At 40.5% G+C, this 144,179-nt stretch overlaps 1 protein-coding gene and 2 long non-coding RNA genes across 5 annotated transcripts; 1 reads left to right on the plus strand and 2 right to left on the minus strand.

Annotated features, from left to right (window-relative positions):
* Positions 1–10,285: 10,285 nt before the first annotated feature.
* On the minus strand, positions 10,286–15,638 carry LOC134417675 (uncharacterized). Its single transcript, XR_010027607.1, has 4 exons — positions 15,596–15,638; positions 15,290–15,414; positions 14,642–14,675; positions 10,286–11,313 (listed from the first exon to the last, which is right to left on the minus strand). It is a non-coding gene; the product is annotated as an uncharacterized LOC134417675 (long non-coding RNA).
* A 17,367-nt stretch (positions 15,639–33,005) lies between these two features.
* Positions 33,006–54,489, plus strand: SLC38A4 (solute carrier family 38 member 4). The gene is made up of 16 exons (XM_063155168.1): positions 33,006–33,142; positions 36,928–37,158; positions 37,931–38,021; positions 39,315–39,430; positions 42,348–42,421; positions 43,893–43,985; positions 44,443–44,524; positions 44,616–44,698; positions 44,808–44,866; positions 45,251–45,529; positions 45,646–45,725; positions 46,813–46,913; positions 47,860–47,984; positions 50,567–50,711; positions 51,686–51,783; positions 53,178–54,489. Exons 2-16 carry the CDS (start codon positions 37,040–37,042, stop codon positions 53,277–53,279), a joined length of 1,647 nt encoding a protein of 548 aa, XP_063011238.1. The 5' UTR covers positions 33,006–33,142; positions 36,928–37,039; the 3' UTR covers positions 53,280–54,489.
* On the minus strand, positions 42,603–107,868 carry LOC134417677 (uncharacterized). 3 transcript variants are annotated; one of them, XR_010027608.1, is made up of 3 exons: positions 107,760–107,868; positions 44,185–44,289; positions 42,603–43,306 (listed from the first exon to the last, which is right to left on the minus strand). It is a non-coding gene; the product is annotated as an uncharacterized LOC134417677 (long non-coding RNA). The 3 variants fall into 3 exon arrangements; XR_010027610.1 differs by lacking the exon at positions 107,760–107,868 and adding an exon at positions 95,101–95,315; XR_010027609.1 differs by lacking the exon at positions 107,760–107,868 and adding an exon at positions 60,384–60,534.
* Positions 107,869–144,179: the final 36,311 nt, after the last annotated feature.

Below are 144,179 nucleotides of genomic sequence, written 5' to 3' on the forward strand. Positions count from 1 at the left end.
CCCACTTCTGTATGCCAATATGCTTTTGCCAGGCACCAGCAGTTCCTCTACATGGCATGGGCAGAGCCTTTCCAACACAGCCATATATTAAAGCCTGTGGCAAAGAAATACCAAGATTGGTTTTGCCTTTAAAACAGACTACTTTGATATATGGAAACGTTTGTTAGAGTTGCACCAAATTCCAAAGATTTTCAAGATCTGCAGTTTGCATGACAAATATGTCCCAAAACCTTCTTTCAGCTGAGCAATGTAAAGATGCCTATTTCTGCATCAAACCTGCAGAGGGTGTTTTGGTCAGATGCAAAGCTGTCTTTGTGCTAGATGAACACTATTTCTTATGTGAAACTCCTGAATCCTCTTCCATTGTTTTACAACATCTCTGACTATCATCCTCCATCTTCATTTTGTTCACCAGCAGCATCTGCCCACTCTTTACTGAAGCTTTTCTTTCACTCAGGAGTTTCCACCTCTTACCCCACATTTGGGGCCATCCTAACACACATGAAATCTTTGTATTTTGTAAAATGTCATCCTTCTGTATCCTTCTGAAACCAAAAAGGGAGAAACTGAAACTTCACCCAGAAACTCAGTTTCTTAGCTTCTAAATTTACATTAGGGTCCAAGTTTCCTGCCATCTGCACTGCTGCCTGCATATGATATTTCCTTTACATAAAAAATAGCTTATTTTCTAATTTCTAAAAACAGCTTATTTTGGCCTTATCAAACCAGTGTTTTTAGTATTTTTAAAAAATGGTTTGTAAATGTGTCTAAAAGGAAAAGGGAATCTATTATCTCTGGTAATGTCACTGGTGTTACAGAAGCGTTTCAAAACACCTTGGTCTTTAAAAGATGCATCTTGCAGGAATTACAAGCAGGAGTAGGAGCAGCAATTGCAGTGATGGAAACCTACAGAGAGCCAAGAGAAATCCCCTGGCAGAGAGGAGAGCCCAGAGCTGTGCTGGGGAGCTGCCATCTGCAGCAAGGAGCTGCTCCCCACGGCGGTAGCTGCGCCTGAATATGAGCCTGTCCTCTCTCTGGCTGCCTTTGAGCTTTTTAAACTAACACCATTGGAGTAGTATAACAACATTTTGCAGGAAAAATACTGAGTGTTGATTATCTGATAGTTTAAACTAGTAGATGTTGGAATGGTTTTAGTATAAAAACATGATAGGAACGCTGGACATCCAGGCTGACTTACACTATTTACATCAAACTCCCTGCATTTTTAACATAGTTTACCTGGAAAGGCTTCCATTAAATAAACTGATTTCACTACATGTCTATTTTGAATTTCTGGAAGTGTAACTGTTCTTGTGTAAGCAAGCTGGATGAGACTGCATATGAGAAGGCACAGAAGTCCATGTTCAGTGTCTTCCTAGATCAAGGAAACAACCCTTTGTTGAACAAACCAGGCACATCTGAAATTAATTTTCTACCTGACCTCCCAAGATTAAAGAGCTTTCCTTGGTCTAGTGTTTGTTTGCAAAATTATGTTAAATTGTCCTCTTAAATGTGTGCATAAGATAGATGCATGTTTCAGTAACTGGGTGATACAGGACTGCTTGACGTAGGGGCAAGGTGATATTTAGCTAAGCATTAGAGACATGTGAGGAGCTGCTGCCTGTCTCTAAACCTGTGATTTACCATAGCAAACAAGGGACAAAAAGGACTCATGATTGTGTAGTTCAGCAGTTGATTGTAACAGGAGCAGACTTTGAATTTCTGTTCTAACTTCCAGCACCATTTCTGCATTCTGCATCATCTGTTGAAGTAAAAAACAATTGATGGGAAGGGAAGCTTGAGTCCAGGCAGGTTCTCTGCGCCCCACAGAAGCAAAGTTTTCCTGTGCTTTTGGGGAAGCCCATGGGTCTAAGCAGCAATATAGCTCTGCTCAAGAAGACAAAGGAGGGACCAGGAAAAAGCTCTAATGTCCAGCTCATGATGCCTAAAAGCCAAATATGATCACATAGAAATCCTCTACACTTCATTTCTTCTGCAAACTTATGGATAGCTGAATTTTTCCAAAAACAGGCATTAAGTTTAGACATTTCCAAGTAGACTACAAGGCAAAAGCAGATATCTTTCAGGGTAATCTAGGCCTAGCTCCTTCCCCCTCAACACCTATGTAAAGGGACTACAGTATATCAAAACTGTCTGTAAGTGGCAACACAATGCTGTACTATCTGTTCAATTAGTTACTCAGCACACAGGTAGACTCAAGATTATATGCTAGGTTGTATTTCCAAGGTCTTCTGGAGGCAGGCCTCAGCTTACTTTTCATATGTTTTGAACAAAATGAATGATGTGTGGGTGCAATTCATGATCAAGCCTGACAGTCTATTAGTTTGGGCCACACAGCTTCTGCTGGACTCACAGCATGAGCAGAGCAAGGGGACAACTGCCTGAAAAATACAGATATCCACTTATATATTTCTCTGACAGCAAAGAGTTATTGATTTCATAACATAGAAATTTGAAAAATGTGCCATTTAAATAGAGCAGGACCAAACATACTCACTGATATATTATCTTCTCCATTGCAAATTCTACAAGTATACGTTTGAGCCACCAAAGATCTAAGTAGGTAAAGATAGAGGCACAACTTCACCAAAAATTGTCATTCTGAGAAATATAAATAGAAAATTTGGAATAGCTGTTATAATTTAAAACCAGATGGAATCTGAGTCTTCAGAAACGTATTTTACACTTTCTACTTCATGACTCCAAGGTGCTGCCAAATTGCATGAGTAGATGGCAGTCAAAGTAATAATGGGCACTTTCACTTGCTCTCCCCTCTGATACACATATCACACATACTTACAGAGCAAGAGAGAGATGATTCATGGGAGTGGAATTTGAATGAAAGAATTTCTCAGCATTTGCTTTGCTATTTTATTCTCTAAGGTCTTCAATTCTTCTAAGAAACAAGTCAGCCCTGTTTTGTTCCTTGACACATCAAGGAACTTAGATTAACCTTGAATTCAATAGAAATTAAGGATGAATAATGACCTTTAAGAGATGACTAAAATAATATTTGTCTTTTAAACACTAACTGATGACAAAGCAGGATTGAGATGTTAAATGATTTTGAGTATGTAAATGCAAGAAAATGCATGACCCCTCAATATGTATCTCCATTTGCTAAACCTCCTTCTTCCCCTCCATGTGGTCATCCTGATACCTACATACCTTCCATCAAGGCAGAGAAGTCTAAGGGATGAAAGAAAAGAAAACTAATGCTACTCCACATATATGCTAATGAACATATGGGGAAATTTTAAAAGAACCACATACTTTCTCATTTTTCTCACATTTTCTCAGCAGAAAGGTTTCAAACCCTCAAGCCTGGCACTTTGAAACCTGCAAGCATTCATTAATTATTCAGGTACCAAAATATGTCAATTTCTCTTTTATATAATTTTGAAATAAATAGGTTTATAACATGCACTAAAAGTTTGCAGCAGTTAAGTTGCAGTTATTCATTCCCTGAGGAATGGAGTTACCAGCTCTCCATCTTGATTTTCATGAAGTCTTCATATTCAACGTATTTTTCTGGCACTTAAAAATATGCTGTCTGTGCTACCTTATTTACTGTGAAATTGATAGCTTGCATTTTCCCACCCAGTTTTTTCTCCTTCTGCAACAAGACCATGTGGCTAAAATTTAAGATCCTCTAAAGGTCCCTTACAACTCAAGCCACTTTCTGATTCCATGATTCTGCAATTCTATGATTAATTCAAAGCAACCACTATATGCATAAATTTTTGGACACCTTTTATGTTAAAGAATAAAAAAATTATTTTTAATTTTTAAAAAATTGTTTTATCTGAAAACACTTCATAAGTTTCAAATATTTAATCAGCATTAGAAATCTGCTTATACATAGTTGAAATCTCTTTGAAGTTATTTCAATTGATCTACTTTTCTGCAATTTTAAATGTCATCAAAATACAGTTTTTCAACAGATCACTGATAAAATCAGAAGTCAATGGTGACAAAAATCAATATACATTGGGTAAAATCATGCATTTGAAGACTCAAGTGTTAGATAATTTCCTTTTTTTTATGCAGCTTATAATGTAGTGCTTTGCCATACTGGAAATTGCAGCTTCCTTGAAATATCCTTAGTCCCTTTGATGTCAGCTTGTAATTTCCTTTACTTTTAGTGTAAATACTTAAGTGCTATTTTACTATATGTTCCAAGTTGATATTATTTGTACTCTCCCATGCCCATGATCCAAGAAAATGTAAACCATGTATATGTTGACATGCTCTCCCAGGTATTTTTGAACTCTAAACTAGAATCTGAACTCCACATATAAATTGAATGTTTAATTTTCCTTTTCAAACTCAGTGTCTGAATCATCTTCTTCAGCTTCAAAATCCAAAAGGTTTTATTTATTCAATAATTAGTAATAACTACAATTTAACTATGTTTTAGGTATTTTATTTACTTACTACTCAGGATATAAATATTTCCACAGTGACAAGTAAAATATGTCATCTCATATTTCACAATAAATAAAACCTGAATAAACATGGGCAAGGTAACAGTTGCTGACTAATTTAACAGATACGTCTCTGAATTTTAAATTTCACTATCAGTCATTAATTGCAACAAAAGTTTTATGATCCCCTTGGTAAACAGCTATGAGTTAATGACAGCCACAAGGTAGGGCAGGTATTCAAGTTCACGAGGTCATCTCCTTTTCCTCTGAATCTGGTTGCATTTTGTTCTCTAGCAAGCCAAGGCAGATTGATTGCAATGAAGTATTGTACTAGTCTCAACTCAGAGAAATCGTAACTAGGAACAGTTTTAACTTATCACTAGATAAATCCCTTTTTGCCCTACATTGCAGATGGAGACTCCAGCATTTCAATGCTTTCTGCACGATCACATGGTGCAGTCTGTGGCAATTTAGCCAGACAGGATGTTTGACTTGTGTTCTATCATTTCATTCTGAGTTTATTTAACCCTTCCTTGACATTGCTGTAACATTGTGGGCAATTTTGAAACCATGTAGTTGTTGAAAATAAAAAGTCGTATTATTTTTCCTTTGAATTTTTCTAAATAAAGATTGCAATTTTCAGGGTACTTCTAGGCTCACACTGGACCTCAACCCATGATTAGCTTCTGCCCATCTCATACAGCATATTCTAACCATGCTGGATTTAAATTGTTTTGTCTGTGGGCTCAGAAAGGGTTATACCCTCCTTAAGAGCAAAAGGCTACTTCAGAGAAGTGAAAATTAAAATGCCACTTAGGTTTCTACATCCAATCTTTTCTTCTCCAGTGCTTTATCCTTTGTCTCAGATTTCCAGAGCTATGACAGGAAAGAATATGGACCTCCAAGGTTATTGAAAATGGTGGTTAAAAAAAAAAAAAAAGCCTACCAAACCAATAATGAATTTATGCTCCTCATATTCTTACATTCATTATGGATTGCAGCTCAGGCAGAACTCATCTGTCCCAGCCCACACTAATATTAGACTGTCCAATACTCCCCATTACCAACCTTTGATTTAAGTCCCTTATAATGTTCTCCAGTTTTATTTGGGCTGGATTTTTTTCATGGCAGATAACAAGCTAAGATGAACATTTCATGTGCCTATATAAAACTTCCATGCTTCAACTGCTAACGAATGATCAATATTAAGAAAAAAATACAACCTGATAAATCTCGTCAAATTTTGTAATAAAATCTAGGCCTTTAGCAGTGGGCTTGTTGTCCTGGAGGATCTGCCTTCCATAGGCAGCCAAACAAAAACTTGTGGAAAAATTCTTAGTGGGAACAGCTGCAGAGAACAGAGGAACATAATTCAATATTATTCATATTTATAAAAGGCACATGACCTAAGAGTTCACTGGCATTCTTGATTCGTACCTTTCTAAATCCTTTGAGTGCTTGAAGTCACCACCTTTGAATTCTGTTAAGGGAAATTTTGTGTGTATGTTGATGTGTGTGATTCAGTTCTGAGTTATAAAATAATCTTTAAAGAGCAATCTGGAATATAGGGCTACATAAACTCAATAAATATCAGCCATAAATGGATCGTATAAAAGTTATATAAGTAAAACAATCGAGATTGTTCTGGTCATTTAAACACCTTAGTTTCAGAGAGGTATGTGAAATACATTGTGTAAAATTGTGAAACAGGTTGTGTAAAATAATATTCTCTCTTCATCTTGCAAATTTTTCCCCAGAATTTAGTATAAAACGTTTATCAGATAATATAGTTCATATTAAATGTAGTATACTGAGTCCTTTCCTAGGAAACACAACAATTATGCTGAGTCCAGCCACTAATTAGTCCAATCAAATGCAAAGCCAGACAAACAATTTCATTTCTAAACACAAAATTGTGAGTAGATTCCATTTTACTTTACAAATAAATTATTCCAACTTGAAACATTTAGAACTGCGCTATTCCTAGATATATCCAAATTCAAATCTAGTTCCTTACTGAGATTTTGCAATACTCTGTTTAAATTAGAGCTAAAAAATTAGCTTAATAAAAGCTAAAACATGAACTATGGTGACACTACTATTGACACTTGAATGTTTAAAATAACATTTGTGTGTATATAATTTTTTTTATATATATACCTATTAAAGCATTGTAGATGGCTAGATAAGTAGCAAAGGCAGATGAGAAAAGCAGACAGATCTTGTTCCTGTTTTGGGTACTAAACTCTTGCCAGAGCCTTTGTAGTTTACTTGTAAAGTCTGCATTGATTTTTGGATGTTGGGACATCTTGATAGCTGAGTTTGGGGTTCCAGACATTTTATTATATGAGCCATCAGAAATTATTTTAGATAACATTGCCTAATTTCCCTCTTATTTTCCATGCTCATACAGAAAGTGAGAACTTCTTCATTCTCTTCAGATTGGTACTTTTTGGAACGTCACAATAATTCTCTTCCCTTGACTTGGTAACACCAATAACCTTGTTATTTACTTTATGGTTTTCCATCTTATAAATCAGGCAAAGTTTCGTAATTATGGCAGGGGTTTTAACCTAGCTGCAGTAAACCTTGCTCCCCATACCTGGATCTGCCCAGCAGCCCCTTGCTCACTGGCTAGCACACCTCCCATGAGCGCACTGGTGCATTGCAAGCACCAAAAAATCTGCCTTTAATTGGTGAGAAAACACCTCAGGCTGCAGCCTAGACCACGTTGGGTGCTTGAGCCAGGCCTCTGATAGTGTGTGAAGGGGTTTGCTGGCCATGGACCTCTGGCCAGGGCTGCCCGAGACAATCAGGAGTCTGAGTGTTGACACAAGGATAAGGATTTTTTTTTTCTATCCCATTAGCATGTTTAGTAATATTTTATATTACTTCTCAAGGAATCTCAAGTTGAGGACAGGTCACATTTTATTTAATATGCACTGAAACTAGAATGAATTAACACAGATACTTCTTACTCTATTCTAGACTAATACTAAGATCTCCTGCTCTTAAAATACAGTCATCAGTCTTTTGATATGACACTGTTTAAGGATATTTAATATGTGTAGCTCCTTCAGAAAACAATATTTCTCCATGCTTAACAAAACATTCCTCGAACAAGAAGTCATTCTGCATTTCAGCCTTCCAGCCTCAGAAATCAACTGTGCTTGCTGCATGTGTGTTTTATTTTGTTTGGCTCCATTTTTCCCTTAGTTTGGAGATCAAAAAAGTGAAGCCATTCTGGGAAAATAAGGCCTGTGTGAGCTGAAAGGAAAAAAAGCGGGGAGAGAATGGGAAACGTTTCATTCCATATAAGTTGTACCTAACAGCTTTATTAACTGTGTGCTTCAGATGTTTTGCATTAAAACTTTATATAGAGAATGCTGAATGAGTGCCAAAATCAAGGGCATTGTTGGATAAATGCTATCACTGTGCCCAAGTTCTGATTTATCCCTACATAAAATTGCTTGCCTGCAATTAAAGGTTCATTATTCTACCCTGAGACATAAGTAAACACCCATAATAAGGATTTAAATTACCATAATGGCTTCTATGAATTCTATCAATTTTAGTTTTCTTATTTTTATGCTTTTAACAGCCATTACGTAGTGATATTAATATTGATAATTACTATGGGCATACATTAAATATTCTGTTTTAGTCTCATCCAGTATCTGCCTGTACTTACAAGAGCCTGACTGTCTTCCACAGTCAGCTCCACCATTTTCTTACTGTATTTTCTTTTGTTCTAGATATCCATCTCTCTTTTCCTGCCAAGTCATGCTATCCTCTCTCTTGTCCTGTGGCCAGCATATATTTTTACAGGGTAAAACACAAGAGGGAAGAAAGGAAGGAGTGAGGAAGGAAAGGAGGGAGCTAAAAGACTTCTGGAAATAAAAGCACACTGATTTGCCAAGTGGAGGGGTGATGATGCAGCTCCTGGAACACACTGGCTTAGAACACTGTGACAGTTTCTTATCTATTTTTTGTTGTATTACCACACATCAGTAGCCTTTTCTCTTTCAAAACATCTCCATTTTGTCTCTGAAGGTGAAATGCCCTGGAAGGCTTGAGCTAAAAACATTGAAGGTTTTTATGTAGACTCAGATTAATGAAGCCATGTTTTTCCAAAAATAAACTAATTTGAAAATGGCAAAAGGCTTAAGCTCTTGTTATTGACTGATTTTTCTCTGTTTTTTTTTTTTTTTTTATTTCAAAAGAGAGAAGTAACCACAAAATTAAAACTGCAAATACTATTTAATGAAATGGGCAAAGTGTAACAGATATTTATCAATTAAGAAATCCAGAGATAGAAACTATCAAAAGTTCCATAACCTTAATTCATTTTTCTAGGCATGGCTATGGGTGATTTGGTGAAAACAAATGATGCTGTCCCTACCCCATGTTTACTGAGCTGCCTGCATAGCTCAAGCAGAAGCCACAGGGAACAGCTCTTCCCCTCCCACTGCACTGCCTGCAGCAACAGCCCAGCTTTGTCCAGGTTAACTTTTTGTGTCCTCACATGCCAGTCTCCTACCGGGGCAATGTTGTGCAGGATTTTATGGATTTTAATATTTATAAATTTTAGAGCTGATGTATACTACAGGACTTTACCTGCTCATTGTTAACTATTAATCATCGCTGTGGGATTGTTTGTGGGGATTGTCAAAGATTCATGCTCACAGGTACAATCCTTGCTAAAATTGCTCTACAGTGTGTAGACATCAACATTTGCTTGATGCAGTTTTCTTTATGCAACATGTATTCCTAATGATTAAAACCATTTATCTCCACTCAATTTTTTGCCTATTAAATAAAGAGCAGTAATTGAGTGTATATTGCCTGTATTCCCAAAGTGCATTTCACCCATGTGATGGGCATAGTGTTTCAATGGCCAGTTCTAGAGCTAAGAAGACAAGAAGTGCCATGATCCAGGTGTCCTTGAATCCACTGTTCTGCATATTTTCTGGTATGTCATAGCATGCATGATTTAATTAAATGAGCAAACACATTTGTCCTCAGGAAAAGTGTACATTTGCAAGTAAAATGCAAAATATTTTTGATACAGAATCCAATTAATTTCTGAAGGCAATTTGTCTGCATATTTGGGTTTGGGTTTTTTTGAAAGTTGGCCTGGTTAATTATGGTAATCCAACAATATTACTCTGTCTTCACTCTCATATTAAAAACATACTTCTGCTTAAAGAAAGTTCCTTTTATTTTTCTCCTCAGGAATGTATGTGGTTTGTACTGGATCATAGCTGGATATTTGTGAGTTTTGGTTAATTTTTCTTGTCAGTAGCCTTGAGGGGCAAAAAGGGATTTAATCAAATGATTTAACATTATCTAGGCAAGAATTAAGTAGCCATGTTCATATTATTCTTATGAGAACTTCATTACCCCAGTGAGAATATTTATCTGAATGAAATGAACAAGATTAGGCTTTCTGATTGCTAACTAGTTTATGTGATGAAAAAATGGATGCCCATGTAGTTGGAATATTAAAAACTGAGCTAAGGACAGAATTTTGATTCAGAGGATCATTCTTCTAATTTAAGTGACTGATAACTCATAAAATGCAATGGTTGTTTCTTATAATGCAATCTAGCTGTTCATCTAATTCAAAAAGAAATTTGTCAGTTAATATGTAAATTTTAGCACTTTTTCCCAAGGAATGTCTTTTGATCTCCTTTGTACATACAGGGTTGCAAGCTCAAGGCATGCAGTGACAGGAGTTTCTCCATTAATCAGAGAGAGACACGACTAACAGTTGAACCATCTGGAGCAGTAAGACCTGGGACAGGGTTACAGAAGAATCCACTCAACCCTGAAAATTCAAAACTAAACTGAGACTTTGTCCTTTATTCATCAGATATCACAAGTTCTTGCAACAGGTCTTACATAAGGTTCAGCAGATGCTGTAATACATAAACAAATAGTATTGGGCTAAGAGAAAAAAAAGAGTCAATGTCTTGACTGTGAATGTCTTTGGTTTCATGAATTTGGGTTTATTCCTTAAAAAGAATTACCTTTTCAGTGGTGGCGGGTAGGAAACAGTTACAGAGGCTCACTGTTAAAAGACACATTTTCTGCCACATTTAGATTTTTACCCCTTAGGCAAAAAAAAAGTGAATGTTCAGATTACTGTGATTATTAAAATTAGAATGCAAATACATATTTGCAAAGTAGCCTTAAAAAGTCCATCAAAAATAAAACATAAATTTTATTAAGCCAAACCAAGCACAAAGCAATTTCTTCTGGAAGAAATTCTGTGTAAATCTCTGGTTTATGTGGAAGATATTTTAATTAGCTTTTGTAATTATCTTCCTTTTCTCTTAGTCTACATGTCAGTGTATATCCAGAGAGCCAAATTACATTTAAAATAAAAAATGAAGTCCCACTATCTCTTTCATCAAACTCAAGGAGGCAGCGACGAGACTCACATTTCATACAGGATGCATCTGCAGAAGGAACTATAAATGCCAATGCACATTCCCTATGGCTCAGTGCTTCTTCTCCTGTTAACTCTGTCCTGTTATGAAGTAGAAATAATGTTTCAGCTTTGCTTCTCAATGCTTGTCAGGCCCTCCAGAAGGGTTGTGGCAGCGCTGCATGATGAGCTCAGTGCTCTCAGCCAGCTGGTGGCATGGGGTGGCAGGGGACAGCCAGTGGAAAAGACAGACAGTGGTGGGCAGCTGACAATCCAGACATCAGCAGGTCATCATGAACTTCACTTGTCCCTAAGAACCAACAGAACTGTAGCTGATTATTTCTCAGAGCTGGAAACTGGGATTTTGTGGTCCACAGCCTGAAAGAGCTCCAGGGGCAGCGGTCTGTTATGCATCATTACCTCCTCTCTATTCTTCAATAAATGAGAAATAAAACACAGTGAATTATAGGATTGAGCAGCTGAACCTGAGTTCAGCCAACAGAGCTAAGACTCTCTGCAGACAGGGAAGGGGGCTTCATGTGTGCCTTTGGACACAATTCTGTCTTTGCCTGACCTCACCTGTTACCATTTTCCTGGGAGTGTTTCTCACCTATCATGTGCCTCAGTACTCCTGGTTGACAGCAGGAATAATTGCAGCTTCTGGAAAACCACTGGAGCAGTCCCTGTTGGCACCTTTTCTGACTGCTGTCAGGCCTTGAGCCCTCTCTGCTTTGCCCACATTTCTCTGCCCTGTGTAACTCCTGTCCTTGCAAGGAGTGAGCCCTTCTCCCATGACAGCAACAGAGGGCTAGATCCCTGTGTGTGAGTGAAGTGGGTTCCTGACCTCTGCAGACACTCACTTCCCAATGGAAGCTGAACATCTCAAAGTTTTGTGCTCTGCCCAAAGGAATTTTATATCCATCAGACTTCCTTCCACTGAGAACAAGTATTTGCCAACTATGTTACAGAAGATTGGCTTCAAAAGAATTTTGGAAGGTTTTATAACTAACTGCAAAAAACTGGTTGAGCATTCACCCTTGACCAGACTTCAAAAAATAATTAGGAAACTGACTTCCTAGATTTCATCTGATACCCCAAAAATACAGAAGCAGATGGGTGAGCATATATCCAAGACAGCCCAAATGTTTGCAGAGCTGTGTTGGGACCTGGCTTGACAAGCTTGGGACCTCCACAGGACACCCCTCCACCCAGTGCACACAACATTCTCAGCATCAGCGCAAGCATAAGGGCACAAACAGCTCAAAGAGGGCGAAAACACCTGAGTCCAGCAGTGCTGTGTGCAGCCACAGCCACAAACCCCTCAGCTGGACTGATCTGCAGGCTGAACTGGAAAGACCGAAGGGGAAAAGGTTGTGCAGAAGCAGCAAGCAATGAGAAGTCCCACCCCAACCCTCCTATGAGCATTTGTTTCAAAGAACAGCTGTTTTCTATAAAGCTGGCTTGAAAATTGGTATCTTCCTACTTCTGAGAGAATTCGTTCACTTTATCTTTTTACTGGCAAAACTACTGTTGTTTCTTTACATTCTTGCCAGCCCTGCAGAGCCACCTCAGCACTGAGGAGGTGAACCAGAGTCTATTTTGGCATAAAGCAGAAAGGACACAGCTTGATCTCAGATCCCAGGGTGGATTTTCAGTGCTGGCAGTCAAGAAAGTCAAGGTTTTATTTATAAATTAAAAGAGGGGTCAACAGGAAAGTCACTGGAGAAAAAAAAATAGAAAACCAATATGAAACCCTACCATGCCATTTATAGTTTCTTTATAGATGAGAGCATAGTTTGTGGAATGTAATTTGAGTTATAAATAATATTTTTGTTTGTTTCAGCCAAAAAGCTGTAGCTCATTCAATTAAGAGAATGGATGTGTTTATGTGGTGTTACTCATTTCTTCATTGTAAAATATATCTATGGAAATTTTCTTGCAGTGGCAAGTAAATGGATAATAAAAGGACTTTCATAGACTTCTTCCAGTAAGAAAAATACAGAAAAATACCTGAGGGTCGTTTGATCACTTTGTTCCCTTAAATCAAATATCTGCAAACAAACAAACAAACAAATCCGATGCCAAAAAAAAAACAAAAAAAACCTCAAACCTGAAAAAAAAAAAAAAAACACAAAAAAGCCAAACAAATTTTAATGAAAAATAAGTAAGGGAAGAAATCTGCATTGGCAGATTTGGTTATGGAGTTCCATGTTAAAAAGGGACTATTTGTACAAATCTGGAAGAGAGGCTTAGTCATTTTTAGTCATTTTCTAAATCAGTTCAGCTCTCAGGGTGTCCCATTCCCTTGGGCGGTGTGAGGAGCAGCAGTGAGCAACATAATATTATCTCAATCCTTAATGCTCGCGTATTTCAAGCACCAATGATGAGGAATTACATGTCAAACAGAAATGTTCACTACAAAAGAGAATGAAACATTCTTTTTGAAATATTTCAATTGAAAACACTATGCAAAAACACAGATACAGCAAGTAATAAGTCCAAAAATCCTAGATGGCAATAGCAAAAGATTCATGTTACTTCTCTGAGCTATATAATGCTGAAATTTCCTTTCTACAAAGCTGATGATTTTTCTTTCTCTTAAAAAAGTTAAGAAATTCAGTTTTAAGAAAAATAAAATGTTAAGTACTATAAAACAATAATTCTAACACCATGTTGCAATATGCCGAGTAGATTGCTTCCATCAGGAGTAAGGCAGGTGGGGAAAAGTCAAGATGGAATACATTCTTGTGAGGAAAGGATAATGAGGGATGGGGATGTGATTTTTTTTTTAAATGGATTGAGTTCACCCAACATCTACAACATGTAAAGCAGAAAGTCATGAGCTATTTCCACAGCTCTGTACATGGCTGTTGTTTTGAACAGGGAAAAGGCAGGGTGTGGGAGACAGAGTGCTCTCCCTAATGCATCCAGAGACCAAAGAGCAAGCTCTGGCCTGTCCTGGTGCCAACAGCCATTTTCAATAAATATAAATAGTTACAAATAGAAACTCTGTTGGATGCAGGGCCTCAAAGGCAGCTGAACATGATGCTGGCCACATCACACCTATGACTGTCACTAGTTTCAGAAAATGGTACCCATTGATTGTGGTTATTTGGAGAGCCATGTAGGCAGACATTTGACCCATTTTGCTACAGTTTGTGAAGGGTTTCGTGATCTGGAGTTCCAATAGCAAGTGCAAGTGTGGTTATACCCCTGTGATAGTTAATCACAAAGGTCTCAATCTAATATAAGAAACTCAATGCCATGGTGACTAGGCTATATCCATGAGTTAAACTGAAGTGTGTAAACCTGGATCATGAGAAGTCATCTAGAATTTTATTGTTTTTTAAGGAACATATTTTGGCCAGATTATTTTTACCATTTCAGTCATCTGAGGACCATAGCCAGCAACTCCTTGTTTAAGGAGCTCGTAAACTTGGAGTAGGTGTATTCTTTAACCAATCAGCCAGACAAAAAACCAAACAAAAATACAACTACAAACAAGCCAAAGAAAACCTAGGAGGACTACAGATATAAAGAAGCCAAGGAAGAGCTCAAATATGCTGTGACAACCTCTGCCAGCACAGAGTTACAATTAACATTATCCCTTAGCTGAGCAAAGGGACAGTCAAAACTGAGCACAATGAGCTGCTTAAAGGAAGTTTTGAATGATAGCTAAGGTGGAAATTGTCACACAGCTTCTCAGGCAGGCATTTTGTGGCTGGGTTTCACCCATGCTGACTGAACCACCCCTTCTTACCTGAGCAGCTGCATGTTTTGCACCAATAGATAGCCTGGACAAGGGAATAAAAACCAGAGATGAAATATAGCTCCTTGAACACCTCTCTCAGGCCCTGGGACAGTTGGCCTCAGCTCCCACCAGGATCAAGGCCCCATCCCAGGGAACACAGAGCCAGGGCAGGAGCTCCACCAAGGAGCATTTGGACCCCAACTCATGGGTAAGGTGAGCCCTTGACCCCCATCATAATCAGGGTTAGCTGGGACCACGTCACGTCCCCATAGCACAGGAACACCAGGGACCAACAATTCAGTCACTGTTCATCATCCCTTACCCCAAGTATAAACAACCCTCTGGGAAAAAATATGGTAAATCAATGGGGAAATGGTGTTGAAATAAACTTTGGTGTTGAAATAAGTTGGAAATGGGGGGATGCATTTTATCAGTGGATTTTTAAACAGATTTTTTAACATCCTCAATGAACAAACTTGTTAGTTTGTAAGAATAAAAAAACATTTCCTTCTGATAAAATGTGGGTATGCAGATTGACAATGAGGTTTTCGGGCTAAATAAAGTGCTTTGAGGTTTTAATTAAACCTCTGTTTCTGCTACCAAAAATATTCATAATTTATTTAGGATTCCTGCATTTCTGTACCACAGAGACAAAACCTTGAACAGTGATGGAAGAATGTATGGAGACAACTTCATGTGGCAGTCCAGAATACTTGTTGTCTTCTTTATCAGTCATCTCAGGCAACGTGAGAAAATTGGTGCTCCCCCTCTACAACTGAAATCTGGGGAGAGACAACAGGGTTGATTAATATCAAGAAAAAACCCAAAGCAATATGATCACTTAGTTCTCCTTGCAGGAGTCAATTCTGTCATGAATTATTGGGTAAAGTATAAGAAAGATACAGCAGCAAAAGTTTAATTCCCAGAGGTATAGCAACCCACTGGATATCATCAGGATCTCACCTTAGGTACTGCCAAAGTGGTTTGAAGGTAAAAGTGAAAACATTTAAGGGAAAAAAAAATCCAAGAAGTAAGTTTTTAAATACAATGGCAGTTTTTTTTATGCAAAACAAGAAAACCAACCTGCATAAAGATAAATTGAAGGGACATACACAGCTGATAAAATTCAAGGTGCAGAGGGATACTGAAGAGGAGAGAGTGAAGTGTTTAAAAGTGGGGAAAAAAGACTGCTTAGGAGAAAACTTACTTTCAACTTTAACTGTTTTTTCAAAATTCTGCTGAATATCTTATGGTGAACATTAGTATTATTGCAAGATCTCAGAACATCAGCAGGAGGTGGTTCACAACAGACAGGTGAGTTCCCTGGATTCCTACTGAGTGTAAGGATTCACAGCAGTCTTTGTGAGGACCTCAATATTGTGTTTGTCACTATTTTGGCTACAGTGAATTGGGGAATTATCTAAACTTATACTTTGAGCCAAAAGTCATAACACAATGAAAATACCTTCCAGTATTTTATAATAAATAAATAATAATAATAATTCATATATTATAATAATATAATCTCCAGTAATACATTAATTTACAAAGCATCAATTGATGCTGCATTTTTGTTATGCTGTATTGCGAAGTGGTTTTGAAACACAATTTGAATTGATAGATGTTTACCTCATATTCGTGTGTATTTCTTCAGAAACATTTGCCGTATCTTAGAAGCAGCATATCTGCAATGTGATGCAGGGGTTGCTATGGTGAGTTCACATCTCTTATTTAATCCTGTACCTGAGTAAATACACATTGTAACAACCTCTGCTAAAGGTGCTATTAGTAAAGTTATGTCAGCATTTCTATGAAAAATACTTGTTTTCCTGTTATGACTTGGCCAAAAAACAAAGAAACATATTCCTAAACCAAATCCCCAGAAGTCCTTTGTACTCTTCCAGTATATTTTTAGCACAGCATCAATAACTTTCTGACGTCTTCAGTCATAAAAATCAAATTAAAAAATCAATGCATTTATTTCTACTCTTTAGTAGTTAATAATTTTGATTACAGTTATGGTATTTCTCATTTAGAAAAATGCTTAGGAAAATTTGGGGGTTAGTTTTCATTTCACTGTTCCAGTTGGTACCAGTGGTCATTCAGTCAGGCATTAATTACTGCACTTGTTTTACAGCCCATCTGTACTGCCAGAGTCACATAAAGACACTTCTGTATAGGGGAAAACCAGGTCTTAGTTCTTGTATTTAATTATTCAATTCAACTAAATGGTATCAGAAGTATAACATATAGACTCCAGTACACTCTTTTTGAGCAATTATTTGAGTGACTTTCCAGCCTAATGCTTGTGAAATGAGTGCTTAGTTGGAAGTAATTGAATACTTTTATCATTTTGGCACCTATTTACTGTCCTAATCATTTGTTTTGAAAAAGAGTGAGTAAGTTTCTGAGAATATTTTTCTCCATGAGCTAGCCTGTGTACGTCAGGACAAAAATTCTTGTATGCATTTTTAGGTTTACCTGATTGAATGTTTTCCTTTCATTGGCATTTTTAACAAACTTTTGTGGGAAATGTCTATATTTGACAAAATCTCTTAAAACAGATAATAATATTTTTGAAGCAAAACTGCTACAAAAATGTTTCTAAATACATATTTCACTACATTACAGGGTTCACTCAAACTGTAGGTTTTAATGACCAGGGTGAAAAAGTCAAAATTTACCATAAGAAACAAGTTTATCCAACTTGTCCATAAGGTCTGATTATTTTCCTGGGACTTGCATGTATGCTTTCATGTTGACCTTGTAAAAACTGTACTTTTAAGTGAAACACTTTCTTCTGTGCTTCATGTCAGCCAGTAAGAGTGGATGGTCATTTATGAGTGGATAAACAGCGTGGCTGAACAAACACATCTTCCTCAAAAGTCAGGAAAAACATGGTTGGGTGGAGCAACTCAGATCATGAATGTACATCATTAGCTGGTAACGAGGAGGGAAGGTTATTTTTAGAGAATTTACTCTAGTATTCTGAAAGGGAGAGTTGTGACAGGTTTTAGATGTTGCCCTGGCATAAACCATAGAAGCTTGGTCTTTCACACAACTTAAATTAGAGCCCTTCACATTAAACGGAGTCATAGATATCATTGAAATAATGCTGATGGTGTTTTGGGGAGTAACTCCAAGTTTTAAATGCTATGGTATTTGGATGTTACTGCACAACTTGTTGCTCAGTTCCTGCATAGGATAGATCTCAAGCTCTACAAAACCAAATACTACAGCACTAGAAGATGAGATGTCCTTTCAATCTTCTGCTGTAAGGCCTTCATTCCAAAGACAAGCCAATACCTGACATTGAAATATTAGAATCAAAAGCAGCAACACTAAAAATTTTAGAAAATACTGTTCAATAACATAAACAAAGGAATAGCAGAACAGAGTGAATTTTACTTTTCTTGTGATATGTGCCTATGAGTACAAGATGACTAAGGTACCAGCCTACCCACTTTTCAAAAGAATTATCACTCAGAAGACTAGTAATCTTTTTTTTCTTTTATTGGGATGCTGTATTCATATTTTCCATACCAATTATCTTCAGTTGTATTAATGTACTAAGAAATCCTTCTAAGACAATAAGCATGTTGTTCCTTTCTCTTTTTCTTTTACTTATGCATAAAAGAACTGGAGCAAAGCAGGATTGGAATGAATGAAATAAGTTCTACATTTAAGGATCTTTATTGGAAAATTTTCACACTCCAGAGGTAAATACTCATGTAGCATCAGCAGGGTAAAGCCTGGTAGCTCTGTCCATCTCTTGTATGATAAGACACAAATGAGTTTTCCAAATAAACAGATCCCAGAAAACAGCATCTGAACTCTCTGGAGAAAACCAAGGGAAAACAGCATGGTTCACCAGAGCAACGTGCTAAGAGCCACCTCCCACCATCCCTTAGGCAGTCAGGATGTACCTGTTGGAACAGCTCTGGCTTCCTTAGGGCCATTACCTTTAGAATACATTCAAAGTATAACCTTGAGATGATAAAAGTATAGAATAGAATACATGGAAGACATTCTAAAAAATCTTGGTTAAAAATTTGTACCAGCATGATAGCATTTGCTGTATGTATCACTTTTCTGAGTCACAATAAATTGTTTCAAGGTTATTGGTACATATTCATTGCTTTTCCTTAGTGGTAAGTCCAGAACTTCTTAGCGACAGTCATTGGTGGCTAAAATTATTTGATGTTACCTTCTTTATTCTTATGACAGAAAATTTCAGGTAAAATTAGAAATGCAGATTCCAGACCTTGGAAGCTGTGGAACAGACACCCATGGTGCATAATTTGACATTATTTTCATCTACTAATGTGAACTATTAGAACCAGAAAAAAAAAAAAAAACACAGTATGATGATTTTTATCATTATTCACATGTGTAAAACATAGAGAAGGGAAAAATTCATCATCTTGTCAATATTTTGAATTTCACTTTCCTATCATGGAAAACACAACCTTGTGTAAAATAACAGATGCTATATCATATCATGCTAAAGAGCTCAAAGTTTGAAGGAAGAAATAAAAAATATAAGAGCTATGTAATGAAGAAACTTCTAAAGAATGTTTAAGAATATTGCATTAAGTTCAGCCATCCAATTAAAAGATGAATGTTCATTAAGCATGTTATTCAGCCAAAATATTCTACAAACACTAACTGACTTTCATAAAATCATTGTGAAATGTACAGAAAATTATTGTCACACTTTCCTTCTCGTCCGAACTGAAAATAAGGTGTTAAAACATTTCTCACATCACTACCTCTGGTGGGTCTTGAAAATAGTAGTAATAATAGTCAAGATTACTATCTGGTCTTGATGATTCAGCTTGGATTTCATAGACACCATGGACACCAGTTTCTCTATTCACTATTAAACCATCATTTTGCTTCAAGGCAAAGTTTTCTTCAAAGTAAATAGAAAATTTCAAAACATTGCAACAAAAGCTATAACATCTTGTTTTCCTAGAAATCTAAAAACTTTTTTCATTTACAAAGTACCTGTGATTCCTAATACAGCTCATTTCATCTTTTTTTTTTTTCTTTAATTTATCCAGATATTTGATCTAAAATTCAGAAATAATTTTTCAGAAATTATTGTTAAAGTCATTGCAGGGGATGAGAAAAGATGGGGTTAGTTAGCCAGAACCAGAAAATTCCACTATGAAACCAGACCAATATCTAAAGAATAAACCTGTGTTCCTCAAGCTCACCACAAGTCTTGTTAGAAAGCATGGTTTTACCTTTCTTCTTCTAAAGCAGATTAGCGGGGAGTGTTCTGATTATTGAAACTGAGAGAAGCAAAATTGCTGGATGCTGCAGGAATTTGATTTTTTAGTGTATTTCCTTTTTACAGTAAAATATTTGGGGATGACAAGGCTACTCACACAGACCTTTGCCAGTCATAAGACTCTAATCTGAATAAATATCTCAGAATTCAGCCCATGTTTCTAGTTTCTGATTTATTGCCTACAAACTCCAAAGCAAGTGAAACACAGAGCAAATAGAAGTCTAAGTGGCTCATGGACATTTTAGTTTTGTTTGAAACAGGTGTCACAGGATTTCCCGCACCTTAAAAGCATGACTCATCTTGTACCTTTTTGTTTCTGTTTTACAATGGAAAATGTCATTCCTACTCTGAGAAAGTTTATTTTTGTGTCACTCAGTGTACCCTCAGATAAGATCTTTCTCCATGCCAGAGAGAAGTTTGTCACGTGCATAAATGCTGCCCACGGGAGTAGGAGGGACATTGGGCCAAGTCCTTTCTGGCAATTTACACCATTGGCCAGTGGTGGAGGAGATGACACCACCTCAGCTATGATCATTCCCAATTCCTTTGGTTTTGGAGATAGAATGGTTGCAGAAACAGTTCTAGAAGAGCAGGAGCACTTTAGAAATTTCTTCTGCCAATTAAAGGTGTTCACTGGGTGAACGGATTCGTATCCAGAAAATGGCAGAGGAAAGGCTAAAACAGAGTCCAAGAAGAAAGTGTGAAGCATCACTGGCTCAGGAAGCACAGATTTCCCCCCTCTAAGTGAAAGCATCAAACTCAGCACAGAACAGGGACATTTTAAAAAATCTCTATTACCACTGTTACTATTCAAGATGCTGCATGAAACTTGGTGGTAGCTAGTCCAGCTGCACACATCATAAAACCCATATTAAAAATCTCAGTTGTTTACAGCTTAACATAAATCAGAACCATATTGAAACACATTGTATAGCTTGGAGTTACAGTCTCAATACAAGAAATACTTGTTTCCTCTTGCCAAAGTGCTGAAGCTGAAGTAGCAGATCTTTAACATCAAGCCAAATATGGACAAGAAGGAGCTCTATACACAAACACTTCTAGAAATAGAAGTATATTAATTTTCAAATAGAAATATCACTGAGCAGTACACACAGACATTGCATCTGTACACCTTCATAATTTTCCCACCTTCATAATTACATAGGACTATAGAAAGGAAATTTCTTACTTACCACATAGCAGAAACTTACAATAACAAAACAAATTTTATCTTCTGAGTCCCCTTATTTTGCTGGAATGGAGGTGGGGGAAAATCCAGCTCAGTTCATCAGCATGTTTAAATAGTGTCTTTGAGAAAGGATTCAGAAGCAAATATGTACCCTTGCACTGGGCAGCTGCTCTTGTGGATTTCCAGTTAAACAAACATCTATTGCAAGGTATGTCTCGTAAAGGGGTTGTTTTCTCTAGGCTTTTTCTAGGGTCATGGTCATCACCTGGGAATTGTGGTTTTCAGATCTATGAAATTACTAGTGTATATTTGTGCACACTTGCAAAATAGTATAATGAACAATAGTGGTGCATGAATATGCAGCACATAGAAGCAGAACATCAATTTCCTGTGAGAATTGTTGTTTTCCAGGTTTTACTTCAAACTCTACTAAAGAGAGTCAAGCAGAGTAAGCAACTAAACTGGAGGAATGGAACCTCATTTAGAATTGATCTCTGTAATTTTTGCTGCTGGCTCTAAGGAGGTGCTGAGAGTCTGCATTTACCTCTGCCCTCTCCACCTCCCCTGCCTCAATTACAATTAACAGCCTGTTAAACAATTTTTAACATTTGAGGGGAAAAAAAAGAAATGGAAACCAATAGTGACAAAATCAATATATAATACAGCTTTGTTTTAGCAATAGCTGTATATTTAATTTCTGATTATTTTCAACATGCAAGAGCAGAGTAAAGAATGATGAGTCTTTGCAGGAATGGTGCCTGCTCATTGCAGTGGGCTCACAATCTTCCCTGTCATGTTCATTCAATCTGTTTAGCCAGAAAAAAGCTTTACTAATAGGTTTTGACTAAAAGAAATATTAACTGTGTACTGGAAGTCAGGAGCCACCTTTAGTACTTTGGGAGGTTAAAAAAAAAAAGCTAATATACTAACAGATTTTTCTCATTAAGTACCATTTTAACCAGCATGGTAAATACATTTGTTTTCAATGTCAGAAAGACAAAACTCCCCAATTTAGAGATTTTTTTTTCCTAGTGCTTCTACAACTGTACAGAATTACAAGGTCTCAGCTACTGCCAAGAGTACTCTGTACTCACTTGTGAGTTAGTGCTCAAAGTGTTTTTTAGCATTAACTTTTACTTGTTATTGAATAGCCAAAACTACTATATTTTTAATTAAACCTAAAATATTAGGTATCTGTGCTTTAGTGTCTGGTTACTTCTCGGATTTTCTCATTTTGATGAAGTTTTAGCACAGGTAAAATGCAAAATCAAATTTTCTCCAAGAGTTCTAGTGAGGAAGGATTCTGATAAACACTGTTAATTTAGGATTAAAGACAGAACTAAAAGCCCAAAGTAAAGGCCCTTTGATAGCAGTGGGGGATGAGTAATGGAAAATGTTCTTGCTGTGGACTAATCAGAGTGTAATTGCTAAAGGAACCAATCTTTCATTAATTGCAAAGGCAGTAAACTCAATCAGTCATAATGTCAAAATATTGCAGTTCAGTTGAAGAATTTTATTGAACTAATTGATTTAATTGTTTTAAGTAATGCCATTATAAGAGTCATTATTAAGAAACATTATTCTCAATATAATTTTATGAAACATAAAAACTTTTTATGAGGCAAATGGTTTTCATTTCAAAAAAAGGATGAGACAATGGTTTGGATTTAAAAGAGCATCTTGACTAGGCTATGTTTTGTAAGAAACCACCAGTACTTGATTTTGGATGTCATCATAGATAGTGTGAAGCACGTTATAAGTAAGGGGCTCTTTAGGTACATTTAGCCTAGTCTAAACAGGTCTGATGGCATTTTCTGAGTCAGAAAACTTGTTTAATCTAATCCAGAGAAAATGGACCAGGGATGTCTGCCTTGTGCTTTTGCACACCCTCCCTTCACTCCTGCTGAGCCATGAGTGTACTGCTGTACTGTACTTGTACTGCTTGTACAAGTGCTGTAATTTTCTTGCAAGTTCCAGAATTAGCAAATCCATTTAAACTGTAATAAGCAGTCCTGGCTTACCTTCCAGTACTCTGCCTGCTTATTGCCATTTGCATCTCTGCCTCCCATCTGTCAGATGTTCATGCAGCCACACAATGAGTGGGAACAGGACAACACTCTGGGTTAAAACTTACCTCTTTTTTTCCCCTCCCATACGTATATATGACTATTTACAGTCACTGAGAAAGCAAAGAGAGTGAAAACACTGATTGGGTCTGTGGGAAGTTGGCACTGCCTCTTTTAGCATCAGCATTTGCTTTTGTTGACTTAAGGGAGTTGTGGGACTACAGAATTAGCTTTACTCCTATGAGGCTCAAACCCAGCTGGGATCTGTGGAACAAGAAACAGGAACCCAGATACGTCAGTCACAGTTCCCTTCCTCTCCCAGCAGTGTTCAGGCTGAATGAAAAATTCATCTCATTGGCACCAGTTCTGATGCAATATCTCATAAATTCAAAGCCAGAGGGAGAGTGCTGCATGTAACCCTATACAAACTGCGAGTGCAGCATCCTGGCAGTATCTGTGTAATCTCTCTGTGTCTGGACAGTGACAATAAATATTGACATCATTGCAAAGCCAAGCAAAGTGTTTGGGAGGTTTCCATGCAGCCATGAACCCTTTGCATGTTTCTGGCAATATCCCTCTGGTTATTGAGTCACAGCATACCCAATGACGTAAGTTTTTGAGGGGGAGGTAATGTAACTTGTTAGAACCAATGGCAGAAAACAGGAGGAAACATCCAAACATTTCTAGATGTCCAAAGGTAGAGCTAGTTAGTCTTTCAGAAGTGGTACAAAATCAAGGAGGGAGCAGCAGTGACTGAGTTCTCATAAGATGACTTTCCTTGACTGTTATTTGTGTTCAGAATGTCCCTCGACAGACTTCCTGCCGTCAAGTTGTGGAGTCAGTGTAGCTCTGGGGTGCAAAAGCCTTTGGCCAAAATGCCTTAAAATCCTCTTGGTCAAAATTATACAGAAACTCACTGCAGCTGCAACATGAAAATAGGGCTGTCATTACTGTTGCTTTATCACTGTTATTTTTAGTATTACATATATGTCTCCTGTGGCTTTACCTCTCAGTCAAACACTATTATACCATAACAGCATACAGGCAAGCAGTACTTTTTCTAATTCACTTTTTTGAGGAATGAATAGAGCTTAAAACTTGGGAAATCTTAGGACTGGAAGTCATGAAGGCACGTCCCATGAAAGGCCTCTGAGGATTAGGTGTGGTGCTGAGAGGGAGAGGGCACTGCCGGGTCAGATACAGGCTGCCACCACACGGGGCTGCTAAACTCGGTGGATCAGTGGCTCCATCAGAGAGAGCAAAGCCTTGCAGAATTTTCACAATTTGGTCAGTGCAAAAGTATGTTTTGCACAAGGTAGCAGGAGGGATATAAAAACATGACAGCGTAATAAACATGTTTCAGCTAGTATAATAAACAGAATTTGGAGCCTTCAGAGCTGAGCCAGATTTCTCCTACAAAAGAGGAAAAGTGCATAGCCAGGCATTGTCTCATATGACAAATGATAATAATGAGCAATAACAATAACATGAATCACAGTTATAAGTCATCTGGTGATTTAATTTTTTTTTACAAACTATAAAGCATTATAGAAAGTCACTACCATGGGGTGTGGTATACTATCAAAAGAAATATGTGGAACTGATAGAGACAAAGTTTTTCTAGCTATGAAGTTTCAAAAGAAAAAAATTATACGAACAAGAATGTGTCACATAAAGTATGTTTTTAATCTTTTTTGCATTGTCTTTTGTTTCATGTGGCTTTTTTACATCACTAAATAGCTGATAAACTGCAGACAGTTTTCCTGAGGACTTTGCATGCTCCTTTGCTGCTCAGCCTTGAATGTACTTATCCCTATGATGTCCAAATGAAAGAGATGTACTACATTCCCAGTTTTGCAGTCTGAGGGCTGTGGAGCAGAGAGTGGATTAAATTCACCAAGGACATTGCAGCACCTGATCCTGAGCTGTTGTGAGTTTATGTGAACGGTATGTGTTGGAAGACATGCACCAGCACTGCCCATGCTCAAAGTGCAGCCCATGGAACCCTTAGTGCAAAAGAGCAGAACTGAAACTTTGTCAGGCTGTCACATCCCACACCAGTAGGTGTGTGCTTGGTGTCTTTTGAACAGATTGGGTAGATTGAACAGTGAAAAAGCTTTGACTTTACAGAGCCTGAGTTGCCCAGGTACTGAGCGGCTTAGCCCTGCCCAGGTAGTGGCCATGCCAGATGAGACTCTCCCTGGGGAAATGTCAGTGCCTAGCACACTGGAGTGTGAGCACTGGCTGCCACTCTGGTGCCTAAGCTCTCCATGAATGTTGCCTTAGAGGTGTGTTCAATAAGGAGGAAAAGTCTGCAGCAGAACCAAGAATTAAGTTTTTTCCTTGGAGGAACTGCAGGACCCCTGGGGAGTGCTCTGGGAGTGCAGCATATTGCTCTCACTGCCAGAAGAGTGTAATGGGCTCAGACTCTGCTGGGCCAGAAATGCATTGGCTTCATCTCTCTGTCATTGATTTTAATAAATGGGGAATTGTTGTAAGGTGACAACACCCATATGTCTCCAATGGCATGCTCTTACCCTTGTGTGAAGATAAACCTTTTTAAGAGTCATATCTCATTTTGACAGCTTCCAAGGAGCCTACTCTGTTTTCAGGGTCTGAGAAATGTTGTTAAGTGGTGCAAAGAATTATACATTGTTTAGACAGCACAAATAGCAATACTGGTCTCCCACAACGTCTACTAATGAAAGAGGAATCTGATGGTTTTCTCAGGCTGGTTTTAAATGCATCTAGTTTGCATTAACATCTTGTTACTTTTATAAATAGAACTCTAGTTCTACTGGTGAAACTTAGTTATCAGTAGCTTTCTTTATATGTTTTATAAAACTTGTACCTCTCTGCTTCCAAGAAGAACCTGTCTCTCTCTTCTCATATTCCCATTAGGTTGCTGTAGACAGCAGTAATATCCCTACTTATCCTTTTTTCTGCTGGCTAACTCCTTCAACCTTACCTTGTATGCCTTGCACTCCACCACCATCTTGTTGTACTCCTTCCTGGGGGAGCGAAACTCAAAATTGCCTGATGGAGGAGAATAATCTCTTCCACCCCTTTGACCTGCTGGCTGGGCTCCAGCTAATACAATCCAGATGGTTTCATGAGAAGTCTTCCAGTCCTTCCCTCTGTGACCGTGGGGTCAGGAGTCATGATGGCCAGGCCTTCCACCCCAGCACATCATTCTGGCACATACAGAGGCCTTTGAGAACTGTACACCACTAAGCAAATATAGGCTCCTCTGGCTCACTAAACAGGAACAAAAATGAATGTATATGTTCCATGTGTTCCCTGTTCAATAATGAACAGTGAGCTGTGGGCCAGGCAGTGTGCTTATCTCACAGTAGATAACTGCAGATAGAAGCTATAGTGGACACTTCTGGTCATGCAATGGGACAGGCGCTGAGCTCCAGTGAAGAAGGATCCATAAGCAGGCTAGCCTAGAATGTAATCCTGCTGGAAACCTTTCCTTACAGCTGAAGGGTCTCAATGAGAGATGGCAGCAGAGGTAGAAACCACCCAGATGAAATGTTCTGGCAGGTGGGATATGAGCTGGGCCACTTCTGAGGAATTGTTCAGGATTTAGCAAGTCATTGCAGCTGCTGCAAAAATTAGCCTCCTAAAATAAGGATGAAGATCAAAATATTAAGCCAAGTTTAACTCCTTTTCTTTCTGGCTCTTCACGTTCTCCAGATCTTAAATAAGCAGAGGTTCCAAAGCCAAGCCTAATATGATGTTCCTAGAGCTCCTGGGTCTCAGCAACTCTCACTGCCCAAATCATAGATGTCACATCAGTGGTACATTTGAGAGCCCAAACCACTTGCTCACATTTGGGCAGGACATGGCAGCAGCTGTGAGAAACCCCAGGCACTCTGTAACCTGCTGAAAATGCAGTTCTCTACCCTTAGCAAAAGGCAGAGTGAAAAGAGACTGGATAAATTGCAATAAGACTTCTCATCAGTACAGAAAGGGATATAATAGCTCAATATTACTCAGCTATTATATTTTTAAAACCATAGAATCATTGTTTTATACTCTCTAATAGGCAGCAGCACCAATTTACTACTTTATTGAATTCATCATTCTTTTGCCATGCAACTTTGTTTGCTCAGCTTCCTTCCATGTAGAGCATGGACAATATGCTTTTTCTAGCACACATGGACATTTTTGGAGCAAACTATAGAATAGACACAGGGTCGTGGTCAAAATATTCAGGTAGTCCCTGCCTTTGCTCGGGCAATGCTTGAAGCCAGGAATAATTGCCCTGACAGTGCAAGATATTCCCTGATGTATTCTGAAAGTAATGGAGGGGGTAAACCACTGAAGTAATTTTTTTAGGTGAAGATGTAGAACAACAGAAGGCATGGGGTAAAAATCTAGAGGATGTTTTTCCTCTGTTCCTGACATCATTAAAATAGAAAGCAGACTAAAAAATTGTGTGGCAAGGTCTTCTTTGAAATATTATGAGTAATACCTCATACCCTTCCCAAAGCCTAGACTCATACTGCAAGCCTTTAAGCAGCAATCTGAAGTGCATTAAAGAAGCTAGCTAGTGACCATAAGCCCCTTCTAGGAGGTTTGAATAATTTTCAGAGACATTCCTCTCTCCCTCTATTGAGATTATACAGACACTGAGGTAAATTGCTTCCATTCTTAGTCATTGCAGTGAATTGCCTTTTTTTAGGTGTTATGAACCTCCAGTTTTCCTTTTTACTTAAAAAATATTGGGCAGCAATAAATACACTCTGCAGTGGCAGGAATCATTTCAACAGGAAGAGGTAGTAATGTCACAAAGGGAAAATCCTGTGCTGTCTGTAGTCATACTTATTATAAGCACACTAAGTCAAAAAGTACAGTAGAAAAGCAGTTAATATATAGTAAATTATAGTCATGACTGAAATTTGTGTTTGTTGTTAGGAATCCTATTTCATAAAATTAATCACCTGAGTGTTATTTAATATTCTTCTTTAGCTCTTCCTCTTAGTTCACTGTAGCCAATTGCAAATGCAGCTTTTCATTCTTGCCCTGTCAAGATCATTATTGCCAGAGAGACTGAAATAACCTTGGGGATAAGAAGAAATTTTGTTTTTGGAAAGGGAATACAGGATGTTGCAATCTTTTTCAGAACATGCCAATTATTCTGCTACACAGAACTTAATACATTTACCAACTATCCTCAGTTTTGTTTTGCAAACTTCGTGAATATTAATATTTTTAAAGAGCACTTTGAGTTCTTTTGTGGGTAGTTATGTATTTACATAGGTATGTGTGAGGACAAAAAGACCCTTAAGCCAAAACCTGCCCACTTTCTTCAGCAAATCTCTTCAAGAACTCAGTGAACTATTGAATTCATCAGTAAGTCCTTTTTATAGCTTGTTTCTGGCACATGGAGTGTTGTTTGCCTAATGTCTGACCATGTCTCACCTGATTGTGTTCCTGCCATCAGTATTTTTGAGAGCATCTTTAATATCTTTGTGTCCATGTCTGTGGCACTAAGCAGTTTCCCAGACTCATCAAAACACTGATTTTAAGAGACTTGTGGAGAGCAGCTGCTCCAGCCTCCTCCACAAGGAGCAGCTGACACCAACACCAGGTGATCTCAGACACAACTTTGCCTTGTAAAGCCTCAAAACCTTCAAGGACAGTGGCTCTGCAGCCTCTGTTCCCTCACCAACCTGTCCCAAATGTGCACTACCATTCTCCTCATGGCCAATCTGAACCTCTCACACTCTGGTGGCTTCTGCCCCATCTCTGGACTTCCTGGCCCAACTGATTACTTCCTGCCTCTGTAATCTTTGTAAATACCCTTCAAGTAGCTGTAGCTTGCTTTTGTGCCTCCTATTATCTTACCCCAGCTTAAACAAACATCCCTTTCCCAAACTTTTCTATTTTGAAAAATTCAAATGTTTCTGTCCAGCTGAAATTACACAGCACCTTGAATTTGCAGGATCTGAGTGAGAATTCAGGTTGTTTGAGGTGCAGGAGATATCAAGGTCCCCCTTGGCCTTACACTTTAAAAAACTGAGAAGAAAACCGTAATCTTTAATGGCTACTTAAAAGGGTAAAACATAGCAAGAGGCAAATAGTTCTGAAAATATCCCTGCAAAAAGCTTCCTAACCATTTTAAGGTAGGGTTTGGACCTCTGTATACATGGGTATGTAGGGTCAGGTGCTTTGAATGCAGCAGGTTTTTCATCACCAGGATTACTTTTACTTGTAGTGTATTAGTGTAGATCACACAGCCACAACAAAATTGCAAAATAATCTTTGGTTTGCCCTCCACACTGTGTCAGTGCCAATAACAATGAACACAGAGTGAAAACTTTACACAGAACTACAAAAAAATCTCCTTCAACTTCAGAAGATAGTATTAGAGCAAGAAGCAAACACAGACAGATAAAGGCTCCTGTGTCAAGAGGAAAGTAGCATGAGTCAGAGAGCAATTACTACAAAACAGGAAAATGTTAATGAAACATTTAACACGACCTCATGCTCCATGAAAGCAAGGCCAAAATACAGGAAAAAAACTGTTTATTATTTTGGTAAAAAACATCTCCAGCATGTTTACTGAATCTCATGTCATGCTGTAAAGCCTTTTTGTCAATCTAGGCTCCAGACACAGCAACGTAAGCAGCCTCAAGGGCAGCACCACAGTCCTGACCTTTGTTGCCCAAGCTCAAATCCTGGAGGCTGACTACCAGCTGCATGGGGGGCAAAAGTTGGGGCAGAGGCAGGCAGCAGAACATGCTGGACTTCCCCAGCAGTGATCCCCATGTTTGGGGGATCCCAAGTGCCAAGCTCTGGGCTAGCACCTCCAATTCACACAACCAAGCCATCTCAAATTACCCTTTGGCTCAAACTAGGGCTCTAGGCAATGGGCTGAGAGGTTTTGTACCCTAAAGAGCATTATAGTCTTCAGAAAATAGAACCTGTTGTGGTAGGCTGTGCCTGGGGAGCAAAGGATCATTGAGCCTTTCTTAACGGCACTGCCACCACTGCCAGCTCTAGGCTCTGCCAAAAACCTCTGCTCTGGAAACACCCTTCAAACTCTAGAAGACTCTGGAAACACACACTTATAGCTACAGAAGATTGTTCCTGTTTCCTCTGTTCAGGGAATATGGCCTCAGTCCTTGGAAGTGCTGTGCCTGGACATTTCTCCTGTCAGCAATGGCAAGTATTACTGCAGAAATTTTCTCTATAAGACATAAGATAGCCAAAAGGCTAGAAAAGAAAAATATAACATCTACCAAATATCATAATTTTAACTGCAGTTAATCTGGCTTCTTCAGAGAGAGGGTAAACAGGGGGCTGGGCTGGGCAAACACTCCCTGGTGAGCTTCAGGGTGCTCCATAGGCCCTGAGGTGTCTAACAGGGCTTGCAGTATGATCCCACAAATTAACAAAGAAGAGCTTTATTTAGTAGCTTCTGATGGAAAAGTAACCAAGAGTACAATAGTCCCTTTTTTTGAATGTAAGTGGAGCTACTCCGACTGCATGACTCTGTGGCAGAGACGTGTCACACGTCAGTGAGAGACAAAGCTAGGTCCAGCTACCAGAGGCAAGGGTGGACATCACAATGTTATGCTTTCTTTTGTTCGCTGTTTCCAACATTCTAATCGAGAATTTAATTCTGTTCTTTGTCAGAAAACAAAAAGAAAATGTTTTGTTTTTTTTTCTTTGAACTCTTGCACGACCTCAAGCAATACTAGCAAATACAAAGTTTTCTTTACAAATAGTGAAACCAGCCAAGATGAAGACAAAACAGAAAGGGTCTTGAGTTAGCATGTGCCTCCCTTCCGTAGGAAGATTGGACACTGACATTTGTGCTCTGCTGAAAGAAGACTTTTCTGATGAAAATTAAGCAGTGCTTCTCTAGTTAGGGATAGGCAAAAAGAACTGGCAGAGTCAAAAAAACTTGTGTTAAGAAACAGTGTTAGCTGGCTCTTCTCTGCAGAAAAAAAAATTGCCTACAGGCATGTGAATGGTTTCTTCCAGCTCCAGCTGCCTGCACACCTTGCCTGGCATCTTTGAGGCATCAGGTTCTGGGACAGGGACCCTGCTGAGCACCATCAACCCTGATGACTCCATCCCCCCATGCACTGAGGAAAGATCCACCCAACTACCATGATGTGGCTGCAGAGAGAATTGTGCCACACTGCTTACACTCAGTGGGAATCAGAGATAGACATGAATATTTGTAGTATTTGAAAAGGAAATTACCTCTATTCTTGATTATTATTTATTTAATCAGGTTCAAAAAAATGCATCAGAAGTAATTTTCACAGCTGTTGCTGATTTGTTAGTACATCTATCCCTGAATCTCCCTGCTGTTTTCTTTATGGTTTGCAGTCTTATTTTCCTTTGTTTAAAGAAATGTTTTTCTCTCCCCTACTGTTACATGAAACAGCCACATGAGCAACAGAGCACCAAGGAGGCTGTCCATACCCACAGCCCTGTCAAGTGTGCAAAGCAAACAGGCTCAAGCAGAGCACAGCTTCCTGCCCCAGCTCCCCTGGCAGCTCTGCTCCCTTACCCTAGCAATGGCATAGGAAAACCTGGTGCTAAACTTCTGATGAGAACTGCCTTAATACATTCAGGACACCTATTCTTGGTCATATGCCTTAGAGGAAAAGTCTGTTTCCCTCATTACATCAACTGATGAAATGGAAAACACAGGGAGCTTTCATACTCAAAGTCCATTCAACCAACCTAGGCCCAAAAATTTGTTCACTTTTCCAGCTATGTTTAAATCAAGATAGGACCTCTGGCTCCAAACCTTGCGCCTCTTAATCTTTGGATTGCTCTACTTTTGGCATCGTGTGGCATGACTGGCCTTACAATCAGTTGTCTTTTCATGGGAATGCACAACTGAGGGAGACAGAGCTTATTTTTGTTAAACCATTTGTCTGAGTCTATATTGGAACTCAGATTTCTTTTTGGGGGGGAACTCTGAAACCAGCACAGCATGGCCAGTTCTGGCAGCAAACAAGCAGAGGGCCTGGTCACACTGAAGCAGGGTTGGGTTCCCACAGGTTGTCACCCAGCCTGAGCTAAAGCAGTCTGAGTGCTCCACAGGAAACTCTAAGAATTAAAAACTACATCCCCTCACTTGCCCTCCTGCCTTCACAGTCAGGCCAGTCTGAGAGCTTTAATCACAAAGCCTACATGGGTGGGAGGGCTGGGGCGTTAGATGTGGGGTTTAATTATGGTCATTATGTAATTGGATAAAATTCTACAGTAAATTCTGCAGTATTACAGGCAAATCAGAGATAATTAAATACTTCTCCACAGGCCTATATTGCCATCAAATGAATAACATTTGTCACTGGACATATATTTCCTCAGCTGACATGACACTAAATATTTCAACTGGGAAACCAAGGCACAGATCAAACAGCCCCTTTGAAAGCACACACTTCAGACCAGGTCCGGACAGGCAGTGCAAGATGTAGCTCTGTTGTCACAGAGATAAGAACAGTTTGGGAGCAAACAGGTATTTCTTCCAGAACTTATTTTCCAGGCTCTTTATTATTGTGCTACTGCAAGATTAATGCATGCACATTATTCAAAAATCCAGACTGTCAAATGAGAGTGTGATCAAGCTTGGGTGGTGTGTTCTGGGGAGAAGCATTTTGAAATAGGGCTCAGCTCAGAGAGCAAATAGCTCTGGTAACTGAGATGTTTGCCCTCAGTGTGCTCCAATAAACTGATTTACCTTTCTTCTTTTTTTCCCCTTTTTTTTTTTTTAAAGAGCTGACGCAAGTTTGTCAAAGGGAGTTGTTGGGTGTAGCAGCTGGTGATTGGTTCATCCCATACACTCCCATTTGTCTTTAAATCACTGTTCAACTGCTCTAGGTTGCATATGAGTAAACTTTTTCTTACAGGTGCAATTCCCAAAAGATATAACCTGTCTAGCAAGTGAGGAAAGGAACCCGCTTAACTCAGAGGTAAACTTTTTTTCTTTATAAAATTTTATCAATGTATTTTAGACACTGGCCATATCTTCAGAAATTGGGAATTATAAATTTAATTAATCTCTAAATATAAGCTCAATATGAAGGATAGACTCCTTAAGATTTACTGACATATTAATTTGTACTGGCAAATATCTTTGATATTTCTTCAGGAATTAAATTTAGACTTCTCTTTTGTACAGAAAATCAAAACCTAAGCAACCACAGAACAGCAAAAGTATTCAAAATTTCCCAGTCAATTAAGAAATGAATGATTGCTTGCCTTTGCAGCCCTTGGCTATCTTCTGAGAAATTTTATCCAGGCTCATGAGTTACTTGGCTAATATTTCTCTGAACAAATTAATTTGGGAAAGGGGGCTTTACATTTTAATTATTTATTTGACAGCTGCAACACTTATTTCATTTTGAAATAGCCACATAGACAATAACCTTATAAAGTCACTGTCATGAAGACGAAGAATCTGGCAAAATCCGCTACATTGGATACCATGGCAGAGATTACAAATATTGATATTGCAAAACCCATGAAAGTGTTAGTCATATCTGTGACCCAGCATTATTTGCCCAGTGGTTGTCCATTCGCCTAATGTTCTAACTGCAGACTGGACAGAAATCAATAACCTTGTGAAATCAGATGCCAAAAATTTCATAATTTTCCAAATCATTGCTGGAAACCATTACTTAATAAATGATGCACAGCAGTACCCTATACTTGAAGAGGAAAATTAGTTTTATAGAGATAAATAACTGTTCTCTAATAATAGGTAAATTTCTTCTGCAATGAGTATTTCCATTTTAATACCATACTTTAGGAAAAATCTTTTCTGTTCAGCCAAATGCTACAAGAGGCAGCAAAAACATCATTGTATTGAGGGCAAGTTTGAGGAACACTGGAAATCTAAGAGATTTCTCTTGTATGTTTAGGCACCAAAATCATAACTCTGAAGCAGAAAGCATTAAATCCCAGGGCAGCTAAAGCAGGAGAACTTTGGTGGTTTTCCTCCAATATTGCAGGCAAAGCTTCTGGCAGGGCCCAGGCCTGCCCAACCTTGATGGCTGTGCTTTCACACCATCCCTGCCCTGGTTCCTGGCTGTCCCCCCAGGAGCAGCAATCCACCAGCACAAACCCCTGAAGGAGTGCAACTGAGAGCCCAATGTCAGTGCATCCCCTTTATCCAAATATCTTGCAGGCTGAGTGACACCTCCAGAGGTACAGGGTCACCCCATGTCTCCCTCAGGTGAAGCAGTGACAGCTCTGGCGCTTCTCTGTTACTTGTGGGGAGAACATGCTACCAGTGCCTGCGCATCTCCCAAAGCCCTCACTATCTGCAGTGCTAGGAACTGAAGATATGGATTGCCACCAACTAAGGACCAGCCCGGCCAAGTTTTACTGAAGTTCAAAGGCACCATTGGTCATAATCACAGTAATTAGTGTTTGCAATATTCAGATCTAATAGCAGTCCTGTTTCATGGGTCTCATTCTCCCCATATTTATGCCAATGGTTTTCTGCTCGTGGTTCATAAACCTCTGGAGTTCTACCAACCTCTCCCTAAAAAATTACAACTGCAAGAAAGCAGGTTCTCAATAGATGTAATTTTGCCAACTGAATCTTTGTGCTTTCACCAGAAGACTTTTAGGAATTCAAAGATTAAAACAATAAAATAAAATAGAAAATCGTTGCTTTATGCAGTGATTACACAGCCTCTTGAGATGACGTCCATAAATCAGACAACTTGTGTAAATGTTTGACAGGGCAATGTCCAGATGATTCTTATGCTGTAACATGTATTTTCAGTCAATTTTTCCATATTGTTTGTTGTGCTGCACAGGCTTTCATCTTCAGCCTAATCTTTGTGCAGCTTAACTCCTGGCAACTTTTTTGCTTACTTTTCCTCCGTTTCCCATCTCTTTGAAGATCTGTATTTTTTGGACTGCCACTTCTGGAAAAGATATTTTTCCAACAAAAGTTAGGCAGTGCACACAGAGGAGGTTTTACCCTTTACCAGAACAGGGATGAACACAGATAGATTTGTTTGCCTGACTTCTACACCACAGATTAAAAATAAGCATCAAGAATTGGAAAAACTCTCTTTCTCAGACAGGGCAGTGTCTGTGTTTGAAGACAGTTCTGTGAATGAAACCACAGTTGTCAGGGCTCTGTTGGGGGTGGAGGGGTGAGGAGAGTGTTACTGGGTTTTATCTCATGGAGTTATTAATATCCTAAGCAAGCAGAGTCCCCCAGGCATTGAAATGTGAGTGCCAGCAGCTCTGCCCTGATGCCTGAGTCACTCATCCCCCCACACATACAAACACTCCGTGAGGCAGCAGAAAGAATTAGAGCCAGCCGCTCTCTCTGGTAGGAAATTTCCTAATGCACTGTGATATTGCTTCTCCTTTTCAGTTGTCTGGTCTGGGTGAATGCTTTTAGTAAGAAGCAAGGAATTTGACATTAATTTCTGGCCTGGAGTCAGCTTTAACCTCCAGGACTGGTATTTAAAGTTTATATGTGCATTTTAAATACATGCACTCCAACATCTTGCCACTACAGATATGCTTGTAGATGTTCCTAAGAACAGCATATGATCAGTATCAGAGGACAGCAAAGGTCTGGTCTTTGAGCTGGACCTATACACACATAAGTGCAAAGAGAGAGAGAGAGGCTATTAAATAATTGCAGATTTAATGTTGAAAAGAGCCAGACTTAGAAAATTATTTGTTGCAATATTTTCTGATATTATTATGAAATGCCGAGCTGCATTTGGCACGTCATATTTATGAAAATTGTCATCAATCTGGCCAGCGTGCCTGATTGCAAGGCAGCAGGTAAAGGCCCAGGGAACTGCAGCTGTGGCCCCAGGTGTGTGCTGTCTGATCTCTGCTCGCTGCCTTCACTGGTGTCCCCTCAGCTGTGGAATGGAAATACAGAATGCATCAAGGGAGAAGGATTGCAGAACTGCAGCATTTCTTGAACAGTGTTTTCCTCTTGAATCTGATAATCAACAAATGAATTCACAAGCGTATCTACAGATGAGTCTGTAGCACACAGCTGCTGAAATCCCAGAAGTGAAGTTCTCTTTGTAAATTTGGGTCATAAAATTTCATTTGGTCCATACAATAAATAAAGAGTTCATATGATTTCTAAAAGGCAAGAATTTTTCTCGTGGGGTAAAGATAATCAGTCTAATACCCATGTAATAATCCTGTGTGAGACAGAGCTTCCAGTGACGGGTTAAGTAAGAATTAAACACCAGTCCCCTTAGAAACTGGCCTATCAGAATTGCACCTCCTAATAACCAAAAAATGGTCATACAGAGATGCTCACCTCTGTCAGATCCCTGTGAAAGGGACAAATCTACGAAACATTTAAACCTGTGACAACATTAATCTTGCAACAAATGGGATAGCCTAAATACTGCTATACTCCTGTTTTTATCAGAAAACGTTTCTGCATCACCCTCCCCTAGAAAGTCCAAAGCAACAGTTCAGGAAATTTTTTTCTGCTGGCTTTGTATTTTTTCCAGATGCTGGATATCCACTGTGCATCTGTTGGCCTCTGCACCCTTTACCATTTGAAGGGAGACAGGAGAACCAAGTGCTGGCATACAAAGAGACTTTTATGCTTGCCCAGAATTTTCCCAGTCTGCAACAGTTTCCCCTCTTAATGCTACTACAAAGATCAAGCACAAACCAAACAATTCACACTGGTTTATCTAATTTGAAGAAAACTCTATTGAGTTCTGTTGTGTTTTGTTTGCAGAACAGAGTGTTCTGGCAGTCCCTGCATGACAGAGAGGGCCCACAAGCAGACGGCACAGTGCTGTTTACCCTGAAGAAGCGAGTGTGTGTGCTGGAAAGCGCTGACCGCTCTAATGGATCGCATGGAGCTGCAAAAAGTCAACATCGAACCTGACGATCAGAGCAACAGTGGGGAAAGCCTCGAAGACAACTACAGAGAGCCGGCTGATTCAGAAAAGGCTGCAATTAGCAGGTAGGCATTTCTCTGTTCTGTTAAGGCTAGAAAGCAGTAATCGATAAATAATCTTCACTAATGACATGTGAGAAGTTTCCCCACAGCACTGACCCTCCGTGCTCTGTGCTCTGGAGGACAGTGTGCCCAGAACAGCAAGGCAGCCCAGGTCCCCCCTTGCCTGCCTCCACCTGGACTGATATCATCAGGCTCCCAACACAGATTAACCCTTGGCAATTTCCAACTACTCCAGTCGGATGGTACATATGTAAATTAATACACTCTCAGAGAAGTTCAGCCTGAGCACATTGATGGGGGAGTGTTTCCCAGGGCAAGGAATGGAGGGCAACAGGGACAGCCCGCCCTCAGACATTCCAGCAGAACCCACCACAGCACTAGCACCTGTGTGGCTGGAAAAAGACATCTCAAAACCAGCCATCAGTCTGTTGCTCTCAGGTCACTGCTCCCTCCAGCACGTATCTCCAACAAGGGTCTTTGTTCCCCAGATGTGAAGCATGTGCTCAGCTTCAGCGTGTTACTGACAGTATGGATCTGCAATCAAGTGTAATTCAAAGATTACTGGGTCTAAAACTAAATTCCAAATCAAAGCAAAGATGAAAATATGCTATTGGATATGAGAACTTTACGGGAGAACAGACCTTTTTTTTGCTGGATTTTTAAATATTCAGAGCAATGTCAAAGGAAATTTTCCAGTGATGACAAAAAGCACCACTCAAATAAAATGTGTATCATAAGCTTTATCTAATATTTTCTTATTTTTCTTTATGTTCAGTCCCTTTGCTAGTGATGATGCAGAAAGTCAGAAGTTCCTTACAAATGGATATCTGGATAAAAAGAAATTGGAGGACTATGATGAAGAATATGTAAGTTTTATTCTTTTTAAATGAATGAACTAATGCTTACAAAGTAGATCTTATTGACCTGATTTTTTTCTTAAATTGTCAGTAAGCAAAATTACTCTGGAGCTGGCCAGCAAAATCTTGACTTTCAAAGAATAAACACATTTTCTAACAGTTAGTGCAGCAAACCCTTTCTGTTATCTTACAAGTAAAATTCAATCTTTCCTACACAAGTAATCAGAAAAATTCCTTAGATCACACTTGAGCTTCAGTAACATCTCCATGTAATCTCAGCTGAGATGTGCAGACAGTGGGGCATTGCACCCATTTTCCTGACAGGACATTGCACTCAGAAGGACTTTGCTGTTCCTATAGCCACATAGATCTGTGCCTTAGTGGATACATGCTTGTATTTCTAGTTTCCAGCATCTGTGTAAATGAATCTACATTCAGCTGCACTGCTTTAGAGAAAGAACCTTATTGTTTGGGCTTTATGATGCTGAGCTCTACATGGTCAGCACACGTCCAACTCCCTAGACAGCTCCACATGCAAGTGGAAGCACAGCACCAGCTCCTGGGGCGTGCATGTGGGTACCTCTCTGCTGGGATTTAATGTTACTCAATTGTTAGTGAATTTGATTAAATGAAAGGCATTATTTTATCAGTGGTGTTATAGATTTTATTAATGAATGATCACATAACATCAAAAATATTGTTTGTAATTGTAAACCAAAATTAAGAGCCATGTTCCCTTTTTCTTTTCCACTTGGTATCTGTTGTAACTCATTCACACACCATCCCCTCTCTCCTAGGTTTTGCCCTCTTCCATTCTTCTGCTTCCAGCCCTAAGCACACAGCACTCCTTTCTTTCTTCCCCCCAGACACCTTTTTAGTTCCCCCCCAAAAAAGTGCATTTTACTTGGACACAAATTCAATAATCTGTTGTACTAATTTTTTTAAAAATCTGAATACTTAAAAATTGGTTATTGGGAAACCTGTTTGATAAGAGCATGTGTTTCCATGGAGGCTGGCCAGCATAGCCAGTGTAACTGTGTCACCTAAATCACCCGTCAGGAATGCAAACCTCCTCCTGACTGAGACAATGAAAGAGTGGGAAGAGGCAAACACTACCAGCACAGCTGTCTTTGGGATAGACTCCTTTTGGTGGCAAGTGCCTCTGGGCCTGGGAACCTTGAAAAAGCTCCACCTCTAGGCATCAAGGGAGGAGCATAGGGAACACCAGCAATGAGGGTAATTAGCTAGTCATGCTCAGTAAAATGCAAATGAACTGCCATTTTCTGTTCTTGAACCCAACAGCACAGGGGTAGAACTTCCTTTGGAATGTCCTCGTTCAACCTCAGCAATGCCATTATGGGCAGTGGCATCTTAGGGCTCTCCTATGCCATGGCCAACACAGGAATTATCCTTTTCATGTAAGTACATAGAAAAATAAGCAAATAGAATATAAGCAGGGGGCTGGAGCTGAAGTTTTTATGATTACAGTGGTATGTTAAGCTTGGTTTGTTAGCTGAAGATTCTTGTAAGATCCTCTGTAATGAGAGCATTTCAGCTCCACCACAAGGAACCATCCACTGCTGAAAATTCACTGCCGAAATTTTAGACCTCCTTTGTATTAGAAACATGACTGTGAATTGATACTGCACAGTCAAAAAACAGAAGGAAAGAACAGCATGCTGGTCCTAAAATAACAAGATCGATCTTGCCAGTTTACTATGGGAATCTAACAAGGAAATTAAATCACCCACAAATATGTTTGCATCACCCCAATCATCTAATCACTATGTAGAAATGGAAGAAGAGCATTCGATATCATCTGAAATGTCAACATGCTTTGAGTGCAAAGGCATTCACAGATCTAATGTTGCTGCTCCAAGTCTGTCTGTACCCAATGTGCACAAAGGACAGCATTGATCTGTGCCTGACAAACAGTATCTACACAGAATGGGTTTTGATAGAGAGTAACATATAGCCACGGGAAGTTTTTTAATCCATGGCTAACATCTGGCTCCTTTTAATGAGATGAATTCTATCAAAAATATTTTTTTTAAAGTTATTGATTTTAATTTTAGCTTGAAGCCTTAATTTTAGCCTCTCATGAGACTGGAATAAACCATGATATTACTGTGTGACAATTAGCCATTTTTGACATTACTGAAATCTAGCATGTTTTTATAGAGCATCTTGCTTGTGGGGACTGTGTAACTATAACAGCAACAGCATTTAAAATTTTACATGTAGCTTACAGTTGCTAAGAAACATCTCCTGTTTTGCCAATATAATTTTTAACTGAAAATTAGCTGTAGATTCAAATGCTGTTCTGTATAAGCACTTCATAACACCTGCTCCCAACTGGTTTAGATATAGTATGTGCAGAGCAAAAATTGGAAGCCAGTTCTAAAACTGACATTTTGTCAGAGTCAGAAAAATGTAGGATGTTTTTCTCCTCCACTTTCTCTGAGCACTTGTACTAACTGGTATGCTCATAAATGATCACTGGAAAGAAAACTGTGATATGTTAAGCCTTGCTAACAGGGAAAAATATTATCTTCATAATATCTTTATTTGAAACTCTGATCATACTGATAGGTGGCGAAAAATTCTGATACAAGCCTAATGATATTAGCTCTGTTGTCAGTGCTAAAGTAGGGAGTAATGCTAAAGCAAAAACCTCCCCCCACAGCTCACTTTCTTTGCTAGGCTATTTCCATATTTTCTGAATGAGAACATTCTCCCTTTTGGTAAAGGAAGGATTTTTATTTAGAAATATGAACTTGTGTGGAGATACTGTTACCCCTACAGCAGTTATCCAATTGCTTGAAGTTCCTCTGTTTTCACATCCCGTGATGTTAGTGTTAGTGGGACAGAAAAATCCCATCTACTAAATGGAAACTGCTGGACATGAATTCTAATTGAGATGATGCTGGCAGCATTGTAATTTACTCTTCTCATGTTGCCCAAGTGCTTTCATGCTGGAAGGTGTTCTACAGGGTGAAGGAAAATAGAAGGCTCACAAAATTCCAAAAGCAACATTTCTGCTGCCCAGCATGATTTAGCAAGTGCAACCAGGAGGATTTTGGTTTACCCCATCTCATGTGTCAGGACACAGAGATCATGTCTCTGAACAGCAGCTGTATGGGTAGCTCTGATCAAGGAGGGTGCCACATCAGCAGGATGCACTATCACCTCAGACATGATCCCCCCCTTACCATATTGCATGAGCCCACAGCAGGAGACAGCCCTGCCCACACCAAAGTAGTAGCACTGTCTGTCTCTCCTGAAGAGGGAAATTTCAGAGGACATTGTGATGGTCTGGTGGTTCATCACTCAGCCCCAGGGCCTGAGTCTGCTCCTAGACTCATTTATGAACCTGGCTGTCAGTGTCTCCTATATCTGTACCAAACCTCATGTTCAGGGGTGTGGGAGATGTGGGCATAACCTCCTGTTCAGCCATGGGATAAAGTGCTTCCATATTTTCTATCTCTGTCATGTTATTCTCTTCCTCACCAGCACTTGGGCAGGCTGATGACAAGATGGTTAAGGTAATAAGATATGTTGTGCACAGTGCTGTGTCCCAAAAATCTCATACAAAGCTACATTTTTCACAAGCCGTTTACAAGAGGCAGATAGCTGAAATCACATAGGATTCACCTGTTGTGTGGCAGAAACATGGCAGTAATCAGAATTACTGAAGTCAGGTACCAGTATCTTCAGGCAGACTAAGTCTACAAGCTAAGCTACCAGTGCTCCAAGAGCAGGTTTTCCAGTGTTGTGCCATGCTTTAACATGATGCAAGATTTCTAATGTACTCACACAGCAGGCAACTAACCTCCACTACACAGTGATATGCCAGAAGTCAAAAGCAGTGACCAGTGACCAAGAGATAGCATTGAAGTTGTCCCAGTTACAATTTGCTTTTGGGTTTCATTTTTGTGGGGTTTTTTGACAGCTCTGATTAAGGAGAGATTTGAAAATGAGAGGTCAGTGGGCAGGTGAGAGTCCAAAGACCAGATTCTTGCATAGAAATCTGTTTACTTTAGTGGGATCTTGTTAAGATATAAGATTTTGTCCTTGTGGACTGGCACAGAACTAGCACTTACTGGACTTCAACAAGCCTTCAGGGGCACTTAGAGTGTATAAGGTACAACTGCACTCACAAGGAAGCTACAATTGACACTTAGCTCTGCATTTAGCCTGGGAGACCAAAGAACAAACTTGCTGAAAGCTATTTATGACATGTTGAACTTCATGAGAATGAGCAGGTGTATGTTCAAATCAACTGAGTGCCTCTGATATCCTGCTTAGGATTCTGATTTCTGCTTTGCCTTGCAGAGTTCTGCTGCTCAGCGTAGCAATATTGTCACTCTACTCAGTCCACCTTTTACTGAAGATATCAAAAGAAGGAGGTAGGAGGCTGTGATTCACAATCTGTATTGCATGCATGTATTTTACCTTGGAATGCAATTTATCAAGTATGTCCAATTGTCGTGGTTTGAGGCTGGTGCAATGCCAGTGCCCCCATGAAAATACACTCCCCCTGGTGTCTGCTGTGAGATGTGACCAGGAATAAGCAAAGCAGGCCCCCGCTTAGAAATAAAGAAAAGAAAACTTTATTAACTACACTACAACTATATGTAAAAAGGAGCACACAGGAAAAATGAAAACCTTCCAAAAATATTTCCTCCCCCCACCAAATTTCCAATACATTCATCCCTCAGACCACCAACTCTCAGTCCATCACCACCCTTTAGATAATCAATTCTCAGTTCATCAAGGGGAGAGGAGTCCTTCTTGTGCCATAGGCTTACCCAGGAAACACTGTTGAATCTTCATGTGTTTCCATGTCACTCGTGGCACCGCCCGGGGAACATTTGCCATCGTGACACCTTTCCTTCCATGCCCAGTGCTCTCACCACTGCACATGGACCAGAGCTGCTTCTAGGGTTGTCCTTTTAAGGATGCCTTGTCCCATTCCAAAAAGAGCACAGTCTCTCCCCTTTGGGATACCAGCCCCTCCCAAATTTCACCCCCTGGGGCCGAGGGGTACCAACACTGAACTCTCTTGGCTCTGAGCCATTGCCTCCCCCTGGATGCAGTCTCCGTATCACAGGAAACATGGTTCTGTCCATGGCTATAACAAGAAAAGTCCAGCTAAGGCAACTCCATCGACTCTTCCCACCTAAGATTCTTCTCTGCTCTTCCAACATCGTTCACTTGCTTGAACCTTCATCACATTTGCCCATTTTTTCTTCCATTTCATCTCTATCTCTCTTCTAGGAAAGGTTAATGTTCTGTGAAGTTTTCATTGTCCAAAAAAGGGTTAAAATCTCGGGCTCTGCCCGCCCGGATCTCCCACAGCGGCCGGAAACCTTCTTGCTGCAGCCCCCCCCCCACCCCTTCTCCTTCTCGGCTGTGCTGCCGGCATATGTTTATCAAGTTCCAAGGCAGCACAGTCACAGGCACAGGCTGTACCCTCTCTCTGTCATGGGAGGAGCTGCCTCATGCCTCCTGGTGCTTCTCCCACCCTTCCATCCGCGGGGCCTCTTCACCTCCCACCTCTGTCCAAGGCCTGGCCTACCTCACCCGGCTGCGTGGCATCCCCGTCCCCGCCTAGCCAGCAGCTGGGCCTGGGGAGGGATCCGAACTCTTTCCCCACTGGAAGCCAAGAGAAGGTTTCCTGGGAATGCTCTGCTTTTAACCCCTGTGTTCTCAGAGGCGTATCCACGTCCCCCAGTGTCCACACCAGGTGCCAATATTCAAATCTGAACACCCATTGATGTGACCACAGCATCCCAAAAAACTCACTTCCCCTCAAACCACAACACTAATGTAGTGGCCCATATTTTTGTTTTGATTTTGTTTGGTGTTTTTTTTCAGGATCATTAATATATGAAAAACTGGGAGCAAAGGCATTTGGCTGGCCTGGGAAGTGTGGTGTCTTCATTGCAGTCACAATGCAGAATATTGGAGGTAAGAGACAAAAGTTATCTAGCTTCCAATGCTCTTCCTACAAAACACAAGTGATTTCATTCTCTCCTCTGTCTGGCTAAACGGCATCAGAGATGAGCCAGATACAGCATACACTGTATTGTAAAAATGAAGGATATGAGGAATTCATCTCACTTTTTTCAGCTACCTGACACTTCAGTGTATGGTGAAAGACAATTACCTGGGATCTCTCCATGGCCAGTGAAGAAGCTTCAATGATGGCTAAAGTGGCCTGACTGACCATCCTCAAGGAACTAGCCATTCTCTTCATTGACTATGGCTCAGCCTGTCAAAATAAAGGATTTATTTATTTAGTCACACTGTTATTTAAACAGAACTAATTCCTCTACTTTAGCAAAAACTTTTCTCTTTTTTTGGAACGACAGTTTTGGAAACTCAGTTATCTAAAGGTTTTTGTTTTGTTTGGGTTTTTTTCCAGCAATGTCAAGCTACCTCTTTATTATTAAATATGAACTTCCTGAAGTCATCAGAGCATTTATGAAACTTGAGGAGAATTCTGGGTAGGTGTCTTTTCCCAGCCTGAACCTGAGACGAAAAATTTTCACTTTGATGTCAATGATGATTATTTTTACTTTTATTCTTCCTGTTTAGAGAATGGTACCTTAATGGGAACTACCTCGTCATACTTGTAACAGTTGTGATTATTCTTCCCCTCTCCCTTCTAAAAAGTTTAGGTAAGCTTAATGCCCTGCTTAAACTCATTTCTTAGTCCTTTAAGGATTGTGAATTTTTATGTAACTGAACTATTTTGTTCTGTTTTGTTTTGTTTTTCTTGCTGCACAGGTTATCTTGGTTATACGAGTGGGTTTTCACTGACCTGTATGGTTTTCTTTGTCAGTGTGGTAGGTGACTGTTTTGGTATTGTCTCCAGACAAATACACTGTATTTGTAAATACTCTGTAAACCTTAAATACTTTTATACTTTGTACTGTGGCAATTTTATGTTAGGATAGCCCCTGCAAGTTTATCAAATCAACAACCTATTCAGCAATAGGTGAAGTCAGAATAAAAAAAATCAGTTAAAAAAACACTTGAGAATAAAAAATAAAGCAGGAAAACAGCAGAGGCAGATTGACAACAAATATTTGTAGAAGAAGCAGAATTGGTAGCACTTTGTTTCTTGCTTCCTCTCCTTCTCAGTGTCTGCTTATACTTCTGTTGGAATACCACAGATGTGTAATCTCCTATAGAGGAACTTTTCTGATAACATTGTCTACTTTTTGTAGGTGATCTTCAAGAAATCCCAAATACCCTGTCCTCTTCCCATCATGGACCACGGGGTTGAAAACTGGACCGCCACCAATAGCACAGTGCCAATGCACCTGGTCATGTTATCAAATGAGTCACTCAGTTCTGGTGTGAATTTCATGATGGACAACACAGCTGGGCACTTCCCAAGCCTTGAGGAGCCAAAAGATATCTCCCCGAAAAGCGGTGTAGAATACGAAGCACACAGCGACAACAGTGACAAGTGCCAGCCAAAATATTTTGTGTTCAACTCACGGGTAAGGGAGATCCTGTAGAACTTGTCTTCCACCACTTGTACCACAGCTAAACTGCTGCCTGCCAAGTCAGAGGTGCAGCCGTGACCATTCTTACTAATGGGAACTTTATTTTACAGACTGCCTATGCAATACCCATCCTGGCATTTGCTTTCGTATGCCACCCTGAGGTGCTACCAATATACAGTGAACTCAAAGAGTAAGGTTCTTAAATTTTGTCCAATACTTCCAGTTAACCATAGATAGAGATAATCTTCTACCTGTTATCCATTGATTGCTGGTGTGTGAACACCCACATGATAGTGAATTATTGCTTTCCATTGTAAGCACATTTTGGCTTTGCTTTGGTCTTATAGTCAGATATTGGTGACAGAGAACCACTGCATTGATCAATATTACTTAGTAAAGGAGGAATATGGAAAGTCCTTCAAATGATCAGAAATAAACTGGCAAACTTGGTTGCACTGAGATAATTCTGGTTTCTAATAATACCTAAATGTGTTCTGTGTCTGCGTCAGTTGCACTTACTCTTAAAGTTTCTTGGGATGCCATTGGTTTGGGTGTCTTTGGTAGGCTCTTCACCCAGCCTGTTTTGCTTAACAAATATCAAAAATCCAATATAGTTGCTTAAAACAGCACAGAGCTAATAGCTGGGAAGGGCTAAAAAAAGGCATTTGCTGAACAGCAAAAATTGCATTACAGGGGGGTGTGTTGCAAAACTCAAGGAGGCTAAGAACCATTACCTCCTGTTTCAGTAGGTTTAACCTCAGAAGCCATAGAAATTCTAATATGACTTGGGAAAATGCTTGCAGGTCCTATAAGATGAAGATTTTCTTTAACCAAAGGATTTATGGAGGAAGGATGTGATCTGCAAGGGGTTCTTGAACCTGCAGAACAGCCCTATGTAGATATAAGGGTATGTTCACATAGAGTTGGCTGAAAACTCTTGTCTATTTTGTCAACAGACCTTTAATTCTCATCCCTCCATTTTTTTAACCTAAAGTATACCATTGGAGATTAACATTTAATAAATAGTGATATACAAAATAATGTGGCACATTTTTATGTTGCCACAGAAAAAGCAATAGAAATGCAGTTTCAACATATTTTCTAAATCTGCACTGCTCTGCACAGAGTTGTAAAGCATCAAGAGCTCTATGTAACCAATATATTTGCTATGAAATTTCTGTCTGGTGAGGGTGTGTCAGAGAGTTAAGATCCTTCAGAGCACTTCTTGTACAAATACAGGTTTATAGGACTGTTACTCTCTCTCTTTTGTTCTTCAGTCGCTCCCGAAAGCGGATGCAGAATGTCTCAAACATCTCCATCACTGGCATGCTTATCATGTATCTTCTGGCTGCCCTCTTTGGATATCTTACCTTCTATGGTAGGTCAAAACACTGTTCCCTGCAGAATTTTCCCTCACTTTTTCACGCAGGCAGGCTGGTTCTATCACAAAGAGTCAAGTATTAATGCATTTTCTGGGGGCCTGAATCCAAGTTTAAGCAATATTCAATTATAATACACAGTCTGTAACCTTCTGAGTGAACTGTGGGACTTATCCAACTGTCAGGCCTCACCTGTGAGAGACTCCAAGGCACCTGCTGGGGGGCCAGTCTTGTTTCCCTTGACTTTGTGAACTCAGACAAGAAGCTGCCGTAAACTTGACTCTTGGCAAAGGCCAAGAGTACTAAAAATACTCCAGCGCTCAACAGTTTTACATGACACTACTAAGTGCTATCCAATCTGTCTCTGACGCCACTAGTTCAGTTTCATCTATGCTGAAAAACAGGTGCAAATCATTCTAGTGTAAAAAAAATCTGGATGAGCTAAAGTAACCGATGGGCAAACAGAGTAGTCCCACTATTAGCACACCATTTTGTGCAAACGCCACCTCTTTTTACCTTGTTAGTCCCTCCATACAGCAGAGAAGTGAATGATACAGCACACTCTGCTCCCTATCACTGGGGCAAGAGGGCTCTGCTTGAGAGCTGAGACATCTGGGTGGAGGTCAAAAGGAGCAGTTCAGTAACAGTTCAGTGAGTTGTTTCATATGTACATCCACTTAATGATTTTCTCAAAGTCACGTTAAAGATGCTAGAGTACAAAGCATCACCTCAGAGCTGCATTACCCTCATCACCTCTGAATGATGGACTAGTATCAGTTCACAGTGGGAAAATTCCTTTTTCATGTATAGCCCATAACTTGTATCTAATGGCAGCAGTTGGACTAAAGTTAATCTTATCTCTTATCTGGCTGCAGTATAAAGATCCTTTTAAATGTGCAAGGTACTGCTTAAGTGATTTAACTCCTTTCTCTTTCCTTTTTGTAGGAGAAGTTGAAGATGAGCTTCTTCACACATACACTAAAGTGTACACATTTGACACTCTTTTGCTGTCAGTTCGCCTGGCAGTGCTGGTGGCTGTGACCCTGACCGTGCCCCTTGTCCTTTTCCCTGTAAGTAACAGAGCTGAAATCAGGGTATTCCATATTCACTGACTGAATGTGATCAGCACAGATTTTAACACTGAAGAAAAGTAAGCCTGAGCTTTTTATTTAGAGAGGTCTGTTTTCTCATTTGACCCAAGTATGGACCTTAGGCATTTAGGGTTGCAAAATTTGAAAGACTGAAATAAATTAGTCTTTATAAATATATCAGGAATTACTTGTCTGTCTCCCTGGGTCTTTCTGTACTTTATTTGTCAGAGCAGTCCCAAGTACCAAAGTCTTGGAGATATACTGAAACCACTTATGAGGTTTCCTAATACAGGCACAGGCACCTACTACAGCACCCAAACTTAGGACAGACACATGAAGCTCAGGTCACACATTGTGCAGGACTCCCACACTGGGCTGCTGAAATACAGGGACAGAGGGCCCTGTGCTCACTTTACAGGCTTGAGTTTGTGGACAGGTGAGGAAACTAAATGCCAGAAAAAAAAGAAGTGTAAAAGAGCTGCACAGTCAGTTGTCCGAGCAAAGTTTGGAACTTCTGTGTGCTCTTCACTGGGAAAAACACAATAACCACAGTTGCAGGGACAGAAAGACAAAAGTAAACAAATTGCTCTGCAGAGGGACTGACCCTCCTCAGGAATCAATCTCTCCCAGTGGGCAGAACTCCAGGCCCCTGAATGTAAAAAACTGAGTCTCATGTCTTTCCTGAGCTGCCAGGCAGCAGAGGAGAAAATAGCTGATCCTCATAATCTGGTGTTGGGAGGCTGGTGTCTCATGAGTACAGCACGTACAAGGCCAGCACCATGCTGCAGGAGGGCTCCCAGCAAGCTGCATCACAGCCCAGCGTTCCCATCTGAGTAACCAGGGGGTCCTGTTGCTCTCTTTTCCTGGGTGCAATACACACTCTGCATAGCTACTGTTTCCAGGCTTGCTGACAAATGCCTAAGAGCAGTGATCACTGCTCAATGTTGTCAACTAAATTTAAAAAAAAATTTTGAAAAAACAGGTATAAGGCACCCTGAGTGGTCAGTCCTCTAGTTTGGAGAGCTCCAGTGCTCTGCCTTAAAAATCATGTTCAAACCAGTGGATAAATGTTTAAATTAGTCTTAACAAATTGATCAGTCTTCATGGGAAAGCAAGATAAGGGCATTGAAGAAATCTGTCTGTCAGGTGCAGCATTTTGTATTTTTAGATTTCTGTATAATCATTTTAATATTTGAATAGTTAGCAGCTAGAAACCACAACATTGATTTTTCCATTAAAATTACTCCTGAGAAAATGTATTTTTCTTGTAAACCAGAATACCAAAGAGCTTTACACATTCTATCAGGACAGCCATCTCAGCAGATCTTACTCCTTCAAATAAGCAGTATAACTATATCAACTACTTTTTTAAATTAATCATCCCATTTATATTTTCTTAAAGTAGTCAGAGTCTTTTATTAAAAAAAAGTCATTGCATTTCCAGAAAAATAAATTAAATATAGATCTATATACCATTAGTCACTGTAAAACTTCAGTTTGATAACTTCTTTCTAAGGATTGTGTCACAAAAGGAATAATGCTCAATATGCTGACAGTAAGCTCACAGGAATGCAGGCAGAAGAGTTTTTTGTGTAATAAACCTATCTTACACCAACTCAAAAACTGGACAAAATATTTTAAATTTGCCTCCCTCTTCCTAGTATTGGTTTACATCAACCTGAAAAACATAAAATACAAAACTCATGGTGTGTTTTCTAGTGATGTACTACAGTGAGAGAGCCCTATATATTTATTTAATTGCCAAACTCACCTGAAAGAAATTATACGTTATTTTAAAACAACCAAACAGGAGTGCATTTGGAGTTTTTTGGAGTGTAAAAATATTTTTGTTCAAATTCTAAATACCAACTTTTAAGTTAATTTTGGTACTTGAGAATAACATCATCTCGAGCTACCAAATGGATTTGCTTTTGGCCTTTTTTTCTACTTACTATCTTTTATATTGTGAAAGCAAAAAAAATCCTTGATGTGTGAGAAAGTCAGTGAAGCAAAAAAGAATCCTCTGCAATTGGTTTTAGGGTTATAATTTCCAAGTGACATTGAAAAATATGCTTTACTTTTCAGATATGTATATGTATATATTTAATGATTAAGTACAACAGCTTCCTCTATCTCTCAGAAAAGTAAATGACAGAATTCTTGTGGGATTTTCATCAGGTTCAGGAGTACAGCAATTCATATTTCACGCATGCTCTTTTTTTTGCCTGCTGATTAGTACTTATAGTGGGGGGGCTCTTTGAGGATTTTTTGCTGATATTAGCATCTTTCAGTTGAACAGATTTCATGTCCCTGATTTTACACCCTATTTACTTGACTTTCTCCTACACTGCAAATATTTGAGTTTCTGCATTAAACTGTGAACCCAGTTCTCAAAAACCTACATCAGAGTGAGACTATATTATGGGAATCAAAGACTGAAAACATATTTTTCCAGTCAGAATTTCTCACAACAGATGTAACTAATATAGATTTTCTTTTTAACTGAAAGCAAAGATAAATTAACTGTTGTTTTACTTTCCCTGTTGTCTTTCATCTTGCAGATCCGTTCATCTATCAGTGCATTGCTGTTTCCCAAAAGGCCATTCAGCTGGATAAGACATTTCCTGATTGCAGCAGTAATTTTGGCTTTTAATGATCTGCTTGTAATTTTTGTCCCAACTATTAAAGACATTTTTGGATTTATCGGTAGGTTTCATAAATACTTTTTGTTGACTCTATTGTCCTTTCTACAACATATTTACATTCATGGACTGAAAGTCAATATCTGTTTGAGTCTTACAGCACAGTAAATATAAACACAAATTGAATTTAAAGGGAACGTAAGGATTCCCAAACAGCTGACAGACAAAGGTATAAGCTACCCAACCTTGTTGTTACTTTGCATGAGGCACAAGGAATCCAATAATCCCGATATAAAAACTGGTAAGAAATTCCCATTTTGACCAAAAGGGAATTTAATACATGTGGAGGAGGGGGAAATCAGCTTTGGTTTCAAGCAATTATAGCATGAAAAAATGTATTGACTTCCAAAGCATTGTGCTAGAAAAAGAAGAAAAGTGACGCATTTCATTTGGCATTAACAGTTCTCTCCCTACCACTTTCTTTTGGTCAGTTTTGGCCTCTGACCAAAGACGTCCATGAAGAGTCTCCTTGCTCTGAAGTGCTTGAGGATGCAGGGATGCAGATCCCTTGAGAAAGGTACCTCAATGGGATTTCTGCAGCTGGTTTGCTCCTCCCTGCCTTTTATTCCCAGGTCTTCATGCTGAACTCTGCTGAGCAGAGAGGAGTCAGCACTCCTTAGGCACAGATCATCCACTCTCTATTCAATAGCTGCTTTCCAGGGTCATCCTACTGGGAATGTCCATTTGTCCTTGCTTCACCTGACAGCAGACAGGCTTCAGCTGATGTGCAGACATCTCCACCACAGGCAGCCAGACCACTTTGAAAAAACCCTCCCAGTAACAAGTGTCTCTTCAGGCCCCAAGCACCCAAATGAGTGTTTGGACATCCACAGCTCTCCACAAATGTAGTCTACAGAGAGAGCCCTTTGTACAGCTGGGCTCAGAATGGCAGTTGCCTCTCCACAGGCTCTCTTTTGCAGGTGCACCACTCTGTTTTTCTGTCAATGATGCTGCACTCAGCTCTGCTCTCTCTTCCAGGGGCCTCTTCTGCTACGATGTTGATTTTCATCCTCCCTGGTGCCTTCTACCTGAGAATTGTTAAGAAGGAACCCCTGAGGTCTCCTCAGAAGATTGGGGTAAGAGAACTGGGGACAATTGCAAAAGAAAGGGTAGGAGGTTGTGAGATTTCCACTCTTCATTAGCACTCAGACCATTGACTTCCAACATCTGGCACTTGCTCCTAAATGGTAGTGTCTCACTCAAAATACAGGTTGGGCAGTGGGATTCATCTGGGATTCAAGACAAAGCCTTTAGAGGCCTACTGCTCCTGACTCTCACCTAAGTATTTAGGATAAAATGTGTCTTAAACCACTAGAAAAAAGAGACTTACTTAATCCGATCTAAAGTCCAGTTAACACCTGCATTTTCATAAATAGCAGCAAGACAGTCTATAAGAAGTTGATGGTTCAAGCTAGAAGACCAGCTGTGGATTAACAGGAAGATTTGAGGTCAAGGTTAAGAAGGAAATTGCACTGCAGAGATAAATAAGTAATAGTGAGCTCTCCTCTGTGACAGATCCATAGACCTTATATGAAGGTCTATCATTTATGCACAGCATGTGTCTATGTCGTGCTGGACTGCCACTGCAATGCCTTTCATCCTGAACATCAATAACTGTCTGCAGATTTAACTATCACTGAGGAAACGTTCTTTGAAAATGTAATTAGAAAAGTTATTGATGAAATATATATTTAGGCAAATAATGTAAACAGATGGGAATATATGCATATATATATACATATATGTTCACAAAAGTCATGTGGCTGATACATACTTCTAGTATAAAAGTAATTTATTATGATGAAATTATTTCTACAATGTTTTTTTCCAGCTGTTAGAGAGCTCTCTCTGTAGAGAGACTGTGAATATTTTTTCATGTGTCTTTGTTCACTCTTCATGTTGGTATGTGTTAGGCACATCTAGAATTTCACATCTTGCACTGAGATCACATACAATATTCATCTTTATTTTACAAAGACAGAGTATTATTAAGGGTGGACAGATTATGGTAAACTAGAGCTCCACTAAAGCAAAGGGTGACTACAAATATCTGAATCCCTTGAATATGTACAGAAACACTGTCAGATAAGAGATATGGGCTTACCTGTTTGTCTAATAAGGATTCAGCAGATTTATTCTGAAGTTGTTTTTAATTCCAAAGACTATAACCATTGACAGAAAAATTGTCATTTTTTAATAATAAAAAACAAAGATGTTTCTTTTATATATTTTTTTATTATTGTTCACAGTACCAAAGTGGCTTGTTTTCAGATCTCTCTTGGACTGATATTCTCACAGGACTAACTCTGATTCGTGTATCCCTGTACAATATTACTTGGGCTTTAGTCACATAGAATAAGCCAAACTTAGGCCATGGGTATTACATTAATGCAGATCCAGTGGGGCAATCTATAAGCTACCACCCCTAAGTCACTAGCTTTATTAATTACATTTCATTTCATAATTGCAGGCTCTAATTTTCCTCATAGTTGGCATAATCTTCATGCTTGTGAGTATGACTCTTATTGTAATGGACTGGATTTACAATCCCCCAAGTTCAAGACATCATTAACCTGTGAAGACAACCAAGTGCGTTTCATAACACAAATATTTGTATTGTGTGCTCTGAAGAACATCTGAATGGGATTGTTATTCCTAGCTAGTAACTGGAGTACTTTGAAGACAGTTTCTGGTAGGGTCATAAGAACCCAATGGAGTCTACATCATCCTTGTCAATAAGGATTGTTATTTATGCATTAGGAATCTGAGCTTAGCATTTCTGGCCAGGTGAAATGAAAAGTGTGGTGTGAATGCTTTCTGTTTTCAAAACCAAAATAACTCTGTATACAGTCCTCAAAAACAGCTTGGTGTCACCCCTTTCAAAATCTCCCATGATGATAGTAACCACAGCTCCTAGAGCCTTGGGAAGGTAATGGCCAGAAAACCAGCCAGTGCCTCATTTTCAATCAGAAGGTCATGGGAGTGGCTGCCCAGGTCCAAGAGAAAGGCTGTGGTTTCTGAGGGGATCTGGAAGGTGATTCCTCTGTACCTGATAGACTGACCTGCCTGTCAGAAAGACAGTGGACAAAGCTTTCCACTTGACTTTGACAAGCCAGTGGACAAAGCTGAGTGTTAGATTTGTTGCCCAGATTCATCACCCAGCTGTTGTACAGAATAAATATCTCTGGCACAGATTCTCTGTTGGGGCAAGTGCTTGAAGAACAGTAGAGTATTCTCACTTTGTTTTTAAAGATGCTTGTGCTGGAAATATCAGTCATTTCTGCAGTAAAGGTTTTTTTTGTTCTTTAATTTTTAATTATTGTGTGAGCTTACATCACTGAACAAGTTGTATCCTCCATAAAAACTTGTCTTCCACTCTCACAGGAATTTAAGGAGACCACAAGGTGTGACAAAGCACCCTATCCAGTATTGTTCAGTACTTGTGTATTTGATAAATGTTCAGTGCAGGAAACTGTAATTTGCTATATATAAAAATATATGTATTTATGTACATAATTTTTTGTTTTCTTCTAGTCATAAAAATGTTATCCTGTGGTATATGATTTTTGATTTTTTTATGTGTCACTCTGTTTTCATAGCCACACACTTAATATTATTTTGAAGGAAACATATTGAATTGGTGGGTTTGTAAAAGGTCTGTTTTTATTCACCAGTGGTTTAACTATACCTGTAGCAAGACCTAACTGCTACCTGTGTAAAAACACATTCATATGTTTACTACTTACATTATAATAAATTTCAAGATGTTTTCCTCTTGAGAATTCTTGATACATGTCTTGAAATTTTGTGTTGCCACTGTACACCACAAATTTGAATTACTTGTTCAATTGCTGTACCTCATCTTGTCTATGCATACATCAGCATTTAACAACATCCTGTATGGTTAAGTCATGCAAGGGTAACAGCATTATTGACAATCTCAAGTGTATTGAGCTATACAGCTGTGCAAGACAAGGAAAAAAGCATTGCATTCCATGCTATGTTCATGTTTAATTAACAGTCAAATCATGAATTGGGCTGTGTCGTGGAGTACTCACTACATATGCTCTCTGCACACATCAAGGAAAATCAGCCAGAGGGGTCTTGCTGACTCTTTAGCAGAGAGGAGTGGGAAGGTGCCACTGTTGGGTTTATCACACTTACACAAATCCAAGCTTATGTTAAAGGAGTTTTCATTTTCTGACTCGGAAATCTGTTGAGTAAACACATTTTACTCAAAAACCTGCAGATTCAGAAGGCTGTGAAGTACTCAAAAATTGTCTGTGCTCCCACCTTGCCTTCACATAAAATTCTATTTGTTTGTGTGTCTGTGTGTGCATAAATTGTGCATACTTACAGAATAAATGGAAAGGAATATATATATTTCATGTTAAATGCTTCCTTTCTGAGCAGTATTATAAGCTCACTTGAGTACTGTATCCTTAATATACTGGGAAACACTCCCTTATGAATGCTAAGTCTGCCTCTGCATTTTTTAAAGAAAATAGTGCCAATAATATTTTTAGTTTAAGCCAATAAATATGAATAATGTTGCTTTTTTATTGAAGAGAACTTTAACATGGACCAGAATTAGTAGGAAAACACCACCATACCTCTCTTCCTGTTACTATTACTGAGAGTTGTATGCATGAATTTGTAACTGCATCTTTACTTCAGAGTTAAAACATGTATTGTGACTACAGCTGAGTGTAGAGACTTAGGAATTCATGTAGTCCACCCAAAATATACAGATGACCTCAAGAAAAGTAACAGAACTATGGCATAACTCACTTCCTTTTTATGGAAAAAAATACAGGGGTAGAGGGGTCATAAAATGTTGAGGTTTTGAGTTAAAATGCATTGGTCACAGTGATATGCTGCTGCTGCAAACTGTGAGAGTAAGGGCAATATTGCTCACTAACTATTAGCTCTGCTGTGAATGCTGGTTATTGGAGTTTCTTATTCATTTTGCAATGTTGACAGAAGGCTTGGGGAGGATTTTTGTTATTAGACCATCCATTAATGTATAATAAATTAATTTTTTGAAGACTGCAGATTATTCTTCATCTGCTTGAGTCCAGCAGAAGAAGAATTTTTGTTTGAAAACCAAGCAGAGTCAAGGTGGTAGCCTTAACACAGGTATTGCTAAAACTTCATTCCCTTTTAAGAGAGAAATTTGTGTATCCATGTATTTGCAGATGAGCAAGATGGCAGCCCCTTCATAGAATAACCCTTTGGCAATTCCCTGTTTTCTATCTATTCATAGAGCTGCATTGATGTCATTGGGTATGGTGAATGGCTGGGGTTAAAAGTGGGGTTATCTGTGAGATATTGAATGCCTCATTCTTTGGATTAGCTGGGATACATGGTATGGCAACTAAATATAGTATGGGACTAAATATAGTATATCACTAACTATAGTATAGGAGCCCACACCACATGGTGCCACTATGTATAAATACTTCCTGTCATTGCAGGTGCAGGTTTTCCCACTGTTACATACTTGTCTGATGCATTCTCACAGCCCAAAATATACTGGTCTACACACAGCTCCAGCATCAATGAGCTCATGTGAGAACCATGCCCATGGCCAGCCAGCATTTGCAGCCTGCCTGCTAATGAGGGAAGCACTGCAGCCCCAGACACATGCTCAACACCCATTCCACAAACATCCACCCTGACCTCTCCTTCCCCTCTGGTTAGGCAGCCTTCATTCCCTGCAGCATCAGCTCTGCTCTGTCTTGATGATGCTTGAGGTACAATTTCCTTGTGTCAGGAGGCCATTTTGATTAAATAGTTACAGATACAGTAAATTAATGAAGGGAGTTAAAGAAAAATAAAAGGTATATCTTCAAGGAGAAAAAAAATCAGTGAATTGTCATTAAATGCATGTTTCAAGAATGCCAGAAGTGATATAGAAAAAAAAAAAAAAAAAAAAAAAAAAAAAAAAAAAAACCCAAAAAAAACCAGAAGTAATGAATATTTCAGCTCTGGATGTAGTAAGGGGGGAAAAAATGGGGTGTTCTTTAGAAGGCAAAATCATCTCTAGTCCATAAATAATCAAAGCATCTATCTGAAAGAAGGGCAAGAAGGGCAGCAGGCCTAGAGCAGGCCTAGGTAAGTCAGAATAGCTAGATCCGGTGTTCATTTCATTAAACCCTCCTGGTTCTTAATGGCTGACACAATAGTGAATAAAGCTAGTCAGCAATTACTCACTAAGAGGTCTAGGTGGTGCTATAGATGGAATATTTCCATTCATTTGACTTTAAATTTCAGTGGAAATTTTACTGAAATTGTGTAATTGCAACAAAATTCTGGCAGAGCCCCATCTGTTTCTATTAACCTGCCTGCCAAAGTGCTGTGGGCTCCAGGGGGGTTTTATAGTTTTTGGCCTTTTCCTCTCCTGGCAATGGACAAGGGTCACTCACACCCAGCATGGACAATGCTTTGGCTGAGGGTCCAGGGTGAGCTCAGAGTCACAGAGTTTCCTTCTGTGGAGCTCAGCCTTGGTGCTGTAGTGGCAAGACTGTCAATACTTCCATGGCATATTGTGTTGTCTAGTACCATCTTGGGAAAAAAAAAACAAGCATGGCTTTATTTAATTAAATCATCACTTCCTGAAAACACTTAAAATCTTGTGCTGAATCTGGGTGATAAAAACTGTTCTCTTAAGAGTATGAGATATATGAAGATGAAAGGGATCTCAGGTAGCCTCCTATTCCACACCTGGGTCAGATGGTGTTAGGCTAGTTTGAAGCCAACGACATTGGCTCCAGCTATTCATTTCCAATTAAGCCAAAGAAAAAAATTGGGTGTGCCAACTGGCTCACAACCATTAGAGTCTGTAAGAGATGTTGTTTCCAGCTATGCAGGACACATGATGGATACTCCAGTACCCTCTGGACAAAGAGGTGGTGGGGGCATTCACAGTGCTGCAGAGCTGCTGCCTTCATTGGCACAGCATTAGCACAGACAAGAGTTATGTCCTGTACAGCCTCCCCACCAGGGCTCCCCTTGTCCACCAGGTGAACCAGCTTCTAAACCCAATGCATCCCATAATGATAACTTTGGAAATCAAGATGTCCTAATTTTGCTACATAAAATGGGCAGGCAACCATATGCTGTTACTAACAGCAAAACAGAAGGTGTTTATCTCCCAGCAGAAGCAAAACTAAACATAAAAGGACGCTTGCTTGGCTGCAGCTCTCCAGGACACTTTGAAGTGGATGTTTCAAAGCTCCACACACATGAATGGAAAGTGTCCACAGCATTCATTCAGCTCTACATGCAGCACACACCTCTTCTGGCTCATTTATTTTGAGGCTTGGGAAAGTTATCCTAGCCTCAGTACCAGATTGTCTACACATAATTTATTACCTGTTTATTCCCAAAAGAAGGGTCTGTACCTCCTCTCAGGGGAAGCTGGCAGACAGCCGGAAGCAATGACTGTGTACCATCAGCATCACCCTCCTTTTCACTCTCTGACCTAGGTGGAGCTTCTGTCCTTTCTACCACAGACTGTCCCAATCCTGCCACCCTTTCCTCCCAAGATGGCTGAGCTTAGGTTTTTCGCTAGCAGCTCAAGCAATAGAGCTAGTTTCCAGATTGCCACAGTCAGACTAACCCAATAAACTCCACATGCAGGAGTTAATACAAGTGCTCATAATAGGATTGACACTTCTCCTTCGAATCCCCACCTTTAACTGGGTCTATCCTAAGCAAAGTTGGAGGACTTGGCACAAAACATTCCTGAACTTCCCAGGAAGAAGCAGCTGCTGAGGCAGGCACCTTTCATATACCTCACTTTATTCACTGTTTCCTATGGGTCTCCCCTTGGCTTCTAAAACCTCCTCACCATACAGAGGCACTTTGGCCTGATATATCACTAGTGGGCAGAAATAGGTGCCCTACTTACATTCTCAAAGCCCTGTTTCAGGGGTTAGGAGCCACCTGTTTCCCTTCTTCAGTTACAGAGTTATATAACTTACATCTATCTAGAACTTGCAATGAACTGATATGAATCTTCTGGTGTTGCCTGAGATGTCTTAATTTACCCCTTTGCTCTTAATAATTATTTTGCCCTCTAAATTTCTTCTTATAAACCTTCTGCAAAATGACAAATAGCCCTTTTTACAATCCAGGCTCAAAGAAAACAAACATAATAATTGCCCCTGTTTTTATACCTGTGAGTAACTGGGCAGATACAAGCACAACAGAAAATTATTTCCCCATTATTTTCTCCAGGAAATCAGATGCCAAACCATAGGCTGTAGCAGGAAATGTGGTTGATCCTCGTATTGCTCATTAGGAGGTTACCAGACGCTGAATACTCCTTCTAACCTCACCTATATCAAGCTGGGCAAATGTACACACAATCTGTGGCTGAAACAGCTGGCAATTAAAGCAGCTGTGCTCCTAGAGGCTACTGAGAAATCAAAGAAAAGATTACTCGGATGACAAGTTTCCCTGAAATTGTCTCCAATGCCCAAGACCTCATAGTACAACTACATGAAATACATTGAAAAGCATTCAGACTAACAATGCCCAGTGGGATGACTCAGGCAACCCAGTCTGAGTTGACTCATTTTCCTACATAAAGTCATATATATGGCCAAATCCATGAACATGTATTTTGGTAAAATGGGAATATTCTACCTGGCTTCAGGTACAAAAGAAAGACAAGGACAAGTTCAGTATTTCAGTAAAAAAAAAAAAAAAATGTATCACAATTATCCTCTGGATGGGACTGAAATTGTTTCCCTCCCATAGACTCTGTGCCACCAGCAGCAAAGGGATCAACCCTTAACTTCAGAAATTGGGAGCATGCAGTTAACACCACCTCAGTCTGTACTCCAGCCACTCTGAGGTGAAACCACCACCAGGGATAGGTTATTTATGCAGCAGAGGGAAGTTTTGCTGAAATACTGGAGTCAACTAAGTCCCACAGTCCTCAGTCAACATCTTCCAGATTCAATGCCAGATCAGAGAAAGACACAGCTATGTGCACATGTGAAAAGTTTTATTGTAGTACTTAGTACAGCCTGATGGAATATTATGACTGGTTATCACTGCAAACACCACAAAGCAAATCACTAGAATGAAAATAAGAAAAGTCTCCTACAGTCAAACTAGACTACTTCCCTGACAAAGGGGATTTTTTTCAATTTCATATTTGGTTTTTCTATTAACCAGATGCCTCATCATCACTGAATAATATGTACTAAGCCAGTGTATGTGTACTAGCATTAATCTGTAAATCCCAGGAACAAAGGCTCTGAAAGATGTTCTGAGCATTCCCTTAATGGAACCATGAAGCCAGGCACAGCATTTTTTGTTCTTTAATCAGCAGTCAGTAATAAAGGCAATTCTTTTGCCCTGTTGGACTCAAAAAAGCCCCACTTCAGAACAGATACAAAACCGTTCTCCTTCACCTGGAGTGCAGAAGGCAAGGAAGTAGGGAAATATTAACTTTTCTACAACATCTGCTAAAGTATCCCCCATGTGTTTCACTTTTCTCATTCCTGAACAGAGAAATACTTTGTTCATGACAATTCTCCTGCAAGGAAATTACCTGAAAAGCACCGATGTGCAAATGCGTTCATCAGAATGATTGCTTCTGCTTTGAGGAGACTTGCAAGCTGTGACAGATAATACACATTGCTATAGCAACACTTACACAAATATATATTTGCAGAAAGGTCCAAACCCCGAGGGACTCATTCAAGTCTTCATGAAAAGTTTCAGCTTGCCAGTGAGAGAGCAAGCACAATCCCATGAGACGGAGGCAGCCAACGCACCATGTATTGTATGAATTACTGGTCACTTGGGGCTGAAACAAGTGATGGGAAATAGTTTGTGGGAAATCCAACATTCAACTGAAACCCTCCAGAACTGAGGAAAACAAAAGTATTCATAAAAATACATCATCTTCCTATGACAATGCACATCAGTTAGGAAATATGGGGTTAACTGTTTGCCCTGAATAGTTAGATAATCTCTGCTAAGGTATGCAGACTTGATGCAACATACATCTATCATTGGCTGGCATGAAGTTGCTCCATTAAAAGCAAGTAAAAAGATTCACATGCACCCAAAGAAAAGTGGCAACCTGAACAGCAAGGAACATATTCTACCTATTCCTGAAATAATTTCCTTTTTTCTGTTTTAAGGATTCCCGTGTATTAAATTATAATGGAAAACAATTATGCACCCACTAAGCATGTGGTTTATTCATAGAGTCTGTCACCTCTGTATAAAATATCAATTACAGCATAATCTGCTGAGATTTCTTCTGGGGTGTCACTGTTTTCTGATTTTCATTGAAACCATGAACACAAAATGTGATATGCCGAGCATGTGACGTACTGAACCAAATGTGCAATATTTCACATATGTGGATTAAAATCACCTTATATTTACATTTACTCTGCACACAGATACTTGAGTTGAGTTGAATGTGAAATTATACATTTGCGCTCAGTTTCCATTGATCTACTGATAATATTAACATGTCCTTTCAAAGAATTCTGCTTAATTATATCCAAAATTCTTATAGATTTTAAACTCAATGAAGTAGATCCCAGTCAGAAATTAAATGTGTAAAGTTGTAGTAGTAGTAAATGAAATTTTGTCCCATCTTTAAGAAAACGCTTAGCAGTTGCCCTCTGTCCACAGTTACAATCTTACATATAATAGGTAGAAAGAAGGAAGGCAGGGGTGAACCTCAACAGCAAAAAAAAAATCAAGAATCCAGTCCTGAGATTTATGCAATATAAGGAATTACATTTTGCCTTTTCTTTTACGGTGTCTGTCATCATACTGATGAGCCTCAGCCTAAAACAATGTAATTTTTAAGACCAGCTTATGTGGGGAGCTATTCTAGCTGCAAAGTTGTGTACTGGAGGACACACAATTGGAGGAAGCTGTAGCCATGTGCCCAGTGTATTGTTGACACAAGGCAAGATGTCTCTGTTTACTAGACACTGATTAGATCTTTTTTTGTGTTAAATGCCCTTTCCTAATTGGCAGTGCTCACTGGCATGCTTCCATGCTAGACCCAGCAACAGCCTTTAGTCAAAGGAATCAGAAACAGCCAGACACTTGCCCTGGCTGGTGCCTGTGGATAATTCTGCTGACACTTCTGCCTGGAGAAAGCATGCAGCCACATATCTCTGACAAGAGTTTTCTGCATTAGCAAAATCTTATATACTGCTAATAGTCAGACACTACATCTGTCCAGAAGAAGGAAGAAAAGTGGACCTAGTGACAGCAGACACAGCTGCTTGCTGGCCATCAGGATCACCTTCCCCAGCCCTGAACCCAGCAGTGCCCAGGCATCCTCTCCAGGGCTTGCCAGAGCAACTTGAGCCCAGCAGGCAGATCGTGCTCTGAAACCCTGGATGAGCACTCACACATCCCTTCCAGTGGCTCTGCCATGGGACAGCATCTCCAGCAAAGAGCAGTAATATGGCAGAAGACAAGTGTTATTTCAAAGTGCTGAAGTCCTTTCACCAGTGAACACTCATCTGTCATCATATGTAGGGTCACTGAAGGCAGCTGTCTGGTATCCTTTAACTTCCAGGTTATGAGTAAAATTGATGCTAAAACAAATCAACTGATACCTGTTCTCTGAGTTAATCTGTCTATGTTAACCAACAAAACTGCTTATGCTTGCATTTGATGTTCCGTATGAGGAAAGAAAATTACTCTGACATTTCTGGCAATGTTAAATAGCTCTACACTCAGTAACCCACAATGTGCACAAGAAAAAGGTGTATTTTAGAACAATATTTACATTGCTGTTTCCCTATTGCTCATGCTTGTGTAAAGAGCATAACAGGTTCTTGCTCCTGCAAAGCATGACATACTAATCCTCACAAATACCACTAACTAGGTGAGGAGGATTTTCTGCCATACCCACCCCTGTCTTTTAAAAAATCACTCTCAAATTGATTGAATAAGAGCTGAGTATGGAGACAGATCATATACAGTCACTATTTGCTCTATGCTACCATGCAGAGAGTAGTGGTGTGCTGTCTGCCCAACTCTTTGACTCATGTTTTGAGGAAGCCACCACAAGTTGTATCACGCAGAATAATTTCACATGATTCCTGAGGTATTAGGCAGTCAGCAGAAGTGGGGACGCAGCAATAAATCTGACTTTAAAATGACAAATTTCCCAGAATCAGATGGGGGAAAAAAGTGTTTTCCCCAGTTACAGCTGAGGAAATGCCAGGCAAGTTCTTGGGTTAATTTACTTTTGAACTGGGAGAGAGAGGGTGCATCTGTCTTGACTCTGTAGAGGGAAGACAGATTTTATCTCGTTGATTTCAAGAAAAAGGAAATAAGGAAGAACAACTTTAGATGGTATTTATAGGTAGGAAAAAAAACAAAATTGGCATGGTCCATAAGTACAAAGTTTCAGTCATTAAAGCTTTAATTACTGCTGCCATGAGCAGTAGGAAAGATAACAAAGGGTGAAGCAATCATATTCAAGTGCACAAAAATCCTGTCTTTGCCTTTACTAGGAAAATGGCAGCATTGTGTTGGCTGGAAAAAGAAATTTTGCAAATAGCATTGAACTGCTAAGGAACCAAGACTAGATTCATCACAGGACCTAAAATGCTGGGAGAAATTATTAACACTATAGCAGGATCATCTCATTTATTGCACAGGGAAGAGGATTCACTCAGTCACCTCTGAGACCTCCCATGAGGTGCATCAAGGGTAAGTTTGGAGGGGATTCTAAGAGGCATGCGGATGGGGCAGCAGGAGAAGGGAGCCCTGAACAGTTCAGCCCTTGATGATTACCCAGGGCACCAAGCCAGTGCTGCAGTTCATGGTGCTGGAACTCACACTGATACCAGCACCTGAAAAAGTAAAGCTGTGTAAGGTATGGTCAGGCTGAGGAGAAGAAAGGCTCTGCAACATGATCCGTTCCATCTGCTCTCCTCACCAGCCAGCAATTTAATCCCTCTGCAGATAACACCTCACAGGACAGAAAGAACAAAGCAGTCTCTACTCAGGCAGTGTGGCTCTATGCACACCACATAGATCATGTCCATATGGGCAAATTTACTTTTAACCCAGACTAGGATGACTATGTCCACTCTGCTTCCAGCCCATGCTCTCTGAATTGTCCCTGTCTATCTTGGTCTGCAGGAGAGTTAATTAGCACAGGGGAAAATCTGCTGAGGACTGTGTGAATAATTAAGGATGCCTGTCAGAGTTTATACTCTGGTTCTAATATTTTTAGTATTTTTAGTATGGTTGAGGCACCCAAATCAGTTTTATTTGGTTTGGGCACAGCTCTGTTCCCACTGAGCCAGATGGAAACATCACATCCACAGGTCCAGAGCACAGCACCAGGAGCTGGTACACTGAGCAGGCTCCATGCCTGACTCCCTCCTGCTTCCTGCTCGAGGAGCTCAGGAGCAATGACCCTGAGCCCACCTCAGCTAGCTTCCAGCACCCACGGGACAACACACTATCATTGGGAAGACCTCCCTGAATGATTTCACCGGGCAGCATCATGCTGAAATTCAAGCTGGCTGTTTGCAGAGCTGCCTTGGGAAGCCATGGTATCTGTATGACTCAGATATTTCATCCCCACTTTCCCCTGGATAATTAGAGCTGACAGACGTAACAGCAGTAAGGAAACATGCAAAAGCTTGGGCTACAGACTATAATCTAGGAAAGCACAGATAATAGCAGGGAAAAAATTAATTTGCACTTTTAGCTTCCATTGCAGGACTTTCTTTGGTACGGTTTCTGTGTATTTCACATGAATATTAAATGATGTAGAGCCTGATCCTGCAGCTTTTACGCATTCATTTATTTTGAGTTCCTGCTTATGCAAGGAGGCGTGCACCTACAAGACTAAGGTCTAAGTGATCATTTCCATCTCCTTCCTTGTATATTATTGATCTCTGTACTTTTGCCTTATTTCCCCTGGCAAAGCCTTTCAAAGTCAAAGGAAATGAAACAATACTTCCCTCTACTGGGAGGCCCCGGAATTCTGGAAATTAGTGTGAAGTGTTAAATTTTTCTGAGCTACATTTGCTAAGTTGAGGAACAGGCCACAGCAGCAGAGGACAAAGACAGAGAAGAGGTAGACTTTTTTTTGTTTTGTTCTTATCTCTGGATTAAAGGTTTGGGGAGTTCTTATATAACTCACTCTTTTTCCTGCAAGTTTTAGTCAATGTGCCAGGTTTATTTTAATCATCAATGCATCTCTGAAAATCCTTGTGCCACTCAGGCAATGTGCTAAGAGTTTTTAAGTCTTGCTGTGCAATTTTCTGGATCTGTTGCATAGTTGTTAGATTTTCTCAGGCTGCAATTGTGTGGCCTATTCTAGGACTCCAGTGTCAGTTTTGGAAAAAAAATCAATCACCATCAATGAACATCTTTGAAACTCCCTTTGGGGGTATGATTCAACGGCAAGCTGGGGGAAGTCTCCAGAGGACATGGAAAATTTCACTTGTGGCTTATAGATCTTCTGAGAAGGCTGTTCCACAGGGCTGGAAAGGGTGATTCCCACTGGAGTCATGGGAGTCCTGAGATTTCCAGCTTTTTTTATAAATCAGGATCAAGTAAAGAAAGGTCAAGCACCAGCTGTCTCATTCCTGATTTCCAGGCATCATCTACTGGCAGCTGTCCATAAGCTTTTCTATAGATAGATTTCTACTGGTTGTGGAGGCCACAGGGAAATTTGATAATAGGGGAGATTTATACCAAGTAATTCTCAGATACCTCTGTGGCTAGTTTTGTCTCTGCCAGGTTGCCTTCCAGCCTCTCTCAGGGTTCTGCACAATGCTTATGTTACCTTTCATACTTTCTGATTGTTCATAACTCTGTAATCAAATTAGGGCCACAAATGTAAATTTGTTCAACAGCCTTAACATCTACAAATATGTCCTCATATGAAATCTGAAGAGTCCTGGATTGCTCTTTAACTGACTAAGTATCATTATCTAACACCTCTTTAACCGATGAGGTAACAGATGAGGTATTTCAGCCCATTTCTGGGCTGAAACACAGAACTACACAACAGCAAAACTACGGGCAGGAAAACAGCCACAAAACAAAATTTTCAACTGAGAACAGGAAGAATTATAGGTAAGACCTGCATGGTCAGACTCTGAGACCATCTTTGGTTTGCATCCAGGTGTTATTGAAGCAAAGCTTTTACCAATTCAGTAGCAGTTGCTCAAGGATGGCAGCTCTAATCCGGAGTTTGCATTTTGCCAGTCCTCTGGAATAAACAAACACCTGATGCTTTGGAAAAATCACAGTGGCATCCCTCAAGGGCTACAAGAGGTCAGACTGCCCTTTGCTGCCTCCTAAGACCCACTTGAATCACAGGTTTAGCAAGCTGGCTAAAAAAAACCACCAAAAGATAATAATACAACTTGATTCATGGGCTTGACATGCTCAGCTGACGACTCTTGCCCCACTTTTTGCTCAGTTAGTCAGTTCCTATTCTTCACATGGAATCTTGGATACTGTGCTTCTTTCCTGTGTCCAGGAACATCCTTGCCCTAAATCTGAAAAGGAAGTAAAATGTACTGTTGCTAAAAATGACCATACGGTCATTGCAGGCAGGTCATGAGCTCTTTACGCCAGCAGCTAAGCAGTCATGCTCAGCTAGCTCCATTTGATGAAATCAGGTTGCATGTATGAGTAACTACTTATTCAGCCTCATATTGAATTCAAGATCTGGTAATTTTAAGTCAGAATCAGAAATCAGAGGACCATAACGGATCACAAGGCCTAAGTCACATTGTAGGAAAGGACTTTCTGTTCTTAATTATTCAGAGCAGTGGGACCTCAAGACTTGGCATCTCACATTGAGGGGAAAAAATGGTCTTTTTATTTGGTAGGAAAACAGCACAGCAACCTCCCAGAAACAACATAGCTGGAAAGAATAGAGCTGGGAGATTTCCTTTTAGGGCAAATCTCTCAACCATTCCCTGATTTATTATTAACATTTGTACTGCTGCTGTGCTAAAAGGTCCTGGCTGGCGTGGGCTTCTCTAGGCTAAGTACCATGCTGATGGTTTTATCTGCAACTTGAGGCTGCAGTTCAGCCTGTAGCCCAAAGACCAAGATCAATGATACTTCAAACAGCTGAAGGGTGACCTGCTTGTCCTTTAAGCCAGAGAAATGTGGCAGAGGAGATGTTCCCAGTGAGGGTTGTCATTGAAGGTAGAGTGGTCACTACTGTCTAAAATCTTTTCATTTTGAAATTGAGCAAAATAAATTAAAGTTCCAGCCTCTGCATACTTTCACATCCAATTTTTCAGACCTGTATGCCTTGCTAGTGGACACAGAGGTCCATCATTCCTCATTGCAAACAAGCATTTGCAGAATGGGGAGGAATTTCAACCAGGTTTATGAGATACACCTAAATGTGGCAGTAACTGCTTTTAAAAGGCCTGACAATAGTCCACTGCATTTGCAGCCCTGGTCTCACACTGGCTTTGCTCACTGTGGGAAACAAAGTTGTAAATTCAACCACTGCAACAGGTTTGACTCAATGATCTAAGAGATCTTTTCCAACCCTAATAATTTTGTGATGATGCTTTTGGGGTTTTTTGTGACTCTTGCTTCCTGCTCCTGCTCTGCATACGGCTGGCTGCTGTTTGGTTTACGCTCCATTATAGCCCCCATATTCCCATGGATTTGCTTTGTTGTGGCATAAATGCCTGCATCTTGTTTGTAATCCTACATCTGATTTCACTTCATTAGACGCAGAATTTCTTACCTGATGATCTTAGAGATCTTTTAAAACCTTAACAATTCTATGATTCTGTAAATCAGCTGAAGTTTAATACTGACATTTCCCCAATGGATTTTTCTTGGAATTCTCCTACTCTCCTCAGTAAACCCCATCCATCTTAGACTGATTAGGCCCTGCATTTCTCCACTAGTTCATGATAAAATTCATCAGTCCTTACTAAACCAACTAATTTATCAAAATGTTCACTGTTTTAGTGCATGTACAAAGCCCCTCATGGGTAAAATTATGTTGGAGCCAGAAATCTGGGAGTAAAGAACCTAATGTGGATTATTTCAGATCCATCTTATTCTTTGTAGACTGGTCAAAGGAAAGAAGACAGGTGTTGTTTTGACACATGGGACATATTTCTTTCTAGGACAACAGAAAATCTTCAGACATGGACAAAATATTTTATATCTGGTGATTTTAAACCTGGATAATCTGGCTACATAAATGTGGATGAACTAGGAACACAGCTTTTTTGCTGGGTCTGTTGCCGTTCACTAGTCTTCCTCAGTGAGAAATTAATGGGCATGCTTCTTCCTCTACTTCAAACATGTTTCTAGAATATTTATGTAATCGCTAAACTGTCACTCATTTTCTCCTTATGTTCTCCTTTCTCTCTTGTTTGATCCTGATTTTAAGGCTAAGGATTACTGTGTACCCTCTCCTCATGTCAACACAGATTAGAGGATCCCTGAATCCTTGTGGAGATAAAATATCAAGCCCTGGGGTAAAGATTTGTAGTGCTGGAGTCTCTACCATTGCCATAACCAAGCAATTCCAACTGCCTGCCTCATGGCAAGTAAGTAAACAGTGTTTAACAGTTGATTTAAGTGTCCCACAATCCAATGACAGTATGAGGAGGAGAGCCCAGACACCTTGTTGGCCCAGCACCCACCTCTCTCTTCAGCACCTCTGAGAATCTAGTTCTTTCCAATGTGCTTCTTTGGCTGTACTTCTACATTTGAAGCTGAACACAGCCTACCAAACACTATTGATTGAAACATTATGTTATCATATTACTTTCAATAGCACTCTACTCCAACCCAAAATAGCATTTGCTTTGATCCTCTGCACCAGATGTTTTCACTGAGCTATCCAAAATGACATCTGATTTTCTAAGTAACTAAAAATCCTTTCCAGCTCAAATTACTCTTTCCACATGCATATGCAGTATTTAATATGATGTTGTATCATTGTGTTGGGTAGCTGAGTTTGGTCCATCTGACTAGTGAGTCACACTATTTTTATTAAACTAGAGAAATCATTATGTGCAAGATTAATGTCTGATTTTCTTCACTCCGTCTTCCACCAGCTTATGAAGACAAATAGTTTTAAACCATCATTCAAGACAGATCTATGTGTTATCAAGTCAAATCCTTCTGTTTTTTTAATCAGTTACTTGATCAAACCTGACCTTTATGCCTTTGTTTACTGAATAGCTAATTGTGGGAATTTTTGTCAAATTCCTATTCAGAAGAAAGCATATGCACTATCACTATATCACCTTGTCTCTCCAAGAAGAAACATGGCACCACACTAGTAGAACAGCATGAAAACTTCCCTTTTCTTCTGAGGCATCAAATTCTGGTGCATCTCCAGGATACAGGGGAGGGGTGGGGGAGTGGGGGGAAAGAGGTGCTTGGAGAGATAAAGCCGTACAGGACTATTAATTTGTCTTACAAAATAACTCTTCAGAACATAAATGCAAAATTTTTAGGTAGTCTGAAGCAAAATGTCAAATTAAAACTGTGGTCCATCAGTAGTATTCATATGAGGGTGCCTCAATTCACTGAGAATCTCTCACAATGGATCCATTGGAAATCTCCTCTACAGCTTTTGAACTCTGGTCCAACAACAAAAGAATTTGGGCACATAAAAGTAGGATCTAGACTCTCCAGTCATAAAACACATTTCCTCTCATCTCTGTTGAGCTTCCACATACCCTGCCATGCACAAAGTGAGTGGGAGTGAGAGCTGGCCAGAGAACTGCTACTCTGCTGTTCCCTGCAGGATCACGGGACAGCATTGCTGACATTCATAGCCAGCATTGCTGGTTGGGTGGTAACAAGGAATAGATGGTGGAGATGCATGAGGGCATGCAGACACACTGAAAGTCACAGCCTGCAGTTTCACAAATCACATTATCTGTTATATATTTTCACTACTCAGATTGGACTGATAGAATAAACATCTTCCTGTTAGCCTGGGTTCCCATGGAAATGAAGAATTTGTAATTTCTCTTTCTCTCTCCATCAGCTCTTCCTGCAGTTTTCTGGACCAATTTTGGCTTGTTTTAATGCAATCTGACATGACCTCACAGTCCTCAAAAAGTTAACATTTTTAAGAGTTGCATGAAAATCAGCATCTAGAGGGAGAAGAGATTCAAATCTTCACCAGAGGAAAATCACTAAATCAAGTATTCTTCCTCTGGCCCATTTGGCTGTCTCCAGCTAGACAGAAAATGTCTTGCCTCTTCCCAGCCAGCAGTTAGGTGAAAGAGCAGGAAGATATAGAGAGGTTTAAAGAACATGCTGGAAAAGACAAAGTTGGATAAGAGTTACAAGGAACATTATTTCTGCAGACAGAGGAGCAGCTCAGTTCAGTTAGGACAGAGGCAGATGCTCCCAGCTCCCTTGGGCTTCCATGTACAGCAGCAACTAGGAGCATGTGAGTCAAAATACCTCCAGTGGAGCCCTAAAGCAGCCTCACTGCCTTCTCCTAGTGTGAGCCCTGCCTTTTCCATCCATTCCTGGGGCATAGATAATGCAATGAGCACCATCTGAACCAGCACCAAGCTTTCAGTGACATGGGAAAAGTTGGGGTTTGCCGTGCTCAGTTTGAGGGATTGGAAGTGGATATTCCTTGCAAGGGAGAAACACGGAGGGATGACGTGGTGCAGAAGGGCCAGACTGTTCACTTCTGCAGCCCACTGAGACAGGGAGTGATGGAGTGATTGCTGCCACTGGCAATGGCCAGACATGAACTCAGCATCTGTCCCAGTGGCAGAAGGCAGCAAACCTGTATTTACACAGCTGTGGCCTCGTCCAACCAGTTGATAAGACCAGAGGTGTTTTACCATCCTCTCATCTGCCATCCTCAGCACATCCTCTGCCTGCCTCACTAGGGTAAAGAGTCAGGTTCTGGGTTTCTCCTAGTGGATAGCTGCTGCTGATTCCCTTCTAGATGGATCCCAAGAGCAGCCTTTAATTTTGAAGTCCTTAAGCCTGCTTTCCAAAGTGGTTCTGCCTTGCAAGGGAATTTCACTGAGACCAGAGAGTGAGGATGTCTCGGGTGGCTTAGGAGGGTCTCAACACTTGGTAAGGCTGGGACAAGTTCTGGGTTCCTGTACAACCTACAAGAACTGTCTCTGCATTTTATCCAAACAATGCAGATTATTAAAGAAAAAAGTATGTTGGACATGTTCAGACAAGTTTTTCTGATGCAAAAACTTGTGCAAACAAAAGTAGAAATAAGGTCATTTTGCAGTCTTGATTTGTCCCAATACAGTGAATAAAACCAGCCAACCAGTGCCATCTGAAAAGCCTCAGACATTTTATAGAGTCTTCTTTGCCCTTCAGTGACAGAAAAAAAGAAAGGAGGGGGAAAGGAAGAGGGAGGAGAGGGGAAGAAAACGTCTTTTCTGCATCTGTTTGAGGAAAATACTAGACAGTGCTCAATTTCACATTTGTGGAAGGATGATTATGGCTAAAGTTTTGATATGTGGTTTTACAGCACAGAAAGATATTCTGGGGCATTTTACAGCCGCTAAAAATGTTGTGTTCTGGTGTGGATAAACACTCCATTATCTGAGAAGCTGATTCATTATTCCTTAGTGGTAATGTCATGACATATTTTTAATTGTGAGCTTGTGGTGATAACAACTAAAAGTGCATCATCTTTTCCAGGAAGCTCGTCTAATGCAGAGATCCATTTGATCTGATTTCTCTATCGACTTGTGCTGCATGCCAAAATAACAAGTCATGCCTTCATGTCACCACTAGAAATGAGCTTAGCCAGAGTCCATCTCCAGACAGAAAACATACCCAGAGTCTGAAAGCATTTGAAATCACTAAATCACAGATCGGGAAATAGCTTCCAACAACAGAGATCAGAAGAATTTGGTAGGATGGGAATAGAGGTTGGGGAAAAACAAAGAGCTAGAAATTGCAATAAAATTTTAGGGATCAATTTAAATGCAATTTTGTTATGATATTTTAAGTAATTAAAGGTTCATGAAGAATTTATGCCAACAAACATGAAGAATGAGTGTGCTATTCCCAGAGACACAGACGAGAGATTTTGGGGCCAATCTGATAGCCCCCTGAGCACTGCTGCTGCCGCTGCTGCACCACAAAACTGGCTTCCAGCCAGTGGCAGGGAAGCTGGGGGATCCCTCTCACTATTACAGCTTAGCCACTGTATCTTTCACCTAAGTGAAGCTGTAAACTCTACCTTCAGAAAGTATCTCAATCATTCATAGTGAAGAACCCTGAAAATTTTAAGACCGTTTGTTCACGTAGAACAATATCTTGAAATATTTTACTGCCAGCACTCTCCAGAAGCCTTTTTTGGCATGTCTAACTCCAAGGACAGGAGCAGATGGCAGTAACACTGTGACTTACTTGGCTAACACGTTGCCACACATTCTATCCGTGGCTTGGATGACGTGTGCAGTAGACCTCTTTTCCCCAAGATATTTGCTTCCAGGCCACATCCTTCTGATTCCCCTGAAGCCAGGCAGAGGGTCCCCACGTTCTCTCATGTGTGTGTGTGTGTCGCAGGTTTGCCACTAGAGGACACTGAATCAACATGAGACCTTGCTGAGGGCTGAAGTGGGGGGTGCTGCTAGGAATGGGGTGGGGGAGGCTCTGTGGGCACACACCACTGCCTTCTCCCACTTACAAAAACTCTGGGAAAGCTGGAAACTGGATGGGAGTGGGTCCCAGCTACACCAGTGGTGGTTTGCCACTTGAGGGTATGACTTTCTTGGATGATTTCCATCCCTTTGGGATCCTTTCATTTTATATTTGGGGTGCATTTTTTATACCGCTGGGGAGGAAAACTGGGAAATCAATGTTATTTTGCATTGTGCAAAGCTCTGTGTGTTTGTTTATGATGGGCTCTTTACTAGGGAACCCATTCAAAAGGAATTGTGAAAGAAACCAAACAGGAAAGGGTGGAACAATAATCTCGATAAGAAGCATCACAGGCAATGCTCAAACACAATAGTCAGATTTACAGCCTGGAAGATGTGAGGGCTCTGCCCCAACTCAATGAAACTGTTGTTTTTCCAGGGCTGTAGATCCGGAGATCAAAGGGTAAAGATCAAGCCTGCAGAAGATGCAGGATAGAGGGGGATGAAAAAGCTCTTTCAGCCTCCTGAGGCTGACAGATGTTCTGACTTGGCCTCCATGGGAACAAAGTTTCATCCACTTATAGAAGTAATTCTTCACTATGAAGAAACTCTTTGGTAGGAAAAGAACCATAACTGTCCATGCCTTCTCCCAGGAGGGACTTTCTACCTCACCACAGCTGTTGGTCTGTCATGGATATCACTCTTCATGAATGAGGATCCAGGGAAGTTGTAAGGGGGGCCTGCACCAAATGCCAGCACGCTAATAGTGTATCCAACACAGGGCTGATATAGACAGAGCAGGCAACAGATCTCTTGAGGAGATCAGAATGGATCAGAGCCCCTTTGTCCTTGGCCTCCCTTAGGATAGCCAGTGTAGTTGCTGACACCAAGGGAAGGTTAAGCCAGGCAGGTGAGTTAACAGTTCTCTCAAGGAGCCAGGATTCTGTCACAAAAGACACTCTTGCTTCCCCCACAGCACTTCTCACAGAAGCCCATGCAAGGAGGATCTGTCCCTTTCCAAAATCCCCCTCATGACATCACCAGCCTGCTATACCTTTCCCAGTAGCTCTTCCTTCCCAATGCAGGCATCTTAATTCAACAAGAGATGGGTGCCATCAAGGGTGGCCTAAAGCCAGCTGCAAGCAAAGCCTTGGCAAGGCACCTGAGGAGGAGCCATCACCAAAATTAAATCACCGTGGAAATGACACCAAGCCGCCATCACCTCTGGGAATAGAGAATAAATAATTTCTCCATGAAAAGCATGGCACAGACCCTGTGCCAGGGGAAAGGGACTAGCATGTTTTCATGTAAAAGGGAGCAGCCACTGCACCAGGGTGTAGCTACACTGGCAGTGCTGCCAATAGGAGAGAGGACTGGCATCTGTCACATTCCAGCATGGAAAACCATGCTAAGTCTGTGAGAGTATTCATAGCACTGTGGTGGGTACACAGTGTCTCAGAGCTGATTTTGGAAATACAAGGTCCCTTATGACACTTCTCCTCATTTTTCTTCTTTGGACGAATGCATTAGGGCAGAGCCAATTCCTGTTCATCACCATTAAACACAGTATAGCAGTCTTTGCACCAAATATTGCTACTGGCAAACATCTTCAGCTCCTAAATCCTGCAGCAGGGAATGGAAGGGCAGTAGGAGCATGCAAACAGTACTATTCTTCCCAGGCTGTTCTTCACAGAAACTACCCATAGTGTCTCTCATGATGGGTGAGAGGAGGTACAATGACAACAGAAGAATGAAAGAAAATAAATTTTTTAATTGATTACAAACATTAACCTTCATTGAGTTACTGTATTTTCATGCCACTAGACAACATGCTGTTACCCCAAAGCTGCAGGAGACGTTCCACCCAATTTCCTATTCCCAGCAGGTAGAACAAGCTCACAGAGGGGAAACAGGTCCAATTCAGAGAAGGGTTGCAAACCACCATCTCAGGAAGAATCCCTGCCAGATTAGCAGATGATGTTTGATGGGAGAAGGAAGAGGTTGACTTCACCAGTTACCCCCTAAGCCTTTGGCTTCTTTTTTCAATTGTTCTATGTAGCAAATCTGGTTTCTTTCTGAAACATCAAAGCAAACCATTCATAACATTATGAGACATTCTTCTCTGTTCTGTTAATCCATACTGTTGCCAAGTTTATCCCCAGTCCATAAGCAGCCCATGATAAGCTAAAGTTGCTCTTGGAGCAAGATATTTGATGAGAGAAAATAAAAGTCTGGTTGTTTTAATATCCAAATGGGTTTTAAGACAAGCAAGAGAGATTTATTTTTACAGAGACAAAGAGGAAAAATTTTTAAATCAAGTATCTGGAAAACTTGCCCATGTCAAAATCCTCACAGCCACCAAGAGGCAAGAACACAGCTCTAAATCACAGCATGAGACTGGAGGGGCTGCACATCCTTGTCGTGCACAGCCAAAATCAAGAGCCTGAAAGGAATCTAGATAAGTCCCATATTGACATAACTCATACTTTCTTTCACCTCTCTGGCCCCATCCCTTCGGATTATATCAAGATAGACTGTCACTGAGTTATCCAAACTCTGCATTACTCAACTCTATGTGAGTGCAACCCCCATCTCACCTACCCCTCACCTCTGCTCTCTGGCCCTGACCTCCATGGGAGCTCAAGGTGGAGTCTCTCACATACCTCCAATCTCACTCCAGCGAGTCTAATGACAACAACCAGTGCTTGTTTAACTTCTGGGATTGCCAGAAAGAGCTATATTTAAGGAAAAAATCTGAAAAGTTGCCCCTTTGTCTTGTGCTTCATGGAAGTTCCTGGCTCCTGCAAGTCTCCCTGTACCAAAGCTAAGTATTAAGCTCTTGTTATTGCAGCTCATTTCAGTAACAGCAATTGCCCAGCAAGAGCTACGTTCAAACTGCACAAACCTTTTGGAATTCACATTAACATATAAAGGACATTTTGTTGTATCAAAACACTTTCACTTTTTAATTCTCTGCTGCCATTCACCCACATGAAATGGGGATAATTAGCAGCCAAAAATGTTTTACAACTTCTAAATGGTAACAGTTGTATCTAGTGTGTCAAATGTCTTCCTAGCAGCATATGTGTACATATTTTTTAGTATTCATTTCTGATTTATTTTTTAAAAAATGAATTGAAATTAAGACACCTGCTGGTATTCAGCCTCTACCTAATTTCAATTACCACAAGCACATAATAGAAGAGCAAATACAGGCAATTTCAGATAGCTCTATCATTTGCTATCATATTCCATCTCTGGTTTAAAAGAGCTGTTATGGCCTATTTTGATGGAAAAAAGTTAATTTTATGTTCTGATTTCCTTTTTTGTTGCAGAAGATAGAGATGTACAAAATTCCAAAGACTCGCAAATTGAACAGTTTTACAACGCTGCAGCACAATTACAATCTCCATTCCATGCATATTCAGAAGCAACAAGCAGAAGATTTTGAGAGATATTCAGAAACATAGAGTTACAGGATGAGCTTTTGTAATCAAAACCATCAGCTTGAAATTTTGAGTATTATTCATTCACTGCTTGTCCCAGTATTCATGTTAATGAAAAGAGCTGTGAAAATCCCTGTCCCAGCTGATTTATAATAAAGGTTTCAGACAGGAACATCAGCATACATTACATGTTAAAGATAGTACAAAAGTCTCAAATATTTTTTACATTAGTTTTTGTGGAAGTATGTTGTGAAGAATAAAGTCCGACTGTGGTGCTGGCTGAAAATAAGTAATCCAACCTGTTAGGTGCAAACTCCTAGCAGCAGACCACCTTTCTAACTGGGTTGCACCATCTGGAAACATCACTGAGCTGGAGCACAAAGGGCTCTTGCTGGTGTTGCTTGTCATAGCTCCAAAAACAAAGAACTGGAGAGCAAGTTGGAAGAGGTCAGATTTAGGGGCTTAATACCTTCTCAAACATTTAAGTTTTCAAAACAAACATGTTGTTGTTGTTGTTGGTTTTATTACTATTATTATTACTACTACTACTGCTAGGGGAACTCATGTATAGAAAGTAAAGCTATGTGCCATTGTACCATGATTTCAGCTGCCAGCCATGGTTTTTTTCACCCTTTTCAAATCACTTTGCAATTTTTTTCTAACATATGAATGGCTCAAACACAGCTCTTCTGATGCCCAAGGTAGCCACTTTCACCAGGAGTCAGGCTCAATCCTAGTGGTACCTATTCAGGGGGTCTCCAAATATGTATTAACTTACAGCTGAGTGCAGAGTGGTTTTGACAGTAAAAGACACAAGTTCTACTGTGGAAGGGCAGAGTATGCCTGGTCTGACACCTATAAACATCTGAGCAGATTGCACACCTCCTTTCCTTGTGCCAAGCAATGAAATGCAATGTAACATGGTAGAGGCTGTGTACATCCAAAGTCCCACCTTTGCAGTCCCTGCCACAAGCTTCTTTCTTTAGCAAAGTAGCAGTGGAGGCAGAAAGCAGGGCATCCTGGTGCTGATCTGCCCCAGACAATCTCCAGCAGGAGACAAGCCCTGGGCTCAGCACTGCTGTGAGATCAACCACAGCTGTCCAGGGATGCCCTGGACCAAAGAGAACTGGTCTGGCTGCAGGAGAGCAGCGGCAGTGAGGATCTGAGCTGGAGAAGGAGAGGACAGTGGTTCATTAGCTAACAATCTAACAACAAATGAGCACAGAGGCAGCCCATGCTGGGACTGCTCAGGGTATGGTTTGAACCAAAAAGATCCAGAAGTAGATGGGTCTGGCTTGGAAATCCCAAGGTACATCCATGCCCAACTCTGTGCCTCACTAAACTCACTTCTTCCTAAGGTCTTTTCACATTGAATGTAAAATTCAATTGGAGGTTTTTCAAACCCATGCATTTATTTTCCCATTTAACAGCTATTCTTTTCCTTTTTGTGGCATGGCTGTTTAAGAGGGTAAGCTAAATAAGCATAGTTTTAAGGGATTCTAACTTTTGTACTAACAGATATCTCCTATTCTCCAGTTTCTGTGAAATGCTATTTTTTACCATTAAAATGTTCTTTATCTTCAGGTCAGTTTTTGTAATGTGAGCAGGACTTCCATTCTCACATTGGCACATGACAGCACAGCTACCAGACATGACTACAATGAAGAATCTCTTCAAGATTTATTGCAGCCTCCATGAGGTGTTGGGCTTGAAAGGGCTTAAGACCTATGCAAAAAACAGAAATAATAATTCAGGGGCAGGTAAAAACCTTTACAACTACAGACTGTCTATATTTTCCCCAAACCACCAAAACTAAGTTTTATAAGAAGCAGTAGGTGGAGGCAGCTCCAGTCAGATGCACACTGGGAGATTACAGGGTATAGGTATGCAGCACCTCTCCAAACAAAACTCTTTCAAAGTACATCTGCAGTGCAATGGGCAATCTATCAAAAAATACCTGGGCCTGAAGCCTAAAAAGACAAGATGGGTAATGAAATCCCTAAGGCCTTTTAAACTATTTTGGAAAATTACAGATTAAGCAGAGGAAAGTATTTTAAGCAGAATTTTAAGCCATTTATTAAAGCAGCATAAACCTTCTGGATATAACCATCATCAAAACACAGCTCTGCCTGCAACTCTAAAGGTGATGGGGGAGGGAATACTGTGGACTTTTTTACCAGAAGAATAAAAACTCACACCTAATGTCCTTTTAAGAATGGAAGGAAATAGAAATTGAGTTCTCAGCTCCTGGTTTACAGGGTCTCTGCTAAACAGCAGCAAGACAGGATTGCCCTCTGCATCTGCCTGCCTCTGCAGCACTTTGTTGCTGCTCTTTGCAGGAAGTTGCGATCTCACAGTTCACAAACTGTCACAACCTGCTGCATAACCATATAGAGGGAAGGAGACAGGTGTTTTAATATTTTCTGTGTTGGCTATTAATGTTGTCACAAGCTAGGCACCTGGGAGACCGTCCAAAGATGACCTTTGTTTCGCATCATCTTAAAGGCATACCTCCTTTTTTTTTTATTGAATTCCCATGTCATCTAGCTTGCACTGTTCAGTTTAGTTTCTCCAGTCCTGGAAAGGGCTCAGCATCCACACGAGTTCTCAGATGTCTCATCCCTCACTTTTGGTCAACAACCAAGAACGTGCTACTTTTAATCTCCCCGTTTCAAACCACCGCAACAGAAACCCTAGTACTACTTGCTTGGGTCAAATGGATAATTTAGGAAAGCAGCATGTCTGGCTGTCTGAGACAAATGCCACACAAATTCCATGCCTCCTTAAAAAGTAAACGGAGGTCTTCTGTGCACCAAATGCCATCATTGCACCTCTTCTTGTTGCTACACCAACAGGATGGTTGTGATTTTGAACACTTAAAGCACAGAGGAGCTGGCAGAAATCCTTGTTCTCTGAAGAAAACTCTCCCCTTCCACATGTTCACAAGTTAACAGTGCTTCCAGAAGCACCATGATGAATTTGAGGAAGCCAGAACCACATTCCGTTTTGGAATGAGGAGACATTCAATTCCTTTGCCTTCAGTTGCCCAGTGGGAGAGTCGGGGGGAGTATCTGATATCCTCACTGAGTCTCTCGTTTTGGTGAAAGTCTTGGAGTCTTCATTTGCTTTGTTTTATTTAGGACACCACATTGGTCTAATTATGGAATCCTCTTCAGCAATGACCAGACACTTTCCAATGATCCTGTACCACATTTCAGCTTGCCAAGCTCATGGCAAGGGAGCTCCTCACAGCCAAAAGCCCTGGGTTTCTCAATAGTTTTATAATCATTTACAAAATAACATCGCTCTTGAAGCTCCTGCATAAGAGCCTGGAGTACCGCTGGCTTCCATCACATCTGCACACCTTCAGAGCCAGTTCTGAGAAACACAACAAGTTCTGCTCATGGCTTTGCATCCTCCTCTGAAGCTCATCCCTCACCCGGGATTTCTGCATCCTCTTCTTCCTTTCCAACACCTGTTAGTGTGCAATAATTTCATCATTGCTTTGTGTGCCATGAACTAAAATTTTGTGCTGGTTTCATAGTCTAAAATACTTTTTGAGCCCTAAATTGTCCACTAGACATGCTACATTTCTTTAGCCATCTTTTATCATTAAGGCTTTTTTACAAAGATAATCCATTAAACAAAAGTCGAGGAAATAATTTCTACCCTGTGTCTCAGGGCTCAGTTACCTGAAAACAGCACACATCACAACAGCATCACACACTTGAACAGCCTTGGCTCAAACATGACTGTCACCAAAAATGGCCTCTTTGTCAATGCTCTGGTAGTTATACACAGCAGAATAAAAGGTACATAATTCAGGACTCAGAGGATATTCTCAGTCAGTCAAATGAATTATTCTAAGGTATCCGTCACACAACAGTTAATTTTCTAGAGCTGCACATTCCTCTTATAAGCATATAGTCTCCTAAGAGCAGATTCCAAGTCCATGTCACTGAGGATGACATAATAGAGCTGACCTTTCCCTGGTCAAGAAACACTGTCGTTTCTTTGAGATGTCTTCCCTCCTAGGTAGGAAGTCTTCAGGCATTTTTTCACTGGGGTCTGCAAAAGCCAGCTGATTGACCAGCTCTCACTCACACCATTGGATCACTGCATTCAAAAGGCATTTGTCTGTTTTTCATGAATGAAAATAAACAAGTCATTGTCCACAGAGTTTTAATGGCTATCAGAGATCACTATCTAAGTAGCACTAATTTTGCTCACAACTACTTCAGCCTTCCATATTTAACACAGTACAAAATTCTAATTTTTTAATCTCTATATGCTTTTGCCAAAATTATTTTAAATTGGAGGTCTTGTCAGGTTCTGGTGACAGCCCTGTCCAGCTGTGTCAAAGCCTTTGGAAGGACTTCTCTCCCTAAATTAAAACACAGACCAGTTCTGACTCAATATCAAACATCACTTAAATTTCATGAAGAGCTGAAGTCCTACCAAAACATGATGAGATTTGCTTATTGGTTTGTCTTTTTTACCAGACAGAACCTGGAAGCAATGAAGCCTGGCAAGCCAATGATGAACAGTCAGAATGTACTCTAGTTATTATGTAGTATAATTGCAACAATTATTAATTACCTGCCATTCTGCTGTGCCGGAGAATTTCCTTTTCCTGACAGTCTCTTCCCCTTGGAGCTTATTAATGACTTCTGACAACTAACCTCTCCTGTTTTATCCTTACTATATGAGATTCCTTTCATATCAGAAATTTTTAATAAATTATATAAATGCTTTGGACAAAGGCTTCAGAATACATAAAGCTTCCAAAAAGCATGCTTCAATTTATAAATCCACAGAGATCAAAATTACAGTTATAAAATCCCTGCTGATCCTAACCCACAGGCATCCTCTTTCTCTCCTCAGCATAGTGGGGAAACCTCTGTCTTACTTTGTGTGCCTGCATCTCTGCATTCCATGGGTTCCAAGTTCTACACCCCTCAGGAGAACAAGGCAAGCAGAGCAGGGGGATCTCTCAGCCCCGATGTTCTGCTCCCTGCAGCCCTCATGGGGGTGTTCTGCTCCCTGCAGCCCTCATGGGGAGTTCTGCTCCCTGCAGCCCTCATGGGGTGCTCTGCTCCCTGCAGCACTCATGGGGAGTTCTGCTCCCTGCAGCCCTCATGGGGAGTTCTGCTCCCTGCAGCACTCATGGGGAGTTCTGCTCCCTGCAGCCCTCATGGGGTGTTCTGCTCCCTGCAGCCCTCATGGGGTGTTCTGCTCCCTGCAGCACTCATGGGGTGCTCTGCTCCCTGCAGCCCTCATGGGGTGCTCTGCTCCCTGCAGCCCTCATGGGGTGCTCTGCTCCCTGCAGCACTCATGGGGAGTTCTGCTCCCTGCAGCACTCATGGGGTGCTCTGCTCCCTGCAGCACTCATGCCCCTCACACAGGCAGGATCAGGGTCCCCACCACACTGGCAGACAGGTCTATAGGACACTCCCCCGGTGCACCTCCCACACCAGGTCCTCTATTCTCAGGCAGAGAGATTTGGGCAGTTGGGAAAATGGAGAAATGTCTGCAGACATTGGCAAAAGTGTCTTCACCCCATGAAGCTGTGTCTAGAGTACACACACGCGTTTTACTCACACTCATGGAATTGACTTCTGACGTGAAGGTAAAAACCCCAGCGTTTTAAAATACACCAGTGTAGTCAACACAAGGAAACACACAATTTCCAAGCATGACCTTTTTAAAAAAAAACCTCTGTCATGTGATGAAGACATGCTAGAATGTGACTTTTTCTTATTTTCACCCACTCATACTCAAAAGTTTTGGCTTCACTAACAATAATAACAGCAGTAATGAGCATTACTTCCCTACCACCAAGTTTGCTATGCTTACCTAAACAAAACCAGACATGTTTTAAAATAAAACTCTGTATTAAACAAATGAGTGCTTAAAATGAAATTTTTTGCAAGGGCCAGTGAGCTTTCCCATCCTGGTTGATGTATCACCCTCCAGGAGAAAAACTGAGCTCTTTCTTGAAAACATCCTGAAAACAAACAAACAAGCAAGCAAACAAAAAGAAATCCAACTAGCCAGAAAAAAGCAAGGTATGTACATAGAAATGGAGTCATTAAAGAAGAACACATATATTTTTTAGCCCATTAACAGTTCTATTCAGCATATTGTCTGACATAAATTAAAAAGGCAGCTTTAATGCCAGTAGCTGTTTCAGGAGGAAGCATCCTCTATCCAGTCACTGCTTCAGTCAAGCCTCACTGTCTGCCATGGGCTCATTTTGAACATCTCTGAATTATCTGACACACTACTGATAGGAAAAAATTATGCACTCAGCCCTTTCTAGACACAACTTCTCATATATGAATTCAAGTGCATATTTTAAAAAGAGCGAACTTTTAATTCTTAGTATTTTGATGGAAGAGAGTATTCATAAGATTTGTTACAGAGCCATATGATGGGCCTTCCCATGCTTCCAGCTGGCCCCCCTTCCCAGGGTGTCAGGCCCTGGACCACACAGACTCACTTCAGTGTCTGAGTTCCAGACATGAAAATATTTCTTCTGTTGTTAAAATACACCAAAGTGGACAGATACTCCCTATATCACCATAGCAATCACCACTTTAAAAAAACCAAGATACTTTACACAATGGAGTTTGGGGTTTTCTCCATGGCACACTTTTACTGATTTTTAAGATTTGATTGGCACTATACTCTCCAAAACTTGCCAACTTAGAGTCAGATATTCTTTATGCAAGTTGCTTTTTCCTGCTGTAGTGTAAGCAAGAGCTGCATTTGTCACCATGGGCATATTTACAGCCTCCCTGAAGTAAGGAAGGGCTCTTCAGTGCTGCCCAGTCATGGCAGATAAATTAGTGCCTGCCAGGTCAGGTTCAAGGAGTCCAGAGGCAGCACATTATTCCCAGCCACGTGGCAGAGAAGCTTTTATCTAGTGTTTTTGTTTAAAGTGTAAGAGACTGCTTTAACCAGCCTACTTAGTTGAGCTGTGTAGTTTCTTTATATAAAGTCAAAAGGCTTTGAATGGTATTAGACACTTTGGCAGGCACTTCAGCTCCTTTGCTCCATAACAACTGTCTTTTCTTCCATACACAATAGTAGATCTCCTTCAAACTTGATTTAACCCATACATAAAGGACGCCTCTCTCCCTTCAATCACCCTCTTTCTTTAGGTTCATGAAACTTTGAAACAGTGCCACAACTTGTCACAAGCAACCAGCCCTGGCTGAAGTTTTATTTGCCATCACAGGGACAGACTGTTCCCATGCCTTCCATGGGGATCAACCCCACTGCAGCACAGCAGAGCTGTTGCTGGTGAGCCCATGTAGGGACCACCCTACCTCCAGTCCCTCATTCTGAATCCTGCAGGAACAATGATGCATGTTCCTGGGCTCTCATACCAGCACTGTGTTTGCAGAAAAAGTCCAAGTAAGTAAAGGGCAATCTCACCTAATTTATTATGTTTCCAGCTCCCTTTTTAATTCCTGTAATGAAGAAGCAGCCAACTCTGCTGTGGGTGGAAGCAGGGAATTTGGACATCTTTTCCCCAGCTGCACAGCAAAGTGATCTGCAGCACCAAAAAAAGGCAGTACCTATGGCAGAAAAAAAAAATTTCTTCTCTGGTGAGAATGCTCCTAACAATCCAAGCCTACTGCTGGCTGATGGAGGTAGACTGCAGCCACCTCCATCCAGGGAGCTCACTCCCTGCTTTACCAGGCCACACCTCATATTTGAGGTAAACACCATCCTCTGTAACCTACTAAGGAAAAGCATAATAAAGAAAAATGAAGGGTGAATATTTTCTTGGTAAAATGGCACCACATGTTACCACTCTGACAGTGCACTCAGGTGGGCCTGGGCAGGCTGGTCCCCGAGCCAAACAGGTGAGCACTGCGCTGGCACCACACCCCACCTCGGCACAGCCCCATCAGCAGCATGGCTAGGTGTGACCAGACACAGGTAATTCACTGGGGATGAGAAATGGGGGAGATCCAACTACTGTCAACCCCTTTTTCAGTCCTAGTTACAGCCAGGATGATCTTTTGTAAGAGTTAGTTACTTGCAAGGTGGAGTCCATGTGTAGTTCTGGGCAACAGCTATAGGAGAACGCACACGGGGCTGAGCACGGTCCCAGGGGGCTCCACCACACAACAGGGTGCCCAGCCCCATCAGAGAGGTGCCCCATGGATGCAGTAGAGGCATTTGGGGTACAGGAGGCATAGAGCCCAAAGGCTGGCCTAGGGCGTGTGTCTAAACCTGTAGCCTTTTAAAAAAGCCTATGCCTGTTGCAAGGCAAGAAAACATTGTTCTGAAACCTCTGCTGCAGCCAAAACTTTCTTCCTCAAAGGAGAGCTAAGCAGGCCCTCATGCCTATCAGTTCTTGGCAGATTAAAATAAAAATATTAAAATATTCAGTTGGGCCTGGGCAGATCACTTCTCCTGTTGCAGTGGAGGCAGAGCAGTGCTTCAGTCCCTGGCAGTCCCCAGGCTTGCAGTGCCAAAAGGCCCTAGGCCCTGCAGATGCTGCTGGTGCTTCTGGGGACATGTTCAGCTGCCCATCATGAGCTGCCAGTCAAGGCACTGCCTTGATAGCCAGGGGATGTGCCAACCACTCCCGTGTCTGCATCCAAATTGAGTTTTGCATATTCATCCCTGCCTGTCCCAGCTCCCAGAGGCTCCGCTGTGCTATGCTGTGCTCACCACAGATGTTCTCTTCCAGGTGCCTCTCCTGGCACATGAAAGAACCTCAGAGCCTGGGTTTCACTCAGCTACTCAGGCACTGGTCTCTCAATTAAAACACAGGTGGAGAACAGAGCAAAATATCCCAGTACAGCACTGCTCTCCTCAAATGGTGGAAACTCCTGCCTGAGGCCACACCTTTCAGCTCTAAGCAATTTTTTTGAGATATGCACTGGCAGAGGAGAAGCACACCATCCCTCCCATTGCTGCTCTTCAGTCTAGCTCAAGTTTTGTATAGGCAGTGGCCTTCTCATCCACCAAGGCTCTTGGGCACAGGGAAGGATGATGTTTATCCCACTCAATCCTGCCCCAACAGAATAGTTTATAGTGCAGTGATTTGGGACCAGCAGAAAGGAGTAGGCTTGAGAGTCCTCTCTCAGAGAAGAGACCCAAATTCCTGCCTTATACCCCACAAGAAGGTGTCTAGGCATGGAGCTACTGTATACTGATGGCAATAAGGCATTTTATTGTACGACAAACCTCTTTCCACAAACACTCAGTTCTCTCCCTGGAATAGGAAGCTAGCCCAGGGTGACTAGCCAACATGCTAGCCCCACAACTGGGGAGTTGTCTCCAGATTTGATGCTGAGCCATGTGTACAAGGTCTTGGCTGGGAGAAGCACCTTGCAGCCTGTCACTTAGCCAGCAGGGCATTGATGGCATGTGCTGTGCTGCCACCAAACTGAGAGCACCTCTAGGAAATTGCTAGTAAAAACTAAAGCACCTGGGCCAATGGATATTGTGGCAGTTTTCAATGAAATGTGCCTTCAGGTAGGATTTAGTTTTTGGGGCTGCAGTCGTTGTCTGGGATTACAGACTCCAAGTGCAGAAAGGTGAGAGCTGCATTACCATGATGCTCTGTGTGGGTTTATGAGCCTTTCTATGCAATAGAATGCATCTGCCCCAGCACAGTACCACCTAAAGCAGCCCCAGCATGAGGCTGGCTCACAGCCAGCCATCCCTGGGAGCAGCACCCGTCTCAGCTCCCTGGCTGCTTGCCCCCCCAGTGGTGGCACAGCAGCTACCCCTTACATTCTCTCCTGTCACTCAGAAGTTCTATGCAATGCTCAGGAGACTTACCAGTCTCCAATAATTTTCCCACCCCACAGAAATACAGTTCTGGAAGGGGAAGAGACCAGAGTATATCGGCAGACACAGTAATTGATGTTTTCTCCTCTTTATTTCAGGTAATTCCCAAAGATGTGTCTATGTCCAGTGTTTGTGAAATGATTATGCCATGACTGACATTGACTGGGCACACTTGAGATGAAAGAGTGCTTTAATCTAGGGAGGCTGAGCCTCACTGCAACCCCAGCTACTCCAAGCAGCTGCCAGCTTACAGCAGTTCCTCCCTTCCCTGTCCAAACATGGGCATTTCGTTGCATGACAGCAGAAGCTCCAAACACAAAACTCACTATAATTGGTCATTCTTTCTCCCATAACTGTGTCAGCGTGGCCCTGTCTATTCTGCCATTGACAGAGGCAACCAGACCAGACCAGTACCAAAGGGTCTACAACAGTGAAAACAAGACAAAACTTCAAGGAGCAGATGAATGGCTACCACCAGTCATGTTCCCATTTTCATTGGCTTGGCATACTCTTTAAAGCCATGTAAAGCTGTGTTAACTGAGGCATGAGGCTGCCTGTATTACTCTGGCTGCTGTTGCAAGGGTACAAGCCAAGACAGCAACCTTTCTGGAGAAGAGCAGTAGGATTATCATGCTAGGAAACAAAACCTAGGTTTTAAGGTTCCTTCTGAACCATAAAACTGCTGAAATGCTGAAACAAGTGTGATCCAACCGCTGGGCAGCAGCAGCACTTGAGCCTGCTGTATTAGACACCCTAGATATCTGTGGTCCGTAAGTATCAAGGATTTTTGCTTTAGCCAGGAATGTTTGCTGAGTGGCACACCCAGCAGTGCCATCCCCCCATTGCCAGTTGAAATGCAGGTCTCACCTTCAGCCTCAGTCTCTCAGCACCCTCACACTCATCGCCCTGCTGCTGATAGACCCAAACAGCCAACACGTGCTCCCAGACTGCAGAGGCGAGGGAGAAGGCAGCAAAGCTTTGCCAGGTGGCTCTATAAAGAAAGGACACGTGCCTGTGTAAATGCTCCACCATAAACAGAGCTGTAGTGATACAAGCAAACCAGAGCAGCTGCTGCAGCAAGCAAGTCCCCTGGTAGTGGCTGCTCTGCTCTCGTTGTGCTGACACTGTCAGAGCTACCAACCCCTCCGTGACCCAAGGGCTTATCTAGGAAAGGTGCTTACAGGGATTAGGACTTCATTCCTGTTTCACAGTCAGACAAGCTCTGCCCTTGACTTCAGAGGCTCGGGAGGTTGCACTGGGCCAAGGGCAGGTTGGGAGGATTTGGACTGTGACCCTCGTGGCAAAATCAATACTGCTCATGTGCCTGGTGCCACTGTGTAAATCAGTGGCTTGTCAGTCATGGGGACTGGTGTTCTAAAACAAAAAACATCACAACAAGAGGTACAGATGCCCTCCTCCAGCATGTCTTGAATAATTCTGAAAAGTTAATGTGTCTTAAAAGATACATTATCTTAATGTACATTAAAAGATACAATTTATAGATTTGTAAGTACGTGTTAAAAGACTACTAAGAATCATATATAAATACAGTAAATACGTTAGAGAAATATTATTGAGTTGAATGTATCAAGGGGATGTAAAGATTTTTAACTACTCATGCTGCTAAATTTGTAGTCTGGGACTCTTTTGGTTTTAAAAGCAGATAACCTTACAGAGAATATAATTCAGGAAGGCAGCTTCACTAAGCACTTTCTGGGGAGAATTCATGCAAAGACCCAACTAAATGTGCAACCAGACAATATAGTCAGTGACAGGCACAGGTGAATTATCTGGCAGTCTTTTTCATTCTGACATGTGGAAATCAGATCTATCAGCAGTTATTTTTCGTAGAGATGGGACCATGAAGGACTCACCACAAAGTTTTTGTAGGATTTCACTTACCTTAATAATACTTAATAATATCTGTATCAAGCTTGGAGGCAATGCAAACTTCTGCAATTTGTGCAAATGAGGTTCATAAGTATACAATCCTGTAAGTAGGAGTTGGTTGTTACAGCAAAGCTAGAGGTCCCAATTAATGTGTTTAGTGTAAAACTAGGAAGCAGCTGGCTTGGGTTTCATAAAAGTTACCACAACAAAGTTGCAATGGAAGAGGCAAGCAGAGACATACATCCAGACTGAGCACCCTTTATCCAAATCACAGCACACACTGTTCCCAAGACAGGCCTGTCCAGAAACCAGCTTTGGCAGCTGTTGTGTCAAGTGTCAAGAAAGGGATTGTGCACACAACAAAACCTAATCAGAGGCTGAAATAAGCTACATAATATACAAGAACTCATATCTGTTGCAGTTGATCTACCTGAAGTACAAAAATCAACTTGCAAAATTGCTAGTTAGACTTATATTAGACTTTCTTGCCCCTTTTGTTTAACAAGGGTTCACATTCCCTAGGAGTCATGCAGGCGTGACTGCAGTGAGGAGATGGCCCTCAATGGGTGGATGTTCATCCGCCTTCATGAGTCTTCCTCATGATGGCACAGAGATTGTGCAGAGCTGAGATGCCTGGACCAAATAGTACCTTTTCCCCTTTTCACCTAGTCAGCAATGTCGCTGGAGTGGAGTTCCCTTTCCAGACCAACTGGGGAATTTCATTATTGAGGTACAGGTGACCAGTCTCCAGACATGTGCATTAACGCCTTTTGTATCACCCTTCCCTTTGAGCTTTGGGTGCTAGGAGCTGGATGGAGGCCAAAAGGATGGAAGAAGATGTGGTCCTTCATCACAGAAGGTTTTAATTGGTGTTCCCCATGTCCAAATCCTGCAAGTAGGGACAGTACAAAGAATATTGTGTTATACTGAGTTATAACCAGCTCTCCAAGTATTTGTCACCCAACAGACCTTGTTTACAGAAAAGAATTTGACCCACTAGAATGTGCATGGACTTGCAGAAGATGAGATTAGATTACAACTTTAACTAATACAAATATTAGTCAAGGAGTCCTTAAGAGATTAAAAAAAATATTCCAAGAGATAGCCACATCTAATTATGCTTATTATCAGAAGTGGGGTACATCCAGAACAGACTTGGGTGCAAGGGCCAGTAAAGAGCCAGCAGTACAAACACTGCTGCTTTCTCATCTCTGCAACTTGAGTAATTGTTCTTTTTTCCCACTTAACTTTGAAAAGTCTTGCTCTCATTGCCTAGAATTTCAAGTGGTTTTCTGGGAATACAGATAGAGGAATTGTCCTCATGGTATTAGCTCACAAGCAATCTTTTTGTCTAGAAAACTCATCAGAAGGGATAATTTACACTAATCCTACAATAGAACCTATGAATTGCTCAATGTGGAGAAGGAAATGTGTATCTGTACTCTGTGGAGTAGACAACAGACTTTGAAAAGCAGAAGTCTTGACACCTTAGCAAATTGTAAGGTAAGATTGAATCCCCAGTTATCTGTAGAGGTGTCTGGGCCTCCCCAATTTGTTTTAGGGGAGAGCCAGGGAGCATACCATTGGCTCTCCCATACAATAGATAAAAAGTATTTCACTGTGCTGGAGCACAGCTCTCTGGTCCATGGAAGGTTTCACACTCATTCCCAGCCATACACAGAGACACAGCTATGGAAGGGCCCTTCCTGGAAGAGCGCAGCTAAGGTTCAAAATGCCACCCAAAAAAGTCCTGAATGCGCTGACTGTTAGCAGTGAGGACCTGATTCAAATCAACCCATTAAAAAAAAAAAAAAAAAAAAAAAAAAAAAAAAAAAAGTAAAAGAAAAAAAAGAAAGATTCAATTCTATCTAAACCGAGAGGCAGCGTCTGAGGAGCTTGCCAGGTAGACGTCTGCAGGCAAAGAGACAGAAGGAAATGGTGCCTTAGAGAGCTGTGAGCAAGATCCAGGTTCCAGAGGTCCTTGAGCCTGTGTTTCCCTGGGCTCTCTCCCTGGGGTGGCAGTGGGAGGATACAGAGAGCTCATACCACTTCGTACTGAAGTATTAGTCTGGTAATGTCTTTTGAAAACATCGATTTGGCAGAATGATGGGGGTTTATTTCTGTTTTAACTGAAACCAGGATACTGGTCTTACAGCTTTCATGGTTGTTTTGGTTTATTTTTCCTTCAGCAACAGAATAACCTTCAAAAAATCAAAGAAAAGAAAATATTCCATAGTTTTGACCACAGAAGAAAATTTCCAGCTGGCAGAAAAAATATGTAAATTTCCAAGCTTTCCTTTAACAAAACCTTCCTCCCCCTCCTTGCCATCACCTCTCCCATCAACAATGGACACTGATTTGAACAGCTTGTGAAAATCACACAGGCTGTGACAACAGAACACCCTGAGGTTTGCAGCACTGCCTTCACAAGGCTGGTGTTGCTGAATCGGGTTTTCAGGAGACAGGGTCACAGCCAGTCGTGCTGCCTTGGAGGAAGCATAACGCCAAGCCTGCTCTTGCCACTTCCCCAGGCAGGTTTGGTGGCAGTCTTCATGATGTCTCCCAGCTTCCTCCAGGGCATCCAGAAGCCTCTGGAAGACTCCTTTCAAGCACAGGAGACCGAGCATGACTTAGTTCTTATATGTTGGGTGAATTAATTTCAGACCTGGTCCCTGCACTGCAGTGATGCTCCAGGTGCTTTTTTCTGGCAAAGGGGCAGATTCTTTATGCAGGTCTATCTTGTTCACTTACAGAATAAGAAGAAAACAGAAGTTTGTCAGAGCAGAGGAATGGGACTTGCCAAAAAGGAAGAAAATTAAGGCTTATCAAACTCCAGAGTGAAATAACATTAATCCTTTGCTTAAGTATTTTTATGTCATAGTTTAGAATCAGCAAAATGAAGCAGTGCATGATTAATATAAGGCTTTGGCTTGCCAATCTGTCATTTACCCATGTGATGGTTTTCTCCAGATTTTGTGATATAGGACTTTTAAATAAATATAGATATTACACTGCAATGACACACATTAAGATGCCTTCCCCTCACTCAACACAAATCAGTCACTGAAATAACATCTGATACACTGATTCCATGTCAAAACTGTAACCACATACCTCTACATTTACCCTTGTGTGTGAACATCCCCGTGCCAGCAGCTCCCCTCTGGGAAGCCCCTGGGACCACTGCACATGCACTAGTTATTATCTGGCATCTTCAAGGATTCCTCAAAATGCACGTGGCTGGCAGAGCACCCAAGTGTTTGCAGTACTGAGGAAGAGCAAAGGACAAGGTGAAAGGACACAGCAGGTATTACTCCTTCCTGCTGAAGTGGGTCTTTTTCCATGGGCACTTCACAGCTGAGCTGTCTAATCTGTGGTTTCAACAAATGGAGACTGAGCAAATTATCTTTTGCTCTAAGACCCAGGCACTAAGATTTGAATCAGCTCTTAAGGGAACTTAGACCAGGGAGACCCAGCCTTGTGCAAGCTGGAGATGAGGGAGGAATGTGAAGGACTGAAACCACATCACCTGTCACAACAGGATATATTGCACCAGTCAGACCTAGAGGGAGAGCAAATTCCCCACTGGATTTGCACCTGTTCATAATATCCTTCCACAAAGGCCCCATCATGGCAGGATCCCCAGCCTCCAAAAGCCCTTGCCCCAGGCTGGAACACAACCTGCGTGGCAAGAGTCAGCACAGCTCTTGATTTCCCACAGACACCCTCTGCAAAGCACTTTCTAGGGTGTCCCATTACAAAGCAAGTTGGTGGTAGCTGCGTCTGACTCCCCTGGATCTGCAGAGTCAGCTTGGCCCTGCTCCTCCTTGCCCCGCACACTGCACGGCAGCCGTGGCCACACACTGCTTGGGACTGGGAATCACTTTTGCAGGGTGGCAGAAGGGGAGTTTGCTATAATTATAAACACACTGCTAAGACAAATAGCTCCCCCGGTGTCGTAGGCACACACTGCAGTGGTTTGGGACATGCAGTTTCTTTGCAAGATAATATCTAATTGTATCACATTCGCATTCCTGTGCTGTAGTAAAATGTGCCAGTGTAGCAAGTTTTGATTTGAGCTCTAGGTTTTGGCTGAGAACCGCTCTACACTGTTAGTGCCATGGTGTGGCTGCTTGCAGGAACTACATTTCCTATATATCTTGCACTGAAGAAGGAATTCAAACCCTTCTGTTTCAAAACAAAAACTTCCAAAATGCAGGCTGCAGCCTGGGAGCTGGGAAATTCATGTTCTTGGTGGTGCAAGAGATCTCAATTTTTCCCTGCCTACCCCTATTCTGCATGAGGTTGACGTGTTAACATCAAAGTTAGCAGAGATGGCAGTGGCAGAAGAAAGGAGGGAGCACAGGGAGGTGCCAGACCTGGGAAATCTTCCTGATGAACTGCACAGCTGTTGTATTGATGCTGAGTATTATTTTATTGCATTTCCTGCTAGGTAAACATTTCTTAAGAAAATAATTTGTATGAAAAACAAGAGTGCTAAGTGAAATCACCAAGACAGTGCATTAGATTACTCTTCCTGTACAGACACACAGCTCCACAGGGCAGATCTGAAGTTCTTGGGGAATTCTGGTTGCTCTTGAAGAGGAGTATTAGCATCAGCAAGAATAATTCATCTCTTCAGCACACAGTTGAAGAGGGTTCCACAGGTGCAGAGAATGCAAACACATCCTCTCATTTTCCTCCCAGGCTTTAGGGACATCTTACTGCTTTTTGGTGTTTTACCCTCATTTCTCTAGCTCAAACTGTGCAGTGCAGCAAGCTGCCAGCCCTAGCCTGGCCAACCATTCTAGAAGAGGCCACATCTGGAAGTGCTTTCCTTCAGCTTTGCAAGACATTGCTCTCCTTCAGGTATTCCTTACAAGGCACCACTCTGAAATACAGTAGGAAGGGTGAAAGCACGACCAGCCTCTGCTCTGCCAGCACTGCAGCAGCAGTTTCTGCTGCACTCCCACTTGCACTGAGTCCCTGAAGCCTGGCAAACCCTGGGGAGCTCAGCCCACTGCAGCAGATGGAGGAAGGAAGCCTCAGCCCACCACAATGAAGCATGGACCTAGACACAAGAGTGAGCTCCCCTCTGCCCACCCTGCCTCATCCATGGTGAGACATTTGCTGCCATGCCTTTCGCCAGAAGGTGGGGTGGGAGCAGAAGAGCTCCCTCCCAAAATCTGGGCAGCATCCAAGTTGAGGCAAAGACAAATGTCACTGACCTTTACAGCATTCCAAGCCCTAAAGTCTCTTAGCTGCCTTGCACTCACTGGAGAAATTGCTCAAAACCTGTTCTCTTTCCAGTCTCTCCCAAGGGGAAAAAAAATTAGTCTCCATGCAAGTGTGTTTGTTCTGTGTGTTGCTCATTTTATATTTCACAAATCAATGCCAACTTTCAGTCATTGAATCCAGACACTCATGTTAACAATGGATGATTATATTTTCCATCTGAATGTTTTCCCACAGGCACAAGCATTAATTCAAAGTATTCTTTTTGCAAGTAGGAGTGCAGCAATGTATACTAAGATGAAATATTTAACTTGTGCAGATGAAACTGCTTTGCTGGAACCAGCAGAGCCACACCAGCTTACACCTCCAGAGACCTTGGTCCACAGCTGTTTCCCCACCCCTGGGCAGCCAGGATGCTGTGTCTGAGCCAATAGGATTTATGACCATTTTAAATAGAAGCGACTTTCTCATGCGCATCGGTAAACTGCTGTGCTGTTGGACTGCAAGGAACTGAGTACTTTTCCACTCTTTTTAGCTATTGCTATCAGAAATCATGAGTTAGTCGATAACCACATTCCTCTGAGATGAGTTTGCCAGTGCACTGAAGGAGATCTGTTCACACTGGGAGGCATTGTTTCCCAGGCTATTCCAAACAATACAGAAAACACTGTGTTCTCATTTGAGTACTATGAAGAAAGAGCTCAGTGGAAGGACTTTTAAAGCACTAGCATATGCAAGTCTATAAACTATATTCTTTAAATAAAGAAAAACCCTCTATGTCATGCAGAACTGAATCATGATTTGCTCGTGGACTGCATCCAGCATGAGAAATATGGATGAGCTTTGGCTGGGCTCTCTAAGCAACAGAAATAAATACTTCGCTCCCAGCAGAAGAGGGAAAATGAAGAATACTTCTAAAAATCAAACAGAGATTATGCAAACACATGAGTCCCCTTCATTTTCAACAGCAAAACATAATGACAAATTCATTTTAATTGAGTAGGATCAAAATATTTGGGATAAAACCTTGCCCTGACTTAACACTTGCCTCAGAGACCTTAATACTAAGTCAATGCAGAGCAAGGAGATGTTAATCTGTCTATAGTGAACTGAATCAGTTTTGCCAGCCAGGTCAGAGGTAGTATTTCAGGCACTAACTTGGTATTGATGCTTTAAATAGCAGCAGAGTGTATATGCCCTTACATAGCACTTGCTGTGAGGAGCTATTCAAATACACATTGGTTTTCAGGTGGCCCTGCAAACCAGCAATGTCCTGGTGGAAAATGAAGCAGGGCAGGCTCACCTGTTTGTAATTCCAAACCAGACAGTAAGAAGTGGGTAGACTCTTCATTGTCCAAATTAGAAATGAATGGGCTACATCTACATGCTCAGTCATACCATTGCTCCAGCAAGAGATCTCAGTCTTCAGATCTCTTTCCTATCATTCAGCATCACTCAGAACATGCACTTGGTTTTGCATTGCTTATTCTAACCTCACAACTTACCTACTAAATCTAACAAATCTCTTTTAGCTTAGAAGTCAGATTGATCAGGCCAGAAAATGAAGAGCAGGAATTTTTCCAGCAGGAGTTCAACACAGTCCAACAACGAAACAAGTTTTTCATGAAGCACAGCATAAAGAACACGTGAAAGATAATAATTTTCCATAGTGGAAGCTTGAACTATTTCACATACATGACTTGAATCCTTCAGAAACAGAATGATTTCAAACCCCAACTACATTTCTGTCCTCTTCTCCCCTTCCCTTGCCCGCCCCCTTACATGCAGGCAGCCCCGGAAAAGTCCATAAGAGGTGAATGGACAGATTGCCGTCACTGGACTGCAGTGGGCTTTGCTGCCTAGCCTGACTTGGCCTATCATGTTCCTGTTAATCTTGCGGGAATCTGTGTCCCAAAGAGCAGTTCCAAACTGAGATGTGTGCATCACAGTCTGCCAGGGAAAGTCTCCAGGGTGGATCATGGCCAAACTTAATGCTGCAGCTTTAAAGAAGCAATTTCAGTTCAGGGAAGATTTTTCTGTTTTGCTTTTAAATCTAGTGTATTTTGCAATGAGCTACTATATGCACCCAGAAACATGCCACAGTAAGAGGATGAAGGAGAAGGAAACCAGTAGAGAAAATAAAGAAATCTAGCAGTAAAACAGCACTATTTGTCTATTTTAACAGAGCTAAATGTTCCTTGCATATTTCTCCTTGTATGTGTTTTGCAACAGAACCACGTCTGAGAACAGACTGGAGCATTAATAAAAACCAGCATGATGGCTGCTGGAGTCCAAATCACAAGTGGACACAAGTGGTAGCAGACACTGACCAGCAGTCAAACACCATCAATTTTCTTACCAGACACACAGCGCTGCTCTAGAGCTCAGGTAGGCAAAATAGTCTCCCACTGTGTCATCCACATGTGACAAGAGAAGCAGTGAGGGAGAGTGTATCAGCAGTTATCCTGAGTAAGGAGCATTATAAGTTTTCAAACAGAGATCATTGCCTTAAACCCAATAGAAACTTCAGTGGGGATTTGGTTGGGTCCTGTGCCAGAAATAAACAGAAATACTAAATAAATTCCTACAACATGTTAGTCTAGTTCTTATGTAAAATGGTGTAAGTATTTTTTAAAAGGAAAAAAAGTAAAGAAAGAAAAGAAAACCACAGAAGAGCTGAAGAAGAAGAAATAATCTGCTGAAAGTAAAAAATGGTTTACATTTTTCTGTGAGGCTCATTCAAGGTGGAAAAACTAGAAACATGTTGGAAAATGTTTAGAGAGACACTAGATTGATCAAAGCACTTGGCTAGGGTAAGGAACTAAAGGATCTGAGTTATTACTTCTTGGAGAAGTGGCTGCTGGGGAGGAGATAGGAAGATAGAAGAGACAGCCAAAGAATTGTGAGCCTTAAAGGGACCCAGTGCACTGCCTACAATCCATTGACATTACACTTCTGGGCAAAATGAGAAAGAGAAGTTAAGCAGCCCTCCTCAAAGCCCCTGCAGGGTCCCTGCAGTGCTGTTCGAGCTGCCATGAGGCAGCTGCTGACTGCAAGCCTGGTGCTTACAGCCTGGGCCACTTGCCCCACATTGCCACCCCTCTTGGTGACATGCCAAGTCCCTGACCCTACAGTGGGTTTTGGGAGATAAGCTTTTGCAAATCTCTCTGTGACACCTGGAGGTGTTTCCCCTCCAGGCCTTCACTCCTGCCCACTGCCACAGGTTGTTGTCCAGGAGCAGAGCATACTGTGCCTGCAGCATGCCAGCCAAAACCGTGGCGTCCTGACCCCAGCTGCAAAAGAGCTGATGTGTGCCTGAGGGAGTAACATACTTTAACCCATTTTAGCTGCTTGTCAAGCAAACATGAGTCAGATCCCTAGCATACCAACAGATATTAAATGGCAGCCAGAGCCTACTAGCAAATGTGACTTCTGCTTCTCATCAGAGTTGAGCCAAGTAGAGTTGAGCAGCTGCCAAAAGTGCAAGTCCCTGCCCTGCCTCTTACACTGGCTCAATTATTCATGCAGATTGCAAATATGGGAAAGCTAGACCCCAAGAAAATTGAAATCACTTAGCTTTTGTTGTTGTGGTTCTGATAGTTTTCTGAGCATTCAGTTCCTTGAAGATGTCCAGTGGGAACACATAGCCCAGAGAAAGGCCATCCTCTCCGTGCAGTCTCATGACCAGTTTTCTGTTGGTTACCTAATTCAGCACAAAGAAGGGTTACAAATACAGCTGGCCACACAAACGCCTGCCAGCCAAGAAAATTGCAGGTGGGATTAGGGAACACAACCACAGCCTTTGGGGAAAAATATCAGTACACCAGACCATGAGACATATAGGGATTCCTAAGGTGACCTCAGTCAATAGCTCAGAAGATGAGGATGTCCAGGCATCTCCAGAAGGGGAGAAAACAAAACAAAATAAACATGTTTACTCCTGCTTACACTGGGGAACTATTCCCTACAATACTTCCCTTAGGAATACAAGGGCAGCCAGTACTGCCAACAGTGCAACACTTCACGTGTCAGTGGCCACCGAAATGGCAGGGGTGAACCAAGGCAAGAAAGCACAGGCTGAGCTGGAACTCAAGCTGCTGAATTCAAGGTAGGGCCAAACAAACTCTTTGCAGTGCACAAGGGCAGTGTAAAATAACTGCAGATTGTTTCCACACAATCTTGTGACAGCCTTGGTAGAGCAATACTGCAGTAGATAAAAAGCTAACAAATTTTTCATATTGAAAGTCATAGCAAATTTTAATCTGAATCAACATCTTTAGGTGATAAGGGACGCTATTCAGAGGATCAAAGTCTCTTCATTTCCTATTTGCAACACTGACAGATTCAGCTGGCACTTTGCAGTCACACAGGTGGCTTGACAATGATGAAGTGTTCATCCCAAGCTGACATAGATATGGAATAAGAAAAATATACTGGCAGTCAATGCACAATCTAGACTTATTTATAATGCAAACCAAGATCCTGTTTTCCTTCTTAATCTATACTAAAACTGTTGCTCAGACTAAGGAAGTCTAGCAACTAATGAATCTAAACCACAGGGGAGGGAAAAAGACTTTAAACAGAATTTGTATTTTGAAGTCTGAACGATATGGTATCTCTAAAACACAAACAGCTTTTTATGCTTTTTTTAATTATTATTTTTAACTCTGCTTTGATTTATGTCCAGGAAAACATATTAAGCCCAAGTTTTGGGCCTGAAGAACTTACAGGAGTCTGAACCAAGAAGCTGGAGTATCTCACCAATAGAGGAGCAGTTGAATAGCCCAGACAGGTCTTGACAGCGCCAGCAAAAGAGAGGCAGGGGGAGGACATCCTTTATTAGCAGCCTTGGAGGACGCTTACCTCGCTAACCACCAGCATTGCACTGACTAAACCACAAACGCGCATTCCCTGCACACCCACACAGGCTCTCAGAAGCAGCTCATGGATGGGAGCTGGATTGCCATGAAACTCAGGGTGGACAGGCATGGCGTCAGGAGAGAAACCTCTCACCAAAGCACTGCCACCCTCCCAGAGACACGGCTCCCTCTCTCATTTAAAGCAGGCTTTAGATTCTCATACCTTGTCAGAAAAGGACCCCTTAAGGGCAAGGTAGCTAGAGAGCTTGCCCTCAGTCTTGCCTGACTGGGGCACACCGGGCCACAGTGGTGACAAGTACCTGCAGGGAATTCCTTCCTGGGAAGAAGGAAAAAGGTTGTTTTTATGGAGTATATCCCACATCCCAGCCTGTTCTTTTCAGTAACTCATTAAATGGTTATAGGGAGTCAGCTAGATTTGGAACCAATTTTTTGTAAGTGCAAATGTTTTTCTATTACTATAAGAGAAGAGTTAAATATTTTCAACCACCTGTAATTGTTTGGTAACTCTCCAAGAACTTCCCTCTCATTCCCAGATTGAAAATAAAAAACAGACCCAAAAGATAGCTTTTGCTGCAGTAGAGTATGTTGAGCACTTACTTTCCTAGCCCACATTAACCCCAGCCTAGGAGGGTGTTTTCTAATGCTCCTCTACATCAGAAGTCAAAAAAAGTCTCATGCATAAGAAAAAGAAAGGCATGCTGGATTCCCCAAAATGTTGCATTCCAAATAAAAAATACACTGTTTATTGATCTGAAGGTAAGATTTTTGTATTGAATTAGAGTCCTCTCACTCATCAACTTTTTAAAATCATAGTTTGGTTTTCAGTTTCTCCCTGCATCTTGTACCATTATACTTGTGGTTACCTATATTAAATCCACTTTTGCATGCTAGTAGATTTGGGGTGATTTTCTTTTCTTTTATGATAGCTTGATATACTGCATCACATAGAGGTAGAACTGCCAAGCCCTGATACCTCCAGAGAACACAGAGATGGAAAGGACTCCCCAGGCCCCTGCTTTTGGTCCTTTCTGCTTGGCAACTAACCATATTGCATGAATACAGACTGGACCTTGGCAACTGTCCTTTCATTATTAACAAATTAGCAGCTTTGTAATTCCCTCTTTCCTTTTGTTCTGTGTGCAGACACGCACATATGAGCCTGGAGACTTAGACTTTTTCATCTTGACAAATCCTTCCTCCTGCTCACCCCAGTTTTCAACAGCACAACGGGGGGCCAATCAGCAAAGCTTCCCAAGGCCAGCAAACAAATCTACTTAACTTATTTCCAGTTCAGTCCAGATCTTCATGAGGAAATACAAAACAGCCATGGAAAACAACATCTTTCTTCCGCAAGACCTCTAGGCCACTATTGTCAAGCAAAAATGTGCCCCAAATGTGGGCATTCACAAGCATCTGTGCATGGCCTGGCTGCTACAGAGGGCATGGCTGCATTCTGGAAAGGTGCCTGTGTCAAGGGCAGCCTCGGTCCCCAACCCCTTTTCCTGTCACAGAAGCAGCACCAAGTGGCAATATGAGACCAAGAGGCGGCCACGCAGCCACACCATCGCAGGGGTCACTGGCCTGGCTCTTCCTGCTGTGTCCCGGCCTGGCATCGCTTCAGAGGCTTTTGTGCAGAGCAGACAGGGCTGCTGAGGCTCCCCCTGCGCCGCCATCTGAGGGAAGGGATTGTTTGATTTATGAGATGGGAGGAAAAAATAAAGCTGCCTCCTTGTTTGTCATTTGGGATGAAGAGGAAGAAGAGAGTTCTCTTATTTTTGATAGCTAAAGAGTGCTCACTGCATCTGCTTTCAAAGGGAGGAAAGGAAGTGTGGAGGGTGGGTGCCCAAAGCGCTGTGCCTCAGGCAGAGCCCTCTCCCAGAGCTGGGTCATCCTCAGCCACACAGTCCAGCAGAATGTGGCAGCTGGTGCAGGGCATCCACATCCCATGGATCCCACATCCCGAGGGCCGCTGGGCAAAAGTACCGCGGTGGCCGGGGAGGCCCTGCCTCCTCCATCTTGTGGATCAGCCCTTCCTTTCTGTGGCGTCTTGTGCAAGTCAATGAGGTGCTTTGTTTGATGAAAAAAGCAAAATGTTTGCTTGACCCAAAATGAACTTCAGGGTTTTAAATTCACCAATAAGGCACGACAAAAAATGGGGTTGTGAGTTAATGCCTCCAATTTATTTTCACATTTTTGTGTTGACAGCCAATCAAAAAAATAATCATACACACAATGAAGTTCTGTCTCCCACTTGTTTTTCTCATGAATGAGATTGCATATTTCTAGTTACTGGTCCTGGGAATTTTTTCAAGATTTTATTTTAAAATTAAATGGAAATGCTTGGAAGAAGAGTTAAGATTATACTAAGCATGGATAAGTTGTACTTAGCAACTTTGTCCCTTTGAGAAGGCTCAATACTTTTTAATTTATTTATTTATTTATCTGCTACATTTAGCTGGACAGACTCCATATTCCATTACAGTACAGAAGTGATATATTTAATCCTCTAATATACTTCCCAGTTATTTATTCCAATCCAATGTGTTTGTTTAAAGCCAAACATGAAATCATAGAATCATTATTTAGAGGTCATTTCCTCAAGAATCAATGTAATTTTATTCCAAGTTTCTATAAGAGAAAATACTATTTTAAAATGCAAACTTGTAGATACAATGGAAGATGAATTCCATTCATATGATGCAATTAACCCCCAGTATAAATAATCTGTGGTGTATATTGTAATATGATAATGTGAAAGTCCAAAAGAACTCATTCCCAGACCACATCAGAAAATCGACTGAGTCAACAACTGCAGCAGACAATAACAGGACTAGTTAAAGGAGCAGAGCATTAAAGCAGGTTAGTTCAAACTGTACAGCATTTAAAATGTCACTGACAATATTTAATATGACGATTCACACTCAAGCACTACATGAATTCACTCAGAAAAGATTTGGTAAATAAGATCTGAGTGTGAAGAGACAACTAGGTCAACTTGCTATGTCAAATTATTGCATGTCGAAGACTGTTCCTGTCTCTGCTTTGCATTATCACCATCAGTTTTTGAATAATTTAAAAGCAAAATTATTTTCTCAACTTATTTGCTTGGGGATTTGTTTAACTTATTATAAGCAATCACATCTGAAGCTCACTTTCTTGACTAAAGATCCTCTGCACACACAGGATGTGGTGAAGTAACAGATGTAAAGAGCTGAAATTATTGTGACAATATACATGTTGTTTCAACTGTTCTCTCTGATAAAAAAACAACATAGCGTTTCAGTAGGATATAAGTGGCTTCACCATATATGTAGGAAGAGTGCAAGAATCATATGGTAATAATTACTAGAAGTACATAATTCCCTTTTTCTTGACAAGAGCCACATGGCTTTTTTTTTAATCTATTGTATCACTTATATGATGTAACAGTATATCAATGCAAATCAAACAAACGCAAAGCAGCTTTCCAGCTGAGACTCCAGACACACTGAAGTCAGTCAGCTCCAACTTCGGGGTCCTATTCCCAGCTCAGCCCTCAACACTCACATTTTCTCTTTCTAGCTGTGATGTTAAAAATGTGTGGTATAAATCACTAGTGAAAGTAGAGAAACCACTGTGACATTTATCACAAATTCCAACACAACAGCAAAACTGAACATAGGAAAAATTATCTCCCTCCAAAAACCTCCCAGTGTGATCACCTCGGGAAGGAGTTACTTATTGGTCCTTAGCAAATGCAGGGGCTCCCCTCTTCCAATGCAACACCTTCACAATGCTGCTTCCTTTAATATCAACCTGTCACTTGATCCGCAGCTTAAGGCTACAGCACGGAAACAAAACTAAATTCAGCAGAAGGATCAGACCTTAAGGAAGGGTACAGCAGAACTGCATGAAAAAAGCAGCCCATATGAAATGGCTACAGTTCAGACCTGCTAGCTTCCCTGGTGCTCTGCAATTAAAATTCAGTATGGTAGTGTTTTAGAAGCTCATTACTTCAACATTCTTGGTTTCTTTTTGAGACATGCAATATCTAAATGCTGTAAGTATCATAGTCCCATGACACAACACATTCTTCTGGTGTGAGTTCATGGGGCTGGATCAAAACCACTCCAGAGAGGATGCTGGTGGGTTAACTATGTGCCACAAGTCAGTCTGCACATCTGAATGGTTCAAAACTTTGTACATCTCAAAGGGAAGCATGATGTCTGGGATTCCCAGATGTAAGATTACCTTTTGCCCAAGATCTGACACCCTACTCTGCTCCTACTTGCTCACACAGTAATCCAGCATCAGTTAATGAAAGACAATGCCTGCCTGCCTTGCAGATCATTTGCTACTTGTGGCATGCTCTGGCTTTGTTTTACCTCTTGGGATCTTATTTTCTGGGCACACAGATGAACTCTGAGATGTTGCCCAACTCAACCACTCCGTGCTCTGCTGTCATGTTGCAGACCAAAATACCAGGTTTGCCCTGCCTTGACCACCAGTCTTGTCCCAGTTTTTGCCTACCAGGAGGCTTCACAATACTCCTCACAGAGAACCTGCTGCTCCAGGCACCACCTCTGGCCCTGCCACCTCTGTCCCCATCAGCATACTCTCTGCATGGGCCACACCCTACTTCATGTCAACCTTTGCCAGGAGCAAAGCCTTCCCACCATGCCAAGTGCCTTGCTGTGACTACGCAGCCACCAACCAGGCTGTGATCAGTGCAGATTCAGCCCTTGTGGCGCTGCTTAGAACAAAGGTGAAAAGGAGCTGGGTGAGATGTCTTCTCTGAGGCAGTTCAGAATACCTTCAAGAAGCTGTTGCACTGGGCCACATCTGGCTCTGCTAGGAAGGGAACTAGGGAAAACGCCTCCATAGTGTAATACTGCTCATTTCCCACAGCATATAGGGAATCAAGCATCTGCCATGAGCCTTTGCAAGCCAGGACACTTTGTGGCTCATGCCAGCCACCCATGGTTGTCATATTAGCTTCCTGTCTTGGCAGTGGCCATTCAAAATGCATTTGCAGGCTGTATCTCTCTGACTCAAGCCTGTATGACCAGTTCTATTGCATTTCACAGAATCAATTTTAATAATCCAAATTAATCCTAATTAACAGGGGAAGCTGTGGCAGCATTATAAAAAGTGAAAGGTATTCTTTACGTTTGAGGTTTGTATTTTGCAGGATACACAGATCTTAATTTCATAACTGTACATTAAAGTCAGACCAGCAAAGGGATTAAATTAATCTAGCTTCTGCTTCAATGGACAGAAAAAAGGTTCCCATCATTGTCCCATCAAATCACTTGGTTTCATAAATCACATATAAGTAACATGAACATTTATAAATCCAGAAAAAATAATCAAGTCTTTCTCAGTCTGTTAAGTCTACAAAGTTTAGATGAGGCAGGAAAGTGATCTAATTTCAAACTATCGTTTGGGTCAGCATATCTATTTACAGTGTTCAATTACATGATCATATCATTTTGCACAGCCTTCTTTATATTGGCAAGCTATAAAAGAGCTTCTTCGAATGGAACCATTGTTCTGCTGCATGCTCTAAGAATAGCATAGGCTATATATGAGGCCTCAGCACCAGGACTGTGCAGGACCTGCCTTGATAAATTCAGAAGTTTCCTATTGCATCAAAGTTCCTTCCTCCTTTCTCTTCCCAGTCTCTCTTGCTCAAATATACCAGACTGTATTTGGGCCAAGCAGCTCCCCCCTTCCTGTTCCCCCATAGGAGTTGCTGGGAGGTACTGATCTTTTGCCTTTCCTTTCCTAGGACAGACAACTGCATTTTATTATTTACAAATTAAAAAGACTGCTCCTTTTTTAGCCATTTTTAGCCTAGTCTGTCCCACAACAACAGTACTAGGTGTTATTTGCAGGTCAGTATTTCCACCTGCTAGCTAGGAGAAGCAGACAGAAAGCTTCTTGGGGACTCTCTTGAGCTCTGGACCTCTTTTGTCTTTGCCATTGGGTGATGGTTTGCCCACAGCAGAGCAGTGGCACCTTAGTCCCAATACCATCATCACAAAATTATTGGGAAAGCTACTAGAAAACTTAGTTCAGGAATTTCTGTATTTTCTCACAATAGTAAAAATATTGTGACTAATAGAATAAAGATCTTTAAAACAGCTACACAGTTTTGTTTTGCTTTTAGCTAGTGAGAGGATAGAAGAAGGAAAAAAACCCCACATCTTGCTTTTCTGTCTGGTTAAAGAAGCTCTAAGAACATCAGTATTGGTGATGTTTGATAAGGCATATATGGAGGATGATAACAAAAATTTAAACATGAACCGACAGAAAAAAATCTTAGGTTTAAGCCAAGGAGATAACAGTGGAAAAAAGAAATTACGAGAAGAGCAGCAACTCCTTTTTACTCCAGAGATTTTCAACACCTTCCAAATCAGGGTCTCAATGAAAAAAAAAAGCATAGTTTATCCAGCTCAGAAAGACTTCAGGGAGTCCCAAGGGCATTTTGACCTTCAGACAAGAGATGCTTTAGCAATTTTGCTTTGCTCTCTGCCTGCAAAGGCCTGTGCTTAAACTGTGAGCAAAGCAACTGTGGGTTAAAAACCACCCGTGTAAAGTTTTGGTATCTCTAAGGCTTTACTGGTGCTTCTCAAAAGCCTCCTAAAGAAATAAAATGTAAGAGGGAGGGCAGTTCAATTCCCAGATGTCACTTGAGGCAACATGAGATGAGCACTTCTTGCCAAGATCCAAAAGGCCTGACAGGCACCTGGGAAATCAGCTCAGGGAGTCACCAAGAGGTTAGATTTCATCACAGCAAATGACCAGGGGGTATGTAAGAATATTTTTTCAGATTTGAATATGTGTTCAAAACTATGCAGGCTGCTTCCATGCAATTTCTTCTAATCTAACTCACTCTGCATCCCAAACATACAGACAAAGAATACCGCAATCTGGCACAAGCTGCTCGTGAGAGGGAAGAAGACCCAGCTGCTCTTCATCACATTGTACACTACTATCCCACTCTCTCTTGGCATATACTTCAAATTGTGGCAAATGCCATGGGCAAATGCTTGAGACACTGACACTCATTTTATTTCAGTTTTAAAAATTCTATCCACATGCTCACTGAAAAAATCCCTCCTAGAAAAGTTTCATGTAAGCTTACAGAGATATTTTTTTAAACCATGTTAGTTTTGGCTTGTCTCAGTCCCTCTGGAATTATTTTGGCCAGGATTCTCCGTTTCTGAGAATCTCACAGATAGTATTACAAAAGGGAGATTTCTTCAAGCACACACTCTGATGCACTGTGGGGACATTTTATGATATTTTTTAAAAATCTGAACTCTCTGGAATATTAAACATATAGAAATAGATTCTCCTTTCAAGTACCATCAAGAAATAGAACCTCCCTTCAAGTACCATCAAGAAGTCTTTACACTGGATCATAGAGGATCTTCTGAATAAATAAATAGAGCAAACTTGTCTGATAGAGCAAATAATAGCTAGAGCACTTATCACTTTACCAGGGATTCCCCTTTCACATGCTTGAAAATTCTTCATTGATTAACAACATCAGATCATTATTTAATCAAGAGTGCTGTCTCTATCCTCAAACAGTGTTAGTCTTTTGAGTTGCAGACAGTGCAAAGAAATATGGTCCAAGAATATCTAAGAAAATAGAAAGAAAGAGGTAAAAGAGTACTGAAGATATTGTTTCAACTGAGGTCTCTGAAGCAAGTGATGAAATGCCCCACAAATGTGAAGAAGTAAAAACTGGTTTTCAGAAAGGAGGTCACCCTGGTTTTAGAGTGCACTGGAGTACTCTAGTTACTTTTCTGAGAAGTCTATTTTGGCTTTACTATTAACGGCACCCTGGATCATGTAGCCTTTACATTGACTTCTGCCAGGTTTTAATTACAGTTGCTGTACTAGGCCATATGCAAAATATAACATGCAAACATGTTATCAGGAAAAGCTGAAATATATGTGAGTAACATCTGTTTGAGCAGAAGGAAGACACAATTTGCTGAGAGCTGCAAGACAAATCTGTGACAGAGATAAGCTTAGAAGACAGGCATTCATCATGTCTAAGGACACATATTTAGGATAGCTGCTACATGCTGAATTAGGAAAAAGAAGAGATGGACAACAAAATCATTCCATTAAAACTAAGTGTAATGCCTGATTTGGTTATCCAACTACAAAATCCTCACCAATGTAAAATGCATCAAGCATTGGCACACTGAAAGATAATAAGCAATAAAGAGTGATGTGAGACAGGATTATGCTAAGTCATCTGGATAACATGAGAGATATCATAATTCATTGTCATCCCACAAATAAACTACAAAGCTGACTTCATTTATACACGCCTGTAATGTCATCAGTCTCTTAAATAGCCAGTGCTGGTAAAATGAAGTTTCCACTCACTTTGAGCAAGTGCCACCCTCCAGATACAGGTGTACATTTCAGTCCACTCTGCCCCACTCTGCTCCCACAAGCATCCCAAATAAATCCAGGAGGTGTCCACTTCTAATCTTAATGTCTCTGGCCAGTTTACTGTAGCTTAAGTAACTCTTTAACATGTGTGGATGGACAACATAACATCTGTATTTTCTTCACAAAAAGAATTTTATATCCTCAAACAGTGGAGATAATTTTGTTTGATAGGGCACCTTATGAAAATGGCTTATCATTTTATAAAAAAGAAATCAAATGTCATTAAGAAAAAAGAATCCTAATACTAAAAACTAGTCTGATTTTTAAACAAAGATAGGTGAAGAGAAAAAAAAAACTTTGATGGATAAATCCTCTATAGAAAAGGCTGAAAAATAACCAGCATTTAATTTTTTTTTTTAAAAAAAAGGTCCAGAGGAGGCCTTAGAACTCTTTATGCTATAAGAACTGACTGCACAGCATTTATGACAGATATTTCTCAGACTTGCTTTTAAAAGCTTTACCACCTTCAGGCAATCGCTTTCCATATTTCACTAACCTTTCCTGAGAATATATTTTCTAATACATTTTTCCACTGACCCTTCCTGCCTAAATATCTTTTTTAAAGATAGCTCCATTACTTCTTGTCCTAGCAACACTGAATGTCTAACAATACCATATTGCCTTTTGTTCTGCAGTAACTTTTTATTTCTTTGAAGATTATAACTACGTTTTCCTTCACTCCTCAGAGAAAAGTGAACAGCTTTGCTTTCTCTGTCCTTCCTCCTATTTTAAGTACATCTCTAGCCATTTCCATGGCAGAGGAAACTGTGATCTCCATCTGATCTCTGTATTTCTTAAAGTATTTAACAATGTGCACAGTGCTCCAGAAGAGGGTTCAAAGGAAGGATTATCTCACCTCTGATGTACGTCCTCCTTGGCCCAGCTCCCATCACAATGCTGCTTTTCCCCCAGCAGCTGGGCACAGATTCTTACTAGGCATCTTACCTTTTAATTCACTCAACAAGAGAGCCTTCCCCCTGGAAAATGCCACTTTCCCTGCTGCTGATCACTGCACCCAAGAAGGGATTAATGGTTGTGGCCATACTGCACTACAACAGCAGCAGAGAGGTTTGAAGGCTTTACTAGCACAGTAGCTCATTCACAAAACCGCTTACTCCTCACTTGCTAGCAGTGTAGGAAACAGATTTTAGGCTTTGATCAGGAAATTTTCATGAGCTGGAATTAGTGGAGTTATAAACACATTTCCTTCTCTAGGTTTTCTCCATACAGTTCTCCTTTTTCTGCATTCATTCTGGCTGCCCAGTTAAAAAGGAAAATTATCATTAATATGCATGCACAGAATAAGAAGCAATCATATCACTGAAATTGTGGCCATCCACATAACACACACACACACACCAAAAAAAAAAAAAAAAGTGAAGAAAAAAGGAAAGGAAAAAAGGTCTTTCATATACAAGTCTAATTGAGAAACATTGAGAAACTCACCCCATATTTGTGAAGGAGCAGCATATCAGCACTTAGTGTATCAACTGGGTGCAGAGAGACAATTATTTTATGCACATTGAAGGTTTCACATTTAAAAAGTAGTTAATGGTGCTTTACTACCTCTATCTACAAGTTATTTAATTATATTTCCGCTTTTGTTACAAGCAAAGGGAACACTTCAGAAATATTTTCCATAATAGATCTCTAGAGAAACAAGAACTGCTCCTACCATTGTGCAAATCAGTAAACACTTTCAGTCTTCAGGCAGGCAAAAGTTCCGAGGAAGTCTTCTCAAAGAGACAGTAAGGTCTGGGACTCTGCTACAGCTGTTCTCTTGGCCATAACAAAAAGGTAATGTCACCCCATAACATCTGAGAACAAAAAGCAAATTCATGTCACCTGCAGCATTCACCCATTCTTTTGTCTAACAATCATCTGTTAAAATGCTTAACCACTGCCACAGAGTTCTTCTTTAGAGCTCTTTGCAGATATTAACAATGGTGGTGAGATTGTGGCAAGAAAGGAACAGAAAGTAGATCTGCAGAAGTGAGGAGAGCTCCCTCTCAGAAGCCTTTCATTATCACATGGTGCTTTCTGGTGATCACCTCTGATTTGTTCAATCAGTGTCTCAATCAGGTACTTGGCACCAAGAAAAGAAACTACTAGCAATATTAACAGGGTTATCCAGGATTGGGGTTGGAAGTCCCTATTGTTTAAAGCAAGAGTTAGACAGTATTACCACATGATCCCTTCACTCAGACTCTTTGAAGTGTTATGAAAACATTTTTAAAGCAACATTTGCCACAGGGTAGTCACTCATGTTATATCTGTCTTAACCCCTCCTCTTTCCATCTGTGAGCACCTCATTACCAGTGGATAATACTGATGCTGTAATACCACTTTCCCTTGGGAAGAAAATAATAATCATCTGTGTCATTTGAGAAGGATCCTGCTTGGGCCTCTATGTGCAGGAATGCACAATTATAAGGCATGTCCGACAAAAACATTTGATTTTGTTCTGTTCTTAGTTCAGGAAATGCAGGTACAGTGTGTGGTCATTTGTTTCTAGTTAGAGCTTTGAATACTCTTTTGTTTGCAAAAAGAGCAAATGCATCTGCCCATTAAGACTGAAAATAAACTAAAGATTTCAGTAAATGCAACAACAATATTGTTGTTACCAATGTATTTCTGTTTGTCCATAGAGTACGATAAGCACTACTTTCACTAGTTTCATGATTCATCTCTGTATTTTCTTCTTAGAGTTTTACAAGGACTTGTGTTGTAATATGTTTTATCAGAAAATGGCCTGTTCGAAGGAGCTTGAGAAGTCAAGGCTGTGAAAAAAGCACAGAAGGAAAGACTGCAAATGTCAGCAAATGGAATGACATCTTTGTACACAATGTACTCGTCTGTATTTTAAAGAAATTTCTCAAAGAATTCTTTCAGTTTTGGTCTTGGCAGATGATAACATTAGTGCAAAGGAGGTAAAATATATCTGAGATCTGCAGAGGCAAATAATGAGTCCCAGTCCTGTTCAGGGAACTTTTGTTCTGTTTCCTTTGCCTGGAAGACTACAGTCCCTCAAACCCCCTAAAAGTAGACCCTTGTTTATAGCACTTTTCAATCATGGAAGATTTAAGTTAAATTTTCCCCACTTTCTCCCAATTTGTTATTGAAGCCTCCATCAAGAATATTTAGGCAAGAGAGTAAACTTTTGCAGAAGCCCAGCTGCAGGCTACAGGTTCTATAGCCATGCTCTGAGCTTCCCATCAGCAAGACAAAACATTACCCAATTCCAGCCACAACAGAGCACCTCCATTACTCCACATCTGCCTTTTTAGGAAGGCATTCTCTACTCCAAAATCTGGTTTTGTTTTCCTTTGCTTTGCTTTTGAGATCAATGAACTTCAGAGAAATATAAAGGTAACCTCCAAATACTAACACAGCCTTAGCTGGTTGGTCTTCTTGTGCAAGGGGATGTTTCATGCAGTTCCCTGTTCCAGCTCTATTTCCCAAAACTCAGGAAGAACAGCCTCTGAAGGGCAATGTCCAGCGTGTCCAAGCCCTGCCTCCAGACAACAGAATGAAGGTCATCCCCCTGAGCCAAGTGATGGAGGATAATGGCAGAGTGGAACAAGCTGAACCAAAGCTATTTTTAAACTTTATCATCAGGGGAGTTAAATCACTGCACTTAATGCTAGCTGTTGTCAAGATTAACTACGGTATCGTGGGAAAAAAAGGGCTAAAGTCACATAATAATTACATGCACTTTGATGTTTATTAAGAACAGCCACTCTTGTAAAATTATAATGCTGTATTCATAGATTGGAGCTCCGGTTCCATCAGCACTGTTGTAACATTTAGTGAGATTAGTCATTTTGTTAATGAAACATACAATTGGAATATGCTTTTTTAAAACACTTCATGTACAGACCTCTTAACTTAGGAGCGTATGACTAAGCTGATCTCACACATCCACAACAATCCATCCCCAACAATCACCCTCACTTTTTTTACTGGGGGATGTGTACACAAACATTTTAGTTTTTGATTGCTAAGTGTGCTTCTACATCTATGTAGGACTGTTTAGAGGCAGTGAAAATCCCACTTTATTTGGAAATGGCAGCAAGTTTCAATAAATAAATTTGTCCACTACATCTGGACTGGGCAAGTTTGCAGAGAATGTGCACATAAGACAGAAATCAAGAATTTATATGCATGAAGAAAAAGTATTCATCCATTAAAATTCTCATCAATACAAAGAAGCAACTGGAGAAGGTGGCAAAAATAACTATTCCCTCAGTTTACTCCTACTGGACCAGAACCTGCGGTGACCAGGTAAATTAGGTGTGCTCATTACATACTAACCCCTGCTGTCACCATAGGTGGGTGTCTTCCAAGCTTTTGAATACTCATTACACAACACCCCGGAGAGGCAGCAATTACTGTTATTATTCTTTTCTGGATGAAGACAGAAGCAGAGCAAAAGGAAGAGCCTAATCTGAATGAATAAATAAATAGTTACTTAGAGCAATTTGGGAGAAATCTGTGTTTGCAAGTTCAAGCAAGTGATCCATAAGATCTCCACCCTGCTGCTTAAACTGTGGGGTGTCCAAACTCTCATCAGCCAAATAAGGCTCAGGCTCTCATGCATTTTTTGAGCACTTTCAAACTCTGCCTGTGAACTGGGTTAAGCTTGGTCCAAAACATGGTTGTTGGGAGCGCAGAATGGGATACCAAGTTCAACCACTTTTCCCATTCTTGCTAAGTACATACAGAAGCCACACTCTCGCCTACCATGTCCAGCCTTAAAAATTGTACTACTGGAAAGAGAAAGGCAGAGATTGTCACTTTGGAGCTGAGCTGGTGTATAGAAAGAAAGAATGCAATATTCAGAGTAAGTATAAGGCCAAAGAAGTGGACATCTGTCCAGTACTGAGTCCTGAGGTCATGTTTGTGTGTCCTGTTCTGGTTAATACAAGATGTATAAAGGACAAGTTTTAAAAGCTGCATCTGAGATGAACAGTTAGATACACTGTTCTGGACTGTTTTCCAGAAACAGCTTTGTTTTAAGTAGAATTCAGGTATCTCCACTGACTTCTGCTTGTGTCAGAATCATATATTTAGAAAAGGAATTAATAAGAATGTATGGCTAAGGGTGGCTCTGGTGAAGCAGAAGTAAGAAAACAGAAGGGTGACTATTATCTATGTAATTCCCAGTCCAAAGCCCCCAGCACCCGAGAAAATTGTATTCTGCAAGGTATCCAGAGATGCAGGGTAATAAGGATTACAATATTTCTGCTTTGTAGATAATGCTGATGAGGAAAAGCAAATGTTTTCTAACCATTACAAGCAAAACTTCAATCTTCTAATAAATAATACTAGAACAAGACAAAAAGGGGATTTTATTTTTGGCTTTCATACTTGTTCACTCCTAATTAATGGCATCTTAATTGGTCACTTTGGGAGAGCAGGAAGTCAGGCATCAAATCTGGTTACATATCCAGCCTGGGATGAATTCCTCAGCAAGTCACAATAGACAGAACAATGGGGCAAGAAAAAGCAGATTTTCTGTCATACCTCACCCATCATAGTGGAAATTTTATTGTTTAGAGCTGACAGTTTGTAAGCATCACATTCAGGATACAACTTCATTTTTTTAAAAATCCCAGTCCTAAAGGCCATCCAGCTGCAACAGCTATATTGACAGATGAGCACTGTTTACATTCCTTGAGCAGAACGAGATAATACAAGAATGTAAAAAATTCAGCCAAATCTTCTGAAGAGAATTCCCTCCTTTACAAAACATCTGAATTCTGAGCAACGGGATTTTCCATAACTGGAGAGTGCAGTTTTCCATTTTCCACACTTTCAGGCAATCTATTGGCTGGTCTTGCCCTACTATAAACACAGTGGAACATTTTTTTAAATGACATCGCTTTAGCCAGATACTTTGTTAATCTCCCATTCCGTTTCCTGGGCAGCAACTCTGAGGAATAATAGATGAGTTGAAAAACCCCTTCAGTTTTGACATGAAAGACTTGTGATTTTTTCCCAACTGAACTAAGAGAGTGAGTACAGTAGTTTTCTCACAATACAGTACTTTGTCTTAAAAAAATATAATTTTTCCCTTTGCCCTTATCTCTTCAGCTTGTACTTCAAAAGAATGTTCATATTATTAAATATTGTGTTGATATTCTGGTTGAAATCATAAATGTTTGGGAACAGAGGCACAGTAAGAATGATATTCCAAAGGAAAACATTCAGTTTGTAGTACATATTCAATACAAGCACTTATATCTGAGGAATTTCTTTTTCTTTCATTGTTTTTCTTTTTCCTTTTTTTTTAATGTGATAATATTAAAAGTTGGCAAAACCGAATAAGGGTGAAAAATTGTTACTTTAGATTTATACATTCTTATATAAGAGTTAAATTCTTCCCTTGCTGCTTTGACTTCAATGGAAGTCAGATCTGGCATTCAATGTACATCCTATACTCCAGGCAGAAGAGTGCAAATATTGAAATGCACAATCCAAAAAACTTTAAGCACTGCTTATCCTACATATATTCATCTCAGAGATTAATATCTACCAGCCTACACAAGAACAATTAAATCTAAATTCCAAAATGAAGATCATATGGCAGTGGAGATTACAAACATAACATGGGTCATTTCATCTCTACTTTGCTGTTTCACATACAGTCCAAGCAAGTACAGAACAGGAAGAAATCATTAGCAGCAGACATCTGCTGGTAAATGATCTAAATAGAGCTTTTTCTGGACAGACAAACAAATTGGGACAGAGGAAAGGTGAAGAAGAGAAGTGTTACAGGCGAAGCAGCAGAGAATACATACAGTACAAAACTTCCTGCCTCTCAGAGAAAAGTCGAGAATTGTCCCATCACTTCATCCCTAGTGGCCTTACCAGAAGCTGACAGGCAAAACACCACAGGAGCAACTGCAGCACTTTAGTGGGAATTTCAGCTTCTAATGCTTTATGCATTTTTTTACAAGCAAGTCTATCTTTAAAAAAGGATTTGAAAGTTACATAATAAATAGGTTTTTTCTCTATTAGAAAGGAAGACAGAAATTATTCTGTTTATGTGCACATGTTGTTTTACAAACCAATCTTTCAAACACTTCATCAAGACTGTTATCATATATCATGGCACTGCTTTACATTTAAAGGAGAAAAGGAAGGTTTTACTCTTTAAATGTAGGCTCTACCACAAATAGGCATGACTTAGGTGAGAGCCAGTTTCAACTCTCATTGCTAGGCCAGCAAGCTACAGCCAAGAACAAAAGATATGACATGCTGGGGAAGACAGATACTTAATAAGTACTTCTTAAGAGAGCCCCTTTCCTGGAAATGTGGATGGACACTTTCATGTTTCACTGACAGCAAAATAACCTACACACATACATGAGGTTATGGCAATACACTGCTAAAAGCAACAGATCTCAATGACAGCTAAAATCACAAATTCTTAAAGTGAGAGAAGTCTGCAGTGGAATGAGACACTCTATATTGTAAGCTGCTTTTCCTTTCTTTCACTTAGATTTTTTTAAATGTTCATTCAGATTTCTAGGTTGCTAGATTGTCTTTAAATGTCAGAGATCAGGTAAAGAACACAATCTACAGTTCAAGTATTCATTTTGCTTTTTCCCAAATAACAGCATTCAGGTAATCAAAGCCAGACAGCATGGTTGAAAAGTCCAGGTAGAACCAAACTTAGAAACAACAAGAACAGCAAAGAGTTAATATCAGCCAATAGCAGGCCATTGTTTCCTTTTTAGGAATAATTGTTTGAACTAAAACTTCAGGCCAGTTCTGTGAAAACATCTGCTCAAGAGCCTCAGTTTAAATTAAGTCATCTCAGTATATACAAAGAATGAATAAAATTACTCCACAAATAAGCCAAATACTCTTTATTGGTTACAAATATTTAGTTAGTTCCATTCCAATTCTTAAACAAGAAGAACAGATCCAGAACTTGGAGAAGTCACAAATATGTTCCTTAAAATATTGCTGTTAAAGAGAGGATGCAGGAACATTATGACTGAAAAGTTAGAGCTTATTGTTCAGTTTAATTAGAATTTAGGCTGATGAAATGCACATAAATAAGCCTCATTAGACTTAAGGAGATAATCATAAGTCATTCATAACAGATTTTTATGGGGGTATTCTTCATCCCTCCAGTTTAACAAACTTCTGGTCATGTTCCACAGTGGTGCAGAGGTTCTTCAAGGACACAGCACAGGACAGTGATTTGTCATAAAAATTTTTATTCATAACATAAATAGTAAAAGACATCATTATTGTTATATCTGAATCAAATTAGAAGAATGAATTATTCCCCCATTCCACCCCAAAGGAAAGCATTAGATATCAGACATGTTGTGGTAGGCACTGTTACAATTTGTTACAAGACAAATCAAGTTTAAAACCACTGTGTAGACAATAGCTCAGTTGTCTTAATATTAATCAGGCTTCTTTCTTTTAAAACAGTTCTCGTTCTATTTTCTGTTTCTTTGTTCCTTTGCTGTGATTGTAAACAGAAAATTGCAGTTCAGAACACTCCATTTAATACTGTTACGAACTATAAATGAAATTAATGCAATACAAAACTTGTCATATAGGAAGACTTGGTTATCATAACATGCATTGCCTACCTCATACTTTGCTTGTTTGCACCAAAAAGAACTCATTCTTTTTGGTACTTTTTTTTCTTTTTCTGAATGGCAACATTCCCTAACATTTAGCCCTGCTTGATTTGTAGGAGTGAAGTAGCACAAGACAAGGATTGATGGAAGACTGACTGCCCAATCCAAGTTTCATTTTCATTTATTTCTCTAATTATCCTCAGCTGAAGTGACCCAGCCCCTATTTTTTGCCCTTTTGGGCTGTTCTGTCAGCAGCTGATCTAGCAGTGAAAGAGCAGAACTGCGGAGCATGAGGAGACCGGACCTGCTGCCTGCTCCACAGAAAGCGCTTGGAAAGCCATTTCTATATTTTAACCTTTTTCCTATCTTATGATCAGCAGTTTTTGCTGCATAAATTGTTTGTATGCTCTCTTTTTTTGAAGACATCTGCAAACTATAGCCACAAGGTGGGTTAGAGAGGCTTGGAAAACCCTGAAAGAGCAGTTTGCAGAACAGCATGAGAAGGTTTGGGAACATGCTTCCCTAGAAAGGGACAATGCTCTTCTGGCCCTCTACCCCCTGCCTGCATGGGCCTGTAAGCTCCCTTTATGCCAAGACCAGTACTTGTGGCGAACCAGACTTGACCCGGCAGAAGGAAAACCCAAGACACATAACTACAAACAGTACAGAAAATCTGAAAACAAGCCTCCAAACATAGCGCAAGGAGGGAACACAGGACCATGTCTCCCAGCAGACACAGCCTTGATTTAGCCTTAAACCTCATCCTCGGGTAAAATAGGCCAAGAATGTGTCTGGGATGTAACCACGAGTAGGAAAGGGTATAGGCTTGGCTGAGATGCAGAAGTCATCTTGCCATGTGCCTCCACAAAGAGGTCACAGAAACCAAACACAGCCCCAGCTGACAGGCTCCATCAGCCTGGCCAAGCCCAGGGTGGGGAAAGTGGCCAGGCAACAGGGAGCCACAGGTGCTGTCCATGCTCCCTGGTGCAAGTGGGCAGTTGATCTGATCAGAATTTAAGTTCTTTATACCAACAAAGAGCTTGTCCTGTCACTGCTGTATTTTATAACCAGCTATGCCTCTTCCCTTGGCCAGCAATGCCTTGTGCAGCATTGAACTGGCGCTGCTCCCAAATAACTCTACTCTGGTTTCACATTCCTCACCTCCACATTCATGCTGCCCAGCGGTTTATTTTACAGATTCCCTGGCCTCAAGAGGCTGCTATCAAGTTCCTCCACCCTGACCACAGCCCTGCCTCCCTGTCCCTTCTCAATAGGGCTTTTGTTGGCTGCCACGTGGGGGTCAGTGGTGGCACCTGGGAGCGCCTCTTGCCAGCAGTCCTGGTGCCTGCCTCCCCAGACCCTCTTGTGAGAGCCATCAGTGGCACGCTGTGTGGCTTCTCCAGTCACACACTGGACAGGACCGGTGTGTATTTCTGCTCCACACAGAGCCCTCAGCAACCAGAGAAACAAACTGCAAGACACTGCACAAAGCCAGTATAGCTTCACTTATAATGTGCTTTTACTGCAGTCGTGGATTTCCAAGGAGGAAAATATTCCTCCAGAACAATGTATTTTATTCCTTCAGGATGACCTGGCAGGAGGAGAATTCCTTTAATCCTAGTCCATCTGCCCACTTCTGTAAAACAAAAATACCATTTCCATTAATCTCACAAAACTGCAAATCCAAGATTACATTGAATTAATCCTGTAAAATGGTTTACCACGATCAAATTACGTGACTGGCCCAACATGAAAGTGACATTATTAAGACCTTCCCCAGTATCCTGATTACAGGGCAGGTAAATGAGAAAGGAAGCTCTGTCAACAGGTGTTTCCAAAAGACGACATTTTCTATCCATCGAGTACTGTAACGAAGTGCTAATCCTTCATTAGTGTTACTGCAGGCTCCCAGAATGTAAATCAATAACAAAAGCCCTGGGTTGTTCTGGGCCCAAATTCTGAGTTGCCCCGAGTTCCGGAGACCATACAGAGACCTTTGACTTGGCAGAACTCAGCTTGCTCTTACCCCCCATTCAAAACGCCCTGTGATGGTGCAGAGCCACCTGGTTCTCTAACTCCTGCTTGCAAATGCAGGTCACATGTCAGGGGACAGACCTGTGGAGGGCTGAAAGCAACAACTGAGTACAATAGGGTTGAGCCCATCATGAATAGAGACCTAATGGGTAAATATTTATGTACCTGTACCTTTCTTAAGGGCTGTATTCAGTTTGCTCTTCAAAGAGAGTGTTGAAAGAGTGCCGCCTACCCTCTATTTATTCCCATTAGGGGCTACTATTACCCCTTTGGGCCATAGTCCTTAGCTAGTGTTCAGGCTGTTTTTCTTGAGGAAACTGAAGATTGAATTGTGTACAAACAGGGTAGCAACCCTGTTTATTTACTGAAAATGGGCATTAAATTGTATTTCTCTTAATCATCAAACAGCAAGAAGGAATTTCTTTACTCTTTATTTCAAGCCTTTTATTCACCAGCCAGCACTTCACCCAAAAAGCATGACCTTTTTCCTTGTTATCTTTTTCCCCTTCCAAGGCCCCATTACTGAAGCTCATTTGACCATTCTTGGCTTTCTTCAATGGTCTCTGCCTCCTTCTGTGGTATCCCAGCTGCACTGCCTACACACCGTTTTATCCAGCTCACACCCAGACATACCCCATTCCTTTCTTTTATCCTCTTCTGAAACCCTTTCAGTGATCCATCTTACCTCCCAGATGGCCTCAAATGGATTGTGTCATGGCCATCAGCCTCTATCTTTTCAGGACTTTTACATTTGTTCTAAGGCAAATGTGACTTTTACAATCATCAGCTTCCAGAAGACTTTTGACAGCTTCCTCCCCAATGATGCACTCTTCCACCAGGACTCTGGAGTACATCACAGACAGAAGCTCCTACCTGTGCCTGCACATGCTGTGTGACAGTCACAGCATAAGAGTGGTGGCTTTGCCCAGTTGAAGCCAAGGACTGCAAGGCTCCTGGTTTCTAGTCACTGCTTCATTTCCCTCCTGCTACAAGTAAAAAAGAGAATCCTGCAGCATTTGCAGAGCATGCTTTTATCACTGCAACATCATGGAGGAGGGCAACCCAGGTACTTCAGTCCCTTGGCTTCCCACAACTGGAATACCTTCACTGTGGCATCATCAGTCACCTGTTGGTATCAGACAGCACCAATATCTTACTTTCTTACTTTAAACTGCTCCAATATTGTAAATGTTGTATTATCAAAAAAATAAGAGATACCAAATTCCTTTTAGAACAACTGGACTATATGTCAAACTCAAATTGCATTCAGTTTAGTCATAGATTTCTACTGTCAGTAGGAAAGTCTGAGATGAGAGTTAATGCTGGTTTTCCTGCATCCTGAAGAGAAAGCTTCCCTCAATTTCCTCAGTTTACCAATAAATTACAATTCTTGTGAAGGCTGCACAAAACCCTTCTCTCAGTAGAATCAAAATGACGCATTTTCATTGATAGAATTAAGGGAAAAAAAATTAAACACCGTATTGTCAATACAAAACTAGATCTCTACATCAACTTGTTCATTACCCTCAAGTACTGCCACCAAAAAATATGTTACAGGGGAAAAAAATATATACAACAGTGATGTAAGGGTCCTGCTTTCCAGTTGTTGTCATAAGCATGGAGTACTATAGATTTCTTCACAGCCCAATGTTTCCTCTGCACTCATTTCTGCTGTGTCTCAAGATACTGCTACATGCCAGTTGCCTACCTGAAATTTCACATGAATTGCTGAATCTTGCTCTCCACTATTTTCTAAAATGCAGAGTGGCAACAAACTGCACTTTCTAATAAAAGAAAACATTACTGTTTGAATAACTATCCTCAACTCAGCTACTGGAAACCATCTAACTCGTGATCATTTATGGTTAAAGGAACTGCAAGTATTTCTGTTCACCCTTGATCAACGTAATGCTCCTTTTAGGGCAACATATAGGCAGAGTTCCATTAATTAAAGCTATTCCCCACAGATATATTTCACTTCTGTATTTATTTCATTTCACACTTTGTTTTGTGCTTTCTCAGGCTGTAGTACATCTGTTCAGACCCCAAATCATGCAGTGTGGGAAGTATGCCTCATGAAGGCAGAATTCCAGGGATATTCTGAGAAATGGGAAACAAAGCACAGTACCTTGGTAGTTTCTGTTATTGTTTGGGCTTGATTTGAAAATGAAGTTGCAATCTTTTGATCATATATACTGTAAAATGTTATTGTACAGCCATAAATACTTTTTCCTGCCTTAAGAAAAATTATGGGCTATTTTCCGGATGCATTGTAGCATAATGGGCATGGCATCAAAAGACAAGATCAATGAGTACAGAAAAAAGCAAGGTTTTGTTGTTTTTTTTTTTTTCTTAATAAGTTAAATAACTTGACAAGTTTGAATGGGAATGTGAGCACATTTAAGGTAAGATTTTAATACAGAAGTGGCCAACGCACTGTAAGGAATTTGTTCCTTTAACAGATGCACTATCAGATATGAGAAATATCCCAATTTTGACAGAAAAGAATGGACTAAATCCTCATCTCAGTTACTGACTGGCTTCAGTTCCCATGGGATGGAATTTGGTGTGGTGAATTTAACAGGAAACAATAGACCAAGCAGTCTCATTGCCTGTAAAAATTAAACACTGTATTTTCATAACTTGGGAGTTATGTAAGGAATATCTCAGAGGCACAGTTGTAAGAGCTCCACATTCTGCAAGCACTCTTTGAAGGATAAGGCCAAACGATAATTGCCTCCAGAACTTGGGAAGTATACAGATCTCAAATAATTACAGCCCCCAGAGCATGATAATCCCCAACTGCGTGAGCAGTTTGGAAGTGGTTTAATGCACTTTTGGAGAGAAGACGTGGGGGGAGATGGAGCAGGGAAGGGAGGAGGCCTTTGCACAGCCAAGTTTAATCATTCTTGCTCTATGTGCACATGCTTGTCCTTAAGTAATTAACCACCTTGCTCCCCTGAAAGTCCCTAAGAGTAGAAGTAGGCCACTTATACCCCTACCACTCCCATTCACAAGATTAAAAGCACCCTAGCATTTTCAGGAGCAGAAATTGAGTTGCAACCACCTTGAACTTCACTGGATTAGCTGCTTTTCCATCAGCAAAAATATGTACACTTTGGTCATGCAGGACAGTGAAAATTGCATACACACCCTTCTATGTGTACATTGGCTAAAGGACTTCTCAGCCCAGAGTGCTGTATCCTATTTATAACTAGCTCTTTTTAAATTTAATAAAATAAATATCTGAAAAAAATTATGAAAACATTCATCCAGCTGAGAGAGGAGCTCTTATGGCTGGTGAGGACTGGGAACAGGATATAGAGAGGAAACTTCTAAACATCCCAGTCTTCATCTTTGTCTTGCTTGGTAATTCTTCCCAGACGATTGAGACACCGGACCTGTGGCTTTTGGGCCACCTGTGTTCTACTTCATGTTTCCCCTAGGTTCAGAGCTAACTTGCTCAGTGACTGGAAAGTGATAGTGAAAGAAAACTGTAAAGTGAGATTTTGAAGAAGGATTTGAAGACTGCAAGCAGAAAACAGAACTGACTGGAAGGTAATGGGAATTGGGAAGAAACATAATAGCAAAGAGATTTCTGTCTGCAAGCCCTGAGTCCCAAGAGAAGAAGATTTGTAGCACAAGAGAGTCACTGCTCAAGGCTCCAACAGGCACACCATGTGCAACTGTAGATTTCCTTCAGAAGAGCTCCATCCTGGCCCTGTGTACCATTAGGTGTGCTCCAGGAGAACATTGACAGGATTAGCTTCATGAAAAAGAAATTCAGTCGAGCTGTGTAGTCCAAGACTTGCAGCTCAATTGGAGAACCACTGGTGGTGATGATGGGAATGCTTTCTGCAAAAAGCATTTCTGATCCAAGCTGGCTGGACATGTCCTGGGAAGCATGACATTGCAAATGCAGGGTAACCAGACAAAAAGAGCTTTGCTAGAATTTTGAGCAGTAAAGAGGTCTTTGAACTTCATGTGGGTATAAATTAGGAACTCATACAGACCATGAAATCATCTCATGGTCCTGCAGCCCATGTCCCACATTTCACTCATGCAGCCCATGCTCTCAGTACTCCTATATCCCCATACTCTCTGGATGTGAAGGAAACTTAAAAACCCAAATAAATGTGCAAGTCTTCAGTGCAGGGACTACACAAGCCTAGAATTGAGTCTTAGCACTGGACATCATTTCCATATACTCTTATATAGAAATACCCTAAAATAAAATCACTGATCTGATTCTGTGTCGTCATTTAAGGTAATGCAAGAAGTCACTTGAGGTACTTCTTAGAGGAGTAGTCCCCTCTTCTTATGTTGCTCTCTGCAGGGCTGGTATCACAGTAAAATCAAGTTTTGGTGAAATGTTTCACCCATCTTTCTACACACATACTTTCCAAGCTCTGATCTCAGAGAGAGAAGCCCACTATTTCCAAGGCTTACTCTACTGTGGGTATTCAACACATGCTGAGGAGATGGAGCCAGGGTCCATGGCTGCAACAGAGCACCACTGCTAGATTCCTGTAAGACCAAGTGTAACTGGGACTATCAGACAGTAAGAAGGGAGATGCAAAATGGAAGATAAGCCTTCTGCTTCCCCCTGTATTCATGCTATGTTTAATGTGGGAAGTATGATCGGTGAATGGAGGCTGTCTTTTCAGGCCATCATCAATGCCACACTCATGGCCTGTAGAAGAGAAAAGCCCCAGCTCAGGAGGAGCCAGAGTGCCTGCTGGGGCATGCAGGACCCTACGTGTCTGCCAGACTCAAATGAAAATGGCAACAGCTTAAGTCCTCCAGGCCACTTTTAAAGAGCAAGGTAGATATCTATGTAATATCTAATTAAAATAATTAAGCTTTAAGTGTAAATTACTACATAATAATTCATTTCCTGCAAGACACATAGCCTCTGTTCCTCTTTCCCATTTTATTCATTTGTCTATCTGCTTTTCTGCCTGTGCTTAGCAACAGAGGTCAATCCTTGACTCCACTATATCAATAGGCATTTCCCTCTGGCTTTCAGAGAACTTGTGGTCTCCCTGTCTTTATCAAAGGAAAGAAAGCATAAAGACGTAACAGATAAAGATACTAATTAGTCATAAAGGTAGACTATTTACTAATGCAAATAAGCTATTGCTCTGGAGATACAAATCCGTCCAGAATTATTCAGAGATAGTTTCTGAGAAAATCTACTCCATCAATACCAATGGGCAAAGGTGCAGAAATATGGCTCCAGTTTGTGATCACAAGTTTGAAACATAACACAAGCTGCAACATGCAAACAGGCAAGTGCAGCCCAGGGTATTATATCAGAGTGCTTATCCCACATGCAAAGTGACAGTCAGTTATCATCCTGCAGTGTAAGCCATGAAGTGTCTAAGGCGTGGCTCTTCCTGAATTTCAGGACATGAACAAAATAGTGACCATATATAGTGGCAGGATCCTCCTTGGCTACCAAACACCATCCTGCTCCAAAGCATCTTGTTCCAAAACATGATTCTGTTTCCCCCAACCTCCAGGCTCATTCATCACCGTATCATTCGGGTTTCATGCTGTTATAACTCTGTTAGCACCAGGTCCATAGAAACTCCGATCACCTGCTGATACCAAAAGAAAGCACACATCTTTCCAGTAACATAAAACCAAGTTTTGTCCTGTAGTTTTTTCCAAACAAGCTGTTCCATTGAATTCAAGTGCATGACAGCTCTGTAAATTAAGGGCCACTTGGCAGCAGAGTCCTAGAAAAGTTAAACAAAATACAGTATTAAAAGTCAAAGCTTGTTTACATAAAGCAGATTTCTTTTTTCATCTCTTCCTTCTACATTATTAAACTCTTGATTTTTTTTTATTCCCTTGTGTTTGTTGTACATTTCTTTTTCAAACACCATAACAGGGAAAGAAGGGGGGAAAAAAAGTAAAATAAAGTCATTTTCTTTATTGGATTATTTGTTTAACATTATAATCCAAGATACTCTACTACCACACTCAAGAGGAATACCTCTTAACTTTAAAATCAATAAAAGAGTTGTCTTGTGGGGTTGCATTTAGCCATTTCATCTGAAAGCAACACATGAACAACTAAAAACAGCTGAATCCAGTAGAATGTAAATAAGAGGTCCTTGCCAAATCTTTCCTGGTTACAAAATGCTATACCAATTTTAAAGATTCCATTGCGATACCTTTGTACTTTATTTATAAGGCTTTCAGTAAGCCACTCCCTTTCCATATTTGTTTGAGCTTATGCCCGTATTCTCATGATTAGTGCAGAACAAATCTAGGTGAAAGGTTGATCCTCTTTCACACCAGCATTCATCTGAATTTTTCTCCTTTTCCTGAAGATATGTTTTTAAATCAGCAACTGAAATCTTAGGCAAATTCAAGCAAAATATTTGAAGTTGTTCTGAAGTTTTTGTTTCTTCAGAAAAAAAGGCACTTTTCACAAAGCACTTTAACTTCACACTGCATATCAAAGACCTTGTTCTAATGAGCTTCTCTAAAGTTTCCAAATGAGGAAAAACTTTTCTTGCTTTTCTCATTTCTCCAGTGGACTGAGACTTCTTTGAATCAGAGTAAAGAGACCAATGATTTGTCTGTCTTTTCTCTCCATCAGTGATATCTATGCAGCACTGGATGCACTCCCAAAGTCCTGCCTGAACATATTCCAGGCTGAGCTGAGCAGGACTTAGGAGGGGTTCTCTGAACACAGTCTCTCCTCTGCACCTTCCCTGGGAAAGCATAAATGCGTTCCCAGGGTGTTACACAATTTTGCCGCAGGTAAAGCATGAGATACCGAGTGGGAATGGTAATTAGAAAAAATTCGAAACTGAGTGACCTTCCCTCAGCACCAACATGCCACATAGTACTAGTTTTGTCCTGACATGTGAGGCACCTCTCTTCTGTATCTAATCCAGGAATCACTTTACATTTCATGAATCTACATGCAATGTGAGTCAGATATAAACAGAATTGCCCAACCCTTTAAAAAATTCCATTACACTTACTCTTCCTGCCAATTCAAGTGAAAGTTTTAGGCAGAGCAGGTGGCCTACAACTCACTAACCTTTTTCCTCTGGCATGAGAGGCTGGGATGAGCCAGTGGGGATCACTATCCACATGCAGACATCACCAGCCACATTTGCTCAGCCCAGTCCTGCTGAGAGCCCTTTTCAGGTCTCTGACACACTCCAGTCTCCAGCTGGCATGGTCCTTTTTAGAGGGCAGTCTCACTGAGACCCACCAAGGATGTGTTTCAGGTGTCTCTTTGTTCCTTGCTTTCATGGCACAGGGCTGGCCAGACAGCTACAGCGTTGAGATTCCCTTGCTGGATTACACTGCTCTAACACATACACATCTAGAGCTGTGGGGCTTAAAAAATGAGCAAATCCCTATGAAGTATACTTTCTTTTTTCTTTCTCTTTTTCTTTTTTTCCAAATCTCATATTTCCTGCCCACCCTAGACCTCCACTGAAATGGAATGAAGTTATTTGATAGGCATGTCCCCTTTCACTACAAAAAAAAGAAGCTGTGGGGGGATTTAGAGATACAGCCTTGCAGGTACCTCACAGGTTCACAGACAAGCTGAAGGAAAACAGAAATGTTTTGTTTGTGAAAACACAGGATAAAATACATTGTTTTCAAGTCCTTGATGCTGAACCGTGAAAGAGGCATATATTCACTTGCCCTGTACTGCACAAGCTGCTGGGTTTCTAACCAGAAGGCAAGAGAAGTCTGGGTGATATATACTGAAGAGTTGAATTCAAAATTAAGAAAGTACAGAAAAATCAAACTAAAAGAAAATTAAATTAAAAATTTGATGTGTTTAGAAAAAATAAGCTCATAGGGTTAGAAAAATACAGCTTTGCCCTCCACCTAGTTCCTTCCTGAAGTGCTTGCTTGCTGGCTGGTTACTGCCCTCCTCCCCCACTATAAAACAAAACAAAAAAATCTTTATCTCCAGCCTCACTTCAGTGACTCACACCCAAAAACATACCCCTTTACTTCCCTGAACTTCTGAGGAATTTAGAAGTGCAATCCTCAAAGCCCCAAGGGAAGTTTGGCATTTCGTAATAGCCCAGCAGCCCCACCTGAGGTATGAAGAATGCTTTGAAAACATGCCTGTGATTAATTAATTAACATATTGGCACATAACTAGCTTTATAACCCTCCACCTAATGTTTCGGCCGAGAGCTGCCTGTGCCTGTCACAGACACTGCGTGGACTGATGCCATTATCTTGTGAAGAATAATGCATTTTACGTCTAAGTAAACACAACAATGTAACATAGATACAGCAGCTTGAATTAAGGATTAATTACAGTGATTCGTAGTGCTTAAAGAGTAGGCAGTTTACAAAGCAAGGAAGCAATTACTTTTAAAGACAGGGGTTTTTTGCTTCAACATTTCTGAGGGGTTGCATCATTCTTACTCCTGACAACAAAGGCAAGATCAGCACAATCAAAAGCAACCTCACCTGTGAGAGTCTCAGCTCAGCCCTTAACATCTATCTGCTCTCCCAAGAGCAGCGAAGGCTTGGTCTCCCACACAAGGCTGGAAACTTCCATGCTCAGCTCCCTGGGTAGGTGGGTCATGGTTGGTGTCCTAACCTGCACCCAGGGCCAAGTGCCCAGTGGGCACCAACAGCAGGGAGTAGGGAGGTGATGGATAACTATCCCAGCAGCCTTACCCGCCATGCAACTCTGTGGATGACATGGATTCGGGTAGTCCTGAGATTTAGAACCCTGTGCAGTCTTTCCTATCGGTTGAGGAGCTCAGCTGCATTGTTTAATTTGTAGAAAAATATGTTTCCTCAAAAAGCAGGTGTTATATTAAAGACTTCTTAAATTACTCAGGTAACCTGGTTATTTTTGAATGTTTCTTGTTGTTGTTTAGGTAAGCACAAAACCCACATAACCATAGCAAAATACAATCAAAATACTTAAACACAAATCCTCTTTCCCCCCTTTCAGCTACCAGAAAAACTCGTTTGTAGCATATGAGAGGGTCTTAGGCAAGTACAAAATCAAGGAAACAAGGAAAGAGCTTTGTATTTAGCCCTGAGAGTAAGGAGCTTCATGGCCATCCGTACGTCTCTGGGAACACATTTTGCCATGCAGCTAGCTATACCTGTCCCCTTTGCTTGTGGCACCTCCATGGTGGGTCACAACTTTATCATTGCAAGGCAACTGAGATGGGAGGAGCACTTCATCAAGGGCAGTGCTGGCATATCTTCTACAAGCTATCCAGGTGGGATTTTGGGGTTATTTTCCATCAGCTTGGAAGGGCAGTGTCGGTCACCAATAGGTGATTATGACTGCAAGTAGGATCTCTCACCTCCAAGTCCCTGAAGAGCAATTCATGCAAAGTTGAGAGCAGTTGTCCCTTTTCTTTATTTTCTAATTTGTGTACTGGCCTTTACTTTGGTTTGATTGTAGACATCAAGTCTCCTGAAAGACTAGGAAGTGCTAAAAAGTTGGAGGTGGTTTATGGATGTCACATGAATCAGTGGAAAGCTCATTTCTATTTAGTTTTCTAGGTTAAATTGTGGAAGAAACTAGAAAGCAGCATAGGATTCCCTTCTAGAAATGGTGTGACATCTAGACCTTGTAATCACATTCACCAAAGGCTGTCACTCTTCTAGTGATGAGTGAGATGCAAGATGAACATCAAAACTGGATTAGCGTTCACAAATGAAACCATGAAACAAAAAATTCTGATGGAAAACAAGCAAGTGGGATACACTTTTGGGAAAAAAATGCCTGTATGAAAACTACTAAGTCTACTACTAAGTCCTTTGAGAAAGGGCAGACTTACTAGAAAAGACTGAGTTGATATTGAATGTCAAAATGTTTATAAGCCTGAAAATTCTGTGCTGTTGGTATAGAACTAGGATATGCTGATATTTCTCAGATATCTGGAGATATCTGAGATCTAGCTACCTCAACACCAGAATGACAACTACAAATTGGAAGGAATTCAGCAAAGTGAAACAGAGGAGATAAAAAAGATACAGAGTATAATGTAAGTTGAAAGAGAAAAGCTTGAGGGTAAAAGAATAGAAAACAGGTAACTCTTACAAAATATTTGAAAAATGTGACCAGCAATAAATTAAACTGTTTGGATTGCTATGCTAAGTAAGAAAAGTGGAAGTATGAATGCTAATCTATCCTACTCATTGTACCACTAAAAAATAGATTGAATACTAAAGAAAGCATTGTGTACTCAGTAGGCTCATCTGGAGGTAGAAATTGGGGACTTGATTTGTTTCAAATCCATTGTTGCTCTTTGTTCTCCACTTTCTTACATACTAGTGTACTTTTTTTTTTCCTCTAGAATAACATCATGATAACATGCTGAATTGCTTTCCCAAAAGATTTTGCTCTCTCTCTACATATAGTAGAATACATAAAGTAGCCAAGAAACAAAAGTAGAATTTTTTTCTGTTGATTAAGCATTAACATTTTCACTTTTCTCACTTCTCCACAGTTTTTCAAACTGTGTATTCTAGGAGTTGCTCTGTTTTCTCTCAGCAACAGCAGCATTACAGCCAACGTCATGGATGCTGAAGATTCAAGTGTGTCTTATACAAGTGGGTCTTGACCTAATGATTCATTGTGGACCATGAGAATAATCCCACACCACTGCAGGTGGTGAAGTTTTGCTCGTGATTATATGACTGTTGCTAAACTTGAAGGTACATTTGTAATCAGAGTCCTATTACCTATGCAATATCTATAGTACTCACACCATGATAACAAGATATATAAACTGTTTATATAGTTCAGGGGTCATTGAAACACAAATTCAGTAGCGCTGTGTGCTACCAACCTCCTTCTTGGAAAAAAATTACTTACTTATCTAAAGATCAGCTTTATTTTTGTCAAATATTTGGATAACAAATATTTCTCACTGTGAGAAATTCCAGTCTCAATTACTCTTCTTCCACTTGGCTTCCCTTGACAAAAGTTAACCTAATACTGTGACACTACCTTTTAATCATAGTTTAAATCCTGCATAAATCCTTTTTTTATGAAATTTTGTGGTTCCTAGTTGAGAAAAAATGACTTTTGAAACCAAGAGGAATGCTGACATATCCAATTTGCAAACTGCAGTCCTACAGTTATATAGGACAAATAAATATAGTTGTTTGTTTGTATGTGAGACTAGAAGTACAAAATAGTCCAAAATCTAAATTAGGAGCCTTGATTTAGAAGGAAAAGGTGTCCTAAAAGAGGCAAAGGCTCAAGGACTTGCTTCTTATTTTCAACGTCTCAGATTGTTGTATGATTTCAGCTGTGAGTGCCAACACATTTTCTCAGTTGTTTGGTGGCTGAAGCAGGGGTGGGTTTGGTGGTCTCTGCTGGACTGGTGGCCACAGCCAGAAAATACCCCTGCAGTTTACCATGATTTGTGCATTTGTTCAGGAGCAGTGAGGCCATCTACAAAGTCACTCCATTCTCCCCTGAGTGCATGTTATTTACCCTTTCACTGGCTCTGCCCAGGCTCAATTTCTCCCATGGCAAAATTCACTGGAGGCTAGGGCAAGGCTTGCACTGATTTCACACCTCATGACTGTGTTACACCCCAGCTTAGGAGACTAAAGTTATCAACCTCATGTTTTCCATCACATCACCAGCAATTAAAAAGGAAAGAAGGATATTAAATTTAGGGCCATATGAACAAAACTCCAGATGAGATAAGATCCCCATGCATGCAGGCATCTTCCTTAGCATCCCATCATTCTAGTGTTACAGGGACACCCAGAACTTTGAGGGCAAGAACACTCTGGCAGTGTAAAAAGCCCAATTTATACACAGCCAGCATTAATAGGATTGACCTGTTGAGCTGTCCATGTCTTATCAGCAGAAGTATTAATCACTAACTGCAGGGTGTTAACCCCATAGCAAGGAAACCCAGCTATGCCATTACTCCACACACACCAAGGCAGGTAATGCACTGCTGAGACGGAATTCTGTTCCATCCAATGATCTGACCTTTGTAAAAAAGAGCCCATTAGGAATTAATGTACTGCACACAGAAATGTCTGCTTGCATTCCTCTTTCACAGACATGTGTTTGGCGCCTGGGGTATTAACTTTCAGACTTTGTTTCTTTTTACTGTATATTCGTCTGCGTACCGTTGCCTACTAATGGGGTGCAGTAGAAAAACAAGCTGTGTTGCCTTTGCCCTTTCCCATTTCTCTTGGATGCACAGGTCATTCGTTCATAAGATCATAAGTGACCTTAATAATTTTGTATATGAGGTGCCATAATCTAATTAGAGTTTATGTTCAATTTTGGTCAGAACTATAACCCATATTAAGTTTCTATTTATAAGTAACAGGAGATTTTTTTTAATACTGCAGCAGCAATAAAACAAGCAGCATAGTAATGAAGTGTCTCTGGAAAATGAGATGAAAATAATAAATGTTTAGACAAAAAATAAGGCAAATTATTGTTGTTTAATAAATACGCAATTGCATCCAAAAATATTACATCCTTATCTCGTTTGGAGGTATATTATACCCTATTTTGATTAGGCATCATGCATATATTAAAAACAACTCTCATTTTGCAGACACAAAAATGGAAAATATTTTCAGAAGGATCTTAGTCACAAACCGTCCAAAAGATATTTTAATCATAACGCAAAGAAATCAGTCTGACCAATGAACCATACAATTTATGGTCTGAAAATTATTCATAAAACACAAATTACTAAATTTCTTCAGAACTAATATATGTCTCTTGCTTCATATATGAACATACCCTTAAGTTCAATCCAGTAATTTTTTTTAACATAGCTGAGAATTTGTTTTGATTTTACATCTTTCTCTATGTTTATGTATTTTTGGTAGTTCTACTCCTTTATTACTATTTTGCAAGACTAAACATGCAGCTTTCTATTTCGACACTAGCAGGGTACAATGCTCAAGGCAGACATTAATGATTATGTAACTTGAAAAAAATATATATACCTATAACTTGTTTGGAAAACAGTAACTAACAACCACTAGTCCCTATGCATAATGCATATTATACATAATCTTTCAATATAAAGCAAAAAAATCATTTCAATAGCATGATTTAAGTTCTTACACATTATAAAATAAAGCAAGTTGGAAAGACCACTTATGTGAATACATGGCAGAAAAGAGTAAATGGCAGGAGAATACTTGGAGTAAAAGTCATTTTGTCATCTTTTAACATGACATGACTGTGTGTCCACATATGCACAGTGACTCAATGCAGATAAGCTGAGATTAAAAGCTCCTGTGCATGAATACATGTGGACAATGATGTTAACACTAGTCACTCAAAAGGGGATAAAGAGGCCATGGGTGAAGAAAGGATGAGAATTTTGTTAGCACCATTATTCTCATGTATTCACTAGCACCAGACATTGTAAGGCTTTGAGAGCAAAATTCCTTATTCCGTACACATGGTCAAAAAATACTCAGACCATAATAAACGTGTACTTTCACACATCAAAAGGGTTAAATTACCTTACTGAGAGGGATATCATTGGAGATTATGTATTTTAGAAAAAAACAACAGATAAACCGATTTTCATATACATGAAGCACACATAGTTTATTTTTTATTATTTTTCTTTTTTGCTCATTGTTTAAAGCTACTTCTAGATACCTCTGGATTTCTAGCTTAAGCTCCCCTACTGGGAATTTCACTATGAGATTTCAAACAAAATGCTTGTCATTTTCACAGGTCACCCTGGTACTATAATGTATCAGTAGGCATTGATAACTGATTTCCATGAACCAGAGTAGCACCTGTTATTTTGCTCATAGAAAGGAATATCTATCTGCAGCTAGCTAATTTACTGATGTCTTTATTTCATTATTCAACAACAGTTCTACTAATTTCAAACAACTGTACAAAACTGGGTGGCGTTCTTGTGCAGGTAATAGTGCACTTTTAAAAAAAAACTTATCTGAACACTCTTATTCACAACTCATTATACTTGCAAACTGAAATAGACAAATTCAGATACAAACTCTCATGTCCTTACCTTCTCAGTTTACTCCAATCAGAAATGAATTTTAGCCCCTGTTCCTTTGCATACACAGAAGAAGGAGCTCCCATGTGGGGTTATGCAACTTGAATTTTCTCTCTGCCATCATCATTGTCACTCTCACTCTGATCTCAGGTGGGCAGAGAAGCGATGCACCAGTCAAGGAACACAGCATCCTTCCAAACGTACCAGAGCCTCCCAGGAGAAATTAGCTCCATTGCCAGGCTACATTAATGCACTTCATTACACAGATCAAAGACAAGTTCCATCTGAAAAGTTTCCTTTGACAACCATCACATAGGATCTCAGGGGGCACAGGGACCAGCACCCACACAGCTCCAGCTTCTGTGACACCCCTGAGCTGAGGCCAGAGTGATTTGCTCTGTCTGGGACAGCTGTGGAACATGAAACATTAAACCAGTAATCACATTAAACCATTACCTCTCCTCTTCTGGAAAAGATGAAGGTGAATTTCCTTCCCTCCATCTCTTCCTCGCTTCTACCTAGAACAACAGGTGAGCAAACCCTCAAACCAAGAAAATCTGACACATCCCTCTACTAAAATCACTATTTTACCCTTATTAGTTCATAGTTACATTACAGATACTTGACCAGAAAGTTGCCTTGCTTGTACTTGATAACAGTGAGTAGGAATGTCACAAGAAACACACACATGAAACTTCTGTTAGCTATGGTATATTATAAATCCCAACCTTAGTGTTCTATTAATACATTTCTAAACTGAGTATCCTTATTCCAGTTGATTTCCAATTTTAATCACCTAGATTTTAAATCAGCTGGCCCCAAAAAAGCTTGTGACAGTTCATTTACTTCCTCTTCTAATGAAGACCAGGCAGCCCTTTCTCTTCACAGACAAATAATGACTGATCCATTATTTTGTAAAACTGTTCCATGAAAGCAATAAGATTTGGACCTGCTTAGAGGGAAAGAGAAACCACTGAAAAAAAAGATTCTAACCAGCTCCATGAACCATCAACACATTCCTCTATGTTCCCCACAGGTGATTTGTTTTCTTCTCAGAAGAATGAGAGAAAGCATGAGAGATGTAGGGAGAGAGGGAGGAAGACAGGGAGGGAAGTTAGTTTGGTGGCCAGTTATGATGCTGGGACTCGAGGCAGCAGGTGTCAGAGTCTCTGGGCTCTGTCAGAGACTTTCTGAGTGATTTTGTCTTAGACAATTCTAAATCCCTCTGCTCCCCAAGTCCATGAATTACACAGGAATAACAGTAACACCACCTCTGTGAACCCAAAGAGATAGTTTCTAATGAAATAGCTATTTCCTACTAAGTCCACATCAAGCACCTGGAATATTGTTGATCTCTTATGCAGGTTGACAGTGCTGCATGATGTTGATAATGATGATGACAATGCAATTGCTGCTCAACAACTTTCTGTGCAATATCAATATCTTATGGAGATCAAGTTAACCTTGTGCACTTATTCACTCACAAATAAATCTTAGGACTCAGTCTTTTCTGCCCTCTAATCCTGTATGCACCTATGCCTTTGTCAGCAGAGTTCTTCAGTACACTATCGCCTGCACGTGATCCAAAGTCACCATAAACTGCTCTGTGACCCATGGCCTCTGATACCTGCAGTGCTGCTGGGCACACTTCCCAGGGCTGTGTGGCACATGCACACCCTCCCTACTACAGGAGTAAGTCATGGAGGAAGTATTGCAGCAGATGTTTCACTTGGAGGAGGAGTCCTGTTATGCAATAGTTTAGCAATTGCAGATGATAAGGAAAACCTCCTCCCAGATCCCAAGCAAACACAAACCCACCTCTGCCATCTCTCACAGATGGCCTGAAGCAGGAGGCAAGGCCATGCTGCAGTAAGGCTGTCCCTGAAGCAGTCTCACTGCATATGGCTGAAGTGATGATCCCATAATTTGAGTGTGAGAAAGAGCCTGTGTGAGTCTCCAGTCACATATTGGGTCATACTGGCCAGGAAAGCAGGACACCTGAGCTTCCAAACCTGCTCCAAGTACAGTAATGTGAAAACAGCTTTGTGTTATCCATGGTAGAAGAGCAGGTGAAGTAAATCTCAAGTACTCACATATACTCACACTGATGCGTGTACACAAATGTGTCCTAAGAAAAATTAGTCACTACATAGAATTTTTGTCTAATCAGTCACCAAGGAAGACTTCTGACTGGAGGAAGGCTCCACCTACAAAATAGAGATACCTCCAAAGCTGAATAAAGAAATGGAGGTCTAAACAAAATTAATAATAATAATCATCATCATCATCATAAATAAAAAGTGGTAAAGAGAATGGACAGGTGATCAGAAATCTGAAATGGCTCCAAATAAAGCAATTATCAAATGACTCAGGACTCTCATCAGAGAAACAGATGACTGAGGAATGTGCCAGAAATGTGCAAAACCACAATGTCATGGAGAGGGTAGTCTGGCACCAAATTTGTACTGCGTCTACCAATTCAAAAGTGAGCATTATCAAATGAAGTTCCAAATAAGAATTCAAACTGAACTAAAAGGTGTAGTTCTCATTAAATGGGTGGAATTCCTTGCAAGGAACATCAAAGATGCTAAAAGTTGATATGGACTTAAGTGGCAACCAGATCACCTCTTCCTACATTTTTCCTAAATGAAGACATTCACTTGAGTGTACTGTTAGTTTGGAGGTAGGACTATTTTCTAATTCAGGAAAAGAACAAAGCAATCTCCCACATCACAAATTTTAAAGTCAAGTTCCTTGGACCTGGGGAAGTTGCAGGTGTCAGACTACTTGAAGTGCTAGTAACGAGGCTCCCTCTCAAAAACCACCTTCACAATCAGAACGCCTCCCTGCCAGATAAGCATCACAGACCCATAGTGTGAATCCTTGCTCTGACCTAGCACAGCCATTCTTGCGTTCACCCAGCCCCATGGTATCTCTGTAGACTATCAGAGTCTACTGATATTGACTATTCACATCAGCTTGTTTCATCAACCCCACACACGCCCCTGCTTTGGCACCCGCTTGTCGGGCATTGCTTACCTTGGGGACACATGGCACTGCACGTTTGAGTGCCACAAGCCTTTTGGAGGTAACACTTAGAGACAGCTCCACTGTGCTCAGCAGCAGTCCAAGGTCTGAAAATGGACACAGTTAGTCTGTTAAGGTACTAAGCTGGGAGCCTGGACATCATATAGGGTGGAGACTGGCATTCCTGAGGAACAAGCTAAAAAGCTCTGTTGAGAGGGGAATTACTTACAGACAGCCAGCAGGAGATAATTTTATTATAAGGAATACACTGAAGACCACCCCCCAGGAGCTTAGACACAACAAATGCTTCCAATGGATAAAAATTCAGATCCTAAAAGGCAAATGAGCCTACCTGGAACAAGATATAGCTGTTGAAATAAACATTCATAATAATACTCAACTGCCCATAGTCTTGTACCTTTGAAAGTTACCCAAGTTTTATAGTCTCTCTCCTTAGCTAACTTCTATCTAGATTGCACAGGAACTGTCAATGGGTATTTTGGATCTTGTCCTTAACACAAATATGTCTTGAAAGGAGAATCTGTTAGCTAAGTAGAAAAAGCTGGATGAAAACTTCATTAATTTCATTGGGTGTCCTACTCATGGGAATATATGAATGTTATGGATTTTGAGATTTTGTGAACCTAAGGGATTTTTAAACTCTCTGAGGGCTTACAAAATAAATTTAATTTCTTTTTACTCTGTCATTTAAACTCATAGTTTATGTTATTTCATATAAGGATAATTCAATTTTTTTAAAACCACAAGAAATGTTTTTCCAGCTACAGACAATCATGTGCAATGTATTAAGGACAGAACAGCCTCCAAGTCCAAGGTTTGGCACAGGCTCAGTCCTAAACAGACATGACTACAAAAATTGTGATTTTTTTTCTCTGCTGCTTTCCCAGTGGGTCTCTTTTTCACACTGTCAGCTCTCTGACTCTTCTCACGTTGTTTTTCTTCATATATACTTGTCTTCTCCCTTTTGAGATTCATCCTTAAAGATACAAGTAAAATGTGCTCCCAGTAATGCTGAAATCAACATCAAGATTTTAATGAACAATATTTCAGCAGGTTTGAAATCTGTCAGAATGATTTAGCCCATGTCTAACAAGAACAAGATGTCCATGGATTATTTCCAGCACCGTCTCTTGTAAGTTTATGGCTTCTGATTCAGAAGCACAGCGTTTTGAACAACACCAGGAAAACCTTCAAACAGGATTCACGCAAATTACAATTTAAATATGTTTGGGTGTCAACATGCTCCCATTTGCATTCACTTACCATTAATATACAAATATGTGCAATGATGACAGAACTGATTAGGCTAAGGAGCTAATTTTAACTAAATACATAAGCAATTCAATAGTTGTGAAGAACCTAGAGATCAGAAAATTTTCTTAGAAATTTGAGACAGCTGTAATCAGTTTATGGGGATTTCTTAAAAAAAAAAAAACAAAAATCAACATAGGTGCATATTGAAAAATACTCAGCACAAATACTGGGCATTCTCCTCATCATAAACACAGTTGAAATACTGGCTCATTCAGCTACTCTGAAGTAACAGCCCAGCCTCCAGGGCCAGCAACCACCAGCAGCAGGAGGAAGTTTAAACCCAGCTTCTGTTATGTGGCACATCATCAGTAATGGCACACGCCTCAAATCTTACCCCTCCTCATGCAAAACCATCTTGAAATCTAAGAGGTTTATTTGATATTATTCATTCCAGGACATTGGAATAACATCATAATGTTTGTGTGAAAGATGGAGCAAGAGTCTCTGGTTTTTAACTGGCTTCCTTCCTCAGAGACAAGTAATTTTAAGTCTATCAGCATCTTCCAAGTTGAAGAAAACTTGAGCATTTATAAAGCAAGGTAATTTCCAAAGAATAGCAAATGTGTTATTGGAGGCATTAATATCACAAAATACACTTTTTACAGAAAGAGTAAACAGAAGGTGCATTCTCATATCAGCAAACGCTGTTGCACCAAAGCCTGGTCTGCACAGAGCTTGCAGTTTATTCATTCTTTCTTGAGTCTCAAAATGTAGAGAAGTTCAGAGGCTGCAGTGATTCAGGTTTCCATTTTTTGAAAGACTGCAACTGCTTCTCCAGATTGCAAAATAAAATCCTTTTCTTGTGCCCCAATGCAGAGCACTCCAATGCAGACCAGCAGATGATCAGGACCATATCAGTGCTGGCCACTCTGCCCTGGTTTAAACATTCGTGGGAGAAGGGGGAGGAGGGGGGAGAAATGAAAAAATTGTAAGGTTTGTACTGATTTTTAGCACACTTATTTTAGATTTGTGTACATCTAGAAGCATTTGCTGCATCAAAACAACATGCAGAAACCAAATAAGTAGATTTTGGATCAGAGTTTACTTTCTGTTGCACTTTTAAGGAAAAGTCCAACAATATAGGTCAACCTATTCTCAGCTTGCAGTCTTTTAAATTATAGTGGTAATCTCTCTGTTACTGACAGCAGTGTTAGCATTTGCCTGTTACTGTGTTGCCTGGAAGTCCCTGGCAGAAATCAGGATTCTGCCTGTCCAGATGCTGCAAACAGGATGCCATGAAGAAAATCAGTATTAACTGTGATTATTAGTCAGCTGTAACCAGAACCACTGCTTAAAGGAAAATTTTGGAAAATCTTATACCCGCAGTCAAACTAGCTGCTCTGGCCACTTCTGCAGTAATTGCTTAGCCTGTATTTATGAAACCCTTAGTTGCTAACTCTGGCTTTAAACTGGAGCCTCTCTTCCTGTTAAAATCCCAAGATACAGAATCAACAGAAACAATGAAGGAGAAGAGGATGTTATTCTCCTTCATAAAGTATTAACTTAACACAGAGTATGGGTAGAGGCTTCACTAAAATATGAGCAAACCACAGTTTTATATATTGCAGGCAGTAAACTGTCTATGTCTAAAAAATTATTTCTTTTTCTGTAGAAGCAGGAGGCTGCAAGTGCAAACAAATGCTAAATCTACTATGAACAAAACAGGAAGAACTAGGGGGAAAATATTGCAATACTCTGTCTCTTAAATAGCTAAACACCATCTTACATTGGTGTACTTGCATAACCTCAAGCCCCCTAATTATTAAGAGATGAATGTAGATTATTTCCTTTACAAATATGACAGCCAGACTATTTCTGTATTACTACATAAAATGTCCCTCTCCTTTACAAAATGCCATGACTCCAGTTAGCAAACAATAGAGTTTCATTAAATCATTACCCAACCTCACATGCAAAGCAATAAAACTTGTGATAAATTGCTCTTGCTCCATAAAGTCTCCCACAAATAAATGTCTTTTGACAATAAAGAAGCATTATCCCCCATCCTCTCCACTGAATTTCTGTTAGTTCTGCAGTATTTCTGTGCTACAATGAATCTACAGCAAAGACTTGAGGTGAAGGCACATAGTTCACAAAAATATGAAACAAAACGCTTACATTGTAAATTCCTCTGTTCCCACAGTTGCAAGAGACGTGTAGCAGCTTGTTGTTTTGCAGTAGGAGAACCTACAACACATATGCCAGATAGTGAAAATAACCAAAACATGAAACATTTTAACAACTTGATACTGCAAGTTGCTGAGGCACCACCAGTGATTTTCGTTGGAATATTTGAGCTTAAAAATAAGAACATGCTTGAGAGTTTTCCTGAGTGAAAGCCACAGAATTCAACTTCTCACAGCATTTGTATTTCTCCTCATTTAAAAGCAGAGATGATCATGACACTTTCCTCTGCTTCTTTAAATAGTTGATGTGCTCTAGATCTAAGCATGTTAGAACAACATGCTTTTCTTTTCATTTAAAACTCTGCAATGTTTTACCTGTTAAAGAAAACCCCTTATCTGCCTAACCTGAAAAGAATTCATTGACACATTATTATGTTCCATTAAAGGGGGTACTCTAAGTATGTGATTTGCCTGATTGTGCTTTATCTGATTGCATTTGCACTCCCTTGACTTTTTAATCAAAAGGGGAAATAGATTAATCTATGGTGACACAATTACCACCTCTGACTTACTTTCTAGAATCTATAATGAACTTTTTGTACCTAGGTTTTACAACTATTGTGGCTCATATTCCTGGCACAGAGATGTCATCATATTTACAAACCCATGTTTTCTTTTTCTTGCCTCAACTTCCGTTCTGGCTTTAGCTGAACAGTTAAATCTTGGACTTTCCCAATACTTCCTGTGTTAAATCGGTGCTGCTGAGAACTCTTTGGTGATCTCTTAACCTCTAGCATTCATGTTTCCTACATACTGCATAGTCATTATTAAAATCAGATATTTTCTTGGAAATATATTAAGATGGTTGAAGTATTTTGGACTCTTGCCTGTTAGTAATCTTCCTACACAGAATGCTATAAATCAGTGTTTGGCCAGTCGAACTATGATTGTTGCTCATGTTATAGGTGATCTCAAATGTTCTCACTCTCAAATTCCTGGAATTCTGCTGCAGCAGGAGCTTCACAAATAAGGAAGAGACAGTACAAAAGAACTCACTGTTGCCTGGATTATACAAGTTTTAAAACTTTACCTGAAATGACATGACTTTCACCAATGAACAAAGCTGCAGCGGTTCCCACGCTCTTGGCCAGGTTAAAACAGCTGCTTTATAAGAGCAATTTTTAACAGATGCTAAAATGCCAATTCAATGCTTTACTTCTTATGCTTCTAAGTAGAAAATTTCAAACACAAGTGACCACAATAATTAGATTTAATACATCATACACAGTGTTCTTTGGATCTGAAAGTCAAAGACAAAATTTGGATGCTCGTGTTTTGTCATGCTGGAAAGCATAATAAATGTGCATATTTTTAGATCATTTGCCTTTGAAAAGTTGAAAAAAGTCCCTCCTGTACCCAGTCATCCTCAGTGTTCCAAATAATTTCTAGATTATTTTAACGTATTTATTCTACAGTAACTTTAGATATTATTGCCTCAATGGCTGTCTCACTTCTCACTGGCTTCCACAGCAAAACCATTTTAAGAACCATGGGTTTCTGCTCTTTCACCAGACCAGTTTGCTACCCCCACAGCCACCCTCGTGGAGCTGTTGGTGAGGCTCTTTGAGGAGGTGAATTGCAGAAAGGGTCCAGGTCATGAGAAAGCCTGAGGAGGGAAATCCATTGTGCTGTAGGGGCAGGATGAGAGATGAGCAGGAGGAGTGCAAGGAGGCAGGATTCCTTGAACTGGCATTATCTTCTTAGCACAGACTGACGTCCTGAGAAATACCCTCCTGTGGCTGGGGAGCAGCTGTGCAGAGGTGTGAAAAAGTGCTCCAAGTTTGTATAAAACCTTCAGTGAGGTGAGAAGTCACCATGGTTTTAGCAGTAGCTATGACTTCCAAAGACAAGTTAATCACAGGCATTAAAATAGGTTACAAATTTATCCCCCCATACTCCAAAGCCTAAAAAATTATAGCTAAAAAATACCGGCTTTTCTTGGGAATGTTTGTTCCTTTAGATGCTTTGATGCTGCTATTTCACTGATGCTGCTGTCACACTTTTTTCTTAACTGAAAAATGCACTGAAGATGAGGCTAGATTTAAAGAAAGGCCTGTCAGACAAACTTCTCTGTCTCTTCTCTGTCTGTGGCACACTCAGGGTCAGTGGTGTCCCATCCAGGCTCCCCCAAGCTGCTCTCTCAGGCCTCCATGCCGGTGAGGTGCCACTGCGTGCATGGCCTCCTGTAACCCAGTTCTGTCAAATTTGATTCAGGGGTTATTTTTCCTTTGTTTTATAATCTCCCACTAGGAAGTATTTAAAGTCACTCAAAGCATTTTGACAGAATAATGTTAGTGAGTAACCAGACATTCAGTTCTGATGGAGACTGGAGCTAGGCAGGGGGATACTTACAGCTGGAAGAAAGTTGCAAGCAGGTGAAAAAGTCTCTGTAAGTCAGTCCTTTCACTCCATCACCAGATGCCATAAATAGGTGGGCTAGTCTCATATGGGCTAACAAAAACAGGCCTAACCCTTCAGTTGTTACTAACTCATGCTTTTCAGTCAGTCAACAGCACCTGGTACTCAGGAACAAGCAGAAAAGAATGTTCCAGTCCAAGTACTATCTGGGTTTTGGGGTAAAAGATGGAAGAGTAACAACAAAAAGAAGTCTGAACTTTCATTTACACATCACAAAGAGAAAAAAAAATGGAAATATTAATTTAAGTTTCAACTTTTCATTTCAAGTAACAATACTGCTTGAAATGCAAAATACTAGCTCTGAATGAGAGTTGCAAAAATATGTGACAAGTTAGTCTCTTAAGTTACACATTTCCTAACTTTAATAAACCATGAAGAGAACACTGCCTTATCTTATTGTCTTGGATTTCTCAATTTCCTTTTTCCATCAAATATGCTTCTGTTGTGGTCATATGTCATTGATTTGGTAACTACATTTGCTCTCTTTCAAAGTAGTCTTGTATTGAGCAAACCTTGAGTTAAATCCAGGTCAATCCATTCAAACTGTGCCTATGCAAGAACTCAGTATTTTTATGCCCAAAATCACTTGTTAATTATTCTAATGTTTGAGATACTATTGGATGATTCTGGTTTTATTATGCTGATACAATGCAGTGCCACTCAGTCAAGAAAAACATCAACATAAAGCAAAACAATGCTTTGTATCAGGCTGTGTTGTTCACTGAGTAACACAGCAGCAAGAATCAGCCTCTGTGAATCAGTTATATCTTAAGGGAAAATTACCTGTCTGACACATCATTTTTTAAGGAAATTTTTCCATGCCTTACCCTCTTTCAAAGGAAGTACAGGGCTATACTTTAGAAACCATGTAATACATAGCAGGTGTGGTATTTGGTAACTTTACTTCCATTAAATGAGCAAGTACTTTTAAAGAGCCCTTGCAAAAACCTGAGTTTGGTCTCAGGAATCCTGTCATGCCATGCCTACAACAAAGGAGTTAAGTATAAGTGTGCATTATTTTTGCAGCTAATTTCAAGGCTGATGAGAGCAAAACATATTAAAATGTTTCCTTGTGGATCTCAACTGTTTCATATCTGAGCTGAATGGCAGAAAGTGTAAATGCACATACAGCTCAAAATATTTATTTTCTTGTAACTGGCCTTGGTAAGGAGTGCAATAATTGTTAGAAAGAACAGCAAATTCATCTTTATCATGAGTTTGGATAAGGAGAGATTTTACAGGAAGCTCTAGGAAAGAAAAAGGCAGTTTTCACAACAAAATATGTTGTCAAAAGACCATTCTTGTATCTATTTATTGGAAGTTATTGAAAAAAACAACTGTAACAGAAATGTGGTTTAAAACACATGAAATTAAAAAAAGCTACTCTGAAGCTGAAGTATATATGATGGCTTATTTTCATGGAGAAGCAGAGATTAAAGCAAAAAAACCTCATCAATACTTTTTGAGAAAAATACAATTTCCTAATGAAACATACCATTTATAGCATTAAAGTGAGGAGCAAAATTAAATCTATATTTTCAAAAGTAAAAATTAACAAGATTTTTCCCTGAATAGGAAAACTTAAACACCACGGTTTACTCTGAGCACAGCTCTAGTTTCTGAATGTTTGTCCCAACAGTAATCCTACCTTCTGCTCACATTTCTGACTCTTTGTCTCTTCCCCCACTTAAGAATTCCTTTTTTTCTTTTTTAGAGAAATTAGGCCGAACTCAATTTAATTTTTCACTAAACAGTTTAAATTATTAATTTTATTTTTTTTTTTTTAAGTTCTAGCATTATATAGAGATGATTTCTACTTCCAGAAGCATAAGTACAGAGGGACCAGAGTAAATATAACTCTTCAGATCCTGTGGAAAGGTCATTGATGCTTCAGGCTATCGTCATCTTGGCTTTGGGCTTTATGGGGACCCTCATCAGCGCTGTTGCAGAAGAGACCCAGACATCCCCAGATCTGGAATGGTTTGATGCAATTTCACTTGAGCACACCCAAGTCATGGCCCATCATTAGCACAACCATCTGTCCACACCACACTGTCCTGTGAGCTGCAGCAATGAGGAGTCACTGACCAGGACATTCCATATCCACGACATTTTACCTTACTCGTCCCAGATATGGCACTTTCTGTATTTTCATTAGTGGTTTGTCCAATGGAATTAATAGCACTCATGTCAGGTTTGCAAAGGATTCAGTGCTTGGAAAAGCTGTTAGACCTATGCAGGCCATAGGATTTGAGTTCAGAAGGATGAACTGAAGAACTCGAGAGGATGCATTACCAAAATAAGATGCAGGTGGTCAGTAAACAAATGGAATGTGCTTCTCTATGGACAAACACAAATTCCAGCACCTGGGAATAACTGCCTGAACAAATATAAGATGGGGATGAATGGACAGCAGTTCTAGAAATGGGATCAGAGATGGCAAAGGGTCAGGGAAGAACACGTGCCAGCAATGTCACAAGGTTGCAAGAAAAGTAAATATCATCCTCAGAAAGGGTCAGTAGAAGGACTTTGATCTGATGGAGTACTATCTTCAGTCTGAAGTATTATTTCCAGGTATGCCAGGAATCAAATGGTGAGAGAACAGAAGAAAACAGGGAGAGCTCCCTGAGCCTGGGAAACATTGAAAGGACCAGGCCCTTTACCACCTACAAATGAGAAGACTGTGGAGAGACATGATAATGGTCCTCAAATATGTAAAAAGTGACTGCAGAGAGACCAGACAGTAGTGGACTTAAATTACAACAGAGGGAGAACCAGACTAACCTCTGCCAAGAATGATTTAGTCATCTGTGTCCTGAGAACAGAGGATGAACTAGATGTCTTTCAAGAGCTACTTTGTTTTCTATGACTCCTTTAATGTAACCTTCAATAAAACCTTTTAATTGCTCCAGAAGCAAAATGCAAACATTTCTGCACATTTGGAACTTTGTTTTCAGTGTATGCTTAAGTTGACCTAATACTCTCCAATTGAAAATTACTACCTCTAATTTTTTTAAAAAAGGGAAACATGTCTACACCAACTGTGAGAAAAGGTAGAAAACAGAAATATGACTTCTTAGGAAGAATAATGTTCTTCTAAAATTTTTTTTAAAAACTTAAAAAAAAAATGAAGAGAGGAAACTGTAACAAGATGATTGTTCACAGCATTCATCACTGTTAATGCCTAACAGCTGGATATGACTACAGTAAAGACCTATAAGAATTTGCTCCAAGACAAAATGAATCCACAAATTTTAGCAAAAATAACTATTTCTTCCATAGAGAAAACATTTTAGGTTAAAGTATTTACCTCATTCCTCAAAGTAACATTTTTCTTCCCTCTGAAGAATTTTAGCTACAGTGTTAGAACAAATTAATTATTATAACTATTTTCCTACCACCCACCAAAGAAAGGAGACTGGCTCCTTGGGCTTCCAATTAACCAGAACCTGCTCTTTGGACTCAAGACTTGGTGTTCCCTTTTTTTTTTTTTTTTTGGTTTTTTTTTTTAATTCATTTAGATAAAATTCTAACAAGGGTTTTAACTTAATTATGTCTTTACATGGGAAAATATCTCCTGGTATTGTCAAAGCCTTGTGTCAAACACTTCTTCTGTACAGAAAGAACATTTCTGTCACCGATTTCATTCACAAGTGCCGGGGCACAGGAAGTCATAATCAGGCTTTTTAATTCAGAGGAAGGATTGCACAGATAGTTTGGAATAAAATCTGTGATCAGCTACGGGCAATAGGAGTCTATGAGCAGAAAATACACCTCAGCATGGACTCTGCCCTGCACCACTGGCACGGCAGCATTCGATGTTAGCCAAGATCTGCACTCCATTCACACAACTGTTATCTTGGGAGAGAACCACCCCTGAGGAGTATGTCAGGCTTTGCAACTGTGAAGGACAAAGTTTACAATATGCTTTTGATAAACATTCAAGCTGGGCTTTAAAACAAAAGTCTGTAAGACATACACAGTGGAAAATATGTTTGAGAGTCAGGTGGAAAGATAGAGGGAAGGGAAGGGAAGGGAAGGGAAGGGAAGGGAAGGGAAGGGAAGGGAAGGGAAGGGAAGGGAAGGGAAGGGAAGGGAAGGGAAGGGAAGGGAAGGGAAGGGAAGGGAAGGGAAGGGAAGGGAAGGGAAGGGAAGGGAAGGGAAGGGAAGGGAAGGGAAGGGAAGGGAAGGGAAGGGAAGGGAAGGGAAGGGAAGGGAAGGGAAGGGAAGGGAAGGGAAGGGAAGGGAAGGGAAGGACCCGCAAAATGGAGTTAATGGAGTCAGAATTTAAGATTTGGCATATGCAGGGGAAAAAAAAAAAGAAAAAAAAAAGACTAACTGGTTGACCAAGCTCCTGTGTAACTTGAAGCACATAAATAAATTTTAAATTTCACTGTAACTATTTACTACGTCTGAAATATAGAACATCTTCTTCAATAATATACTACTGTAAAGATCAGAAGCA

The sequence above is a fragment of the Melospiza melodia genome, chromosome 4 (assembly GCF_035770615.1).
Source record: "Melospiza melodia melodia isolate bMelMel2 chromosome 4, bMelMel2.pri, whole genome shotgun sequence".
Lineage (NCBI taxonomy): Eukaryota > Metazoa > Chordata > Aves > Passeriformes > Passerellidae > Melospiza > Melospiza melodia.

What these genes read in the sequence shown, in the direction of transcription:
- SLC38A4 (XM_063155168.1), top strand. Translation starts at nt 37,040, where the DNA reads ATGGATCGCATGGAGCTGCAAAAAGTCAACATCGAACCTGACGATCAG. An exon ending in AGGACTATGATGAAGAATAT is followed by an intron (nt 38,022 to 39,314) that starts GTAAGTTTTATT and finishes TGAACCCAACAG; the next exon opens with CACAGGGGTAGAACTTCCTT. An exon ending in GGTCTCCTCAGAAGATTGGG is followed by an intron (nt 51,784 to 53,177) that starts GTAAGAGAACTG and finishes TCATAATTGCAG; the next exon opens with GCTCTAATTTTCCTCATAGT.